The following is a 107,098-nucleotide window of genomic DNA, read 5'->3' as shown; positions in this document are numbered from 1 at the left end:
TGTGACGTCATGCTCAGTATAGAAACTGGGGGGACTTGGCCATGGGGCAGCAATCGCTGTTTGGGGACTGGCTGGGTATTGGTTGGTTGGTGGTAAGCAACTGCATTATGCATAACTTGCTTCGTATTTTTTATTATTATTATTATTACTATTACTCTTATTTTTATTGTTACTACTACTTTTTATTTTATTTCAATTATTAAACTGTTCTTATCTCAACCCAGGAATTTCCTCACTTTTGTCCTTCCAATTCTCTTCCCCAGCCCACCGAGGGGGAGGCTGAGCCAGCGGCTGTGTGGTGCTTGGCTGCCGACTGGGGCTAAACCACAACACCTGCCTAACGGTGGGACAAGGAAAGGCAATTCTCATGCCCAGTTTTTTTCCTGATATGAGAAATGCCGCTGCTGGAATGAAATCTCTCTCCCTGGCTGAGGAAGGGAACATCAGTGGTTCCTTCAGCCTCTTTCACAGCAGGTTCCCCTGGAGCCCCAGGGACACCTGAAGGGGGAAGGAAAAGCCACGCCTTGGGCTGGTCCTCTGCTGCTGAGCTGGGCTGGGCTCCTGGGAGCTCCTGGAAGCGGGCAGCGCTGCAGAGACAGCTCTGCCCAGGGGCAGCTCCTCTGCAAAGCGCAGCAGGGCTGAGGGCACTGCCTGCAGGCACCAAAGGGAGAGGAGCGAGGCAGAGAGAGATTAAAGGCACTGTGGAGTAGGAGGATACCGAGAGCTGACGGCAGGGGAGAAATGTTGCAACCACAGAACTAGCTGAGACTGGCAGATGCAAGCAGAATGAAGAAGAAAAGGAGCAAGGAAACAATTCCTAGGGAATGAGGTAGCTTCAGAAGGCGGCCAGCCCAGCGACCAAGAAAAGCAATAGGAAATCAAGAGACTACCGACCAGAATTAAGTAATGGGACTTGGGTTGGGGTGATGGGTGGTACATTCTGGGAAAGCTGTCTGTAAGGGTATAACTGGGGTCTGCCATCTGCAGCAGGGGCTCCTTGCCTGGAGGCACCCAGCTCGAGCTGCTCTGCATGTCGGATAAATGAACCACGTATTTACTCAGCGGGCTGGCGACTCGTCTTCTGCGAGCAGGAACCTAGGGCCGAGCCCTGCTGAGGTGGCACCCACGTAAGTCCTACCATGGTCTAGGTGGCGGCTGCGTCATTTCTGAAACAACAAGCCAGGTGCCTGCTCCTGCCCTATCACCTCCTCAGGCACCTGTGACATCACAAGAAGCTGCAGAAGCCAGGTGCCTGCTCCTGCCCTAAGCGCTACAGAGCCACCTGTGACATCACAAGCACCTGCACGAGCCAGCTCCTGCTCCTGCCCTATCACTCCTCAGCCACCTGTGACATCACAAGCACCTGCATGAGCCAGCTCCTGCTCCTGCCCTATCACTCCTCAGCCCCCTGTGACATCACAAGCACCTGCACGAGCCAGCTCCTGCTCCTGCCCTATCACTCCTCAGCCCCCTGTGACATCACAAGCACCTGCACAGCCCAGGAGCTTGCTCCTGCCACACCATCTACTCAGGCACTCCTGACACCATGAGCAGCTGCGCAGAGAAGCTTCCTGCTCCAGCTTTGTCACCTACTCAGGCACACGTGACATTGCAAGCACATGAACAAGCCAAGTGCCCCCTTCTACCCTTTCACCTCCTCAACCACCTATGACCTCACAAGGGTCTGCAAGAGCCAGGAGCTTACTCCTGACCTAATAACGACACCCGCCATTGACATCACAAGCGTCTGCCCTAGCCAGGTGCCTCCTCCTGCCCTATCACATCTGCAGGGACAAATGACAACACAAGCTCCTCCACAAGCCAGGTGTCCTTTCATTCCCAAGCAGATACTCAGACAACAGTGACCTCAAAAGCCGCTTTGCAAGCCAGGGGTCTGCTTCTGCCCTCCCATCTAATCAGTCATCAGTGACATCACAAGCAGCTGAACAAGCCAGGTTCCTGCTCCTGCTCTCTCAACTACTCAGGCACCTGTGATGCCATAAGCAGCTGCACACGCAAGGTTCCTGCTCCTGCTCTATCACCTCCTTGGCATCATGCGACATCACAAGCACCTGCACAAACCAGGTGCATGCTCCTGCCCAAACACCTACAGAGCCACAAGTGACATCACAAGCAGCTTCACAAGCCAAGGGCCCACTCCTGCCCTATCACCTCTTCAGGCACACGTGACACCACAAGCACATGAACAAGCCAGGCGCCTCCCACCCTATCATCGACTCATCCACCTATGACATCACAAGCACCAGCACAACTCAGGGGCCTGTTCCTCACCTACCACCTACTCTGGTGCCTATGACCTCAAAAACATCTGCACAAGCCAGGGGGCTGCTCCTGCCCTAACACCTGCTCAGCCACCAGTGACCTCACAAGCACCTGCACAGCAGGAGCGTCCTCACTGCCAACAGCCCGGCGTTTTCACCTCCATCTCCTCCTCTGTCTCCCATCTCCCCGTGCTCTCCTCTCCCCCAGCCACCTTTCTCACCCTCTCCATGACCTCCCAATGCCTCTGCCTGTCTTTGTGACTGTCTGGCAGATGTTACCTCGGAAGCATTGTCCCAGCCAGGTCACCTGCACCTCCTTCTCCCTCTGCTCTCATCGTGACTGCGCCAGCTGTCTGATGCGCTTTTTGACCTCGTGGCTCCTCTTGTCCTGCCTCCCTTCTGCTGTTTCTGGGAAAATCCTGTTCCTGCAAGACAAGCGGCAACCAGGCAGTGCCCCCTCTGTGGCAACGTACCTGCCTTTCCAGAGCTGGACAGCTGGTGGGAACTGTCACCATCAGCAGTGCGTGAAGTCTTCTCCTGGCACAGGCACAGCTCTGGGTGTGCTTGCTGCGTTCCATGTTTCCTGAAGGAGAACAGCAACACTCAAAGTGGCTCCTGGGCAATGTTCTGCTGGGAGAGCTCATTGGAAGGCAGGTTTGCCGCAGGTCCCGAGGCCGGTCCGGGGCTTCTCCCTGTCCCCCAGCTCAGCCACAGGTCCCACAGCTGGCTTCACTTCTAAGAAAAGAAACCGTATCCCTCCAGATTAAGTAGTCAAAGACTTTTGGAGGGCGATTTGGGCTTCAAGTCCAGAACAAAAGAATTTCCAGTACAGAATCTCAGCCACCGCCTCCATGATCGTCTTGGCAGTGACCCACAAAGGCTGCGCTGTAAAAAATGTGACAGCTGATAAAAAGGACCCTGTCCTCGCCAAATCTTTGTTTCCCTCATGCTTTCAGACTACCGCAGTAAATAATCATACTATTACTCTGTAATTACTACCCATCTGAAAGCCCTCCAAAGCACCATTCGCTGACTTGACTCACAGCACTGTGGATAAGGGAGAACCACCACTAACCACGCACCCACCCATTACTCCTTTTGCAGCATGGCCTCTGTGCTGAACACGAGGACTGGCCCAAGGGCTACTGCATGAACTATCTCCCGTTTAATTTGTTCAAAGGCTTGTTGTTGCTCAGGGCCCCATTGGAAATCGTTCTTCTTCCGGGTCACTTGGTAGAGAGGGCTTACGATCTGACTGTAATTTGGAATATGCATTCTCCAAAAACCCACAATGCCTAAGAAAGCTTGTGTTTGCATTTTGCTAGTTGGCGGGGACATAGCCGTTATTTTGTTTGATCACATCCATTGGGAGCTGACGACGTCCATCTTGCCATTTTATTCCTAAAAACTGGATCTCCTGTGCAGGTCCCTTGACCTTACTCTGTTTTATGGCAAAACCAGCCTTCAGAAGGATTTGGACTATTTTCTTTCCCTTCTCAACAACTTCTTCTGCTGTATTGCCCCACACAATGATGTCATCAATGTACTGCAGATGTTCTGGAGCTTCACCCTGTTCCAGTGCTGTCTGGATCAGTCCATGGTAAATGGTGGGGCTGTGCTTCCACCCCTGGGGCAGTCGGTTCCAGGTGTACTGAACACCCCTCCAGGTAAAAGCAAGCTGGGCCTGCACTCTGCTGCCAAAGGGATGGAGAAAAATGCATTAGCGATGTCAATTGTGGCACATCACTTGGCTGCCTTTGACTGCAGTTCCTATTGAAGTTCTCGCATGTGTGGCACGGCAGCACTCAGCGGCGGTGTAACTTCGTTCAGGCCACGATAGTCCACTGTTAGTCTCCACTCCCCATTAGACTTTTGCACTGGCCATGTGGGACTGTTAAAGGGTGAGCGAGTCTTGCTGATCACTCCCTGGCTCTCCAGTCGATGAATCAGGTTATGGATGGGAATCAGGGAGTCTCGGTTGGTGCGATATTGCCGCCGGTGCACTGTTGTGGTAGTGATTGGCACCTGTTGTTCTTCGACCCTCAGCAACCCCACAATAGAAGGGTCCTCTGAGAGACCAGGCAAGGTGGACAGCTGTTTAATTTCCTCTGTCTCCAAGGCAGCTATCCCAAAAGCCCACCGGTACCCTTTTGGGTCCCTGAAATACCCTCTCCTGAGGTGATCTATGCCAAGGATCTGGGCCAGTCACAATGGGGTGCTTCTGCCACTCATTCCCGGTTAGGGTCACTTCAGCCTCCAGTACAGTGAGCTGTTGGGATCCCCCTGTCACTCCAGAAACACAGATGGGTTCTGCCCCTCTATAGTTTGATGGCATTAGGGTACACTGTGCACCGGTGTCCACTAGAGCCTTCTACTCCTGTGGGTGCAATGTGCCAGGCCATCGAATCCACACAGTCCAGTAAACCCGGTTGTCCCTTTCCTCCACCTGGCTGGAGGCAGGGCCCCTCTAACACTGGTCATAGTATTCATATGCATTATTCACTTCTTGTAAATGTGAATCAAGAGTCCCTTCATTAAGGTCGGAAGTAAAATCAGCCCTCTTCCTCTGTCTGGGGAACTGCTCACTGGAAACTGGAGCTGCAATTTTCCTGGGAGAACCGCCTTTTCTAATAGTTTTTCCTTGCAACTCACACACCCGTGCCTCTAGAGTCGAGGTGGATTTTCCATCCCACTTCCTCACGTCCTCTCCGTGATCATGCAGGTAAAACCACAGGGTGCCCCGTGGTGTGTATCCTCTGTATCCTCTCTCTTGAGCATAGGGACGTTGACTCCTAAAGGCTGAGATACTGGTCCGTACAGGTGGGGAGTAGGACAGATCCTCTCTGAGTTGTTCGAACTCTCGGCATATTTTTTCAGACAGTTTTTCCACAGCCGAGACACAGGCCTGTAGGGAGGAAGAGAGCTTTTCATCGTATTCCCGGAGTCGTCTAGCCACTTCATCCACCGTTGGTGCCTCGTCGTCTTTCCAGGCTATTATTGCCAACGAGTTGGAATACGATGCTGGTGCGCTCCGTACCACCTTCCGCCACATGGGTTGTGTGCACCCGACTTCATCTGGATCTTTGGGTAACTGCTCATCGTTCAGGTCACTATAAATCACCTCCAGCACGCCTAATTCCCTCAGGTACTGGATACCTTTCTCCATGGTGCTCCATTTGCCTGGGAGGTATATAACATCTTCCTTGAAGGGATACCTTTCCTTCATGCTTGACAGAAGTCGCCTCCAAAGGCTAGGCTTTTTTACCCCTTTTCCAATTGCTTTGTCATTTTCCAATTGCTTTGTCAATGCCCCCTTCCCTAGAAAGGGATCCCAGCTGCTTGGCTTCCCTACCCTCTAAATCCAGGCTACTGGCCCCGTTATCCCAGCATTGGAGCAGCCAGGTGATGATGTGCTCGCCTGGATGACGACTGAAATCTTTTTGCATATCTCGCAGCTCACTCAGGGATAGGGATCGGGTGGTCACCATCTCATTTATGGGTTCTTCCTCCTCTGGTTCTCGTGATGGCCCTGGTTCATCTTCATCCCTTACTAAATGAACTGATTTCCTCGTGTATTTTTTCTTCTGTATAGGGGCAACTGATGCTGGTGCGGGTTGTTTCTCTGGTTTAGCCGCAGTGCCTGTCAGTGGGGTTGGAGTAGCCGCAGTACCCGTGGCTGTGGTTTGAGTAGCCGCAGTGCTCGTGGCTGTGGTTTGAGTAGCCACAGTGCCTGGGGCAGGGGTTTGAGTAGCTGCAGTGCCTGTAGTTGGGGTTGGAGTAGCCACCGTGCTTGTTGTTTTGTCATCAGATCCAGAGACCTTCTCTTTCTTTTGAGGGAATTGATGAGTGTTGACCACGGCTCAATAGGCATGGGCAGTCCCCAGCATGTTGCAATGATTTGTGTCTCTCTGGAGTTGCCACGGTGACAACATACTTTTTCCAAATACTTTACTAATTCTTCAGGATTCTGCACTTGCTCAGGGGTGAAGTTCCAAAACACTGGAGGTGCCCACTGTCCTAGGTACTTGCCCATACTATCCCACACACCCTGCCACTCATAACTCCCCAGCCTTGGGGCAGATCTCTGGATGATATTCTTAAATTGCTTACTGACCTTTATCAAAACTGAAACAATATTCCCAAGAAGTATCAATAGAAGGATCTTAACTGCCCAGGGGTGTTCAAGATACTGAAAAGTTGTTGTAATGAAGGAGGAAACATCACAGAAGAAGGTAGCGAAGGTGCCATTCTGTATTTCCTTCACAACAAGCCTTTCAGAGTAAGAAGTATAATTGCTAACTCTCTCCATGAGGTAGTACCCGAACTACAGTAATGACTTCTGTATGAAACCCAATCACCAAAGAATGCGCACGGTCAGGTTTTTGATAAGGAGCCTCCCAAGCAAAAGATCATGAGTCACTGCAGAGCATAGCACACTGCACAGACCAACACCAAGCTTTAACATGTACTGCAAAAAAAAGAACATGGTGCAGATCAGATGAACTAATATCGTGACCAGCAACTGTTAACAGACTCCTTAATACACTCTGGTTAATCTGTTAACACTGGAACAGGTGTGGATGCCCCATCATTGGAAGTGTTCAAGGTCAGGTTGGATGGGATTTTGAGCAACCTGATCTAATGAAAGATGTCCCTGTCCATGGCAGGGGGGGTGGACTAGATGATCCCTTCCAACCCAACCCATTCTGTGATTCTATGACCTGGATCAGCCCCCTCCCAGCTGCTTGCCAGGAGCAGCACATGCCCTTGGTACCCAGGCGGCCGTGGGCTAAGGAACACCCCTGGGCAGCCAGGAAGGCAGAGGAGGTGGCACAGGGTTCTCTGGGGAGCACCCTGGGTGCCTGCAGCAGCTCTTCCTGGTCTGGGGACAGCAGCTGGCCCAGCACTGGCAGGAGGGAGGCAGGGAGGGAGGCCAGGACAGCAGCACCACTTGAGAGAGAGAGACAGCCATGCTGCTGATCATTTCCACCATGCACAGCGTCATCTCCGTTAACACCATATGAAAATACGTGCATCTGAGCAGCCCTGGGTGCATGCAGAGGTGCCAGTCTGCATTGGGTGGCCCTCCAGCCTGAAGGGACCTGCACACCACGCTGCTTGATGCCACCCCTGGGAACATGCTGGTGTAATGTCAAGGCCTTCTCTGTGTCTCATTCCATCCCCACAGCGAGGAGGCAGGGGGTGAGCAAGAGGCTGGGAGGGAAAAAGGTCAGGGCAGCCCACCTGAACTGACCAAAGAGATATTCCATGCTGTCCTGGTTTCGGCTGGAATAATTTTCTTCCTAGTAGCAGGCACAGTGCTGTGTTTTGGATTTAGGATGAGAACAATGCTGATAACACACTGATGGTTTAGTTGCTGCTAAGTAGGGCTCACACTGGTCAAGGACTTTTCAGCTTCCCGTGCTCTGCCAGGGGCACAAGAAACTGGGAGGGGGCACAGCCAGAATAGTTGATCCAAACTGACCAGAGGGCTATTCCATACCATATGACGTCATGCTCAGTATAGAAACTGGGGGGGGTTGGCTGGGGAGCAGCAATCGCTGCTCGAGAACTGTCTGGGTATGGGTCGGCGGGTGGTAAGCAATTGCATTGTGCATCACTTGCTTTGTATATTATTATTAGTATCATCATTATTACATTGTTATTATTATCATTACTTATCTTACTTTATTTCAATTATTAAACTGTTCTTATCTCAACCCAGGAGTGTTTCTCACTCTTATTCCTCCGATTCTCTCCCCCATCCCATCGGGGTAGGGGGAGTGAGCGAGCGGGTGCATGCTGCTTAGTTGCTGGCTGGGGCTAAACCACGACAGGGACCTTCTACAATGGAGTTATTGGAGGGTTTGACTTCTAATTGTGATGTGATGACATCGGTACAATACTACTACTACTAATGATGATTGTAAGCATTTGTTTGCAATGTAATAGCCACCTGAGAAAGTCTTTGGAAAAGCATTTAGAAACGCAAACAACGCCCTCTCCTCCTCCAACATAGCTGCAGAACAGGACTCTTAATCTACCTGTTGCTGTAATGCTAATAGGAAGCATTTATTTTACTCACATCCATGAAAATTACTCACCTGTGGTAAGTGGCAGTGAGTGGTCCCCTGGCTGAAGAGTCCTCTTCTGTGCCCACCAGGCACTGGCAGCTGCTGTGGAGCTCCACAGCTTAACAAACCTGCCAGTGAAGCTTCAGGGTGGACAGCCATGTCTTTGCTGAGGACATCAGGCCACAGTTTGTAGTTGCAGAGAGCATTCATCCACAGGTGCATCTGCTTTGCCAGGCTCGAACACTGGCCCAGCATCACCAACAGCTCAGAAGAAGAAATCTAGGAAAAAAAAGGGGAAGGAGACCTGTGATTCCAGACCATCCCTCTGGGAGAACTGCAGTATGGCCACCCAGAAGGGAAGTGAAGCTGAGAGGAAAGTACAGAAAGGCAGAGGAGCCTTTCAGTCAAATGGGCTCAAGTACCCCAGCTGGGCAAGGGAGCCGGGGGCTCTGTAAGGGACTTGTAAAATAGAGTTAGACTTGACATTAGGAAGCATTTCTTTACAGAGAGGGTGGTTAAACCCTGGAACAGGCTTCCTAGAGAGGTGGTCGATGCCCATGCCTGTGGGCGTTTAAGAAGCATTGGGACAATGCCCTTGATAACATGCTTTAGCGTTTGGTCAGCCCCAAAGTCGCCAGGCACTTGGACTAGATGATCGTTGCATGTCCCTTCCAACTGAACTATCCTTCCCTTCCCTTCCCTTCCCTTCCCTTCCCTTCCCTTCCCTTCCCTTCCCTTCCCTTCCCTTCCCTTCCCTTCCCTTCCCTTCCCTTCCCTTCCCTTCCCTTCCCTTCCCTTCCCTTCCCTTCCCTTCCCTTCCCTTCCCTTCCCTTCCCTTCCCTTCCCTTCCCTTCCCTTCCCTTCCCTTCCCTTCCCTTCCCTTCCCTTCCCTTCCCTTCCCTTCCCTTCCCTTCCCTCCCCTTCCCTTCCCTTCCCTTCCTCTTCCCTATGTCAGCTGTTAAAATTGACACCAGCTATTGAAACGTTAGCTTGTTTTCTCCAGTGAAATCTCGTCATTGGGAGAGTACAATAAAACCAGACTAGCAAAGGTAAATGTTTTGGTCTTGCAGCACTTTCTACCACTTCTCTGCAGCTGTTGTTGTTTTATAAGACTCCTTCATTTCAATCTGGAAGACTTTGTCCATACTGCAAAACCTTTGCTGTACTGGGCATAACAGGGTTCTTAAGCTTTAGTTTGTGCTTATTGCTAGTTGGTCTTTCCCCCCCCCCCTTTTTAGGGCAAACACTGATAGAAGAAATAGACTGTAGAAACACAACATTTTTAAAGAGAAGTGTGTGGTGGGAGCTAAAACTACATCTTGACTACAATACTCAGATATATCTTAAAGGAAGAGCTCCTCTTTCTCCCAGTTCTGGAACTGGCTGTAAACAGAAACATTTGGTCATTGTAGGTTTTTCCCAAAGCCTTTAACTGTGTGCCAACGAGCCCGTGGTTTGGGGGCTCTGGACCACACAATAACTTCCTTCTGCTCTGACAGCATCTAGGTGCCTGATGGAAACTCAAGACTGGTGCTGGAGACAAAGCTGCTCCGTCACAGACATTGCTGTTCTTGAAAGTGCCATCTCTCTCTGTGCAGGTGACAGGAGGGGCTGGACTCCAGCACAGATGCGGTTTGTTGGTGCTGCTGCTGCTGGAAAGAGCAGAGTGTCGGGGCGTCCCTGCCACGCTGGGTCTCCCAGTCCATCATCTCCTCTCCCTGCCGAAGCACCAGCCACTGTTTGCCGGCAGAGCAGAGGTTTCCCAAGGACCCAAGGGAACGGCGTGGGCTTGGTGCCAGAGCAGGCAGCTGCTGGTCAGGGTGGTGAGGATTTCCTCTCTGCTGCTGAGAATTTGATGTCCTCCCTTCTCCCAGCCCTTCCAGAGGCGGCCGTGGAGTGTCTGGCACATGATGGCCGCACTGCCTGGCTGATGGCACTGGGCACAGCTGGAGCTGCCCGGCTGCCCACAGGGCTGGGAGCCTGATCCCAGCACCCCAGAGTAGATGGGGCAGGCCACAGAGGCACAGCTCCTTTCTTTCCACAGGGAAACTTCTCCCCTGGCTCCCAAGCAAGGACGTGCAAACCCAGAGTGTGCCAAAGGTGGCCACCTCTGAATACCAGGATGAACGACGACTCCCAAGCTTGGCAGAGAGCGGGCACCTTTTCTTGCCCTGGTATGTCTCTGGAGGGGCAGAATGGGCTAAAGGTCCTCTCCCTTCCCCCTCTCCCTCCCCTGAGCTGCTGGGGCTTTGGTACAAGGACACCCTGTGTCAGTGGGTGCTGTGCTGCCATGAGCTGCTGGAAGGTGTGGGCGTCAGGCAGCTCTCTGGGCAATGCTGATTCCTTCGGGGGCTGCCATTTCCCCTTTGCCCTCTGCCTCCCTAAAGAAAAGACTTCCCACGGGGTGAACAAATGTGGCTTCTCTAGGGAAAGCCTCACCGAGGGGTAAACTTGTAAAAGAAGCCTGGGGCCAGGGTGTGCTGAGGGGCGAGCTGTCCTGCAGGCAGCGGGAGAGGCCAGGAATGACGCTGTCTGCTGAGCAGGCTCAGGGCGCTACGTGTCTGAAGGACACCATGGGTTTGGGCTTCTTGTTCCAGCTTTATTCAAATACAGCCCTTCTCCTGAGGAAAGTTGCACCTCTGCCTGGCTTGGCATCAACAGCAGCAGCACAGTGCTTGCAGGGTGCTTCCTGATGTCTGCTGCACCCTTGGAGGGCCCAGGATGAGGAGAATCTGAGTTACCAGGAAACAGATCGAAGCGTTGCTGTCTTTTTTCATGGGCTGAAGGGCTGTGACAGAAAGAAACAGAGCCGAGAGGAACCACCGTGACTGCAGAGACCCCCAGGCATCCCCTCCAGACCATGCCAGCCCCAGACCCCTGCTCCCCAGCACGCTCCCAGCAGCACAGCCCCCGGCCCTGCCGGCTGGGCTGCACGCCCTCCTCCCCCTCAGCAGGGCTGACCCCAGGGAAGAGCAGTAGCCGAGGGCAGTGGGACTGAGCGAGATGGCCACCAAGGCCACCTGTGTGGGCAGTGCTGGGAGAGGGAGGCCAAGGCCCCGCGCGGGGCAGCCGGGACTCTTGCAGCCACGGGGCTGCTCCTTGCTGCCGGTGCAGTGGTGGGGACTGGGGCCAGGCTGCCGAAAGAGTGAGCCTCCGGGGGCTGTGGCTCACCGATGAACCTCACAGCTGCCTCTCGCAAGGTGTCCTGAGCATCCTTCAGGTATGGCAGGCTCTGATTCAAGTATTCTTCAGTGCTGCTCCTGTCCTGCACCAGCTGGAGGGAGCACAAGGGTCTGGGCATGTCACAGTCCCTGCCCAGTTGGCTGGACCACTCCCTCCTCCCAGAACCTTCTGTTCCCCTTCTTTGCCAGCCCATTCCTGTCTGCCAGGCAGGAGCCCTGTGGGACTGAGGTTCAGAGAGAGCCACAGGCAGAGGGGTCCCAGGGGTGCCGAGACCCCTCCATCCCACTGCAAGGCTCAGATGGACCAGAGTGTCCAGGCCTGGGCTTGTCCTCACCAAGCACTCCCCAGTCCTCCATGTCTGCTCTGTCTGGGTGAGGTGCTTGAGTTGTTTCCACTTGAGGAGCTCTGCAGTGGCGATGAGGGCTTCCCCAGAGACCTGCAGAGCAGCAGAAGCTGGGAGATGGCCTGAGCAAGGAGACCTGGCATCCCCCTCCTCTTGGCTTTGTTCCTGGGGTGATCTTGCCCTTTGGAAGCTGGGACATGCCCTGGCCCAAATGTCTGGGGGTCTCTTGGGCACAACCCTGGGGCAGAGGGACTGCAGCTCAAAGCCCTGGCCTTTGACGCCTGCAGGGAGAGCAGGGAAGCCTGTAGGAATACACAAATTCATGCCTGGGGCCACGGGCTGCTACAGAGCCCTGCTGCACCAGGTAGGGCAGGTGTTGGAAATGTCCGTGCCAGCTTCTCCTCCCCTTCTCACTCTGGGTCTGCAGGGACCCTTCCTAGGGGCTGCGCTGGAGGAGGGCTGAATGGAGGGAGCGTAGCTGAGAGTGGACCCCACCTCCCTTTCCAGCTCTGCAGCAAGAGGCACTGGGGGGCGAGGAAGGCAGTGGTGGGAGTGGTGTAGGGGCGGAGATGATCTCTGCCCTGTCCTCAGTGACTCGGGCAGCTGGAGCCCAAGGTGATGCACACTCCCAGAGTCCGACAGCCAGCAGCTGTTGCCCCTAATGCCCAGGGGGTCAGCACACCCTTCCCTGTGTCCCTGGCCAGCTTTGAAATCTCTACCTTGGCCACGCTGTCCGTCTCGTCATGCATGTGAATGAAGAGCGGGAGCAGGCCCTGTCTCACTTTCTTCTTCATCCTCCTCTTGTCATTCCCCACCACAGTCTCCAGCACATCTCTGAAGAGGCTGATGGAGAGCTCTCTCATCTGGCTGGACTCCTGGTAGGAGAAGGAGATGGGGACTTGAGAAAGAGCCGCTCCCTGCTTACTGTGAGCATTAGCCCAAGGGCATGAGCATGGCAAATGTGAGCAGAGATTTTACTAAACGGCGGTAAAACCAGTGGATTTGGGGGCCCTGGTGTCTTTTTAAATGCTGGTCCCATGCCTCCAAGTGATCCCCACTTGATAACAAGTAGAATGGCATACTGGGCTTGTGGAATTGATATATGGGAGTGAGGAGAACCTCTAGTAATACCTATCAAATCCCTAAATGAACCTGCCACAGCTATTACAAAAGCTGCCTGTATCCAGGCCACGTATCATCACGGCATCTTGACATTCCCATCATGGATCATGAGATGCTAAAGCCATTAATAAAGGAAGCTCCTGCTATGCTCAAATCCCACCTCATTGCAAAATGAGATGAAATTAGGAGGGACGCAGAGTTCAAAACCCTATTAGACATAAGGAAGGTTGCCAACGAACAGGAAGGGGCCCTAGTGCGCAGAGATCTCCCCACCTGGGCAACACTGATGCATGACATCAGAAATCATGGGTGAGAAATGGGATGGGTAATCCATCTATTGATGTGGTGGTGCATCCCCCCACCATTCCTCTTTCTCTTCAACGGCTTTACAATCTCAGGAATTCCAGGCCACCACTTTTGTGTAGCGAGTTAGTCAGTTAAGCGTCCCTTAATTGTACCAGAAACTCCTACATGGCTGTAGCAGAGAGCTGCCCTGTCCTTATCAAGATCTTCATATTATGCCTAACGAGGGGAGCAAGAACAAACAGCTACCCCAGACAGCCTTGAAACAGAGTGGTATCATCATTGCTGGAATTCCAGCAACTACAGACCCAAACTGTGGCTTGGATGGCAATTTACTGGTGATTAAAGTCAATCATTTCACAATCCTATAAACAGCAGTCCTAATTGAGGCCCTTTGAGCTCTCCTGGACTGCCATGGGCCGCACCAGCATCTCCCTCTGAGAGAGACGCCCCTCAGAGCCAGCAAACTCTGAAAGTTTGCTGCAACCAGAAATCCATTGCTGAAGATTGACAATGGAGCCTGGGCAGCTGAAATTCTTCACTCCTCGAGGCTCAACCCTCGCCCGCTGAGAAATGCCAAGACATTAGACGTGAGTATTTCACTAAACTCGAGGGGAATTTTTAACAGGTATACCATTTTCATACATGCATTCATGTTTGTGAGTGTGCATGCGTGAATCAGTTTAAGTAGTCTGTAGATGTATGATTTAATTTCAAAGGGAGTCTTATACTGCTGCATTATTCTTATAGCATTACTCTCATAAACCGTTGACCAAGTCTGAGACTAAGTGTGGGCACGGCCGCACCCAGACTCCTCTCTGAGAAGGAGTTTAGAAAGCAAGGGGGTCCATTCTGAACCTCATGACTCAATGGGAGGGTTTCTGTATCCCCTATATACGCAATCCCTTTACAAATCATTCCAACTCAGTGTGATTTATTTTTCCTTTATGCACATCCATGTAGTAATAGAGTGAACCTTGCCATCTTCGAATCTGTAACTAAGTCACTGTTTTGATCAATTTTGTCTAATCACTTTGTTAATCACTGATGATTGAGTGCTATTAAAAATATTATAATCAGATTCTGAAATTTGCTACAAGTAAATTCTAACTGTTACTAAATCAAACTGTGTAACGTCACTCATTCATAGTGAATTGATATAATCAGCAGGATTCACAAACCCGCATTCGTGACACAGGGATGTGCTACCCCCTTCATGGGCAAAGCTGCTTCTCCTCGTGGCACATGGGCCGGACAGATGCCACGTGCCCGTCAGTCTGGGAGGACTTCAGGGAAAGGAGGAAGTCACAGCATGCGCACAGGTAGGGGCACAGTGGAAAGGAGCCCTGTCAAGGTGGTTGTGCTCTTTTGCATCTGCACTCAGACATCTCTGTGCATCCCAGCACCAGCGCCAGCTTTTTTTCCTCCAAGCTGCACAGCTTTTCACCAGCAATAGCAAGTTGGGCTGACCTGGTCTTTGGGATCACTCGGCTCCTTCCTTGTTTCATTGCGTGCCTCCACTTTTCCTTTAATCCACCAATGTCTGTCTGTCTCCCCGCCCTTTCCCCCAGGTGCCATCCTCTTTTAAGGGTAATTATGATGTGAGTTTCTAGACACATCACTGCGTAGGTAGACGCAGGCTAGAAGTATAGGCTGGTCTATACCTCCAGAGCTGTAGGCTGAGCTATTCTGCCTTTAAAGGCGAGACAGATCTGGGCTACAGGTAGAGTTACTGTTTGCTAATTATTACTTCTTTTGGGGTCCTGTCACAGTGACGGTAAGTTTGTCCGCCTGCAGCTCTGCAGCAGTTCAAACTACTACTGAAGCCGTTTTGATGACGGATGCTGTTCTGTGTATTTTGGTTTTGGTACTCATTTCATTGAGCTGCAATTATTTCTTTGCGATTAGGTGACGGGGATCTTCTTGCACTGACCTCCTCTTTCTGGAGTGTGTCCTGACAGCCTTTGTCACCCAGAGCTGTCCCCTCTGTTCCTGAAAGGAGTGATGGCAGCGACGTGGAATGACTTCTTGGAGAAATGGCTTCACCAGTAGGTTTGGATTTTGTGAATCCCCATGGATAAATGGATGTGGCAGGTGCTCCATTCCTTAATTTTGATGTGCTGACAATCTGGAGTGAATTTGGAGGTGTTTCCTCTGCCTCCTCCTCCTCCTCCTATTCCTCCTCCTCCTTTTCCTGTTTGACCTTCCCCTTTTTCTTCCTCCTCTTCCTCCTCTTCTTTTTCCTGCTGCTCCTCCTCTGATTCTTCCTCCTCCTGTTCTTCCTCCTGTTCTTCCTCCTCATGTTCTTCTTTGTCTGTTCTTGTCTGTTCTTCTTCCTCCTCCTCCTCCTCCTCCTCCTCCTTCTCCTGTTCTTGTTTGTCATGTTCCTCCTCTTGCTCCTCCTGTTCCTCCTCCTCCTCTTATTCCTCTTCCTCCTCTTTTTCCTCCTCTTCTTCCTTCTCCCCCTCCTCTTCCTTTGCTTGTACTACTTCCTGTTCTTACTCCTCTTCTTCCTCCTGTCACGAATGGGTGATTTAGAATGCTTAAGGAATCACCAACAAAGGGATTAGTCAAAGTGGTTTTAATATGGTGTTGTAAAAGAGCCACTTAACAAAGTTTGATGGCAAGAATCATACAAAGGAGAATTGAGTTACCCTTGAGTCAGCATGATTCGCAGAGAGACCGGGGATGCAAAGAGTAAGGAGGACTGTCACAGGACCCTGAACGAAGTAATAATTAGCAAAGAGGAGCTTAGGTGCAGCTAGGTCCAAACTTAGTCTCAGACTTGGTCAAGGGTTTATGTCTAAAGGATTGTACATGCAAAGTTTATGTAATGTTTCCTTAGCATCAATTCAGCATGCAATCAGTTACCAAGACAAAATCAAAGTTACCATACTACAAGGTTGTGCACGATATTGGTCATTTACTAATGATCTACAGTTGGTAAGAGGTCTTTCAGCCTCCAGGAGCAACCCTGAGAGGTGTCCCAGCTCAATGGGAGGTCACCACCTTGCAGCCACCTGCCTAGCAGGGAGAGCTCAAAGAAGGCTCACTTAGGCTGTCGTAATTATAGGAGAAAGTGGTTGGCTCGTAGTCAAATGTGATGGAAAAGGTATGCAGGGGACTCCTTGTATGCACAACTTTCTTTGTTCTTTGATAAATGAGTCTTGGAAAAGCCACCTGCTACTCATGTGTCGATCGCATGATCAGTGTTCCAAGCTGAAATGCATCGATGCTCACTGTGGCACTCTTCTCCTCTGTGGGTTTTCAGAGAACAGATTGAAATGAGAGGAGTTCATGGCCTGGCTCCTCTTCTTCCTGTTCCCTTGTTTCTTTGTCTTCTTCCTCCTCTTCTTCCTGTTCCTCTTGTTCCCTCTCCTCCTTTTTTCTTCCTCCTCTGCCTGTTCTTGCTCTTCCTCTTTTTCCTTTTCTTCTACCTCTTCCACCTCCTGTTCCTCCTCTTCCTTATGCTCCTCCTGTTGTCTTCTCCTCCTTCTCATCCTATGACTCCTTTGCGGTTTCTTCCTCATGTTAATGCTCTTCCTGTTTCTCCTCCTCCTGTTCTTCTTCCTCCTTTTGTTATTCCTCCTCCTGAACTTTCTACTTCTTCTCCTATTCTTCTTCCTCTTCCTGTCCTTCCTCTCCTTTTCTTCCTCCACTGATTCTTCCTTTTCCTCCTCCTCCACCTTCCCCATCTTCTGTTTATCATTCTCCTGTTCTTCCTCCTCCTCCTTTTTCTCCTCCTCCTCCTCCTCCTCCTCCTCCTCCTCCTCCTCCTCCTCCTCCTCCTCCTCCTCCTCCTCCTCCTCCTTCTCCTCTTCTTCTTCCTTTTCCTCCTCCTCATCCCCCACTAAATCTAGTTTAAAGCTCTCTGTATAAGCCTGGCCAGCATCTAGCCTAAGTAGCATTTACATACAGGAAGTAATCTGGATTGTTTCCCCCCTCCCCTCAGCCCAGACGATCCCACACGGTTGTCCTCAGGCTCAAAGGGTGTCCTGGTTTTGGCTGGGATAGAGTTAATTTTCTTCCTAGCAGCAGGCATAGTGCTGTGTTTTGGATTTAGGATGAGAAGAATGTTGATAACACGCTGACGTTTTTAGTTGTTGCTGGGTACTGCTTATGCTAGTCAAGGACTTTTTCAGCTTCCCATGCTCTGCCAGGCGCACAAGAAACTGGGAGGGGCACAGCCAGAATAGTTGATCCAAACTGACCAGAGGGCTATTCCATACCATATGACGGCATGCTCAGTATAGAAACTGGGGGGGGGGGGTTGGCCAGGGAGCAGCGATCGCTGCTCGGGAACTGTCTGGGTATCGGTCGGCGGGTGGTGAGCAATTGCATTGTGTATCACTTGCTTCGTGTATCATTATTATTATTATCGTTATTATACTGTTACTATTAGCATTACTATTTTACTTTATTTCAATTATTAAACTGTTCTTATCTCAACCCAGGAGTGTTTCTCACTCTTACTCCTCCGATTCTCTCCCCCATCCCATCGGGGTAGGGGGAGTGAGCGAGCGGCTGCGTGGTGCTTAGTTGCTGGCTGGGGCTAAACCACAACAGCCTGCAACCTTGGATGTCGGCAACATGAGGGGAGCCTGGTGCGCTGGCTCTAAGGGGAGTTGCCCAGAGGGAGGAGTGGTGTGGAGACACCACAGCCCAGCTCTGAGATAAGGGACTCAGAAGAGCACCATGGCACTGAGAAGCTGCATAATTGATGCCCTGAGCCGACAAGCTGTCCTGATTTTGACAAAATGCTGTCCTTTTGGTACACTTTGCTCATTATAATGTCATTATAATACCAAAACACACCTCCATCCAAAAACCTACCCTCCTCTAAGGCGAGACCACTCCTTGCTGAGCCTGCGCTCTGAATTTTTCCGAGCCTGTACCTTTAAAATGAAGTGAGAAAGCTTTACACCAATCGTAACACAAGAATGTATGACTAGAGTCCCTCAAGCTCCACCTGATGTGTAAAAATACTATAAATTAGCCTAAGAGAGAGGGGATGTTAGGGAAGATACCATTGTGTACTACTCTGACCTCTGGGATCAGTCGACGGGCTGAGCCTCTCTTCCCCCCCATTGGGACACCTTTGGGTAAGAATCTAACACTTGGTCATACCAAGTGCCTCCCCGGAAAAATTAGAAACCTCTATAGAGTCGCTTTTATGTCTTTTGATGCATCTGTGTTACTCTAAGCTTTGGTATTTGCATGTGCCTTGCAGTCAGTGAATTTATCACTGGTAATCCAAAGAACCTGTGTGTCTGTTGCTTTAATAAATTGCTTTGATTTATGGGTCTAGCTGTGATAGCAGTCATTGAACGCGACCAGACGCTTTAAGTGTGGCCGTGATAGTTCATGCATCACGACTAGACGAAAGGTGCCTACGTTATTTGTGAATCCATAATCATGATAGTTCAGTGTACTGAACGTGACCAGACTTACAGCGATAAATTGGGTACCTTCCAAAGCCTCTCTTGATGCAACAAGCACCCTCTCAGCAGCAAAGACCCTGCCCTCCTGGGGATCGCTCCTTCCACCCACAGCCTCTCCCCGCAGCGCGGTTGCGAGCTCCCCGGGCAGGCTGAGTGCTGACCCTGGCAGGCAGCAGAGTCCCTGCCCTGGCACACAGCCCCCTGAGGTGCAGCAAAACTGCTTGGCAGGACAGCCCTGGACAGCCCTGGGGGTACTCCCGGCTTCACACCCCTGCAGCCATCCCCAGCAGAAGGCAGCGGTCATGCCTTGTCCCTCTAACAGTGAAGCAGGAAATCCCTGCTCCAGAGCATGTCCTTCTCCTCTGCACCAACCATGCCAGCTCTGGGAGATCCCTTCAGGACATTCTTGCACATTGCCCTGCAGCCAGGGATGTAACATGTCCACAGCTGTGAAGATTAAAGAAAGCGTACCCACGCCACCCCCTGCCAGTGAACAAGAATGGTGACCTAGGATCAACAGACGAGGAGAAGGCTGAGGTACTCAACAACTTCTTTGCCTCAGTCTTCACTGGCAACCTCTCTCCTCACCCCTCCCAAATCGATGGACCGCAAGATGGGGAACAGGGGGGTAAAGCCCCTCCCACACTGTAAGGGAAGATCAGGTTCGAGACCACCTGAGGAACCTCAATGTACATGAGTCTATGGGACCTGATGAGATGCATCCCAGAGTCCTGAGGGAAATGGCTGTTGTAGTTGCCAAGCCACTCTCCATGATATTTGAAAAGTCCTGGCAGTCAGGTGAAGGCCCTGGGGACTGGAAGAAGGGGAATGTTGTGCCCATTTTTAAAAAGGGAAGAAAGGAGGACCCTGGGAACTACCGACCTGTCAGCCTCACCTCTGTGCCTGGGAAGATCATGGAGCAGATCCTCCTAGAAGCTATGCTCGAGCACATGGAGGACAGGGAGGTGATTCGAGACAGCCAGCACGGCTTCACCAAGGGCAACTCCTGCCTGACCAACCTCGTGGCTTTCTGTGAAGGAGTGACTGCATCAGTGGACATGGGAAAAGCAACAGATGTCATCTACTTGGATTTCTGTAAAGCGTTCAACACGGTCCCCCACAACATCCTTCTCTCTAAACTGGGGAGGTATGGATTTGATGGGTGCACTCTTTGGTGGATAAGGAATTGGTTGCATGGTTGCATCCAGAAGGTAATGGTCAACGGCTCGATGTCCAAATGGAGACAGGTGGTGTTCCTCAGGGGTCCGTACTGGGACCAGTGCTGTTTAATATCTTCATCCATGACACAGACAGTGGGATCGAGTGCACCCGCAGCAAGTTTACAGAGAACACCAAGCTGAGTGGTGCGGTTGACACACCAGAAGGACGAGATGTCATCCAAAGGGACCTGGAGAAGCTGGAGAGGTGGGTCTCTGTGAACTTCATGAGGCGAGAAATGGGATGGGGTGATCCATCTGTTGAAACTGAAAATCCTGGTCATAACATCAGACAAATTAACCCATTAATCGTCAACCTAGGGTTACGACAATTAATGAAATTCCTAATAGACACAGGAGCACAAATTTCTGAGAAGCTGGATATACGACCCAGACGGCAAAGAGTTAAAGTTACTGGAGTGAATGGAGCAAGTGCTATTCATCAAACTGCAAAGGTTAATTTATGGCTCCTGGGGGAAAAAAAAAAAAAAAAAAAAAGCATGCTGTCTACCCACTTTGCAGTGAAAACTCATAATGAAAATATTTTGGAGTTTGATGTTTTGAATGGCCGAACCTGGCATCCCCCAGACCGTAGTATATGGTCCTTTAGTTCAAGTCTTAATCCTAACCCTGATGAAGATTGGGAGGCTACAGTGCGTTTACTCCACGCAGTCCCTGCACGTCCTAATATTGTAACCTTAACAGCCACACTACAAGCAGCTGCACAGCCATGGGTGGCAGCGCTAGAAATGTGCCTATGACTCTGACTAAACCTTGTGGCACACTTGCTTGGGAAACTATTGATAACAGTGGTACAAAACATAGAATTACTACTAGGTAGAGTTATCATGTATCATAAAAGGGGTAACCTGTTCGGACTCTCCCCACCGAAACAGTTTTTTTCCTCTTTTCTCTTTCTTTTGCAGCACCCCGCAGGATGGCGAACGGAAATGCTGTGTTTATGTTACTATTCCAAACTCTAGCAATACTGCTCCTCTTAGTCTCTGATCTTATTATTGCTATTCCTGTTGGACCCTGAAAAATATTGGTAAATTTTCTCATTGACACTGGGGCCCAAATGTCAGTAATCACAAATGAAACAGCATGAACCCTGGGCATAAGACCTGGCCGACATAGAGTTAAATTTGCCGGAACTAATGGTGTGGAAAAGGAATGCGCTACTGCAAAGATTTCACTCTGGTTGTCAGAGGAGCAAAGATTAACCAGAGCAGAAGTGTTAGTTGGTGCCTCATATACTAACATTTTAGGATTTTATATATTACGTGGACAGATGTGGAAACTCCCTGATGGAACTGTGTGGAGTCTTGTGAGAAATGAAAAAGAATCAGGCATAGTGAAATTGAGTCTGTTGCAAACATCCATACCCCTACCCCCCTCTAAAATCACTAATGTTCGGCAATATCCACTGCCAGCAGCAGCACTTATGGGGATTGACGGGGTGGTAACAGACTTAGAAAAAAGAGGCATTATTAAAAGGATATGATCAATCAAATTCTATCTCTGCTCAGTTCAATCCACAGGTAGACAGCCTTACGCGGCTTCGACAGATTGATGTTGTAAATGATAACCAAGAATGGGAGCATTTACTTGAATGGCTGCATGTTAAGCGTGGTCACACAGGACGGGCCAACTTATAGCCCAAGGATGGCCCGTATCAGTTAAACCATGTGAACAAGAAGTAACTGCCTGTTCACAGTGTCGTTTACAACTTAACAAAAACCATCCGAGTAAAGTGCCGCCCCTGCACATTCTGGTGAAAATTCTTCAGATTGGAATGGTACCAATGGTATTAACTACCCTAAAAAGCCCTATGCATGGGAAGCTAAAGATTGTTCTGGAAAAGTACACCAGATTAGCACCCGGTGGATCTCACCCTCTTTTTAACCCTGCCGGTTAAATACAACCGAGCACGCTTTGTTTCTTTTTGTGTTCACAGGAATCTCAAAGAAGACTCCGACTGAAGTAGATGCCCTAGCGTACTGCTGAATCCATTGTATATTATAATTGTTGATTTTGTCAATATGTGAATATATGATGTGGAGTTTCATTTTGATTCTAATACAACTCCCTTTGATGTGTAGCCAAAAAGACCCAGGATGGCCGTGGTCCCAAGCCCATATTCAATACACTGGAATTAAGGGAACACGTGCCACCAAAGAAAATTTAAACATAGCTACTGTAGTTATACATGGAAATAAAGTATATTCCAGAGATGAGTAGAGTTGGGATGACTCTCTTCAGATGGCTAAACTTCAGGCCATCCCAGGACAGACAATACAAATTGGCTGCCAAGTGACTAATGGATCTACTTATCGTCGGCCGACCGAAATTAAAACAATCTACACTGACTCTTCCAGACCGAAAAATTGTAATAGTGAGTGTTACAAAATAACTGAACCCAATTCGGATTGTTGGTATAATCTCACCTATACCAAACCTATAATTGTGTACTGTCTTTGGGGTTTCAGAGGCACTGAATTACTCTTTGAATTTATGATTGACATGAAGTCTCTGCCCCCACAAATGTCTGGAAATGCACGGACTCGGCCTCCCATTAGTCTAACTCCTTTCATCTTCAACGCAGGCCCTTACATAATTAAAAAATACAGGTCAGCAACAAATGCTGTTTAATCCATCATACTCCCTCAAACGAGTGGAATTAGCAGTGCAGACTAATATCTCTGCAATCAAACCTACCTGCTCACCATTCCTGAATACATCTTATGCAGGATGGTCAGCATGGTTACGCAAACGAACTCCCATCTCTCCAACACGATCAAGGAGAGATGTGACCGGTGCCTTGGGAATGGGACTAGGAGTCTTGAACAGCATAGATGCTGAAATACTTGCTAATAAATTAGCCACAGTAACCAGTGACTTAAGTGCATTGAAACACCCGTTACAATCTTGTCTTTCAGCTCTGGGAACTAACCAATGGCTCTTATCAGACATGCTGCCTCAGTGGGGAGAAGTAAATAAGAAAGACCACCAGTTGATTGTAGATGCACTCGGCACTGCCCAAAATAATGTTTCTCTAGCTCTTAGTTGTATCCAAGCCCAACTGTGGATGCAATCAATAGTAGCTGCAATAATACGGGAAGGTGAAGAAGGCACCTTGCCCACTGAAATCCGAAAAGTCATTTGGGATAATGCAAATGAATTTGAGAGAACATTCCAGTCCTGGTGGTATCCAGTTAATTTCACTAATAACCCTACTGACAGCAAAGTCACCGCTTTTGTTTTAACAATACACGATGCTTCGGTATACACCATATACCCAATCATCGCGTTAGGGTTGAATCACAATGGTACCATACTCTATCCTTTAGAGCATAGAGTATGGGCCCAACGAAATGGGAACAAATGGCAAACTGTTGATGTCAATGCATGCATTGTACGAGAACAGCAAGGATTCATTTGTGAGAGTAATACCATCAAGGCTCAAGACATTTGTCTTGACACTGAACAAAATATTTGTCATTTTGAAATACAACCCAATGAAGCCCCTGAAACCGTACTAGTATATATTGGGAAAGGATGTATTTGTATGAGAACCCTCTGTGATTTTTTATTAGTAGATGACACTATTGTAGATATGAGCAATTACTCAAATATTTGTGTTTGTAACTTCACCAAAATTGTAGGATGTGACTTCAATTATTCAGCTCCTGTTACGTCTTATGAACTGCTACGATCTAACTATACATTGTGTCAAGATTTACTACCTACTCCTATTGGAATGGATCTCACATTGGTGAGGAAACTTGCAACACGATGACCTGGACCAACTGCTAAAACACATCCGAAGAAATAGACACAGAACTCTCATCACTGTTCATCGTGATGCTGAGGAGATATACCATGTCTTGGAAAGAGTAAAGAAAGACGGAGAACACCACTGGTGGGACACTCTGTTTGGATGGTCACCACCCTCAACAGGAGTTCTAAATAGGATGCTTCACCCTGTAGTTGTTTTACTAATACTTGCTGTATCGTGTCTTATTTTAACCATTGCTTTATATTTTAAGCTTTGGATTAGGATGAAACATTTGTCTCATCTAGTATCCCCACAAGATGTGTATATACTCGACGATCCTCACTACAAAACATATGTGATGTACCCAATACGTTCCAAATATCGTGAAGCTTGAGTGACCAGCCGGGTTAGCTCAGTCGGTTAGAACATGGTGCTAATAACGCCAAGTTCACAGGTTCAATCCCTGCTTACTGCAGGAGGGTTGGGCTCGATGATCTCTCAAGGTCCCTTCCAACCCAAAGCATTCTGTGATTCTGTGCAATTCTGTGACTATAGTCACGGGGTGGATTATGTGGAGTGATTGCTGGAGGTGACTTAGACGTCAGACTTAGATTTACAATTACAAGAAAGGTACAGCATTGAAGAAGCTCTCTGGATGGAATGCAGCTGGACGCAAGGAATCTATCCCACAGGAAGTTCCTAAGCCTGTAATCTTGGATGTCGCAACCCAGGGGAGCCTGGTGTGCTGATTCTGAGAGGAGCTGCCCAGGGGGTGGAGTGGTGTGGAGACATCACGGCCAAGCCCTGTGATAAGGGAACTTGGAGGGGCATCATGGTCCTGATAAGCTGCATAAGTGATACCCTGAGTCAGCAAACTATCATGATGTTGACGAAAATGCTGTCCTTTAGTAAACTTTACTCATTATAGTATCATTATAACACTAGAACACACTCCCATCCCAAAACCTACCCGCCTCCAAGGTAAGAACCCCCCTCACTGAGCCTGCGCTCTGAATTTTGATGAGCCTGTACCTTTAAAATGAAGCGAGAAAGTTTTACACCAATCGTAACACAAGTATGTATGACTAGAGTCCCTCAAGCTCCACCTGATGTGTAAAAATACTATAAATTAGCCTAAGAGAGAGGGGATGTTAGGGAAGATACCATCGTGTACTACTCTGACCTCTGGGATCAGTCGACGGGCTGAGCCTCTCTTCCCCCCCATTGGGACGCCTTTGGGTAAGAATCTAACACTTGGTCGTACCAAGTGCCTCCCCGGGAAACTTAGAAACCTCTATAGAGTCACTTTTATGTCTTTTGATGCATCTGTGTTATTCTAAACTTTGGCATTTTTATGTGCCTTGCAGTCATTGAATTTATCACCGGTAATCCAAAGAACCTGTGTGTCTGTTGCTTTAATAAATTGCTTTGATTTATTGGTCTAGCGTGATAGCGGTCATTGAACGCGACCAGATGCTTTAAGTGTGGCCGTGATAGTTCATGCAGCACAACAAGACGAAAGGTGCCTACATTATTTGTGAATCTGTAATCGTGATAGTTCAGTGCACTGAACGAGACCGGACTTATAACGATAAATTGAGTACCTTCCAAAGCCTCTCTTGACGCAACACTCATGAGGTTCAACAAGGCCAAGCGCAAGGTCCTGCACCTGGGAGGGGGCAACCCCCAATATCAATGCAGGCTGGGGGATGGAGGGATGGAGAGCAGCCCTGCGGAGAAGGACTTGGGGCTACTGGGGGATGAAAAGCTGGACATGAGCCAGCAATGTGCGCTTGCAGCCCAGAAGGCCAACCCTATCCTGGGCTGCATCAAAACAAGCGTGGCCAGCAGGTCGAGGGAGGGGATTCTGCCCCTCTGCTCTGCTCTGGTGAGACCTCACCTGGAGCACTGCATCCAGCTCTGGGGCCCTCAGCACAAGAAGGACATGGACCTGCTGGAGCGGGTCCAGAGGAGGCCACCAAAATGATCCGAGGGCTGGAGCCCCTCTCCTACGAGGCCAGGCTGAGAGAGTTGGGGTTGTTCAGCCTGGAGAAGAGAAGGCTGCGAGGAGACCTTATTGCGACCTTCCAGTACTGAAAGGGGGCCTACAGGAAGGATGGGGAGAATCTTTTTAGCAAGGCCTGTTGTGACAGGACAAGGAATAATGGATTTAAACTAAAGAAGAATAGATTTAGACTGGGTATAAGGAAGAAATTTTTCACACTGAGGGTGGTGAGGCACTGGAACAGGTTGCCCAGAGAGGTGGTGGAGGCCCCATCCCTGGAAACCTTCAAGGTCAGGTTGGACGGGTCTGTGAGCAACCAGATCTGGTTCAAGCTGTCCCTGCTCCCTGCAGGGGGGTTGGGCTGGGTGAGCTCTAAAGGTCCCTTCCAACCCAAAGCGTTCTATGATTCTATGATTCTATGATGCAATTGCTCACCACCCACTGACCCGATCCCCAGCCAGTCCCCAAGCAGCAATCGCTGCCCCCTGCTCAACTCCCCCCAGTTTCTATACAGAGAAGAGGTGACAGCAGCATTCTCCAATTTATAGTTGTCGTGGTTTAGCCCCAGCCAGCAGCTCAGCACCACGCAGCCGCTCGCTCACTCCCCCTACCCCGATGGGATGGGGGAGAGAATCGGAGGAGTAAGAGTGAGAAACACTCCTGGGTTGAGATAAGAACAGTTTAATAATTGAAATAAAGTAAAATAGTAATGCTAATAGTAACAGTATAATAAGGATAATAATAATAATGATACACGAAGCAAGTGATGCACAATGCAATTGCTCACCACCCGACGACCGATACCCAGACAGTTCCCAAGCAGCGATCACTGCTCCCTGGACACCCCCCCCCCCAGTTTCTATACTGAGCATGACGCCATATGGTATGGAATAGCCCTTGGGGCAGTTTGGATCAACTATTCTGGCTGTGCCCCCTCCCAGTTTCTTGTGCCCCCGGCAGAGCATGGGAAGCTGAAAAGTCCTTGACTGGCATAAGCAGTACCCAGCAACAACTAAAAACATCAGCGTGTTATCAGCATTCTTCTCCTACTAAATCCAAAACACAGCACTGTGCCTGCTACTAGGAAGAAAATTAACTCTATCCCAGCCGAAACCAGGACACCAGAGAAGGGCAACGAAGCTGGTGAAGGGACTGGAGCACAGGCCTTATGCGGAGCGGCTGAGGGCACTCTGTCTGCAGAAGAGGAGGCTGAGGGGAGACCTTATCGCTCTCTACAGCTGCCTGAAAGGAGGGTGTAGTGAGGTGGGTGTTGGTCTCTTCTCCCACGTAATTAGCAATAGGGCAAGAGGAAATGGGCTCAAGCTGCACCAGGGGAGGTTTAGGTTGGATAGTAGGAAAAATTTCTTCACGGAAAGGGTGGTCAAGCATTGGAACAGGCTGCCCAGAGAGGTGGTGCACTCACCATCCCTGGAAGCGTTCAAAAACGGGCAGATGTGGCACTTGGGGACATGGTTTAGTCTAGTCTACCCTTGGTTGGTTTAGTGTAGACTTGGTAATGTTAGGTGAATGGTTGGACTGGATGATCTTAAAGGTCTTTTCCAACCTAAACAATTCTATGATTCTATGACTGTGTTTCCTTCTTGCTAGCTGGTGGGGACAGAGCTGTTATTTTGTTGATCACATCCATTGGGACCTGACGACGTCCGTCTTGCCATTTTATTCCTAAAAATTGCATCTCCTGTGCAGGTCCCTTGACCTTTCTTTGTTTGATGGCAAAACCGGCCTTCAGAAGGATTTGGACTGTTTTCCTTCCCTTCTCAACAACTTCTTCTGCTGTATTGCCCCACACAATGATGTCATCAATGTACTGCAGATGTTCTGGAGCTTCACCCTGTTCCAGTGCCGTCTGGATCACTCCATGGCAAATGGTGTATTTGGTTTCTGTACGTGCACGAGTAATTCTGCCTCTACCTGCAATGATATCCCTAACGTCACGTACCATTATTGGTCTCGATACGTGTGCGTCACTGTAACGCTATTGCTGTCTCGATCTGTAGTGGTATCGGGATCTGTAATGGTATTGGTGATGGCATCTGTCATGGCACTTGTATCTGCATCGGTATGTATAATGCTATCGCTATCTGTAGTGGGATCAGAATGTGCGATGGCCTCTGCATCGGCAAAGGCATTTGTAATGCTCTGAGTGTCTGCTGTGGCCTCTGCATCTCTTAGTGTACCTGCACCTGACTTTGCATCAGCAATGGTCTCTGCGGTGGTTTCTGCAGTGCTATCTGCAGCTGCAGCAGAATCTGCATCTGGCATGGCGTCTGCATCTGCAGCGCTATTGGCTTTGGTGTCTGCACTGTGGCATCTGTGCATCTGCAAAGGTCTGTGCAATGGGTTCTGCAATGGTATTTGATCTGCCATGCCATTTGCAATGCTGTCTCTGTCTGTAATGGCATCCGCATCTGCTCTGGCATCCGCAACACTCTATGCATCATCAATAGCATCTGCAATGGGAACTTGCGGTGCAGAGGTGTCTGATGGTTCCTCTGTCTGTCACGGGCCCTCAGTCGGTAATGGTGTCACTTGCTGTACCTGCTGCTTTTGGTGTAATTGAAAGTGCACTTGGATCAGTGACTGCACTTGTATCCTCAATTGTATGTGCAATTGCACCTGTATCTGGAATTGTATCTGGTTTGTGCCTGTCCCTGCAGTTGTATTGGCAATTCAGTGTGGGTCCGTGCCTGTAATGATATTGGTCTCTGTGATGATGCTGGCAGCAGTGTATTTGATGGTGCCAGTATCTGTGTCTCTAATGGTATCTGTGCCTGTACCCGTAATTGTACCCGTAACTGTATCTGCATTGCTAACGGTATCTGGACCTGCACATGTACTTGGAATGGTTTCTGTATGCGCACACGTAATTCCCTCTCTAGCTGAACTAGGAAGCGCAGGGGTATCTCTAATGGTATCTGTACCACTGACGGTCTCAGGATCTGTGTGACTACCTGTAATGCTATCGCCTTCTCTGTACTGGTGTTGGGATCTGTGACAGTCCTGGTAGTGGCATCGGCAATGGCGTGGGTACCTGTATCAGTATGTGCAATGCTATCGATAGCTGCAATGGGATCGGCATCTCCAAGGGCCTCTGCACCTGCAGCGGGAGCTGGATCTGCAATGCCATCTGCAATGGTTTCTTCAGCTGCAGTGGTACCTGCCTCTGCAGTGCTGTTTGCTTTGATAGCAGCACCTGCAGGGTTGTCAGCAGTGGCTTGTTCAGCTGAAATGGTGGCTGCAATGGCATTTGAATCTGCAATGGCATCTGCAAAGCCATAGCGTCTGCAATGCTCTGTGTGCATCTGTACGCTCTCCACTGCAGACACCACTGCAGATGCAGATGCCATTGCAGATGCAAATACAATTTCAGATGAGGTTGTGGATGGAGATGCTGTTGAAGATGCAGGTGCCATTGCAGATGCCATTGCAGATGCAGAAACCATTACAGACACCAGTGGAGATGCAGATGCCATGTCAGACACCACTTCAGATGAAGATGCCGTTGCAGATGCAGGTACCTTTGCAGACGCCATTGCAGATGGAGATGCCGTTGAAGCTTCCTTTGAAGATACAGCCCTTGATGCCACTGGAGATGGCCTTGCAGACGCAGATACCACTGCAGATGGCCCTGCAGATGCAATTGCCTTTAGAGTTGCTCTCAAAGATGCTGAAGCCATTGCAGTCACCCAATGGAGATGCAGATACTCCCTGTACCTTCAGTGGTATGTCTACCACTCCCTGTATGTGTAACGGCACCTCTGTCTGTAATGGTTCCCCTCCCAGGAGCGAGATCGGTCTCTGTATCTGTATCCATAGCTGTAACTGAATGTGTACTCGTGGCTGGGGCTCTTCTGGTGGCTGGAACTGCATGTGCAGTTCTGTCTGTATCTATGACTGCCCCTGCAAGTGTATGCGTAACGGTGTCTGTGACTGTACTTGTATCTCTAATGGTAGGTGTCTTCTGTCTGTATGTGCCCCTGTATCTGCCGTTGCATCTGCAATTGAGTCGGTATCTTCCTCGTGGGATTGCTGTCTATGGCTGTATGTGAAAAGGCATTGTCAAGGATATCTGCAATGGCACCTGCATCTACAATGTTCTGGCCAATGGACTGTGCATCTGCAAAGGTATCTGCAGTGGCGTCTGCAATGCGAATTCATGCTGCAGGGCCATCTGAAATGGTATTTGCATCTGCAATGGAAGCTGCAACGGTATCTTCTTCTGTAAATGGATTGGGCATCTGCAATGGCATCTCCATCTCCAGCACTACGTCCACCTACAATGCTCTCTCTATTGGTATTTGCAGCTGAGGAAAGGCATGGGGTTTTCCCTCAGATGGACAAAACCAAATGATCAGAAAACAGGACAGGTTGCAACGCCCGTCAGGTATTAATGAATTACTTAAAAGTCAAGCGAAAGAGAGGTGCTGCGATGACAGACAGTGAATTTCACACCCTGCCTCATATCCAGAGGCTCACGCTCGGCACGCTCCATGCTCCTGCGTGGCAGGTGGCTTTCCGCAGCAATGCTGCTCACCGGGCGTTGTTAAAGACATCAGCCTCACAGATGTTTCTGCCTCCCCCCAGACAGCCCTGATACCATCAGTCACTGCCTGCCTGCCGGGTGCCCCCACCCCTTCCTCCTGGTGCTCCCCTGCGTGCCAGCAGCCACGGCTCTCTGAGCAGGAGAGACACTCCACTCCTCTTGGCAGCCTGCAAGCACAGACTAGAGCACAGGGCTAGTCTTTTTGTTCCCCTTCCTGGGCTGCACTTCCCCCCCGGAGCTGGGTGCTGGATCCTGGTGGGGGCTGGGTGTTTCAGCCCTGTCTTGGAGCCCAAGCGGTGTGTGCGTCCGTGCACACCCGTGCTGCACGCGCCTCTCTGTGAGTGTCTGCGCGTGCCTGCTGGGAGTCCATGTGCAGCCCGGCTCCCGCATGGACCTGGTGTGGGGAGCTGCCGCAGCTGGACTTCTGCGGGACAGGCAAACCCCGCAGGGAGAGGCCGACACACGGTGACCGTGGTTGCTCCGGCCGTGCGCTGAGAGTGGGTGCTGAGAGTGATGCCCTGTTTCCCACGTCAGCTCTTGGCACCAGCCCCGGGGAGGTGATTGTCGTGTCACAGTGGGCAGTGGTGGCCGTGTCACCATGATGTCACTGTGGGCTTGTGACACGGGCGCCCTGGAGGGTATAAAGGGTGCTGCTCCCAGAGGCGGGGGAGCATCTGGAGGAGAACCTGGGTGCTGCTGGGCAGGAGTATGGAGAGTACTCGCCAACGACCTCTCCGGCGTCCACTGTGCAGAGGGGCCGCGCGGGTGCCCGGCAAAGCAGGGCAGGAGAAACTCCTTCTCTCCTCAGCCCCGCACCACACCTGGCCAGAAGCTCAGCACCCAGCTGGTGCAGGCCAAGCCGCGCATGGAACCAGTGCGTGCGCGAGCACAGGACTGCTGGCAGAGTGGGACACAGGTGCGTGAGTGCAGGCGGCTGACGGAGCCCCTCTCTGGGGGAGGCTCCCGTGCCAGCCCTGGCCATCCCTGACAATTCCCACGGCTGTGCCCCTCACACCCCGCTGGCTCCTGACGCGCAGGTGCAGCCATGCAGGCAGAGGTGCTGAAGCAAGACCTCCGCATGCTCCGGGAGCACCTGCTGCAGTGTTCTGGTGACTCACAAAGGCACAAGGAGCTGCTGCAGTGTCTGGTAGGTGTGGAGTGTTCCCCTTGTGCCTGGGGGCTGGGGCTGCGGGACCTGAGCCCCTGAGCCCTCCTTTCCCCCTGCAGGGCAAGCAGCAGCAGGAGCTGCGGCAAACCATGGAGGAGCTCAGCATGGAGGTCAGTGTCCCCTCCTCTGCCCACGTCCCCCAGCTGCGGCACCTGGGGCTGTGTCAGGGGCTCAGTGCCTGTGTCCGGCTCCTCTTCCCAGAACCGTCTTGTGGCGCGGTGTTTTGAGAACAACCGCCGGGAGCTCCAGCAGCTGGAGGGGCTGGTGGCCCAGGCAAAGGTGAGTTCACAGAATCACAGACTGGTTGAGGCTGGAAGGGACCTCTGGAGATCATCTGGTCTTGTGCAATGCCCCTGCTCAAGCAGGGTCACCTAGAGCCACTTGCTCAGCCCCATGTCCAGCTGTGGACCGCGTCCAGAGTTGGGCCTGGGGGTCGCTCTGGCTGCCTGCAGTGCCTGCAGGGCTGGGAAGGAGAGGGGATGTGAGGGCAAAGGCAGTGCCCGAAGGGAGCCATGAGTGCACTCATGCGAGCGTCCCGGTGCCCTGATGCCTGCTTCTCTTCCCCTTCTCTCCCACAGGAGCACGTTCAGCTGGCAAAGGAGGAGGCAGCTGCAAGCCTGGAAGAGGTGCTGAAGGTACAGGGGAAAAGGAGGCCCGTTCTGACAGGGTCCGGGAGGGGGGTGCCAGTGCTGGGTCCGTGCAGCCCAGCAGCCACGGGCAGTGGTGTGGCTGCGGAGGATATTTACTCCGGGATATGGCATCCATGATGGAGGGATTGGGCCTCTGGAGATCCCCCAGGCTCTTGGCTGTGGCTGTGCTGCAGAGGGGACCCTGATGGGTCTGCAGGCACAGCAGGCACAGCAGGCACAGCACTATGGCTTTGGGGAAGGGGGTGCGATGAGTGACCCTCACTTGGGTGTACGGGGACACTGGGTGTGACAGGAACCCAGGCATGGGCTGGAGGGGAGGCGATGGGGAGTCTGGTGTTGCACCCTGGCCGGTGGCATGGGGGTCCTCCTCCACCCCCTGCCCCTCCTGGAGCCGTTCCCGTTCCCCCTTCTCTCCCAGGCACACCTCTGTCAGGGAAAGGCAGAGGGAGGCACAAAAGTGCGGGAGCTGATCAAGGTCTGTGACCCGCACCCAGAAGTGCCTCGGGGAGTGGCCAGAGCCACTGAGCAATGGTGCTGGCCCCAGGACACCCGTGTGCCTGCCGCCCTGGCCCTGGCCTGACCTCCCAGTGCCCTGGGGACTGAGTGGGGATGCCCTTTCCCACCATGGCTCCCTGCAATGTGTCCCGCTTGCTTTGCAGGGGGAGCAGTGGTCAGAGCTGGCACAAGCTGTTCAGGAGCAGGCTGAGGTCAAGAAGGTACTGGGGACTGGAGGGACGGGGGCTCCACAGGTTTGTGGGGGGAAGCCCCCTCACAGCAGACATGGCATGGACTCCTGACCGGGCCCTTTGCTTCTCCAGCTGCTCAGGAACAAGCTCCAGCACCTCCTGGAGAGACAGGAATGCCTCCGAGAGCCAACAGCTTTGTGAGTGGTGATGGGGCCCCGACTGAAACCTGGGGCAGCGGGGTGGGGGATGCTCAGCAGCTTTGGGCAGAGCTCTGCCACTTGCAGACATCTTTGTGGCTCCTGTCCGCTGCTCCAGCCTGCTCTGGAGAGCCCTTTGTCTTCTCGTGAGCAGCTCAAAACCTCTCTGTGCCACTCCGGACTCCTGCAAGCAGCTCTGCAGCACTCTGAGCAGCTCCCAGGCTCTCCTCCATGCCCCCCAGGCCTGGGGCGGGACAGGGGCAGGGGGTGGGTCTGTGCAGTGCTGGGATGCCGCGGTGCCTGGTGCCAGCCCCGGCAGAGCCTGGGCAGCACCCTGGCTCCCTGTTGGCCACCCAGGGGGCCACCATGCCGGCCGAGGTCTCTTCTCACAGCCCAGAACCCTATGGTGCCCGTAGCAGGGGGAAGGCGGCGCAGGCGGACAAGACAGGCGAGTCGCTGCTGCAGGAGATGGTGGCTGTGTGGCTGGTAGGACAGACAACCCCGCTGTGGGCCTTGGGGAGGGAAGGGTCTGCACTGTGCCCAGGGGACATGGGGGCACTGATCTCAGCGCGAACGAGGGAGGGGGGCTGAGCCCCCAAACCTCGCCGCCTCGCACACCCCAACACATGTCCCTGCTGTGCCTTGGCCTCTAGGAGGAGCAGCTGGCGTCAAGGAGGCATAACATCACTTCTTGGCTGAGGTGAGTGGCCCGGGGCAGTCAGGGTGCCGGGGCTCTTCCATAGGCACTGGCATGTCCGTGCCAGTGGTCCAAGGGCACTACGCAGCTTTGGACTTCTCTGGGATGAAATGGTTCAGTATTTCTTTTCTTTGTAGCTTGGGGGGCGCGTAGGGGGGGATTTTGGGGCCCACCGGGGAGACGTACAGTAGAGCCGAGAGAGGTAGCCGGGCCCCTCACCCCAGTCCTGAGCGGGGAGTGTTGTGCCCAGCACGGTTCAAGGTGCCACGGTGCTGTGCGAAGAGGGTGGTTGGAAAGAGCTGAGACACATTTGCCCCCTGTTCTGCCTGACCCCTCTCCTGTCCCACAGGAGATTTCTTCTGTTCCTTGCCTTCCTGCAGATCGTCGTCCTCATCCTGGTCCTGCTGAACAGGGACATCCTTAACTGGGTCCTGCCACCGAAGCTGGCGGCTGCCTTTGGGAGCCGCCCAGTGACGTCCCGGTTCTTTTGACATAAAACCAGAAAGAGAAGACAGACATCTGTGATTGTAGGACAAGTGCGCGACTGTGTCAATAGTGAATGTCTGCTGACGGGCCAGAGGGAGGTGGCTGCTGCTTTCCCTTCTGCCTGTGCGTGCCCCACGATGGCTCTGCCTCAGACCTGGTTCTTGCCCGATTTGCAGGCAGGAGGGTGTGTGCACCGTCCTGCGTAAACGGTTGCCCGTTTTCACACAGGCGCAATGGAACTTGACCAACAATGACCGCACTTGCATAAGAGGGTTTGTAGTTAGGAGAAACCAGGCCAAACCTGCTGAAAGTGCCAAAGTTGCAACAAAATAGTGCAAACTCAGCTAATAAATATGCATTAAGCATGCTTGCATGGGGGTTGATGTGAACAAATCCTCAAAAGCGTATGGTAACAAGGGATGTCATGGCCAAAGCATATAGGTTATGTACATTGCAAAAATGAATATGTGAGTAGTCTCAAAACTGTATATAAAGGGTCAAGAGCATGAAAAGGGGTACTTCTCATGCTCCCAGCCAAGAGGCACCGTTACTGCCAGCAATACAAGGGGTTTTAGCTAGGGTGTACTTCTGCTGCCTTCTTTCCAGTACCTGCGCACGAACGAGAAGAAAACAAAATGCGAGCAAATCCTTTTTTACTAACACCGTGAATGCCAGGTGACCGGTCGGAGGGAGGTGGCTGCTGTGCTCCCTACGACGGCTCTGACTGTACACCGCTATGTACCGAGTACAGGTTCACGAGAAGGTGGCGAGCCACAATGACCACCCGCAGGCTCAAGACCTCCTTTAGGAAGAATAATAAAACAAAGAGGATGTGTGGCAGCTTGACTTGTTCCTCACAAACGTTCTTCCAGGGGGCTTCCAACAGCTTGCACTGCAGACATGGATCTGTTGGAGCGGGTCCAGAGGAGGGCCACAAAAATGATCCGAGGGCTGGAACACGTCTGCTATGAAGAAAGGCTGAGAGAGTTGGGGTTGTTCAGAGTGCAGAAGTGCAGGCTCTGGGCAGAGCTTCCTGCGGCCTTTCAATATATAAAGGGCGCTTGCAAGAAGGACAGAGGCAGACTTTTTATCAAGGCTTGTAGTGACAGGACAAGGGGCAATGGTTTTAAAGTGAAAGAGGGTTGGTTTAGCTTGGGCGTAAGGAAGAAATGTTTTCCAGTAAGAGTTGTGAGACTCTGGTCGCCCAGAGAAGTGTGGCTGCCCCATCACTGGAAGTGTTCAAGGTCAGGTTGGGTGGGGCTTTGAGCTACCTGATCTAATGAAAGATGTCCCTGTCCATGGCAGGGGGGTTGGACTAGATGATCCCTTCCAACCCAACCCGTTCTATGATTCTATGCCCTGGATCAGCCCCCACCCAGCTGCTCGCTGGGTGCAGCAGCACATGCCCTTGGTGCCCAGACAGCTGTGGAGTGGAAGAATGCCCAGGAGAAACCCAGGAAGAAGGCGGCTTCAGATATGATGAAGAGGATTATTCCATGTCACAGGCGTTTTTGGACAGTAGCGGTGCGGTGGCCTTGGAATGTGCTTCCTTGTACAATGTCTTGTCATCATTGGATTACAACTAGGACTATGGAGAGCAGAGCTAGGGCCAGGAGTTGTGATGAGTTGTGGTGGAATCATATGATTAAACGTGACATAGTAAGTATGGCGGCAGCTGCTCCCAAGATGGGCCAGGGGCTTGGGTCTACTATGTGGTAGGAGTGTGCTTGGTGAGCCATTAGATGTTTTCTGGTAAGTATAGGCTTAGTAGGAGAACAAAGACGTAGGTGTGGATTATGGCTACTGCTACTTCTAGGATTGTTAGGAGGAATCGGATTGATGCAGTTAGGATTGACACTGCTGGGATGATGGGGAGTAAGGCGGTTGTGGCTGTGGAGATGAGTTGAATAAGGAGATGTCCTGCTGTAAGGTTTGCTGTGAGGCAGACTCCTAGCGCTAGTGGTCGGATAAGGAGGCTGGTGGTTTCGATTATGATTAGGGCAGGAATTAGTAGTGTTGGGGTTCCTTTGGGTAGTAGGTGTCCTCGGGAGGCTGAGGGTTGATTTCATAGGCCTGTGAGTAGGGTGGCTAGTCATAGTGGGAAGGCTAGTGCGATGTTCATTGATAGCTGGGTGGTTGGGGTAAATGTATATGGTAATAGGCCTAGTAGGTTGATTGTAAGCAGCAGTACTATTAGTGATGTCAGGATTAAGGCACATTTGTGGCCTTCTTTGTGGCCCAGGAACATCCCTGGGCAGCCAGGAAGGCAGAGGAGGTGGCACAGGGCTCTCCGGGGAGCACCCTGGGGGCCTGCAGCAGCTCTTCCTGGTCTGGGGACAGCAGCTGGCCCAGCACTGGCAGGAGGGAGGCAGGGAGGGAGGCCAGGACAGCAGCACCACTCGAGAGAGAGAGAGAGAGAGACAGCCATGCTGCTGATCATTTCCACCATGCACAGCGTCATCTCCGTTAACACCGTGTGAAAACGCGTGCATCTGAGCAGCCCTGGCTGTATGCAGAGGTGCCAGTCTGCATTGGGTGGCCCTCCAGCCTGAGGGGACCTGCACACCACGCTGCTTGATGCCAGGAGCCAAAGGAGCTGCTGCTCTCTGTGCTCCCGGGTGCTTCTGGGCCCCTTGTCTCTGGGAGCTGCAGCTGCGGGCGGAGGCTCACCCACAGGGTTGCTCCCTCCAGGCAGCACAGCAACCCTTTCTTGGTAGCCCCTCTCAGCTCATCACGGGCATCACCAGGCGGCTCTTGTGATGTCATAACCTGCTGCCCTCCATAAAACCCCGCGCTGCAGAGGTGGGCAGCAGTGCGAAGCAGAGCACTGGCAGCAGCTAGCGCATGCCTAGAGAAGAGGTGCTTGGGTCTCGGGAGGAGAGCAGGCTTTTCCCTGTGCCTGGTCGGTGTGCTGGGCTTGTGGAGATGCCAGCCACTTTGGGCAGGTGGGTGCAAGGGGGCCCAGAAAGCAGAGGGTGGTCAGGCCAGAAGCCTTGTGTGCTTCCTGGCTTCCCGGCAGGAGCAGGCAGCCCCACAGCACGGGGGCTGTCTGCACTACTGCCCTCCAGCCGGGCAGCCCAGCAACCCCATTCTGGGGGCACGGCCCTGCCCCTTCTGTGGGGAGAGCCGAGCAGGGCCAGGCTGCTGCCCCTGTCTCAGGCCAGAGCTCTTTGTGCCCCAGGGGTGGGGTGCAACGGGCCAGACCTTCCCAAAGGCCCTTGGGCTTTCAGACTTGCAGCTGTGCTGAGCACAGGAACCTGGTGGCAAGCGAGCTCCTAAGCGGATCCCTGGCAAATATGTGTCCCAGATTTTGCGCTTTGCTAACAGCAGTGGTCCTGCTCTTTTAGACAACGCCACACCCACCAGAAGGGCAGGAGTGTCCTGAGGCTCCTTCTCCTGCTGCTTCCCGTCCTGTCGGGTGAGTACCCCTCACCAAAAATGGGCCTCTCAGTCCTGGGGAGAGGGAGCAGCTCCTGAGGAAAATAACCATCTCTTGACAATGTGACCCACAGCTCTTGTCTACTGCTGGAGACACCCAACGGTGTGGGGAACGGGAGCGTTGCAGGTAAGTGTCCCTTGCTGTGGGAAAGCCAACGCCTGCAAAGGCCGTCGCTCTGCCCTCCTGCCTCCCCTGGGAACACGCAGTGCCTGCTCGAAACTCCCCATCACCGCTGAGGCAGAGGCGAGGGAGGAGCACTTCTGGTCATCCTTCAGTCTCCTTAGCGCCTGCTTGGGGTTTAACACGGAGACGGATCTTCCCGAGTGACTTCCAGAGGGTGGCAGGCTGAAGTGGGGAGCACTTTGGCAGAAGGTGCCTTTGCTGCCTGCATACCCATCGGAGAGCCTGGGGGGGGGTCAGATGGAGACCCGAAAGATGCTCTGCTGAACGTGGATGGTTAAAGAGGCCAGGTTTGGGTCAGGGTCTCTCCAAAGCGACTGAAAGCAGCAGGAAATTCTGCCACCTCTCCGTAGGGGAGTCTCCTTTGGGAAGCCCTGGCAGTGCTCCTCATGCTTGCTCCAATAGAGTGTCTCTCCAAAGAGTCAATTCTGGCAGTAAACAAGCTACTTAAGGAGTCCATCCCACACCCTCTTTATCTTGCAGGAGGTGTCGGGCCTTCCTGAAGCGGAGCTGCAGTCTCTGGGGTAAGAGCGCTTTCTTGCCAAGCAACACACGCTGTGGAGCCGTCTCAGCTGGCTTCATGCTGCCTGCACTCACTTGCTTCGCACCCAGGGCTCCCGGCCTTTCCATCTACTACCCACGGTGCTGGAAGGGAGCCATTTGTAAACCAGAGGAAGGAAAGGGGCTGGGGGACGGGGCTTGACCCAAGCTCACCTGACCCTTCTCTGCACGGCGTTTGGAGCCTGCCTGCAGAGGCTTGGCAGCTGCTGGACAAGACCTGCTTTCCCTCTGCCTTGCAGGAACTCACAGGCTTGGCTGGAGTAGAAGATGCGGGAGCTCGAGGAGACGGTGGCTCAGGTGTCTGCTGCGAGGGGGAACATACTTCAGGCAGTGAGAGAGGTCCTCGTAGACCATGGTGTCCAAGCAGAGAAGAGAGAGGTAAGGGTGCTGGCGGTAGATCAGAGACCCCGCTACCTATCCGGGCTCCCTCCTGCTGCTTCCTCTTGGCACTCTCAGAGTCGGCACCTCTTCCGACAGGTCTTGCCTTGGGTTTTCTGACACACAGGCGCTCCTTGGCTCTGTGCTAGGGCTCGGGGTTCATGCAGAATGGCCTGTGCACGTGTGTGTGTGTGTTCACTGCCATCTCTCCATTCCCAATTTTTCCCCAGGAAATTCTGCAGTTGACACAGGTGGCAATTAAGAAGGTGCTTGAAAACTACCTCCAGATGCCTGACTGGGCTCTGGAAGCCATAGGTAGGAAGACAGGAAGTCTCACTGCCCTCACGTTGTCTATGGCACTCCCCCAAACTCTGCCAAGCTCTGCTTTCCAGCCTGAGAAATGCATCCTAATGCACTGCTTCAACTCCTAATCTCTCTCCACCGTCATGTAAGGTGCCACCATTGATGAGGAGAGGACATCCAAGAGTTATGGTGAGCAAGGCAAGAAGACCTGGTGGCTTTCTCCATTTGCCTTCTCTTCTGGAAACCCTCCAGAGACAATCTTGCAGGCAGGTGTCACAAAGGAACTCCTGGCTTCAGTGTGCTTCACCTCCTTGCTTTCCATTGGCAGACCAAGTGCACAGCACTTTGCTGCAGCCTGCATTGCATTCCTGACCCCTGCGATCCCTGGCAGCACTGCGTCCCATCAGGAAGGGGACCGAGATGAACCCAGCTGCTGTGACCTGCCCACCACCCTTGGCTGCAGTTTGCCAAGGAACTTTGTCCTTGGGAGTCCCACTGCCATACGGCATCTCTGAGGGTCCCTTTCCAGAGTGGGTGGGAGTGGTGGGGGCTGCTGAGCCATGCCAGCAGCGAGAGGTGCTCCTCTGGGCCCCCGGCCCTGATCTGGTCTACCACGTCTGAAGCAGGGTCCATGTCTGCATTGGACCTTGTAGCTGCAGCGGAATCTTTGAAGGACGATGGGGTGAGGTACGCTAGGGAGACCTGCCCTTTCTCTGCAGGCTCTGAGAAAGCAGAGCTGCCTTGGGAAAGGCGGTGGAGCCCAGAGGGTTTGTAGAAACACTTCCATATTGCCCTGCTGCCCATGCACTTGTACTCATTTACAAACAGGATTGCAGCCCACAGGCAAGGCAAGGTCTCTGCTTCTGGCCAAACAGGCAGCTGTGGTGGCTCTTTGGCTGCCAGTAGCAACTGATGGTCATGGCTTTCTGGTTTCAGCCCCGTATTGCCCCTGGCAACTGCTGGGCTTTCCAAGGATCTCGGGGCCGCGTGGTCATCCGGCTGCCTGAGCAAATCTGGCCAAAGGCTTTCACCATCTAGCATATCTCCGAGGCAGTCTCTCCTTCCGGGGAAGTCAGCAGTGCCCCCAAAGACTTTGCTGTCTCCGTAAGTCCTGGCCTTGCACTTCTCGGGGAGGGTTGGGGGTGGGGGGCGGCCCCAGGGAAAAGCTGTACCAGAGACGTGCTTCTCGTGGTGGCTTCTCTCAGAGCTCTGTCTGGGGCTGGGTGCTGCAGCGCACCGCATCCCCTGGGGCGCCACTGGGGGCACGTGCAGGTTCTGTGCCTTTGGGGGCTTCTTCTCTGCTTCATGGCCAACGATCCTGGAGCACATGCTGAAAGCATCCCGACCCACACTCACCCTAAGCTGAGTCACCAAGGGAGCCAAGGGAGGTGGGCAAGGGTTCCCACGTTTGGCCTCGCCGTGCCCATTTTCTGACACCCTGCTTCGGCCTGACCGGCTCCCTTTCTCTCTCGTCTTTGAGGGAGTGGATGAGGCAACGGCAGAAACTCTCCTGGGGACATTCACCTACGACGTGCACAAGGAGATCGCTCAGACATTCCATGTGCAGGTACCGCAAGAGCTGTGGGCAGGATGCCCGGGAAGAAGGCAGGCTTGTCTGCAAGTCCTTGGAGGAAAGAGTGCAGAGGATCACCCCAGCCAGCCTCTGCTCTCCCACGCTCCATGCCCCTGCGGGGAAGGCGGCAAGAGGAGGGCAAATGGGGCTTTGCTCTGCTGGCCGAGGCAGCTGCCCCACCTTTGCAAGGGCTTTCCTTTCCCTTCGGGTAGCGCAGAGAAAGCAGCAGTGGGAAGGGGTGCGGGAAGGGAAACAGTCCCCCTCAGGGGAGACGGTGGCAGGGAGGATGGCAGACGCCTGCCCCCCTCAGCGGGACTCTCCCCGCGTCCCGCGGCAGCCCGGGCAGCACTGTGCCTCCGCTTTCCACAGCTGCCCTCAGCAAGCCTCTGAGGCCAGGCCTTTGCTTTCTAGGCACAGAGGGCTCCTCCTTGGCCCTGGCAAAGGGGGCTCTGCTTGCCCTGGCTTCCTCCTCCGTCAGGGCTGCCCTTTGGTCCTCAGCAGGGGAGCGCAGGCAGGGGGGCCTCCCGCAATCTGTTGTGGCTCTTCCCACCAGCGCAATGATGGCTCCCCACATTTCTTTACAGAAGGAGCTTCCCAGGACCTTTCGCTACATCAAATTCCAGGTGCAGAGCAACTGGGGAAACCCAGAGTACACCTGTGTGTACCGGGTACAGGTTCACGGGAAGATGGTGAGCCACAACGACCACCCGCAGGCCCAAGACCTCCTTTAGGAAGAATCATAAAACAAAGACGATGTGTGGCAGCTCGACTTGTGTGTGTCCCTTGCAAACGTTCTCCCAGGGGGCTTCCTACAGCTTGTGCTGCTAGTGGGGAAGGGAGCTTTGTCCCTCAGGAGAAGGATGCTTGTGGTCCGGGCTGCAAGGGACAGCGCAGGGGAATGGGGCTTGAAGGAGAAGCCCCCGTGGTCCAGCTCCGGCTTCCACAGCCCAGGGTCGCTCACCAAAGCTCCAGTGTCACTGAGAGAGCAGAATCGCAGCCCCGGGAAAGCTCTCCTGCTGGCAGAGAAGAGGAGCAAAGCAGGCCTGTCTAGGCACCATGTTTAGTGTTTCATTTAAAGGCACATAAAATGGGATATCCTTGGAGAATAATTCCCCCCTTTTGTCCGTTTACTCTTTCTGTGGTCACCTCTTAGCTCCCCCCACAAACACCCCTCATGCCCTCACTTCCCCCGCAGACACGCCCATCCCCTTCCCTTCTCCCACACCCCTCCAACCCCCTCAGCCACCCACGTACCCGCTCCCCCTCTAGACACCCTGGCCCTGCCTGCTCCCCGCTTCAGCCCCACACTCGCGATGCCGGGCAGGTCAGCGTACTTGGGGTCAGCCATGGCCGGGGGGCATTGACAGGGGGGACGTTTTCCGGGGGATGCCCCTGGGTGGCCTTGGTGTTAGCAACTTACTCATAATTGCTTTTCAACGTGATGAAGATAAACGAGGAGCATTTAGGAAAAACTCTACAAGAGCTGATGTGGGTGCAAATGTTCATAAAAAGGACATGGGTTAAGAAATGGAAGAAGAAAGGGTCTTTTAGTGTACCTGTGCCAAGACTAAATGGGAAAGGTCTCTCTCTGCTGCCTGTCTTTAATGTCCTGCCAAGCACCGTGGAGAAAACATCTACATGGGATTAATAACTGGATCTTTTTAGAGATGAATTTAAGAGTGAGAGGGGAATTCATCACGGTGGGTACATTTAGTTTAGTCTTCCTTTTCTGGCCAACACAACTGTAAAAGCCCTTCTATTATTCTTTGCATCTTTTGCCAAATTCAGCCACAGCTCTTCCTTCGCTTTCCTGATTCCATCCCTACACATCCAGGCAGCATCCCTATATTCTTCCCACGACACAGGGCCCTGCTGCCACTGCCTCTGCATTTCCTTCTGACGCTGCACTTGGACCAGGAGCTCCTTACTGAGCCATGCGGGCCTCCTGCATTCCTTGCACAATGTCTTGCACATGGCAATCAAGAGCTCTTGCACGCTAAGAAAAATGTTCTGACAGAGCTGCCAGCTCTCTTCAGCTCCTTTAGCCCTGAGGGCAGTGTCCCAGCGCATCCCATCCACTAATTCCTTAAACCACTCAAACTTCACTCACCTGAAATTCAGGGTCCTGACCGTACTCTTTACCTGGCCCATATCGCCATATCCCTCAGGATCGAGAATTCCACCAGGGCATGATCACTGCAGCCCAGGCTGCAACCAGCCTTGACCTCTCTATTTACTTCTTCCATGCCTGCAAGCAACAGGTCTGGTAATGCTTCCCCTCTGGCTGGGCTCTCTATCACCTGCATTAAGAAATTATGCTCGACGCACTCCAAGAGTCTCCTGGACTGCTTACAGCTCGCTCTGCTGCTTTTCCAGCAGACGCAGGGGGACTGAAGTCCCCCAGTAGGATCTCAGCCTCCCAGTGGGATGCTTCCTGCCGCTGAAGTAAGAACGCTTCCTCAAAAGGCTCCTCGTGCTCAGGTGGCCTGGAGGGAACACCAGCCATAAGGTTTCTAGCTGCACAGTGGTGCTTAGCTCCTCCTCTCTGTTACCCAGGCTGCGTGCATTGGTGCAGAGCCATTGGTACACACCCTAATTCCTGTGAAGCTTTTCACAGCTGTTTCCCTGTTTCTTCCTAATACATCACCAGCCCATGGCTCTTCCCTCTTACTCAAAACTCCATCCCCTTCCTCACTAAGTCGACTTTTACACGCACCTGGCCTCTTTTATACCATTTTCTGCCTAACCCCACTTTGTTCCTCCCGGCTTCCCCTTCCTCTGCACGTCCCTCATGGCTTTGCATAGCTCTCCTGATTCCCGCATCCCTCCCAGTCCATGGTCCCTCTGATTCACAATCATGTCACTTGACAAGTCCGGTTGGTCCTCTGGGAAGTGGCACCTGTAGTTTCTTGATGGCACAACAACTAGTGTGACTGGCAAAGTTCCTTTCTTGTCATTCACTCCATCTTTCGTCAAGTCTCTGTCTCAGCACACTTTGCTTCTGGTTTCCCCTTTTGTCTCTTAGCTTCCCAATTCACAAGGTCCCCAAGCAGATAACCTTGCTGGAATAAACACTCTCCCCCTCTCACACGCCTCCATCCATCAGCATGACTGGCCAGCTTTGGTTCCCAGCACTGCCTCCCTCAGCATCTGCCCGTCAGGTTTGTGTCCCTGTCTCTTGCCTGTGGCTTCCTCCTTTCCTCATTATTGTATTATGCCTTGTGGCAGCCAAACAGGGCCTTGACCCAATACTCTCAGGGGATCAGACGTGCTCCCTCCACACCCCCATACACAGGTGAGAGCAAGCTATGCTGTGGCTGGCTGTCACGAGCAAGATGAAAATAGAGACCATGCCAGCGCACGCGTAGACAGCCCCCACACAGAGCGAGGGCTCCTTTTGTGCCGCTGTCGACGGTGACCGCAGGCGGTGCTGGGGCAGCTGCAGGCTCCCTGGGAGGAGAAGCGCAGATAAACTGCCCCGAGGGCTCAGCCAGGGCCGCTGTTCCATGTCACTTCCATGGCCCGTATGTTTTGCGGGACAGTCGCTGCCGGGGCCTGGAGCTCGGAGGAAAGTGGAGGCTCGGGCAGCTGCGCAGGCCCAGCTCTGGCTGGGGTGTTTGTAGCTCCCCAGGGCCCTTCCTGCTGCCTGTTGGGATCCCTGCCCTGGGACACGCCAGCAGCACAGGCCCCGCTGCTCCGCCAGCCCTGGCGGGACAGGTGCCGCGCCCAGCGGCTGCCGGGGGAAGTCCCGGCCCCTGCCAGCAGCCCCGGCGCCATTTGCCCTGGCAGCCCCTCTCCTCTCCCGCCACGTGCTCTGCTCTGATTGGCTGCCAGCACCGGCCACCCCTTCCGCTGTGCCCAGCGAGACATCAGGCGCGGAAGGCCCTGCCCCTGCCTGCACAGGGGCCGCCACTTTGGTTTGGCCGCCAGGTTGGGACAGGGTGCCGCCATGCCATGGCCGTCAGCTGCCATTGGGTGACACCTCATGCTGCTCTCTGATTGCCTGACGGCCATTTCCTGACACCGTCACACCCGCCTGCTCTCAGGCAGCCCCTGGGATTGGCTGGCAGGACTGGCCACGCGTCCCGGTGTCCCCAGGGCCACGGCACAAAGGAAGCCCCTGGCATTGCCCACAGGGAGGCTGCCACTTCCCACAGCCTCCTTGCCCACCTCTTTTCATCCGGCACTGGGATTGGCTGGCAGCCATTTCTTCACCCCTTCATACCCACGTCTTCTCAGGCAGCCCTGGGATTGGCTGCCCACCGCCTTTGGGCCAGGAAGGGCTCACATGTACATATATGGACATTTATCTAAAATATATATTGTTATAAATAGGTGGACAATTATGTATAAATGCATATTTTATTTAAAATTATGAACAGTATTTCTTTATCTGTAGCTCTATATGCATGTAAACATTTACAAAGCTATAGAAAGTAAATATATGTTGCCATAAACACATAGGTATGAAACAGATAAAACCTTTTTTGTAATAAGAGCTAGTGGAGTGAGCAATTAACGTTCAAATGTGAATAGAAACAAAAGGAGAAGGCCAGGTCGGGGTCCCCCACTTTACCAGGCTGCAGAACAAGCCCTGGCAGGGCGGGGCTGGGGGCACTTTGGGAGGGCAGAGGGGTGCCCGAAAAGTGGTGGGGCGTGGGCAAGCTGGAACATGCCCAAGGGCTACGGCCCGCGTCTAGGAGGCCTCCAAGGGGCCCCCACAGCAAATCCTGTCACCTGCAAAGAAGAGCCCAGTGCTGTGAGCCAGAGTGGGAATCCCCCCCAGCCCAGCCCAGCCCAGCCCAGCCCAGCCCTGCAGGGCGGCCATGCAGGCTTACTGGGGCAGGCTCTGGGCTTTGACCAGTGCTGCAAGACACAGGCCATGCTCTCCGTGAAAATGGAAAACCAGGACAAAATGCCAGCTTCAGAAGACCACGTGCATGGGGACAAAGAGGAAAAGACCCCAAGGGAATCCCCCAGAAGAACCACATGAATGAGAAAAAGCAGCCAATGGGCCCATGAACTGCACATTGCACTTTGAGGTGTCACACTAAGAAGATTGATGGTGGAGGTGAGCTCCCTTTCCCCATGGTTGGGGGGATCTCACAGCTCCCTTTAAGAACATTGTGGGGGGCAGGCTGGTGCTACATGTTTTGCCTCATTCTTAGCTTGATGACCTGATTGAATGTTGCAAAAAACTCCAGATGACTGAGTGAGGGGAGACGTCAGGAGTGGGCTGGGACTTGTCCAGGTCCACCTGAGCCACACCAGCCAAACCCAGTACCCTGTGTGTATGTCATGTGAAAGGACAGGGAAGCAGGGGGTAGTGGTTGATGGAAATGCATTGAATCCTGCAGGCCTTGAGCAGGATGCAAATGGTCTGTAATAAGGGGTGGAGATTGTCCTGGGTCTGGCTGGCGTGGAGTTCATTTTCTTGACAGCAGCACGTATGGTGCTGTGCTGCGCGCTGGTGGCTAAAACAGTGCTGATAACACGGTGACGCTGTGGCTATTGCTGATCAGTGCAGGCGTAATGTCAAGGCCTTCTCTGTGTCTCATTGCATCCCCACGGCGAGGAGGCAGGGGGTGGGCAAGAGGCTGGGAGGGGACAAGGTCAGGGCAGCCCACCCGAACTGACCAAAGAGATAGTCCATGCCATCTGGCATCTTGTTAAGAAATACAGCTGGGAGGGGAGTTTCTCCAAAGGAGCCATTGCTCGGAGACTGGCTGGGCATCGGTCTGCTGGGGTGAGTGAGTGCTTCTCCATCCCTTCTTTCCTTTTCTCTTGTTCCCTCCACTTCTTCAACTGTGTTTATCGTCACCCATGAGTTTTGCTCTCGCTGTTGCCCTTCCAGTTGTCTCCCCCATCCTGCTGGGAGGGAGGCAGTGAGTGCCTGGGTGGGGGTTTAGCTGCCGTCTGGGGTCACTGCACCACACGAGCACATAGCACCTAGGCTGGTATGTGCTTGTGAGGTCACTGCTGCCTGAGTAGCTGATAGGCCAAGAGGAGGCTCATGGCTTGTGTAGGAGCTTGTGAGGTCACTCTTGGCAGAGTAGCTGATAGGCCCGGACCAGGTGCAAGGCTTGTAGAGGAGCTTGTGAGGTCACTGGAGACTGAATACCTCAACAAGGAGTACATGGCAAACAGGGGGAGATGTGCTTGTGAGGTCACTGCTGCCTGAGTAGCTGATAGGCCCAGAGCAGGCCCCTGGACTCTGTAGGTTCTTGTGAGGTCATTGCTTCCTTGAAGAGCTGACAGGGCAAGAGCAGGAACATGGTTTGTGGGGGTGGTTGTGAGGTCACCGGTTCCCAAGGAGCTGATAGGCCAGGCGAAGGCCCAAAGCTTGTGTAGGGGTTTGTGAGATCATTGGTGCCTGAATACTTCACAAGCCAGGAGAAGGCCCATGGGTTGTGCAGGTTCTTATGAGGTCACTCAGGCCTGAGGAGCTAATAGGCCAGGAGCAGGCTTATGGATTGTGTAGGTGCTTGTGAGGCTGCTGGTGCCTGAGTGGATGATGGGCCAGGAGCTGGCACATGGCTTGTGAATGTCCTTGTGATGTCAGTAGTGCCGGCATAGCTGGTAAGCCAGGAACAGGTCCATGGCAGGTGGAGATGCTGTGACATCACCTGTAGCTGCGTGGCGGATAGGCCAGCAGTATGCACATGGCTTGTGTACGAGCCTGTGATTTCCCTGCTGCTGGAATAGCTTTTAGGCCAAGAGCAGGCATGTGGCTTGTGTGGGTGCTTCTGATGTCATGCAGATCATATGGAGCCCCTACCCAAATGTGGCTTTTTGGAAGAAGCATCATCATCAGGAGCCCATGCACCACAGGCAGAGGTGTGACAGTGTAAGCCATGAGCACAGAGCAGTGGCAGCAGGAGGGGGTGAGGTCACGTCACCGATGGCACCCGTGGCCGTGGGGCTGGGTGCAGAGCGGCCGTGTGCATGAGAGGGGCACGACGGGGGACGGGAGCTGCCTGGCCCCGTGGCTGCCAGGCCGAAGGAGCAGCCCCTGCAGCCCTGGCTGGAGCAGTGGGGCTGGGGGTGGCTCGGGGGCACGGCAGGGATGTGCCTGGGCACGGTGCCAGGAGGAAACCACAGACTTCCTGCACGGGCGCTGCCAGGGGAGCGCGGCGAGCGCTGCGAGGCCACGTGGGCTGTGGTTTGTGCACCTGCAGGCTCCAGGTCCCGATCCACCCGCGGGGAATAACGGCACCGCAGTGACACGCTGAGAGCCAGGGACATGTCTGAGCCTCGGGGCTGCGTGTCTGCTGCCAGGGCAGGGCCATGTCCCAGCTCCGGCTCCTGCGAGGGACCCACCGTGGGTCTCTCCAGGGAGGGAGGCGTGAGCCAGCACTGCTGGCATGGAGCTCTTCCCCTGGCCAAGGCTTTTTCCCAGCTGCTGCTGCCAGCACAGCAGGGGCTGTGGCAGGGGAAGGGGCTGTTCCCTTCCCATCCTGACACAGGTCGCGCGGCAGTCCCAGCCCTGTGCTTCCCATGTCTCGGGGGCCTCGGGACACTCACGCCTTGGGCTCTTGGATGAGCCCAGTGCAGGAGATGCTCAGTGCTCCCTGTCCCCACAGCAGGCTGCAAGGAGTGACAGACTCCTTTCCCCTCCACGCTCAGCTCGTCCTGTGACGATCCCCCACCGCAGTGACCCTGACGCCCGCAGTGGGACAGAGATGTCCCTCATATATGGTCATGAACGGCGCTGGAGAAGTTCATTGGAGGACTGATCTGTGTCGGAGGGGAGATAGCTGCCGCTCATGTCTAAAAAGGTGCTGCTGTTTCGCTTGGCTCCTCCTGCAGCTGGGTCGGCATCTGCAGAGATATATCAGCCTGCCATCGTCGTTGTCCCCGTGAGTTGCCCGGAGCCGTGGCAGGGAGCGGGGCGCAGCAGGGCTGTGCCAGCGGGGCAGCAGGCTCAGGATGGGGATGGAGGGACTCCTGTCCCCTCGGGTGCTGTGCCTGCTCCTCTGGGTGCAGCTGTGCAGGGGTAAGTGCTGGCTCCCTTGTCTCACCGCCCAGGGCCAGTGGGTAGCGGCGGGGTATCAGGATCCCTTTGGGGCTGGGGTTGCTTTCCCGGCAACACTGGGACAAGGGTCAGAAGGTGCTCACGTCCATGGACCTTCTGCCTTTCCCTGTGCCTCTCTGTGTTTAAGGCAGCCCGTGCCTGGCTGCATTTAGAGACATCCCCCATCCTGGGGTACCCTTTTGGGCTCCTTGTTCCCCCGGGCTGTGCCCCTGGGGCCAGCAGTGGCCCAGGGGGTGATGGCAGCACTCAGGGATCCCCAGGGCACAGCCAATCTGCGGGGTGCCCCGCAAGGTTTGTGTGCTGCTCAGTGCCCCCGGGTGCAGGGGAGCCCCGACCCCAGGAAGGCAGTTTGTGTCCCCCAGGGAGAAGGGGAGCGGGCTGTCTGCACTCGCAGGCTGCAGAGGATTTTCCTTCCTGGGGGCCCCGGCCAAGCACAGGGGCTGGGCTGATGCCAGGGGCGAGGAGGGGACGTGGGTTGGGGGATCCTTGGGATTGTGTCGGTGCTCCCTGAGGACACAGAAAGCCCTGGGGGTGGTGTGGGTTTGGGTGGTGCCAGGGAAGGTGGTGCCGGGGAAGCTGCGGGCGTGGGGGCATGGGGCTGTGCAGGGTGTGCTTGGCTGGGGAGGAGACGGTGCCCTGTGCAGGGCCTGGGGGCACGGTGTGTGGGTGGGCACGGGCAGGGGCCGTTGGCGTGGGAAGAGGTGCCAAGGGCTGTGGGGTGGTGAATCACCCAGCAGGGCTGGAGTTGGGCACCCCAGCCCTGCACAGACCGTGGGGACAGGAGGGACCCCAAAACTGCTGCAGGGACAGCCTGGAGGGGAAGGGGCTCCCACCCCGGTGCCTGTGACTCGGCCTGGGCAGGGGTGACCCTTAGACCTGCAGTCTGGAGCTCGGCACTCTCCTGACCGGTCCCATGTTGCTGTTTGAAGGGGCTGCAGAGCTGAGGCTGGAGGATGGCGGCGGGCCCTGTGCTGGGCGAGTGGAGGTGAAACACCAGGGCCGGTGGGGAACCGTGTGTGGTGTCTTCTGGGACATGGATGATGCTGCAGTGGTTTGTAAGCAGCTGGGCTGTGGGTCTGCTGTGAAAGCTCATACCAATGCACACTTTGGGCCAGGATCTGGCCCCATTTGGATGGATGAGGTTGACTGTGCTGGCACTGAGTCTGCCCTGTCTGACTGTACACACTGTGGATGGGGACAACACAACTGTAATCACAATGAGGATGCTGGAGTGACGTGTTCAGGTAAGGGGCCAGCCTGTTCCCCACCTTTGGGACCGGGACAGGGGAAGGGACCTGGCTGTGCCCTCAGGGAGCAACAAGCGGGTACCGGAGCAGGGCTGGGTGTGGCTGGTGACACTGCCAAGCTGGGACTGTCATTGCTGCTGTCCCTGGTCCCTGAGGAAAGAGCAAGGGGAGCCCACCCTGTGTGTCCAGCCACTGCCAGGCCCCAAGGTGGCTCAGCCCACCCTCAGTGGGGGCCTGGGGCTGGGAGATTAATCCCTCTCCCTGCCCCGGGATGGCTGCTGGTTCCCATCTTTCTCCTCCCATTCAGCCAGGACCTGTCTGGCATTGCCGAGGGCCAGGTCCCCCCATGCCAGAGGCACCGGGAGCTGCTCACGTGGCCACCCAGAGCCCCGGGGAAGGGCATGAGATGGCAAGGGACTTTTGGGTTGTGCCTGCTGGCAGAGAGGAGTCCCTCAGCCTCAGCAAAGGGATGTTCAGAGGGGAGGAGCGCTGGCCTTGGGCAGAGGAGCAGGGTGGTCCGTGGCACCTCATTCCTCTCCCAGGGTCCCCCCATGAGTTCCAGCCCATGGGGATACGGCCCCAGGCAGGCAGGGCCAAGCTGCTGCCCAGCCTTTCCTGCCTGCCCCAGCCCGCGGCTGCCCTGTGCCACAGGGGCTTTGCCAGCACTTGCACTGTCCTCAGTGCCTGTGCTTGCACCGGGAGCTCGTCCCACTGGCACCCACTGGCAGCGGTGGGGTGGTTGCGGTCTCTCTGCCTGTGGCCACCTTGCAGAGCAGCTGGGATGTAGGCACGTAACTGCCAGAGGGCTCTGGGAGAGCTTGAGGGGTCTTTGGTTGCTCCAGGATTTGTCCAGCTGGTCGGAGGGGACAGCCCCTGCTCATGACGTGTGGAGATCCATGATGGGAAGCAGTGGAAGACTGTCTGTGACTCCGACTTTGGTCCCAAAGCTGCTGAGGTGGTCTGCAGGGAGCTCCAGTGTGGCGTACCCCTGTCCGTGCCTGGGGCAGCTCGCTTTGGAGAAGGTGTGGGTCCCATGTGGGACAGAGAGCTGCAGTGTGCCGGGAACGAATCCTTCCTCATGTTCTGCCCCAGGGGATCCCCCAGGGACCAGCCTTGCACCCATGCAAATGCTGTCGGTGTCACCTGCGCACGTAAGGTCACAGGGGGGCTGTTACATATCGTTTCCCCACTGGGTCCCCTCATGGCTGCAGAGCTGCTGAGAGCAAGGCTGTGCCTGTGGAGCATGGGAGCCTGGTGCCAAGTGGGCAGCAGCCTCTGTGGGGCTGGATGTCCTCCGGCTCCTGCCTGCAGGGCCCTGCAGCCCCCAGGGGCATCTCCTGGGCTGCCTGCGCCATCCTGCCCGATAGCCAGAGCAGGGCCCTGGGCTCTGTCCCAGCCCCCCTGACCAGCCTCGCAGGAGGGGCAGTGTGGGTGGGGGGTGGCAGGGATATACGCACGCGTGCACACACACACGCACGGCTCCCTGGTACCCTCACAGCCACCCTCTCAGCCCAGTTCCCTTTCTCCCCTCTGCAGCTGCACCCAGGACGGCAGCACCAACCCCGCGAGCAGGTAACCTGTCCTCCCTGCCAGCGCTGGCTCTTCTCGGGGCCAGCTGTGAGCCACAGCCGCAGGGAGGGGGCTCCTTGCTGGGGTGTGAAACTCCCAAGAGGAGGCACCGGGACAGCAGTGGGGAGGGGCGTTGGGGAGGGCTCTCATTTACCCAGCAGCCTGGGAGCTTCCTCATCCCTCACTCCTGGGGTCCCCTACCCCTGCTGTAGTGGGGGGCAGCACTGGGGTGTGCCAGCCCCCACCTCTCCCAGGCCTGCTGCTGCCCTTTCTCTCTTCCTGCCCATGCAGATCCCAGCTGGGACCGTCCCACCGGCAGCGGGAGACTGTCGTTGCCCGTCATCATCTGCATCGTCCTGGGGGCCCTTCTCTGCCTGCTCCTGGCCCTCCTGGCCGGGCAAGTGCGAAGCGCCAGGGCTGGGTGCGCAGGTGGGTCCCGGGGAAAGATGCCTCCTGGCAAGGCCAGGGGTGCTGGCAGGTGTCAGTGAGCGGCACAGGCAGAGCTGGGGGGATAAGCGTGTGTGCTGCCTTCATTGCCATGTGCCGCCTCATCCACCGCCTGACCATGGGCCATGGGCCACCAGCAGCAAGGGGTAGAGAGAGTCCAGGCACGGCGGGAGTTAGGGACGGGGCGAGGAGAGAAATGGCAGAGCTGGGCTGGGGGAGGTGGGAGCAGAGAGGACACATATGAGGACACGACACTGGCAGCGCTCCGGGCAGCTCTGGAGGGGTCTGTGGGGCAGGGGAGATGCCAGGAGGAACGTGGGGCAGCAGGGTCCATCCCTGTGGTTTCAGGCCCCCAGGCTGTTCCTCTGTGCAACCGTGACCTCCCCGCGGCAGGGCAGGGGCCGTGCTATGGATCCCTGGGGCAGAGAGGGGGCAGCTCCAGGGGGAGAGGAGAGGCGGGAGCTGCTCCAAGCTCAGCACCGGGGAGCTGACCCAGGGGCCAGAGGGGCACAAGGGCTGTCTCTGAGGGGACGCTGTGAGGGTGTCGCTGCCCCAGATCACCTCCGTGGGGACATTGCCCTCACTGAGGAAGGGGTAGCGGTGAGCAGGCAGCGCAGCGGGGCTGTGCTGTGGCCAGAGCCTTTTGCTGGCCCCGGGGACCAAAGCAGGGGGAGCAGAGCAGGATCCTGTCCCCTCTCTGCCTGTCCCTGGGCCAGCCCTGCCGCTGTCCGCAGGCTCGGGGAGAGCGTGGGAGCCCTTCCCTGACGCCGTCTATGAAGAGATCGGTTACGGCCCGGCATGGGAGAAGCAGGCGAGGTTCAGCGGCTCAGGTGGGTGTGGGTCCCTCATGGGGGCACATCGGCAGGGCTCTGTCCCCAAACCTCCACCTAGGGCTGACCCACGGCAGTCCCCTGGCCTACGGTCCCTGCAGTGCTGGGGTGTGTGGGGAGAGCAGCCGGGTCCTGGGCCCAGCAGAGGAGCTTCCTCCCCAGCAGTTCTTCCCATCGCAGCCAGGGACAGCCCCTCTCTGCCTGCCCCTGCATAAATCCCTGGGTGACACCGCAGGGCTGAGGGAAGGGGCTGTCCCGGGGCAGCTCTGGGAGCCCCGTTGAGGCAGGCTTGGTCCCAGGGGAGCAGGGTGAGTCCTGAGCCCTCCTCCCCACACAGCCCTGCCTCTGTGGGTCCCCCGTCCCCAGCAGCACTCACCACAAGCCGGCTCAGCAGAGCACACTCCCATAACAGCCGCTGCGCCTCTCTCCAGGCTCCTACTCAGAGGGGTCCCTGGCCAAGCTGCAGCCCTACCCCGCGGACAGCAAGGAGGAGGAGGGTCCGGGCTCAGCACCAGGTAACAGGGTGTGGGAAGGAGTGGATCTCTCCTCCCTGCGGCCATGTGAGGGACAGCGGTGTCACTGAGTGTCCCCACAGAGCTGGGGAGTCTCCTGGGGTGCTGCCAACACCAGGGTCTGAGCCCCACGGCCCTGCGCATCCTCCCGCCCTCTGCTCTGCAGATGTATCTCCTCAGTGTCACCAGCTCCCCTCTCCTTTCAGACGTCCCTGTCCTGCTTGGAAGTGACCCAGCGCATGGCTATGATGATGCCAGGGAGGTTTCTGCCCCTGGGGAGGATCCTGCCCCTGGGCAGGGAGCCTGGGAAATGCCCAGGGCACCAGAGGAGGGAGCAGGGCCCAGGGATGCCCCTGGAGGTGAGAGGGAAAGATGGCGCTGCCGCTTTATGGGATGCCATCCCTGGTGCCGGGTGAATCGCTGCCGTACGGAGAGCCCAAGCTCCTGGGATGGGGGACCCTGCCCTGGGAGTTTTCCCTGGGGGGCCCGGGGCTGGCAGAGGGAGCTGGACATGTCAGGAGGGAGGAGGAGACGGGAGGCAGGTGATGCAGAGAGCAGGAGGGGCACCCCATGGGGCCAACGTGCAATGGCCTGCCTTGCTGCTTGCAGGGGCAAACCTGCGCTTGCAGAGAAGTGCTGGGGCCCCTGCAGCTGAGGGAGATGCCTGGTCCCTGTCCCCAGAGAGCACAGGCTATGATGATGCTGAAGAGGTGTCTCTGGCACATCCCCCTGAGCACAGAAAGGCTGCGACAGCAGAGCTCAGTGCACAGCCATCCCTGAGCCCCGCACCAGGAGAGCCCATCCCTGCCGTGCAGCTGGGTGCAGCCGGGAGCGAGGAGGGGACTTTGCAGCGGGGAGAGCCGTGAGCACCAGGGAACCGTCTCCCTCTTCCCACGGGCAGCAGAAACAGCCGGCCATTGCCTCTCTTTTGATTCCCCTGGTTTCACGCTGTGCCTCCGCAGCTGTTCCTATTAAAAGCCTTTGGGGTATGGCCCAGAGCTGGTGCTTGCCTGCCCCGCTGTCGGGGTGTCTCCCTGAGGCTGACTGGGGGGAGCAGAGCACAAAGACGTGGTGGTGGGGAAGGGGCACATCTCGGGGGCAGAAAGCTCGGGGTCAGGCTGTGGGGCTGCCAGAGCCCATGGTCCCTGGGCAATATTCCTGCTGGCAGAGACGTTTCCACCCTGCCAGCAAAAGTTTCCAACAAAACTGTCTCTCTGCAAGGTGCTGTGATGCGCCCCAGCGGGAGCGCCCATCTCCTCACCTGGGGCTTCCCCAGCTGCTCTTTCCCCCAGGCCCTGCCTGGGCCATGCTGGTCCCACAGCACACAGGCCACGACAGAGCTGCCGTGTTGGGCTGAGCCCTGGGCTGTGGCCCCACACAAGTGAGCCCACAGGTGGCTGCGGTGCCCTGGACCCCCCAGCCAGCCCCAGGGGCTATCACGTCCCGCGCATCACCTCCCACACTGGTTAGGAGGCAGCTCTGCTCCCCACTGCCCTGGCACAGGGTGCAGAGCCACTTGCTGGGGAGCACGGGGCTGGCATTGCCCCTTGGCTGCCTCTGCCAGCACCCCAGTCTCCATGGGCTCTTCTTGCTGCCTTGGGCCCTGGCAGAGCCCCGCACTCCCCTCACAGCCCCACAGCTGCCTCCGTCCTGGGCAGGGGCTGGAAGGCCCCATGGCAGCCCTGGCAGCCCCTCCTCCTGCTGCGCCTCAGCCCCAACCCCTGCCCTCCTGCTGCCTGGCCACGGGGCTCAGTGTGGGTTTGTGCTGGGGCAGTGCCTGTGTGCAGGTGCAGGAGGGGTGGGAGCAGGGGGCGTGGGGGGACCTTTCCCTCAGCGCTGGGGGAGGCAGAGGAGGGAGAGGCCAGGGGGAGGGAGAAGGGATCCCCATGAGACGTGGACTGGAAGCCAGAGCCGTCATCCAGCCCCTGGCCTGGAGAAGGGCCTGGCTGGGAGGGTGCTAACGTGGGCACATTTCCATGGCAGAGGGAATTTTGTGTCCCTCCCTGTCGTGCTGTCACCCCAGCCAGCAACTAAGCACCACACAGCCGCTCGCTCACCCCGATGGGATGGGGGAGAGAATCGGAGGAGTAAGAGTGAGAAACACTCCTGGGTTGAGATAAGAACAGTTTAATAATTGAAATAAAGTAAAATACTAATGATAATGATAACAATATAATAATGGTAATAATGATGATAATAATAATAATATGCAAAGCAAGTGATGCACAATGCAATTGCTCACCATCCACCGATCGATACCCAGACAGTCCCCGAGCAGCAATCACTGCTCCTCGGCCAACTCCCCCCAGTTTCTATACTGAGCATGACGTCACATGGTATGGAATAGCCCTTTGGGCAGTTTGCATCAACTATTCTGGCTGTGCCCCCTCCCTGCTTCTTGTGCGCCTGGCAGAGCATGGGAAGCTGAAAAAGTCCTTGACTAGCATAAGCAGTACCCAGCAACAACTAAACCATCAGCATGTTATCAACATTCTTCTCCTACTAAATCCAAAACACAGCACTGTCCTGCTGCTAGGAAGAAAATTAACTCTATCCCAGCTGAAACCAGGACATCCACCAAAGAGTGCACCCATCAAATCCATACCTCCCCAATTTAGAGGGAAGGATGTTGTGGGGGACCGTGTTGAACGCTTTACAGAAATCCAAGTAGATGACATCCATTGCTTTTCCCATGTCCACTGATGCAGCCACTCCTTCACAGAAAGCCACGAGGTTGGTCAGGCAGGAGTTGCCCTTGGTGAAGCCGTGCTGGCTCTCTCGAATCACCTCCCTGTCGTCCATGTGCTCGAGCATAGCTTCTAGGAGGATCTGCTCCATGATCTTCCCAGGCACAGGGGTGAGGCTGACAGGTGGGTAGTTCCCAGGGTCCTCCTTTCTTCCCTTTTTAAAAATGGGCACAACATTCCCCTTCTTCCAGTCCCCAGGGCCTTCACCTGACTGCCAGGACTTTTCAAATATCATGGAGAGTGGCTTGGCAACTACAACAGCCATTTCCCTCAGGACGCTGGGATGCATCTCATCAGGTCCCATAGACTCATGTACATTGAGGTTCCTCAGGTGGTCTCGAACCTGATCTTCCCTTACAGTGTGGGAGGGGCTTTACCCCCCTGTTCCCCATCTTGCGGTCCATCTATTCGGGAGGGGTGAGGAGAGAGGTTGCCAGTGAAGACTGAGGCAAAGAAGTTGTTGAGTACCTCAGCCTTCTCCTCGTCTGTTGATCCTAGGTCACCATTCTTGTTCATTGTGGGGGGTGGGGTGGGTACGCTTTCTTTAATCTTCACAGCTGTGGACATGTTACATCCCTGGCTGCAGGGCAATGTGCAAGAATGTCCTGAAGGGATCTCCCAGAGCTGGCACGTCCCATGGTTGGTGCAGAGGAGAAGGACATGCTCTGGAGCAGGGATTTCCTGCTTCACTGTTAGAGGGACAAGGCATGACCGCTGCCTTCTGCTGGGGATGGCTGCAGGGGTGTGAAGCCGGGAGTACCCCCAGGGCTGTCCAGGGCTGTCCTGCCAAGCAGTTTTGCTGCGCCTCAGGGGGCTGTGTGCCGGGGCAGGGACTCTGCCGCCTGCCAGGGTCAGCACTCAGCCTGCCCGGGGAGCTCGCAACAGCGCTGCGGGGAGAGGCTGTGGGTGGAAGGAGCGATCCCCAGGAGGGCAGGGTCTTTGCTGCTGAGAGGGTGCTGCGTGAGTCATAGAATCATAGAATCGTTTAGGTTGGAAAAGACCTTTAAGACCATCCAGTCCAACCATGAACCTACACTACCAAGTCCACACTAAACCAATCAAGGGTAGACCAGACTGAACCATGTCCCCAAGTGCCACATCTACCTGCTTTTTGAGCACTTCCAGGGATGGTGACTCCACCACCTCTCTGGGCAGCCTGTTCCAATGCTTGACCACCCTTTCAGTGAAGAAATTTTTCCTAATTTCCAAACTAAACCTCCCCTGGTGCAGCTTGAGCCCATTTCCTCTCGTCCTATCGCTAATTACTTGGGAGAAGAGACCAACACCCACCTCACTACACCCTCCTTTCAGGCAGTTGTAAAGAGCGATAAGGTCTCCCCTCAGCCTCCTCTTCTCCAGGCTGAACACCCCCAGTTCCCTCAGCCGCTCCCCATCAGCCCTGTGCTCCAGACCCTTCCCCAGCTCCGCTGCCCTTCTCTGGACACGCTCCAGCACCCCAATGTCTTTCTTGTAGTGAGGGGCCCAAAACTGGGCACAGCATTCCAGGTGCGGCCTCACCAGCGCCGAGTACAGGGCAACAATCACCTCCCTGCTCCTGCTGGCCACACTATTCCTGATACAAGCTAGGATGCTGTTGGCCTTCTTGGCCACCTGGGCACACTGCCGGCTCATGTTCAGCCACTGTCAACCAACACCCCCAGGTCCTTTTCCGCCAGGCAGCTTTCCAGCCACTCTTCCTCAAGGCTATAGTGTTGCATGGGGTTGTTGTAAGCAAAGTGCAGGACCTGGCACTTGGCCTTGTTAAACCTCATACAGTTGGCCTCGGCCCATCGATCCAGCCTGTCCAGGTCCCTCTGCAGGGCCATCCTACCCTCCAGCAGATCGACACTCCCACCCAGTTTGGTGTCATCTGCAAACTTACTGAGGGTGCACTCAATCCCCTCATCCAGATCATTGATAAAGATATTAAACAAGGCTGGTCCCAAAACTGAGCCCTGGGGAACACCGCTTGTGACTGGCTGCCAACTGGACTTAACTCCATTCACCACTATTCTCTGGGCTCGGCCACCCAACCAGTTTTCTACCCAGCAAAGACTACGCCCTCCAAGCCATGAGCTGCCAGCTTCCCAAGGAGAATGTTTTGGGAGACGGTATCAAAGGCTTTGCTAAAGTCCAGGTAAATGACATCCACAGCCTTTCCATCATCCACCAGGCAGGTCACCAGGTCATAAAAGGAGATCAGGGTGGTCAAGCAGGACCTGCCTTTCATGAACCCATGCTGGCTGGGCCTGATCCCCTGGTTGACCTGCACTTGCCTGTTGAGTTCACTCAAGATGAACCTCTCCATAATCTTTCCTGGCACTGAGGTCAGGCTGACAGGCCTGTAGTTCCCCAGGTCCTCCTTCCGGCCCTTCTTGTAGATGGGTGTCACATTGGCAAGCCTCCAGGCATCAGTGACCTCCCCTGTTAACCAGGGCTGCTGATAGATGATGGAGGGTGGCTTGGTGAGCTCCTCTGCCAGCTCCCTCAGTACTCTCAGGTGGATCCCATCTGGCCCCACAGACTTGTGAGCGTCCAGGTGGCATAGCAGGTCGTTAACTGCTTCCTCCTGGACTATGAGGGCTCCATTCTGCTCCCCATCCCTATCCTCTAGCTCAGGGGCCTGAGTACCCTGGGGATGACCGGTCTGGCTGTTAAACACAGAGGCAAAGGCGGCGTTAAGTACCTCAGCCTTTTCCTTGTCCTCGGTGACAATGTTCCGCCCCACATCCAGCAAGGGATGGAGATCCTCCTTGGCTCTCCTTTTATTGCTGATGTACTTATAAAAACATTTTTATCTTGCCACAATGCGGCAACCCAGATTGGTTTGCCTCTGCGCTGCCAGTTGCTTTGCTTCCATTGCTGCAGCCACCCCCACAGGGCATTTGCCACCATCCATGAGTCAGTATAGAGATAAAGGACTGGCCACTTTTCTCGTTCAGCAATATCTGAAGCCAGCTGGGTGGCTTTCACCTCTGCAAACTGACTCGACTCCCCTTCTCCTTCACTGGTTTCTACGACTTGTCGTATAGGACTCCATACAGCAGCTTTCCACCTCCGATGCTTTCCCACAAGACGACAGGACCCAGCACTGAACAGGGCACATTGCTTCTCATTTTCTGGCAATTTATTATACAGTGGGGCCTCTTCAGCACGTGTCACCTCCTCCTCTGGTGATATTCTAAGGTTTTTTCCTTCTGGCCAGTCCATGATCACTTGCAAGATTGCTGGATGACCGGGGTTTCCTATTCGAGCCCGCTGTGTGATCAGTGCAACCCACTTACTCCACGCAGCATCAGTTGCATGATGTGTAGAGGGGACCCTCCCTTTGAACATCCAGCCCAGCACCGGCAGTCGGGGTGCCAGCAGGAGCTGTGCTTCAGCACCAACCACTTCCGAAGCAGCTCGAACCCCTTCATATGCTGCCAGTATCTCATTCTCAGTTGGAGTACAGCGGGCTTCGGATCCTCTGTATCCCCGACTCCAAAACCCCCGGGGTTGACCTCGAGTCTCCCCTGGTGCTTTCTGCCAGAGGCTCCAGGCAGGGCCATTCTCCCCGGCTGCAGTGTAGAGCACATTTTTAATATCCTGCCCTGCCCGGACTGGCCCAAGGGCTACTGCATGAACTATCTCCCGTTTAATTTGTTCAAAGGCTTGTTGTTGCTCAGGGCCCCATTGGAAATCATTCTTCTTCCGGGTCACTTGGTAGAGAGGGCTTACGATCTGACTGTAATTTGGAATATGCATTCTCCAAAAACCCACAACGCCTAAGAAAGCTTGTGTGTCCTTTTGCTAGTTGGCGGGGACAGAGCTGTTATTTTGTTTGATCACATCCATTGGGAGCTGACGACGTCCATCTTGCCATTTTATTCCTAAAAATTGCATCTCCTGTGCAGGTCCCTTGACCTTACTTTGCCATAAAGGCAAAACCAGCCTTCAGAAGGATTTGGATTATTTTCTTTCCCTTCTCAAAAACTTCTTCTGCTGTGTTGCCCCACACAATGATGTCATCAATATACTGCAGATGTTCTGGAGCTTCACCCTGTTCCAGTGCTGCCTGGATCAGTCCATGGCAAATGGTGGGGCTGTGCTTCCACCCCAGGGGCAGTCGGTTCCAGGTGTACTGAACAGCCCTCCAGGTAAAAGCAAGCTGGGCCTGCACTCTGCTGCCAAAGGGATGGAGAAAAATGCATTAGCGATGTCAGTTGTGGCACACCACTTGGCTGCCTTTGACTGCAGTTCCTATTGAAGTTCTCACATGTGTGGCACGGCGATCGGCACCTGTTGTTCTTCGACCCTCAGCAACCCCACAATAGAAGGGTCCTCTGAGAGACCGGGCAAGGTGGACAGCTGTTTAATTTCCCCCGTCTCCAAGGCAGCTCTACCAAAAGCCCACCGGTACCCTTTGGGTCCTTGAAATACCCTCTCCTGAGGTGATCTATGCCAAGGATGCACGGAGCATCTGGGCCAGTCACAATGGGGTGCTTCTGCCACTCATTCCCGGTTAGGGTCACTTCAGCCTCCAGTACAGTGAGCTGTTGGGATCCCCCTGTCACTCCAGAAATACAGATGGGTTCTGCCCCTCTACAACTTGATGGCATTAAGGTACACTGTGCACCGGTGTCCACTAGATTCTTCTACTCCTGTGGGTCTGACGTTCCAGGCCATCGAATCCACACAGTCCAGTAAACCCGGTTGTCCCTTTCCTCCACCTGGCTGGAGGCAGGGCCCCTCTAACACTGGTCACAGTATTCGCTGTTCACTTCCTGTAAATGTGACTCAGAAGTCCCTTGATTAAGGTTAGAAGTGAAATCAGCCCTCTTCCTCTGTCTGGGGAACTGCTCACTGGAAACTGGAGCTGCAATTTTCCTGGGAGAACCGCCTTTTGTACTAGTTTTTCCTTGCAACTCCCGCACCCGTGCCTCTAGGGTCGAGGTGGGTTTTCCATCCCACTTCCTCATATCCTCTCCGTGATCCTGCAGGTAAAACCACAGGGTGCCCCGTGGTGTGTATCCTCTGTATCCTCTCTCTTGAGCATAGGGACGTTGACTCCTAAAGGCTGAGATACCGGTCCGTACAGGTGGGGAGTAGGACAGATCCTCTCTGAGTTGTTGGAACTCTTGGCACAGTTTTTCAGACAGTTTTTCCACAGCCAAGACACAGGCCCGTAGGGATGAAGTGATACTTTCTTCGTATTCCCAGAGTCGTCTAGCCACTTCATCCACCACTGGTGCCTCGTCATCTTTCCAGGTCAGTATTGCCAACGAGTTGGCATACGATGCTGGTGCACTCTGTACCACCTTCCGCCACATGGGTCGTGTGCACCCGACTTCATCTGGATCTTTGGGTAACTGCTCATCGTTCAGGTCACTATAAATCACCTCCAGCACACCTAATACCCTCAGGTACTGGCTACCCTTCTCTACGGTGGTCCATTTACCTGGGCGGTATATAACATCCTCCTCGAAGGGATACCTTTCCTTCACGCTTGACAGAAGTCGCCTCCAAAGGCTGAGCGGTTTTGCCCCTTTTCCAATTGCTTTGTCAATGCCCCCTTCCCTAGAAAGGGATCCCAGATGGTTGGCTTCCCTACCCTCTAAATCCAGGGCGCAGTAATGTGACTCAGGGGTCAGGGTGGTCTTTCACCGCTTCACAAAAAGGAAACCGTGCTTTTCATGCAGGCAAGAACAATGCAGGTCCTGCTGCCAGGCATCATGGAGAGCCTGCAGGATGCCAATGCTGACGTTAAGAGGAAGGTCCTGTCTGTCTGCAGGAATGTGTTGGGTGTTATGAAGAGACATGGGGCCAGCCCCATTGCTCCGAAACTCTCTGAGGAGCTCCTGCAGCTCTTTGACGATGTAAGGCTGCTGTGGGAGCCTGAGCCGCAGTGCTGGGCACTCTGCAAGGCCAGCTGCTGTTGGGCCCAGCGCTGCGGGCAGCACTCGGGCAGGGCTGCTCCCTTCCTCACGCCTCTTGTGTGGCCTTTCAGGGGCCCAGGGCCGTTCAGCTGTGGCTGCAGATGTGGCCCACAGCTCCTGTGTTCAGGAGCCGGCCCCGGAGCATGTCCCTTCCCACCGGCCACACTAATGCCCCTGCGCACCACGGGCAGGGAGCGGCTGTTGCTGAAGTCCTCCCGTCCTCCTCCCTACCACAAGTCCAGCCAGGTGCAGCAGCTCTGCATCAGCCTCAGAGAAATGATGAGTATGGTGGTGAGGGACAGCAGGAGACAGAGAAAGAAGAATGTGTGGAAGAGCCCGATCCCACTCTTCTTCCGTATGAATGACCAGATGGAGAGCGTGGCCGAGGTACAGATTTCAAACCCTACCAGTGGTGTGGGGAAGGGTGTGCTGACACCATGGGAGGGGCTTGGGCATCAGGGGCGAGGGCTGTTGGCAGTCGGACTGTTGGAATGTGTGTCACCTCGGGGTCCCAGTGCCTGAGTCGCTGGGGACAGGGCAGAGCTTCCCTCCTGCCCTGCACTGGGCCCACCGCTGCCTTCCTCCTCCCCGCCGACCCTTTCAGCTCTCCTCCAGCGCAGTCCGTAGGAAAGGTCCCTGCAGAGCCAGTGCAAGCAGGGCCAGAGAAGCTGGCACGGACATTTCCCAGAGCTGCCCTGCCTGGTCCAGCAGCACTCAGCAGCAGCCCGTGGCCACCAAACACACCAGTCCCTACAGGCTCCCCAGCTGTCCCTGCAGGCGTGGGAGGCCAGGGCTTTGAGCCCCAGTCCCTGTCCCCCCGGACTGTGCCCAAGAGACCTCCCGCAGTTTGGGCCAGGGCATGTCCCAGCGCCCAGAGAGCAGGATAGCCCCAGGAACGAAGCGCTGCTGCGCCAGGTCCCCCTGCGTTGGGCCAGTGAACTTGGTCTGCACAGAGGGGTGCAGCAGTTGCAAGGGGTGGAGAGGCAGCTTGTCCCCCAGCCTGGGGCAGGGAGAGCGGTGGGAGGGGAGATGCAGCCAGAGGGGGACCGGCCCTGCGTGCTGGGACCAAAGCTCTGCCTGCCCGGAGCCTGGGCGTGAAGCAGCTGGGGCAGCCGCAGCTGGGGAGCCAAGCGTCTTGCTGGGGGATTCCCATGGGGAGGTGCTGCTGGTGCCATCCTGCTCCGGTGTCTCTGGGAGCCCAGCCCTCGCTGCCTACAGCCGTGGGCCTACACCTGCTTTGCCCTTCAGTCTGCCCCCATCCCTGGCAGCAGCTCAGCAGCGCTTGAGGATCCCTGTTCTGCTGGCCGGCAGCATGAGATATGTGAGGTGGTGGCTGCCCTGTGTCCCTGCCCTGGGCACTGAACCCAGTTCAGACTCTGTGCCCCGCTGCCTCTTCTCCTAAGGGGCTGGGAAGAGCTCGGAGCCTGGCCAAGAGCAGGAGGATGCCAGGTCTCCTTGCCTGGGCTGTGGTGCCATCTCCCAGCCTCTGCTTTTCTGCAGGCCTCTAGGGACACTCTCCTCGCCTGTGCAGAGCTCCTGCAGTGGAGGAAGCTCAGCTACCTGGCCGAGACAGGTCAGACACACCTGACTGGAGAGGGCTTGGTGAGGACAAGCCCCAAACCCCAGGGCCGGGCTGGACGGGGGCTGCCCTAGGTGCCCATGGGGAGGGCTGTGCCTCACCTGCCCTGCTCCAGCCTGGAGCCGCATCCTCCTTCCCTGCCTTCAAGCACAGACCCCCAAGGGCTCTTCTCCAGGCCTCTCTCCCCTCCCTGCCCCCAGGGTGCTGAAGGAGACCCTGGCCCATGCGCACCCTGGCAGTGGGACAGAGGGGTCTCAGCACCCCCAGACCCCCTCTGCCTGTGTCTCTCTGAACCTCAGCCCCACAGGGCTCCTGGCTGGGAGGCGGGAATCGCTGGGAGGGAAGGGGAGCACTGGTAGGAGGGCCTGGTCTGGATGGCTGGGGAGGGCCCACCCTATGGGCTGCTATGAAGAAAATTAACTCCATCCCAGCCAAAACCAGTGCAGTCAAGCCCATCCTACTCCTGCCACGCAAGCGACACGCAGCAGAGAGGAGTGTTTGGGCACACTGGAGGGGCTGTTGCATCCCACAGGCCTTCGATCCCATCTCTTGTAACTGCCCAACTGCAGCCAACCCCCAAACCCCACCTGCCCGCATGGGCTCCCAGTAGCAGAGGCGTGTTGGTGCAGGGGGCAGGCGGGGCTCTTGGAAAAGGACTGGTGAGAAAGGGGATGACTGTTGCCCAGGACAAGAGGGGAAATGTCTCTCCTCTGTCCCCAGCTGTGCCGTCTCCCTGCTGGTGTCATAATGCACCTTCAAATGATGCGGGCTGATGTCACAGGGGGATGCCCCACATCACAGGGAGGTCTCCCCAGCGCCGCAGAGGTGCCGACACTTCCCGGCAAGGCCTGGGTGCTGCTGGGCACTGCTCAGGGGCTCCCCAGTGCTGCCCTTTGGAGCTGCTCCACAGCCAGGAGTGGGGTTTGGAGGAAGCGGGGCTGTGCTGGGGGACCCTCACTGACAGGCAGGACCCTTGCTGACAGGCAGGACCCTCGCTGACAGGGAAAGTAGGGGCACGTCGGAGAGGAGTTTTTGGCAAGGAGCTGCAAAGAGCATCCCTTTCCATGAGCTGAGGGGCCATCAGCAAGTGCGATGGAGGGCTGCTGCACCGTGGCCGTCAGCTTGGAGCTGAGCAGCTTGTTCCCCACGCTCCTGTATCTCTCCACCAAGGGTAAGGGTTCTGGGAGCTCCTTCCCAAGGGGAGGCACCGGGGCTGTCCACTGTCAAAAGCTGCCACTGCTGGGCTGTGGGGGTGGCTGGAGAGGGCTGGGGGCTGCCGCGAGAGCCCTGCCTGAGGGTCCCACCGGGCTCGGGGAACAATGTGGCAAGCAGGACTCCCGGCTGCCCTGAGTCCCAAGGCTCCCATGGGAATGGCTCGGTTCCCTTGCGAGGGGGCCCATCCAGGGCCAGCTTTCCCTGGGAGCGGGTACCTCTTGGGGTTCTGGCTCTGGGATGAAAAGGGGTCCTGCATCGTGGGGCTGGGGTGTCCTTCAGCTCCCATGGGGCTCTCACCAGCCAGCTGGAAATGCCTCTGATGTAAATCAGTCCTTTACCTTCAAGCAGTCTGCTTTGGGACAACCTCTGTTCCTTCCCAGGGGATCCTCTTGTGCCACCAGGCGGGCAGACCGTGTCCTGGGCACTGGGGTGCCATCCCTTTCTGGGGCTTAGATGGCCACTGCCCTGGTCCTAAGCCCTTCCCACATCCCCATTTCTGCTCCAGCCCTGTCCCGGGAGCAGAGGAAGGCTGGCAGTCTGACATTGGAGCACAGCCCAGCTCCGCAGCCATGGCAGTGTTTGTCTGGGCTGTTTGTGGACACCCGCCTCTGTCACCCCCTGGGCGAGGAGCTGGCCGAGAGGCCGTGAGCTGGCTGGCCTGCAGCCTGACACCTCTTTCCCTTGCTTTCCAGAGGTTGTGGCTGTCTGGGATGCTGTGTCTGCGTATATCCTGGGACAACTGAAGCTGGACAAGGTGGGCTGGCGTCTTGGTCCTCCTTTGCCCTGGAGAGCCTGGGCCCCGGGGAGCCATCCCTCCTTGAGCATCGTGGCAGCACACCGAGACAATCCCGTGTGCCCAGAGCTGCTTCTTGGTCAACCAAGAGAGAAACCAAGGCCAGATCGAGTCTGAGAAAGCACTTGGCGCACAATAGGGCTTCACTCTTCCCTGTGCTCAGAGTGGAGAGAGCAAGCAGAGAGGCAGGGGATTATGCTGGGTCCATGCCAAGGATAATCCCTGGGAATCAGTGCCTGTGCTGGAAATGCCTGGGCTCTTCTCCAGCCAAGGGACGTTAGCATGTGTTTTGAGGAGGGGAAGAAAACCAATGGAGAACATGGGCCTTGGCCACAGCTTTTACTTTTGCCATCTCTACAGTACTCACTCATCAGCCTTTTTGTCTTCTTCCTGGGCAGGGTGTCCTGCTTGCAGGACTCGGGACCTTCGCTATGGTCCAAGAGCAATGCCAGGGCGACAAAGAGGTGTATGTGGTTCGCAGACCCGTCTTCCAGCTGGATATTGATGTGTCATGCCTGCAGGAGCTGACGTTCCCCACAGTGGTTATCCCTGGTGAGGAGGCAGCGGCCACCCTCCACTCTCGGCCTCCATGTCCGGGGCTGGGGTGCGTGCTCTCTGCTCTTTGGAAAGGGCTGGGAGAAGTAGAGAATTGCATCCAAAGGTCGGGGCATGGCTTGAGCTCCCCCAAAACAAACCACTCCCCAGGAGCTCTTTTCTATGGCATTTTGTTATGACTCTTAGATGGAAATGTGGCCTGCTGTGGCAGTGACGCTGTTCCTCCTCCTTCCAGGCAATGTCAAGATCAAGCCGCTGAACTACAGGTGGCTATCGCGAGCCACCTCCTTGCCGTGGCACACGGTGGAGGACTGTGTGAAAGAGACCATACTCTTGTACTCTTACCACCTGAAACAGCCAGCACCTCTCCTTCGCCTTCAAGGACATTGGCGTTCTGTCCTGCGAAGATGGTGTCCTGTGCATGCGGTTTTACTACGACTGCGTCACAGGGCTGGAGAGCAAGGCCAGCCGCATTGCACTGCTTCACACTGTAAGCTGCTCAGGTTTTGAGGGCTGCTGCAATGTCTTTGGGAAGCCCACTGAAGGCTGAGCAACCCAGTCGCCATTGGCCAGCCTGGACGTTGCAGGCCACTCAAGTGCCTTTCCCCATGCTCACCCCCACTAACTTCTCCATTAGCAAAGAAAGTTTCTTCTGAGTTTCTGGGTCCTTGCCCTACAAAAAGCCTGGCAGTGTTCTTGCGCAGCTTCAGTGTTTGCTGTGCAGCTTCTCCAGAGCAGAGCAAGGGCTAACGCTCATGGAGGACGATTTGGAAGAGGGGTTTGGAGAAGTGGCTTTCTTCTGGAGCAGGAGACAGGTCTGCTTCCTTTGGGAGCCAAGAGAAAACTGCCTTGGAAACCTTCCAACAGCTCTGGGTCACTTTGCAGAGGCTGTGGATGCCAGTTGCAGATGTCTGCGGTGGAGCGACCACCGCTCGGGGGATGCAGGCTGCTCCTGCCCAGGCATTCCCAAGGTGAGTGCGTTTCCTCTGCAGCCCTCGACCGACCGACCGAGCGGGCGGCTTCCCAGCTCCTGCTCAGCAGCGTGCATTGTCGGGGCTCAACACTCAGCATCGCGTCAGGGATCAGTCCTGAAGTGACTGGTTTATGGTTAACTAATGCTGAGTTTGGGCTCTGCCTGTATTCTCCTGCAGCGACCGGGCACCGTGATTGTGTTTCTCACGCCCAGCCTGCCGTCATTCCCACCAGAGAGAAGCAGCTGCACACGGAGAGGACTTGAAGCTGCATTTTCTGGTGTTGGGGGGAGATTGCCAGTAAAACCTGTGCATGGCCACAAAGGAAAAGGGCTGCCATGCCTTGCACGACAGTCAGGAGGATTAGTGCTGGGAAGCTGCAGAGGGTAGAGGGTCACCCTTCTTCAAGCCTGTGTCATCATTTGCTTTCCAGGTTTCAGTTCCTGGTGGTCAGCAGAGCGCTGGCCAAGTCTTTCGCCACCTGGCACAAGAAGGCTGCAGAAAAGCATGGGAGCAGAAGAGGTACGGGTACCCTGCCCCACGCTGGGTGACCACAGCCCAGTTAAAACGCACTCTCCACGGGGCTGCTCTGAAGAGCTTCCTCCTTTCCCAGGCACAGAGGGGCATCCTGACCAGCTGCTGCACAGGCGGGTGAAGTTATCCCTCCCCGTGCTGCCAAGCCAGGGGCCAGGCACAAGGCAGCAAGACATGGGGAAGAAGCCTTCTGCCAGGTGAGAGCCTTGTGGGAAGGGATGAAAGGGATCCTTGCACCCATGTGGGAGAGACATCCCCTTTGGACAGTGCGGATGCAGGGACTCAGGAAAGTCCCTGACTCATGCCCCACGGTTTTTATGAGCTTGCTTGCCCCATGGCAGGCCCCTTAGTGAGGAAGATGGCACATGTTGAGTGCACCCCACATCGCTTTGCTTGCCCTCACAACAGAGCTGAGGTGCAGCCCTCTCCCATCCATCTGATGGGGCTCAGGAAAGGCTCCCCCTTGCCATGGGAGACGGCCCCACCTCCCCTGCTGCTTCTGCCAGCCTGGGGAGCCTTGGTACCAGATGAAAAGGAGAGGCCAAAGTGCCCCGTGCTCATGCCGACTCCTCCTGGTGTCTCTTTGCAGTGTGCTCCCCCCGTGTCCAGGCAGCTCCCCCAGGATGAAGGAGCCAGGCAGGCAGGAGCCAGCTCCTCCAGCCAGGCCCACCGCTGCACTCCCGTCCTCTGAAGCCTGCAAGAGAGCGTTGCAGGTACGTGCTCTGCCTTGCTGTAACTACCGTGCTGGTTGAGACTCGGCAAAAGCCTCTTTGTGCAGAGAGCCATCCTGAAAGGATCCCTTGGCGTGCGTTCATTGTAACCTGGCTGTCACCTCCTTCAGATCTTCTTCAGGAAAAGGAAGGGGCTGCACGTCCTTCCCACCTGTTATTGCCCCTGGGTTTGTCATGAAACACTTTATTGTGTCCAGGGGCTATGGAAAGTGTACAAGTCCTTTCTAGGTCATTGACAGTGGAGGTCTTTGCTCGCTCAGCTGTGTTTGCCATGAGCTGAGGAGCCTGGCATGACTCCATGGCCCCTCATCTGTTAGGGGAAAAGCGCTGCTGACCGACCAGCTGAAGCAAGAGGCACCGACATGGGCCAGGCCCAAAGGAACATCCCCTCTGGGAGCTGAGACTAATCCTGTCTGCTGCTGCGTTTCCATCCCCTCCAGGAGGTCTGGCAGCTGTCTGCAGAGTGGGAGCAAGGGAAGACCCAGTGGCAAGAGCGGCGACAGCAAGCAAAGGCAGAATGGGCAGCGTGGCAAGCCTGGTCTGCAGGGGAGGACCGACAGCCGCCCCAGGTACGGGCAGTGACTGACACCGCTGAGAGCAGCAGTGACCCTCTCTCTCGGGGCACCAGGGCGGCAGGTCTCCAGGGAGTGGGAGCAGGACTGACCCAGCTGCAGGGCAGGGGTTTGCCTGCTCATCCCTGTCAGGGAGATTGGCAGCAGGGTCCCAGGAGCAAAAGCAGCCGTCGGCCATGATGATGGGCAGACGATGCTGAGTCTCCCGGCTCCCAGGTCCTGCTGCAGGCTCCTCTGAAGAGAAGTCCTCTGGCAAACAGCACCTCTGTTTGCCGTCTGGTTTGCTGAGAGTGTCTCCTTCTTGGCAGGCACTGGGCACTGGAGGCACTTGGACTCCCCACCCTCCAGCCCAGCCCAGGAGAAAGGAGGTCACCCAGAGGTGGAGAAAGGCTGAAAACCCTCTCCCAGCAGAGGAGATGGCAGCAGCAGCCCAGCGGGAGAGACTCCGGCCTGAGTAAGTGTGCGCTGGCTCTGCACACAGCCCGGGGCAGCCGAGCAGTCGTGACCCCACGGGCTGAGGGATGATGCTTCCCTGTTGTTGCAGGCACCTTTCCCCACGAGCGCTCCAGGTCCTCAGAAGGCTGGAGCCATATCAAGCACGGAGGAACATATTCAAGCACGTCACTGACAACCACAGGCGGTGTCAGGAGCAGCAGAGGCAGCTCCCCTGGTAACCATCTCCAAAAAGAGATGGTGCTTCCTCAGCTGCAAGGGAAGCCCATCCCTCCACTGAGGGCAGCCCTGGGGGAAAGAGGATATTTCTCTGCCAGCCCTTGTGAGACTGAAGCAGGTTCTGGAGCTTGGCTGTGGGCTGGATCTCCCTGACACCCAAGGGGACTGCCCGGGCATCCAGAATTGGCTTTCCATGTGGGATGTGGAAGTCCTGGCTGAAGACAGAGGGGTCCCTCTGATGGCTGGCCCTTTCCAAAGCAGAGAGCATGTCCTTCCCTTGAAGAGTCTTGGGCCAAGACACCTTGCCCCTGGGGGGGACACCTGTATGGGGCACTCAAGGTCTTGGCCCAGCCTGACTCAGCCCCAGGCTGATCAGCTGCACCTGGGACCTTCTCATGGGCTTGGGCATCAGGGGCCTCTCCCACTTCACAGGCACCTTCAGGCTTCATCGCAAGCAGATCCCACCACAGGTGGCCTGAGCTATGCCTGCAGGATTTCTCTGCCTTCTCCCTCTCCATACAGTCATAGGCTTTTCTTTCTTCCTCCCTAGCACTAGGTGCTGGTACCGCAGCAGCAGGGAAGGTGCCGGGAGCAGCGGCTGTAGCAGTGGCTGTTAGCAAAGAAGCTGGGAGGCTTCTCAGCTGCTGAGATCCACCTATAAATACAAAATAAAGAGCTCTGGGGCTGTTCCCAGCTGGACTGACTGGCCTGTGCCCGGTGCTGGACCGCTCTAAAGGGATTATGCACACCCCATGTGTGATCCCAGAAGTGCTCCTAGGTGGAGGAGGGAATAAAGTCCACACATAGCCCACAGCTTGAAGACGTGCAGCCCCACTCCTGCACATCCCAACACACAGGCAGCATGACAGAGGAGGCTCTCACGCCCCTCCTGGGAACCCAGCACAGCTGGTGCCTCCCTGAAGCGCCTGCACGCTCATGCACGCGGCATGGAGAACCACCAGCAGGGCCAGCAGTCTGTGTGTGATTGCAGGGCTGTGACCACACCGGGACCACGGAGGTGTGGTGGGTCAATGGCACAGCAGGACGGCTGCAGTGGAGGGACACGGGCTCTTCAGGAAGGACCATCTGGGGAGGCGAGGAGGTGGACTTGCCTCCTGCTCGGGGTGGGACGGGAGCCAGCTTATGGCTCAGGATCAGAAGGCAGACCAACGTGGGTGCTGCGTTAGCAGGTATCTGCTAGAGAGCTGTTCAGGAGGAAGATGTAGATGAGGCCTTCTTGAAACAAGTGAAAGAAGCCTCACATTCACAGGGCCTGGTCCTCATGGGGGGCCTGAACCACCCTGGTGTAGCTGCTGGAAGGACAATGCGGCAGGGCCAAGCAATCTAGGAGATTTCTCGAGTGCATTTCCTGGCACAGGTGATGGGGGAACCAAGAAGGAGAGGTGCTCTGCTGGACCGGGCACTGCTGAACAAGGAAGAACTGCTAGGGGATTTGAAAGCCAGTGGCAGCCTTGGCTGCAGTGACCATGAGATGGTGGAGTTGAGGATGCAGAAGGGAGGGAGCAAGGCAAAGAGCAGGACTAGAGCCCTGGCTTTCAGGACAGCAGATTTCAACCTTGTCAGAGATCAGTTTGGAAGAATCCCATGGGAGATGGCCATGGAGAGAAGAGGGGTCCTGCAGAGCTGCTTGATATTCATGGACCACCTCTTCCAAGCTCAAGAAAGGTGCCTCCCAAGAAACAGGAAATCAAGCAAAGGCAGCAGGAGGCCAGCATGGATGAGTGAGGAGCTCCTCACAGATGACAGATGTCATCTACTTGGATTTCTGTAAAGCATTCAACACAGTCCCCCACAACATCCTTTTCTCTAAACTGGGGAGATATGGATTTGAATGGTGGACTGTTTGGTGGATAAGGAATTGGTTGCATGGTTGCATCCAGAAGGTAATGGTCAACAGCTCGATGTCCAAATGGAGAAAGATGGTGTTCCTCACGGGTCCGTACTGAGACCAGTGCTGTTTAATATCTTCATCCATGACACAGACAGTGGGATCGAGTGCACCCTCAGCAAGTTTGCAGACGACACCAAGCTGAGTGGTGCGGTTGACGAGATGTCATCCAAAGGGACCTGGAGAAGCTGGAGAGGTGGGCCTGTGTGAACCTCATGAGGTTCAACAAGGCCAAGTGCAAGGTCCTGCACCTGGGACGGGGCAACCCCCAATATCAATGCAGGCTGGGGGATGGAGGGATGGAGAGCAGCCCTGCGGAGAAGGACTTGGGGCTACTGGGGGATGAAAAGCTGGACATGAGCCAGCAATGTGCGCTTGCAGCCCAGAAGGCCAACCGAATCCTGGGCTGCATCAAAACAAGCGTGGCCAGCAGGTCGAGGGAGGGGATTCTGCCCCTCTGCTCTGCTCTGGTGAGACCTCACCTGGAGCCCTGCGTCCAGCTCTGGGGCCCTCAGCACAGGAAGGACATGGACCTGCTGGAGCGGGTCCAGAGGAGGCCACCAAAATGATCCGAGGGCTGGAGCACCTCTCCTACGAGGCCAGGCTGAGAGAGTTGGGGTTGTTCAGCCTGGAGAAGAGAAGGCTGCGAGGAGACCTTATTGCGACCTTCCAGTACTGAAAGGGGGCCTACAGGAAGGATGGGGAGAATCTTTTTAGCAAGGCCTGTTGTGACAGGACAAGGAATAATGGATTTAAACTAAAGAAGAATAGATTTAGACTGGGTATAAGGAAGAAATTTTTCACACTGAGGGTGGTGAGGCTGGAACAGGTTGCCCAGAGAGGTGGTGGAGGCCCCATCCCTGGAAACCTTCAAGGTCAGGTTGGACGGGTCTGTGAGCAACCAGATCTGGTTCAAGCTGTCCCTGCTCCCTGCAGGGGGGTTGGGCTGGGTGAGCTCTAAAGGTCCCTTCCAACCCAAAGCGTTCTATGATTCTATGATTCTATGATGCAATTGCTCACCACCCACTGACCCGATCCCCAGCCAGTCCCCAAGCAGCAATCGCTGCCCCCTGCTCAACTCCCCCCAGTTTCTATACAGAGAAGAGGTGACAGCAGCATTCTCCAATTTATAGTTGTCGTGGTTTAGCCCCAGCCAGCAGCTCAGCACCACGCAGCCGCTCGCTCACTCCCCCTACCCCGATGGGATGGGGGAGAGAATCGGAGGAGTAAGAGTGAGAAACACTCCTGGGTTGAGATAAGAACAGTTTAATAATTGAAATAAAGTACAATACTAATGATAATGATAACAATATAATAATGATAATAATGATGATAATAATAAGAATATACAAAGCAAGTGATGCACAATGCAATTGCTCAACACCTGCCGATCGGTACCCAGTCGGCCAACCCCCACCCAGTTTCTATACTGAGCATGACGTCATAAGGTATGGAATAGCCCTTTGGGCAGTTTGGGTCAGCTGTCCTGGCTGTGCCCCCTCCCAGTTTCTTGTGCCCCTGGCAGAGCATGGGAAGCTGAAAAGTCCTTGACTAGCATAAGCAGTATTTAGCAACAACTAAAGACATCAGCGTGTTATCAACATTCTTCTCCTACTAAATCCAAAACACAGCACTGTGCCTGCTACTAGGAAGAAAATTAACTCATCTAGGAAGAAAATTAACTCTATCCCAGCCGAAACCAGGACACCAGAGAAGGGCAACGAAGCTGGTGAAGGGACTGGAGCACAGGCCTTATGCGGAGCGGCTGAGGGCACTCTGTCTGCAGAAGAGGAGGCTGAGGGGAGACCTTATCGCTCTCTACAGCTGCCTGAAAGGAGGGTGTAGTGAGGTGGGTGTTGGTCTCTTCTCCCACGTAATTAGCAATAGGGCAAGAGGAAATGGGCTCAAGCTGCACCAGGGGAGGTTTAGGTTGGATAGTAGGAAAAATTTCTTCACGGAAAGGGTGGTCAAGCATTGAAACAGGCTGCCCAGAGAGGTGGTGCACTCACCATCCCTGGAAGCGTTCAAAAACGGGCAGATGTGGCACTTGGGGACATGGTTTAGTCTAGTCTGCCCTTGGTTGGTTTAGTGTAGACTTGGTAATGTTAGGTGAATGGTTGGACTGGATGATCTTAAAGGTCTTTTCCAACCTAAACAATTCTATGATTCTATGATTGTGTTTCCTTCTTGCTAGCTGGTGGGGACATAGCTGTTATTTTGTTGATCACATCCATTGGGAGCTGACGATGTCCATCTTGCCATTTTATTTCTAAAAATTGCATCTCCTGTGCAGGTCCCTTGACCTTTCTTTGTTTGATGGCAAAACCGGCCTTCAGAAGGATTTGGACTATTTTCTTTCCCTTCTCAAAAACTTCTTCTGCTGTATTGCCCCACACAATGATGTCATCAATGTACTGCAGATGTTCTGGAGCTTCACCCTGTTCCAGTGCCGTCTGGATCAGTCCATGGCAAATGGTGTATTTGGTTTCTGTACGTGCACGAGTAATTCTGCCTCTACCTGCAATGATATCCCTAACGTCACGTACCATTATTGGTCTCGATACGTGTGCGTCACTGTAACGCTATTGCTGTCTCGATCTGTAGTGGTATCGGGATCTGTAATGGTATTGGTGATGGCATCTATCATGGCACTTGTATCTGCATCGGTATGTATAATGCTATCGCTATCTGCCGTGGGATCAGAATGTGCGATGGCCTCTGCATCGGCAAAGGCATTTGTAATGCTCTGAGTGTCTGCTGTGGCCTCTGCATCTCCTAGTGTACCTGCACCTGACTTTGCATCAGCAATGGTCTCTGCGGTGGTTTCTGCAATGCTATCTGCAGCTGCAGCAGAATCTGCATCTGGCATGGCGTCTGCATCTGCAGCGCTATTGGCTTTGGTGTCTGCACCTGTGGCATCTGTGCATCTGCAAAGGTCTGTGCAATGGGTTCTGCAATGGTATTTGATCTGCCATGCCATTTGCAATGCTGTCTCTGTCTGTAATGGCATCCGCATCTGCTCTGGCATCCGCAACACTCTATGCATCATCAATAGCATCTGCAATGGGAACTTGCGGTGCAGAGGTGTCTGATGGTTCCTCTGTCTGTCACGGGCCCTCAGTCGGTAATGGTGTCACTTGCTGTACCTGCTGCTTTTGGTGTAATTGAAAGTGCACTTGGATCAGTGACTGCACTTGTATCCTCAATTGTATGTGCAATTGCACCTGTATCTGGAATTGTATCTGGTTTGTGCCTGTCCCTGCAGTTGTATTGGCAATTCAGTGTGGGTCCGTGCCTGTAATGATATTGGTCTCTGTGATGATGCTGGCAGCAGTGTATTTGATGGTGCCAGTATCTGTGTCTCTAATGGTATCTGTGCCTGTACCCGTAATTGTACCCGTAACTGTATCTGCATTGCTAACGGTATCTGGACCTGCACATGTACTTGGAATGGTTTCTGTATGCGCACACGTAATTCCCTCTCTAGCTGAACTAGGAAGCACAGGGGTATCTCTAATGGTATCTGTACCACTGACGGTCTCAGGATCTGTGTGACTACCTGTAATGCTATCGCCTTCTCTGTACTGGTGTTGGGATCTGTGACAGTCCTGGTAGTGGCATCGGCAATGGCGTGGGTACCTGTATCAGTATGTGCAACGCTATCGATAGCTGCAATGGGATCGGCATCTCCAAGGGCCTCTGCACCTGCAGCGGGAGCTGGATCTGCAATGCCATCTGCAATGGTTTCTTCAGCTGCAGTGGTACCTGCCTCTGCAGTGCTGTTTGCTTTGATAGCAGCACCTGCAGGGTTGTCAGCAGTGGCTTGTTCAGCTGAAATGGTGGCTGCAATGGCATTTGAATCTGCAATGGCATCTGCAAAGCCATAGCGTCTGCAATGCTCTGTGTGCATCTGTACGCTCTCCACTGCAGACACCACTGCAGATGCAGATGCCATTGCAGATGCAAATACAATTTCAGATGAGGTTGCGGATGGAGATGCTGTTGAAGATGCAGGTGCCATTGCAGACGCCACTGCAGATGCAGAAACCATTACAGACACCAGTGGAGATGCAGATGCCATGTCAGACACCACTTCAGATGAAGATGCCGTTGCAGATGCAGGTACCTTTGCAGATGCCATTGCAGATGGAGATGCCGTTGAAGCTTCCTTTGAAGATACAGCCCTTGATGCCACTGGAGATGGCCTTGCAGACACAGATACCTCTGCAGATGGCCCTGCAGATGCAATTGCCTTTAGAGTTGCTCTCAAAGATGCTGAAGCCATTGCAGTCACCCAATGGAGATGCAGATACTCCCTGTACCTTCAGTGGTATGTCTACCACTCCCTGTATGTGTAACGGCAGCTCTCTCTGTAATGGTTCCCCTCCCAGGAGCGAGATCAGTCTCTGTATCTGTATCCATAGCTGTAACTGAATGTGTACTCGTGGCTGGGGCTCTTCTGGTGGCTGTAACTGCATGTGCAGTTCTGTCTGTATCTATGACTGCCCCTGCAATTGTATGTGTAACGGTGTCTGTGACTGTACTTGTATCTCTAATGGTAGGTGTCTTCTGTCTGTATGTGCCCCTGTATCTGCCGTTGCATCTGCAATTGAGTCGGTATCTTCCTCGTGGGATTGCTGTCTATGGCTGTATGTGAAAAGGCATTGTCAAGGATATCTGCAATGGCACCTGCATCTACAATGTTCTGGCCAATGGACTGTGCATCTGCAAAGGTATCTGCAGTGGCGTCTGCAATGCGAATTCATGCTGCAGGGCCATCTGAAATGGTATTTGCATCTGCAATGGAAGCTGCAACGGTATCTTCTTCTGTAAATGGATTGGGCATCTGCAATGGCATCTCCATCTCCAGCACTACGTCCACCTACAATGCTCTCTCTATTGGTATTTGCAGCTGAGGAAAGGCATGGGGTTTTCCCTCAGATGGACAAAACCAAATGATCAGAAAACAGGACAGGTTGCAATGCCCGTCAGGTATTAATGAATTACTTAAAAGTCAAGCGAAAGAGAGGTGCTGTGATGACAGACAGTGAATTTCACACCCTGCCTCATATCCAGAGGCTCAAGCTCGGCACGCTCCATGCTCCTGCGTGGCAGGCGGCTTTCCGCAGCAATGCTGCTCACCGGGCGTTGTTAAAGACATCAGCCTCACAGATGTTTCTGCCTCCCCCCAGACAGCCCTGATACCCTCAGTCACTGCCTGCCTGCCGGGTGCCCCCACCCCTTCCTCCTGGTGCTCCCCTGCGTGCCAGCAGCCACGGCTCTCTGAGCAGGAGAGACACTCCACTCCTCTTGGCAGCCTGCAAGCACAGACTAGAGCACAGGGCTAGTCTTTTTGTTCCCCTTCCTGGGCTGCACTTCCCCCCCGGAGCTGGGTGCTGGATCCTGGTGGGGGCTGGGTGTTTCAGCCCTGTCTTGGAGCCCAAGCGGTGTGTGTGTCTGTGCACACCCGTGCTGCACGTGCCTCTCTGTGATTGTCTGCGTGTGCCTGCTGGGAGTCCATGTGCAGCCCGGCTCCCGCATGGACCTGGTGTGGGGAGCTGCCGCAGCTGGACTTCCGCGGGACAGGCAAACCCCGCGGGGAGAGGCCGACACGCAGTGACCGTGGCTGCTCCGGCCGTGCGCTGAGAGTGGGTGCTGAGAGTGATGCCCTGTTTCCCACGTCAGCTCTTGGCACCAGCCCCGGGGAGGTGATTGTCGTGTCACAGTGGGCAGTGGTGGCCATGTCACCGTGATGTCACTGTGGGCTTGTGACACGGGCGCCCTGGAGGGTACAAAGGGTGCTGCTCCCAGAGGCGGGGGAGCATCTGGAGGAGAACCTGGGTGCTGCTGGGCAGGAGTATGGAGAGTACTCGCCAACGACCTCTCCGGCGTCCACTGTGCAGAGGGGCCACGCGGGTGCCCGGCAAAGCAGGGCAGGAGAAACTCCTTCTCTCCTCAGCCCCGCACCACACCTGGCCAGAAGCTCAGCACCCAGCTGGTGCAGGCCAAGCCGTGCATGGAACCAGTGCGTGCGCGAGCACAGGACCGCTGGCAGAGTGGGACACAGGTGCGTGAGTGCAGGCAGCTGACGGAGCCCCTCTCTGGGGGAGGCTCCCGTGCCAGCCCTGGCCATCCCTGACAATTCCCACGGCTGTGCCCCTCACACCCTGCTGGCTCCCGACGTGCAGGTGCAGCCATGCAGGCAGAGGTGCTGAAGCAAGACCTCTGCATGCTCCGGGAGCGCCTGCTGCAGTGTTCTGGTGACTCACAAAGGCACAAGGAGCTGCTGCAGTGTCTGGTAGGTGTGGAGTGTTCCCCTTGTGCCTGGGGGCTGGGGCTGCGGGACCTGAGCCCCTGAGCCCTCCTTTCCCCCTGCAGGGCAAGCAGCAGCAGGAGCTGCGGCAAACCATGGAGGAGCTCAGCATGGAGGTCAGTTTCCCCTCCTCTGCCCACGTCCCCCAGCTGCGGCACCTGGGGCTGTGTCAGGGGCTCAGTGCCTGTGTCTGGCTCCTCTTCCCAGAACCATCTTGTGGCGCGGTGTTTTGAGAACAACCGCCGGGAGCTCCAGCAGCTGGAGGGGCTGGTGGCCCAGGCAAAGGTGAGTTCACAGAATCACAGACTGGTTGAGGCTGGAAGGGACCTCTGGAGATCATCTGGTCTTGTGCAATGCCCCTGCTCAAGCAGGGTCACCTAGAGCCACTTGCTCAGCCCCATGTCCAGCTGTGGACCGTGTCCAGAGTTGGGCCTGGGGGTCGCTCTGGCTGCCTGCAGTGCCTGCAGGGCTGGGAAGGAGAGGGGACGTGAGAGCAAAGGCAGTGCCTGAAGGGAGCCATGAGTGCACTCATGCGAGCGTCCCGGTGCCCTGATGGCTGCTTCTCTTCCCCTCCTCTCCCACAGGAGCACGTTCAGCTGGCAAAGGAGGAGGCAGCTGCAAGCCTGGAAGAGGTGCTGAAGGTACAGGGGAAAAGGAGGCCCGTTCTGACAGGGTCCGGGAGGGGGGTGCCAGTGCTGGGTCCGTGCAGCCCAGCAGCCACGGGCAGTGGTGTGGCTGCGGAGGATATTTACTCCGGGATATGGCGTCCATGATGGAGGGATTGGGCCTCTGGAGATCCCCAGGCTCTTGGCTGTGGCTGTGCTGCAGAGGGGACCCTGATGGGTCTGCAGGCACAGCAGGCACAGCAGGCACAGCACTATGGCTTTGGGGAAGGGGGTGCGATGAGTGACCCTCACTTGGGTGTACGGGGACACCGGGTGTGAGAGGAACCCAGGCATGGGCTGGAGGGGAGGCGATGGGGAGTCTGGTGTTGCGCCCTGGCCGGTGGCATGGGTCCTCCTCCACCCCCTGCCCCTCCTGGAGCCGTTCCCGTTCCCCCTTCTCTCCCAGGCACACCTCTGTCAGGGAAAGGCAGAGGGAGGCACAAAAGTGCGGGAGCTGATCAAGGTCTGTGACCCGCACCCAGAAGTGCCTCGGGGAGTGGCCAGAGCCGCTGAGCAATGGTGCTGGCCCCAGGACAGCCGTGTGCCTGCCGCCCTGGCCCTGGCCTGACCTCCCAGTGCCCTGGGGACTGAGTGGGGATGCCCTTTCCCACCATGGCTCCCTGCAATGTGTCCCGCTTGCTTTGCAGGGGGAGCAGTGGTCAGAGCTGGCACAAGCTGTTCAGGAGCAGGCTGAGGTCAAGAAGGTACTGGGGACTGGAGGGACGGGGGCTCCACAGGTTTGTGGGGGGAAGCCCCCTCAGAGCAGACATGGCATGGACTCCTGACTGGGCCCTTTGCTTCTCCAGCTGCTCAGGAACAAGCTCCAGCACCTCCTGGAGAGACAGGAATGCCTCCGAGAGCCAACAGCTTTGTGAGTGGCGATGGGGCCCCGACTGAAACCTGGGGCAGCGGGGTGGGGGATGCTCAGCAGCTTTGGGCAGAGCTCTGCCACTTGCAGACATCTTTGTGGCTCCTGTCCGCTGCTCCAGCCTGCTCTGGAGAGCCCTTTGTCTTCTCGTGAGCAGCTCAAAACCTCTCTGTGCCACTCAGGACTCCTGCAAGCAGCTCTGCACCACTCTGAGCAGCTCCCAGGCTCTCCTCCATGCCCCCCAGGCCTGGGGCGGGACAGGGGCAGGGGGTGGGTCTGTGCAGTGCTGGGATGCTGCGGTGCCTGGTGCCAGCCCCGGCAGAGCCTGGGCAGCACCCTGGCTCCCTGTTGGCCACCCAGGGGGCCACCATGCCGGCCGAGGTCTCTTCTCACAGCCCAGAACCCCATGGTGTCCGTAGCAGGGGGAAGGCGGCGCAGGCGGACAAGACAGGCGAGTCACTGCTGCAGGAGATGGTGGCTGTGCGGCTGGTAGGACAGACAACCCCGCTGTGGGCCTTGGGGAGGGAAGGGTCTGCACTGTGCCCAGGGGACATGGGGGCACTGATCTCAGCGCGAACGAGGGAGGGGGGCTGAGCCCCCAAACCTTGCCGCCTCGCACACCCCAACACATGTCCCTGCTGTGCCTTGGTCTCTAGGAGGAGCAGCTGGCGTCAAGGAGGCATAACATCACTTCTTGGCTGAGGTGAGTGGCCCGGGGCAGTCAGGGTGCCGGGGCTCTTCCATAGGCACTGGCATGTCCGTGCCAGTGGTCCAAGGGCACTAGGCAGCTTTGGACTTCTCTGGGATGAAATGGTTCAGTATTTCTTTTCTTCCTAGCTTGGGGGGCGCGTAGGGGGGGATTTTGGGGCCCACCGGGGAGATGTACAGTAGAGCCGAGAGAGGTAGCCGGGCCCCTCACCCCAGTCCTGAGCGGGGAGTGTTGTGCCCAGCACGGTTCAAGGTGCCACGGTGCTGTGCGAAGAGGGTGGTTGGAAAGAGCTGAGACACATTTGCCCCCTGTTCTGCCTGACCCCTCTCCTGTCCCACAGGAGATTTCTTCTGTTCCTCGCCTTCCTGCAGATCGTCGTCCTCATCCTGGTCCTGCTGAACAGGGACATCCTTAACTGGGTCCTGCCACCGAAGCTGGCGGCTGCCTTTGGGAGCCGCCCAGTGACGTCCCCGTTCTTTTGAAATAAAACCAGAAAGAGAAGACAGACATCTGTGATTGTAGGACAAGTGCGCGACCGTGTCAATAGTGAATGTCAGCTGACGGGCCGGAGGGAGGTGGCTGCTGCTTTCCCTTCTGCCTGTGCGTGCCCCACAATGGCTCTGCCTCAGACCTGGTTCTTGCCCGATTTGCAGGCAGGAGGGTGTGTGCACCGTCCTGCGTAAACGGTTGCCCGTTTTCACACAGGCGTAATGGAACTTGACCAACAATGACCGCACTTGCATAAGAGGGTTTGTTGTTAGGAGAAACCAGGCCAAACCAGCTGAAAGTGTCAAAGTTGCAACAAAATAGTGCAAACTCAGCTAATAAATATGCATTAAGCATGCTTGCATGGGGGTTGATGTGAACAAATCCTCAAAAGCGTATGGTAACAAGGGATGTCACGGCCAAAGCATATAGGTTATGTACATTGCAAAAATGAATATGTGAGTAGTCTCAAAACTGTATATAAAGGGTCAAGAGCGTGAAAAGGGGTACTTCTCATGCTCCCAGCCAAGAGGCACTGTTACTGCCAGCAATACAAGGGGTTTTAGCTAGGGTGTACTTCTGCTGCCTTCTTTCCAGTACCTGCGCACGAACGAGAAGAAAACAAAATGCGAGCAAATCCTTTTTTACTAACACCGTGAATGCCAGGTGACCGGTCGGAGGGAGGTGGCTGCTGTGCTCCCTACGACGGCTCTGACTGTACACCGCTATGTACCGAGTACAGGTTCACGAGAAGGTGGCGAGCCACAATGACCACCCGCAGGCTCAAGACCTCCTTTAGGAAGAATAATAAAACAAAGAAGGTGTGTGGCAGCTCGACTTGTTCCTCACAAACGTTCTTCCAGGGGGCTTCCAACAGCTTGCACTGCAGACATGGATCTGTTGGAGCGGGTCCAGAGGAGGGTCACAAAAATGATCCGAGGGCTGGAACACGTCTGCTATGAAGAAAGGCTGAGAGAGTTGGGGTTGTTCAGAGTGCAGAAGTGCAGGCTGTGGGCAGAGCTTCCTGCGGCCTTTCAATATATAAAGGGCGCTTGCAAGAAGGACAGAGGCAGACTTTTTATCAAGGCTTGTAGTGACAGGACAAGGGGCAATGGTTTTAAAGTGAAAGAGGGTTGGTTTAGCTTGGGCGTAAGGAAGAAATGTTTTCCAGTAAGAGTTGTGAGACTCTGGTCGCCCAGAGAAGTGTGGCTGCCCCATCACTGGAAGTGTTCAAGGTCAGGTTGGGTGGGGCTTTGAGCTACCTGATCTAATGAAAGATGTCCCTGTCCATGGCAGGGGGGTTGGACTAGATGATCCCTTCCAACCCAACCCGTTCTATGATTCTATGCCCTGGATCAGCCCCCACCCAGCTGCTCGCTGGGTGCAGCAGCACATGCCCTTGGTGCCCAGACAGCTGTGGAGTGGAAGAATGCCCAGGAGAAACCCAGGAAGAAGGCGGCTTCAGATATGATGAAGAGGATTATTCCATGTCACAGGCGTTTTTGGACAGTAGCGGTGCGGTGGCCTTGGAATGTGCTTCCTTGTACAACGTCTTGTCATCATTGGATTACAACTAGGACTATGGAGAGCAGAGCTAGGGCCAGGAGTTGTGATGAGTTGTGGTGGAATCATGATTAAACGTGACATAGTAAGTATGGCGGCAGCTGCTCCCAAGATGGGCCAGGGGCTTGGGTCTACTATGTGGTAGGAGTGTGCTTGGTGAGCCATTAGATGTTTTCTGGTAAGTATAGGCTTAGTAGGAGAACAAAGACGTAGGTGTGGATTATGGCTACTGCTACTTCTAGGATTGTTAGGAGGAATCGGATTGATGCAGTTAGGATTGACACTGCTGGGATGATGGGGAGTAAGGCGGTTGTGGCTGTGGAGATGAGTTGAATAAGGAGATGTCCTGCTGTAAGGTTTGCTGTGAGGCAGACTCCTAGCGCTAGTGGTCGGATAAGGAGGCTGGTGGTTTCGATTATGATTAGGGCAGGAATTAGTAGTGTTGGGGTTCCTTTGGGTAGTAGGTGTCCTCGGGAGGCTGAGGGTTGATTTCATAGGCCTGTGAGTAGGGTGGCTAGTCATAGTGGGAAGGCTAGTGCGATGTTCATTGATAGCTGGGTGGTTGGGGTAAATGTATATGGTAATAGGCCTAGTAGGTTGATTGTAAGCAGCAGTACTATTAGTGATGTCAGGATTAAGGCACATTTGTGGCCTTCTTTGTGGCCCAGGAACATCCCTGGGCAGCCAGGAAGGCAGAGGAGGTGGCACAGGGCTCTCCGGGGAGCACCCTGGGGGCCTGCAGCAGCTCTTCCTGGTCTGGGGACAGCAGCTGGCCCAGCACTGGCAGGAGGGAGGCAGGGAGGGAGGCCAGGACAGCAGCACCACTCGAGAGAGAGAGAGAGAGAGACAGCCATGCTGCTGATCATTTCCACCATGCACAGCGTCATCTCTGTTAACACCGTGTGAAAACGCGTGCATCTGAGCAGCCCTGGCTGTATGCAGAGGTGCCAGTCTGCATTGGGTGGCCCTCCAGCCTGAGGGGACCTGCACACCACGCTGCTTGATGCCAGGAGCCAAAGGAGCTGCTGCTCTCTGTGCTCCCGGGTGCTTCTGGGCCCCTTGTCTCTGGGAGCTGCAGCTGCGGGCGGAGGCTCACCCACAGGGTTGCTCCCTCCAGGCAGCACAGCAACCCTTTCTTGGTAGCCCCTCTCAGCTCATCACCAGCATCACCAGGCGGCTCTTGTGATGTCATAACCTGCTGCCCTCCATAAAACCCCGCGCTGCAGAGGTGGGCAGCAGTGCGAAGCAGAGCACTGGCAGCAGCTAGCGCATGCCTAGAGAAGAGGTGCTTGGGTCTCGGGAGGAGAGCAGGCTTTTCCCTGTGCCTGGTCGGTGTGCTGGGCTTGTGGAGATGCCAGCCACTTTGGGCAGGTGGGTGCAAGGGGGCCCAGAAAGCAGAGGGTGGTCAGGCCAGAAGCCTTGTGTGCTGCCTGGCTTCCCGGCAGGAGCAGGCAGCCCCACAGCATGGGGGCTGTCTGCACTACTGCCCTCCAGCCGGGCAGCCCAGCAACCCCATTCTGGGGGCACGGCCCTGCCCCTTCTGCGGGGAGAGCCGAGCAGGGCCAGGCTGCTGCCCCTGTCTCAGGCCAGAGCTCTTTGTGCCCCAGGGGTGGGGTGCAACGGGCCAGACCTTCCCAAAGGCCCTTGGGCTTTCAGACTTGCAGCTGTGCTGAGCACAGGAACCTGGTGGCAAGCGAGCTCCTAAGTGGATCCCTGGCAAATACGTGTCCCAGATTTTGTGCTTTGCTAACAGCAGTGGTCCTGCTCTTTTAGACAACGCCACACCCACCAGAAGGGCAGGAGTGTCCTGAGGCTCCTTCTCCTGCTGCTTCCCGTCCTGTCGGGTGAGTACCCCTCACCAAAAATGGGCCTCTCAGTCCTGGGGAGAGGGAGCAGCTCCTGAGGAAAATAACCATCTCTTGACAACGTGACCCACAGCTCTTGTCTACTGCTGGAGACACCCAACGGTGTGGGGAACGGGAGCGTTGCAGATAAGTGTCCCTTGCTGAGGGAAAGCCAACACCTGCAAAGGCCGTCGCTCTGCCCTCCTGCCTCCCCTGGGAACACGCAGTGCCTGCTCAAAACTCCCCATCACCGCTGAGGCAGAGGCGAGGGAGGAGCACTTCTGGTCATCCTTCAGTCTCCTTAGCGCCTGCTTGGGGTTTAACACGGAGACGGATCTTCCCGAGTGACTTCCAGAGGGTGGCAGGCTGAAGTGGGGAGCACTTTGGCAGAAGGTGCCTTTGCTGCCTGCATACCCATCGGAGAGTCTGGGGGGGGGGGGGTGTCAGATGGAGACCCGAAAGATGCTCTGCTGAACGTGGATGGTTAAAGAGGCCAGGTTTGGGTCAGGGTCTCTCCAAAGTGACTGAAAGCAGCAGGAAATTCTGCCACCTCTCCGTAGGGGAGTCTCCTTTGGGAAGCCCTGGCAGTGCTCCTCATGCTTGCTCCAATAGAGTGTCTCTCCAAAGAGTCAATTTTGGCAGTAAACAAGCTACTTAAGGAGTCCATCCCACACCCTCTTTATCTTGCAGGAGGTGTCGGGCCTTCCTGAAGCGGAGCTGCAGTCTCTGGGGTAAGAGCGCTTTCTTGCCAAGCAACACACGCTGTGGAGCCGTCTCAGCTGGCTTCATGCTGCCTGCACTCACTTGCTTCGCACCCAGGGCTCCTGGCCTTTCCATCTACTACCCACGGTGCTGGAAGGGAGCCATTTGTAAACCAGAGGAAGGAAAGGGGCTGGGGGACGGGGCTTGACCCAAGCTCACCTGACCCTTCTCTGCACGGCGTTTGGAGCCTGCCTGCAGAGGCTTGGCAGCTGCTGGACAAGACCTGCTTTCCCTCTGCCTTGCAGGAACTCACAGGCTTGGCTGGAGCAGAAGATGCGGGAGCTCGAGGAGACGGTGGCTCAGGTGTCTGCTGTGAGGGGGAACATACTTCAGGCAGTGAGAGAGGTCCTCGTAGACCATGGTGTCCAAGCAGAGAAGAGAGAGGTAAGGGTGCTGGCGGTAGATCAGAGACCCCGCTACCTATCCGGGCTCCCTCCTGCTGCTTCCTCTTGGCACTCTCAGAGTCGGCACCTCTTCCGACAGGTCTTGCCTTGGGTTTTCTGACACACAGGCGCTCCTTGGCTCTGTGCTAGGGCTCGGGGTTCATGCAGAATGGCCTGTGCACGTGTGTGTGTGTGTTCACTGCCATCTCTCCATTCCCAATTTTTCCCCAGGAAATTCTGCAGTTGACACAGGTGGCAATTAAGAAGGTGCTTGAAAACTACCTCCAGATGCCTGACTGGGCTCTGGAAGCCATAGGTAGGAAGACAGGAAGTCTCACTGCCCTCACGTTGTCTATGGCACTCCCCCAAACTCTGCCAAGCTCTGCTTTCCAGCCTGAGAAATGCATCCTAATGCACTGCTTCAACTCCTAATCTCTCTCCACCGTCATGTAAGGTGCCACCATTGATGAGGAGAGGACATCCAAGAGTTATGGTGAGCAAGGCAAGAAGACCTGGTGGCTTTCTCCATTTGCCTTCTCTTCTGGAAACCCTCCAGAGACAATCTTGCAGGCAGGTGTCACAAAGGAACTCCTGGCTTCAGTGTGCTTCACCTCCTTGCTTTCCATTGGCAGACCAAGTGCACAGCACTTTGCTGCAGCCTGCATTGCATTCCTGACCCCTGCGATCCCTGGCAGCACTGCGTCCCATCAGGAAGGGGACCGAGATGAACCCAGCTGCTGTGACCTGCCCACCACCCTTGGCTGCAGTTTGCCAAGGAATTTTGTCCTTGGGAGTCCCACTGCCATACGGCATCTCTGAGGGTCCCTTTCCAGAGTGGGTGGGAGTGGTGGGGGCTGCTGAGCCATGCCAGCAGCGAGAGGTGCTCCTCTGGGCCCCCAGCCATGATCTGGTCTACCACGTCTGAAGCAGGGTCCATGTCTGCATTGGACCTTGTAGCTGCAGCGGAATCTTTGAAGGACGATGGGGTGAGGTACACTAGGGAGACCTGCCCTTTCTCTGCAGGCTCTGAGAAAGCAGAGCTGCCTTGGGAAAGGCGGTGGAGCCCAGAGGGTTTGTAGAAACACTTCCATATTGCCCTGCTGCCCATGCACTTGTACTCATTTACAAACAGGATTGCAGCCCACAGGCAAGGCAAGGTCTCTGCTTCTGGCCAAACAGGCAGCTGTGGTGGCTCTTTGGCTGCCAGTAGCAACTGATGGTCATGGCTTTCTGGTTTCAGCCCCGTATTGCCCCTGGCAACTGCTGGGCTTTCCAAGGATCTCGGGGCCACGTGGTCATCCGGCTGCCTGAGCAAATCTGGCCAAAGGCTTTCACCATCTGGCATATCTCCGAGGCAGTCTCTCCTTCCGGGGAAGTCAGCAGTGCCCCCAAAGACTTTGCTGTCTCCGTAAGTCCTGGCCTTGCACTTCTCGGGGAGGGTTGGGGGTGGGGGGCGGCCCCAGGGAAAAGCTGTACCAGAGACGTGCTTCTCGTGGTGGCTTCTCTCAGAGCTCTGTCTGGGGCTGGGTGCTGCAGCGCACCGCATCCCCTGGGGCGCCACTGGGGGCACGTGCAGGTTCTGTGCCTTTGGGGGCTTCTTCTCTGCTTCATGGCCAACGATCCTGGAGCACATGCTGAAAGCATCCCGACCCACACTCACCCTAAGCTGAGTCACCAAGGGAGCCAAGGGAGGTGGGCAAGGGTTCCCGCGTTTGGCCTCGCCGTGCCCATTTTCTGACACCCTGCTTCGGCCTGACCGGCTCCCTTTCTCTCTCGTCTTTGAGGGAGTGGATGAGGCAACGGCAGAAACTCTCCTGGGGACATTCACCTACGACGTGCACAAGGAGATCGCTCAGACATTCCATGTGCAGGTACCGCAAGAGCTGTGGGCAGGATGCCCGGGAAGAAGGCAGGCTTGTCTGCAAGTCCTTGGAGGAAAGAGTGCAGAGGATCACCCCAGCCAGCCTCTGCTCTCCCATGCTCCATGCCCCTGCGGGGAAGGCGGCAAGAGGAGGGCAAATGGGGCTTTGCTCTGCTGGCCGAGGCAGCTGCCCCACCTTTGCAAGGGCTTTCCTTTCCCTTCGGGTAGCGCAGAGAAAGCAGCAGTGGGAAGGGGTGCGGGAAGGGAAACAGTCCCCCTCAGGGGAGACGGTGGCAGGGAGGATGGCAGACGCCTGCCCCCCTCAGCGGGACTCTCCCCGCGTCCCGCGGCAGCCCGGGCAGCACTGTGCCTCCGCTTTCCACAGCTGCCCTCAGCAAGCCTCTGAGGCCAGGCCTTTGCTTTCTAGGCACAGAGGGCTCCTCCTTGGCCCTGGCAAAGGGGGCTCTGCTTGCCCTGGCTTCCTCCTCCGTCAGGGCTGCCCTTTGGTCCTCAGCAGGGGAGCGCAGGCAGGGGGGCCTCCCGCAATCTGTTGTGGCTCTTCCCACCAGCGCAATGATGGCTCTCCCCATTTCTTTACAGAAGGAGCTTCCCAGGACCTTTCGCTACATCAAATTCCAGGTGCAGAGCAACTGGGGAAACCCAGAGTACACCTGTGTGTACTGGGTACAGGTTCATGGGAAGATGGTGAGCCTCAACGACCACCCGCAGGCCCAAGACCTCCTTTAGGAAGAATCATAAAACAAAGAGGATGTGTGGCAGCTCGACTTGTGTGTGTCCCTTGCAAACGTTCTTCCAGGGAGCTTCCTACAGCTTGTGCTGCTAGTGGGGAAGGGAGCTTTGTCCCTCAGGAGAAGGATGCTTGTGGTCCGGGCTGCAAGGGACAGCGCAGGGGAATGGGGCTTGAAGGAGAAGCCCCCGTGGTCCAGCTCCGGCTTCCACAGCCCAGGGTCACTCACCAAAGCTCCAGTGTCACTGAGAGAGCAGAATCGCAGCCCCGGGAAAGCTCTCCTGCTGGCAGAGAAGAGGAGCAAAGCAGGCCTGTCTAGGCACCATGTTTAGTGTTTCATTTAAAGGCACATAAAATGGGATATCCTTGGAGAATAATTCCTGCTTTTTGTCCATTTACTCTTTCTGTGGTCACCTCTTAGCTGCCTTGTGAGATGGCACTGACTGTGGGGGCTTGGGCAGATCATTTATGAGGAGAAACCCCCGAGCTCCTCGGTTGCCCTCAGACTCCCCCGACCCCCTCAGTTCCCAGCCAGACACCACCGATTACCTCAGCTCTCCCACACACACCCTGGAGCCCCTCAGCTCCCCCCACAAACACCCCTCATGCCCTCACTTCCCCCGCAGACACGCCCATCCCCTTCCCTTCTCCCACACCCCTCCAACCCCCTCAGCCACCCACGTACCCGCTCCCCCCGCTCCCCCTCTGGACACCCTGGCCCTGCCTGCTCCCCGCTTCAGCCCCACACTCGCGATGCCAGGCAGGTCAGCGTACTTGGGGTCAGCCATGGCCGGGGGGCATTGACAGGGGGGACGTTTTCTGGGGGATGCCCCTAGGTGGCCTTGGTGTTAGCAACTTGCTCATAATTGCTTTTAAATGTGATGAAGATAAATGAGGAGCATTTAAAAAAACCTCTACAAGAGCTGATGTGGGTGCAAATGTTCATAAAAAGGACATGGGTTTAAGAAATGGAAGAAGAAAGGGTCTTTTATTCTTCTTGTGCCAAGACTAAATGGGAAAGGTCTCTCTCTGCTGCCTGTCTTTAATGTCCTGCCAAGCACCGTGGAGAAAACATCTACATGGGATTAATAACTGGATGTTGTGGCTGACAACAGTCAACCACCCTTTAACAAATCTCTCTTCTTAGAGATGAATTTAATAGTGAGAGGGGAATTCATCACGGTGGGTACATTTACTGTAATCTTCTTTTTCTGGCCAACACAACTGTAAGATCCCTTATTATTATTCTTTGCATCTTTTGCCAAATTCAGCCACAGCTCTTCTTTAGCTTTCCTGATTCCATCCCTACACATCCAGGCAGCGTCCCTATATTCTTCCCACGACACAGGGCCCTGCTGCCACTGCCTCTGCATTTCCTTCTGACGCTGCACTTGGACCAGGAGCTCCTTACTGAGCCATGCTGACCTCCTGCCTTCCTTGCACAATGTCTTGCACATGGCAATCAAGAGCTCTTGCACGCTAAGAAAAATGTTCTGACAGAGCTGCCAGCTCTCTTCAGCTCCTTTAGCCCTGAGGGCAGTGTCCCAGCGAGTCCCATCCACTAATTCCTTAAACCACTCAAACTTCACTCACCTGAAATTCAGGGTCCTGACCCTACTCTTTACCTGGCCCATATCGCCATATCCCTCAGGATCCAGATTTACACCAGGGCATGATCACTGCAGCCCAGGCTGCAACCAGCCTTGACCTCTCTATTTACTTCTTCCATGCCTGCAAGCAACAGGTCTGGTAATGCTTCCCCTCTGGCTGGGCTCTCTGTCACCTGCATTAAGAAATTATGCTCGATGCACTCCAAGAGTCTCCTGGACTGCTTACAGCTCGCTCTGCTGCTTTTCCAGCAGACGCAGGGGGACTGAAGTCCCCCAGTAGGATTTCAGCCTCCCAGTGGGATGCTTCCTGCCGCTGAAGTAAGAACGCTTCCTCAAAAGGCTCCTCGTGCTCAGGTGGCCTGGAGGGAACACCAGCCATAAGGTTTCTAGCTGCACAGTGGTGCTTAGCTCCTCCTCTCTGTTACCCAGGCTGCGTGCATTGGTGCAGAGCCATTGGTACACACCCTAATTCCTGTGAAGCTTTTCACAGCTGTTTCCCTGTTTCTTCCTAATACATCACCAGCCCATGGCTCTTCCCTCTTACTCAAAACTCCATCCCCTTCCTCACTAAGTCGAGTTTTACACGCACCTGGCCTCTTTTATACCATTTTCTGCCTAACCCCACTTTGTTCCTCCCCGCTTCCCCTTCCTCTGCACGTCCCTCATGGCTTTGCATAGCTCTCCTGATTCCCGCATCCCTCCCAGTCCATGGTCCCTCTGATTCACAATCATGTCACTTGACAAGTCCGGTTGATCCTCTGGGAAGTGGCACCTGTAGTTTCTTGATGGCACAACAACTAGTGTGACTGGCAAAGTTCCTTTCTTGTCATTCACTCCATATTTCTTTTGTCAAGTCTCTGTCTCAGCATACTTTGCTTCTGGTTTCCCCTTTTGTCTCTTAGCTCCCCAATTCACAAGGTCCCCAAGCAGATAACCTTGCTGGAATAAACACTCTCCCCCTCTCACACGCCTCCATCTATCAGCATGACTGGCCAGCTTTGGTTCCCAGCACTGCCTCCCTCAGCATCTGCCCGTCAGGTTTGTGTCCCTGTCTCTTCTTGCCTGTGGCTTCCTCCTTTCCTCATTATTGTATTATCCCTTGTGGCAGCCAAACAGGGCCTTGACCCAATACTCTCAGGGGATCAGACGTGCTCCCTCCACACCCCCATACACAGGTGAGAGCAAGCTATGCTGTGGCTGGCTGTCACGAGCAAGATGAAAATAGAGACCATGCCAGCGCATGCGTAGACAGCTCCCACACAGAGCGAGGGCTCCTTTTGTGCCGCTGTCAGACGGTGACCGCAGGCGGTGCTGGGGCAGCTGCAGGCTCCCCGGGAGGAGAAGCGCAGATAAACTGCCCCGAGGGCTCAGCCAGGGCCGCTGTTCCATGTCACTTCCATGGCCCGTATGTTTTGCGGGACAGTCGCTGCCGGGGCCTGGAGCTCGGAGGAAAGTGGAGGCTCGGGCAGCTGCGCAGGCCCAGCTCTGGCTGGGGTGTTTGTAGCTCCCCAGGGCCCTTCCTGCTGCCTGTTGGGATCCCTGCCCTGGGACACGCCAGCAGCACAGGCCCCGCTGCTCCGCCAGCCCTGGCGGGACAGGTGCCGCGCCCAGCGGCTGCCGGGGGAAGTCCCGGCCCCTGCCAGCAGCCCCGGCGCCATTTGCCCTGGCAGCCCCTCTCCTCTCCCGCCACGTGCTCTGCTCTGATTGGCTGCCAGCACCGGCCACCCCTTCCGCTGTGCCCAGCGAGACATCAGGCGCGGAAGGCCCTGCCCCTGCCTGCACAGGGGCCGCCACTTTGGTTTGGCCGCCAGGTTGGGACAGGGTGCCGCCATGCCATGGCCGTCAGCTGCCATTGGGTGACACCTCATGCTGCTCTCTGATTGGCTGATGGCCATTTCCTGACACCGTCACACCTGCCTGCTCTCAGGCAGCCCCTGGGATTGGCTGGCAGGACTGGCCACGCGTCCCGGTGTCCCCAGGGCCACGGCACAAAGGAAGCCCCTGGCATTGCCCACAGGGAGGCTGCCACTTCCCACAGCCTCCTTGCCCACCTCTTTTCATCCGGCACTGGGATTGGCTGGCAGCCATTTCTTCACCCCTTCATACCCACGTCTTCTCAGGCAGCCCTGGGATTGGCTGCCCACCGCCTTTGGGCCAGGAAGGGCTCACGTACATATATGGACATTTATCTAAAATATATCTATTTATAGATAAGTTTGGAAATACGTCTAAACAGATATTTATTTAGAGATAGTTGCACTATATATATGTATACAGAACCGGCCTAGAAATCAACACAGTCGCCATCACCCTTCTCATCTCAAAATCCCACCACCCACGGGCTATCGAAGCAGCAATCAAATATTTCCTAGTCCAAGCAACCACCTCGACACTAATCCTTTTCTCAAGTCTAACCAGTGCTTGATGCACAGGACAGTGAGACAGCACCCAGCTAAGTCACCCAATATCCTGCCCCCTACTAACATCAGCCATTGCAGTAAAACTAGGCCTAGTTCCATTCCACTTCTGATTCCCACAAGTCCTTCAAGGATCATCCCTAACTACTGCCCTACTACTATCAGCAATAATGAAATCCCCCCCAGTCACCATTCTCTTCCTAACATCCCACTCACTCAGCCCGACACTCCTAACCAGCATAGCTATTGCCTCTGCCGCCCTAGGGGGTTGGATAGGACTAAACCAAGCCCAAATTCCAAAAATCCTAGCCTTCTCATCCATCTCACACTTGGGCTGAATAGCCATCATCATCATCATCTACAACCCCAGCCTTACACTACTTACCTTCTACCTGTACTTGCTAATAACCACCGCCGTATTTCTCACCTTCAATACAACCAAAACCTTAAAACTAGCAACAATCATAACCACATGGACAAAGACCCCGATGCTAAACGCAGCCCTACTAATAACCCTACTCTCCCTAGCAGGCCTTCCACCACTAACAGGCTTCTTGCCCAAATGACTCATCACCCAGGAACTAACTAAACAAGAAATGACAACAGCAGCCACTACCATCACTAGACTGTCACTACTAGGACTATTCTTTTACCTCTGCCATGCGTATTACTCAACAATCACACTCCCACCAAACTCCACAAACCACATAAAACAGTGGCACGTCAGCAAATCAACAAGCACCCCAATCGCCATCCTCACCTCCCTATCGGCCCTACTACTACCTATCTCCCCCATAATTTTGACCATCATTTAGAAACTTAGCATAGCCAAAACCAAAGGCCTTCAAAGCCTTAAACAAGAGTTAAACCCTCTTAGTTTCTGCTAAGACCCGCAGGACACTAACTGCATCTCCTGAGTGCAACGCAGACACTTTAATTAAGCTAGGGCCTTGGTCTAGACAGGTGGGCCTTGGTCCCACAAAATTCTAGTTAACAGCTAGATGCCCAAACCAACAGGCCTCCATCTATCAGGCTCTGGCACGCTCTTAGCACACATCGATGAGCTTGCAACTCAACATGAATTTCACCACAGAGCCGATAAGAAGAGGAATCAAACCTCTGTAAAAAGGACTACAGCCTAACGCCTTGACACTCGGCCATCTTACCTGTGACCTTCATTAAATGATTATTATTCTCAACTCACCACAAAGATATCGGCACCCTATACCTGATTTTTGGTGCATGAGCCGGAATAGTTGGAACCGCCCTTAGCTTACTTATCTGCGCAGAACTAGGACAACCAGGGACCCTCCTAGGAGATGAACAGATCGACAATGTAATCGTCACCGCCCATGCTTTCGTAATAATCTTCTCCATATTAATGCCAATTATAATCGGGGGCTTTGGAAACTGAATAGTCCCACTTATAATCGGCGCCCCAGATATGGCATTCCCACTTATAAACAAAATAAGCTTGGCAGGGCTGGGCTGGGGGGCACTTCGGGAGGGCAGAGGGGTGCCCGAAAAGTGGTGGGGCGTGGGCAAGCTGGAACATGCCCAAGGGCTACGGCCCGCGTCTAGGAGGCCTCCAAGGGGCCCCCACAGCAAATCCTGTCACCTGCAAAGAAGAGCCCAGTGCTGTGAGCCAGAGTGGGAATCCCCCCCAGCCCAGCCCAGCCCAGCCCAGCCCAGCCCAGCCCTGCAGGGCGGCCATGCAGGCTTACTGGGGTAGGCTCTGGGCTTTGACCAGTGCTGCAAGACACAGGCCATGCTCTCCGTGAAAATGGAAAACCAGGACAAAATGCCAGCTTCAGAAGACCACGTGCATGGGGACAAAGAGGAAAAGACCCCAAGGGAATCCCCCAGAAGAACCACATGAATGAGAAAAAGCAGCCAATGGGCCCATGAACTGCACACTGCACTTTGAGGGGTCACACTAAGAAGATTAATGGTGGAGGTGAGCTCCCTTTCCCCATGGTTGGGGGCATCTCTCAGCTCCCTGTAAGACCATTGTGGGGGGCAGGCTGGTGCTACATGTTTTGCCTCGTCCTTAGCTTGATGACCTGATTGAATGTTGCAAAAAACTCCAGATGACTGAGTGAGGGGAGACGTCAGGAGTGGGCTGGGACTTGTCCAGGTCCACCTGAGCCACACCAGCCAAACACAGTTCCCTGCGTGTACGTCATGTGAAAGGACAGGGAAGCAGGGGGTAGTGGTTGATGGAAATGCATTGAATCCTGCAGGCCTTGAGCAGGATGCAAACGGTTTGTAGAAAGGGGTGGAGATTGTCCTGGGTCTGGCTGGCATGGAGTTCATTTTCTTGACAGCAGCACGTATGGTGCTGTGCTGTGTGCTGGTGGCTAAAACAGTGCTGATAACACGGTGACGTTGTGGCTATTGCTGATCAGTGCTGGTGTAATGTCAAGGCCTTCTCTGTGTCTCATTGCGTCCCCACGGCGAGGAGGCAGGGGGTGGGCAAGAGGCTGGGAGGGGACAAGGTCAGGGCAGCCCACCCGAACTGACCAAAGAGATAGTCCATGCCATCTGGCATCTTGTTAAGAAATACAGCTGGGAGGGGAGTTTCTCCAAAGGAGCCATTGCTCGGAGACTGGCTGGGCATCGGTCTGCTGGGGTGAGTGAGTGCTTCTCCATCCCTTCTTTCCTTTTCTCTTGTTCCCTCCACTTCTTCAACTGTGTTTATCGTCACCCATGAGTTTTGCTCTCGCTGTTGCCCTTCCAGTTGTCTCCCCCATCCTGCTGGGAGGGAGGCAGTGAGTGCCTGGGTGGGGGTTTAGCTGCCGTCTGGGGTCACTGCACCACACGAGCACATAGCACCTAGGCTGGTATGTGCTTGTGAGGTCACTGCTGCCTGAGTAGCTGATAGGCCAAGAGGAGGCTCATGGCTTGTGTAGGAGCTTGTGAGGTCACTCTTGGCAGAGTAGCTGATAGGCCCGGACCAGGTGCAAGGCTTGTAGAGGTGCTTGTGAGGTCACTGGAGACTGAATACGTCAACAAGGAGTACATGGCAAACAGGGGGAGATGTGCTTGTGAGGTCACTCTTGGCAGAGTAGCTGATAGGCCCAGAGCAGGCCCCTGGACTCTGTAGGTTCTTGTGAGGTCATTGCTTCCTGAAGAGCTGACAGGGCAAGAGCAGGAACATGGTTTGTGGGGGTGGTTGTGAGGTCACCGGTTCCCGAGTAGCTGATAGGCCAGGTGAAGGCGCAAAGCTTGTGTAGGGGTTTGTGAGATCATTGGTGTCTGAATACTTCACAAGCCAGGAGAAGGCCCATGGGTTGTGCAGGTTCTTATGAGGTCACTCAGGCCTGAGGAGCTAATAGGCCAGGAGCAGGCTTATGGATTGTGTAGGTGCTTGTGAGGCTGCTGGTGCCTGAGCGGATGATGGGCCAGGAGCTGGCACATGGCTTGTGAATGTCCTTGTGATGTCAGTAGTGCCGGCATAGCTGGTAAGCCAGGAACAGGTCCATGGCAGGTGGAGATGCTGTGACATCACCTGTAGCTGCGTGGCGGATAGGCCAGCAGTATGCACATGGCTTGTGTACGAGCCTGTGATTTCCCTGCTGCTGGAATAGCTTTTAGGCCAAGAGCAGGCATGTGGCTTGTGTGGGTGCTTCTGATGTCATGCAGATCATATGGAGCCCCTACCCAAATGTGGCTTTTTGGAAGAAGCATCATCATCAGGAGCCCATGCACCACAGGCAGAGGTGTGACAGTGTAAGCCATGAGCACAGAGCAGTGGCAGCAGGAGGGGGTGAGGTCACGTCACCGATGGCACCCGTGGCCGTGGGGCTGGGTGCAGAGCGGCCGTGTGCATGAGAGGGGCACGACGGGGGACGGGAGCTGCCTGGCCCCGTGGCTGCCAGGCCGAAGGAGCAGCCCCTGCAGCCCTGGCTGGAGCAGTGGGGCTGGGGGTGGCTCGGGGGCACGGCAGGGATGTGCCTGGGCACGGTGCCAGGAGGAAACCACAGACTTCCTGCACGGGCGCTGCCAGGGGAGCGCGGCGAGCGCTGCGAGGCCACGTGGGCTGTGGTTTGTGCACCTGCAGGCTCCAGGTCCCGATCCACCCGCGGGGAATAACGGCACCGCAGTGACACGCTGAGAGCCAGGGACATGTCTGAGCCTCGGGGCTGCGTGTCTGCTGCCAGGGCAGGGCCATGTCCCAGCTCCGGCTCCTGCGAGGGACCCACCGTGGGTCTCTCCAGGGAGGGAGGCGTGAGCCAGCACTGCTGGCATGGAGCTCTTCCCCTGGCCAAGGCTTTTTCCCAGCTGCTGCTGCCAGCACAGCAGGGGCTGTGGCAGGGGAAGGGGCTGTTCCCTTCCCATCCTGACACAGGTCGCGCGGCAGTCCCAGCCCTGTGCTTCCCATGTCTCGGGGGTGCCGGAACACTCACGCCTTGGGCTCTTGGATGAGCCCAGTGCAGGAGATGCTCAGTGCTCCCTGTCCCCACAGCAGGCTGCAAGGAGTGACAGACTCCTTTCCCCTCCACGCTCAGCTCGTCCTGTGACGATCCCCCACCGCAGTGACCCTGACGCCCGCAGTGGGACAGAGATGTCCCTCATATATGGTCATGAACGGCGCTGGAGAAGTTCATTGGAGGACTGGTCTGTGTCGGAGGGGAGATAGCTGCCACTCATGTCTAAAAAGGTGCTGCTGTTTCGCTTGGCTCCTCCTGCAGCTGGGTCGGCATCTGCAGAGATATATCAGCCTGCCATCGTCGTTGTCCCCGTGAGTTGCCCGGAGCCGTGGCAGGGAGCGGGGCGCAGCAGGGCTGTGCCAGCGGGGCAGCAGGCTCAGGATGGGGATGGAGGGACTCCTGTCCCCTCGGGTGCTGTGCCTGCTCCTCTGGGTGCAGCTGTGCAGGGGTAAGTGCTGGCTCCCTTGTCTCACCGCCCAGGGCCAGTGGGTAGCGGCGGGGTATCAGGATTCCTTTGGGGCTGAGGTTGCTTTCCCGGCAACATTGGGACAAGGGTCAGAAGGTGCTCACGTCCATGGACCTTCTGCCTTTCCCTGTGCCTCTCTGTGTTTAAGGCAGCCCGTGCCTGGCTGCATTTAGAGACATCCCCCATCCTGGGGTACCCTTTGGGGCTCCTTGTTCCCCGGGCTGTGCCCCTGGGGCCAGCAGTGGTCCAGGGGGTGACGGCAGCAATGCGGGATCCCCAGGGCACAGCCAATCTGCGGGGTGCCCCGCAAGGTTTGTGTGCTGCTCAGTGCCCCCGGGTGCAGGGGAGCCCCGACCCCAGGAAGGCAGTTTGTATCCCCCAGAGAGAAGGGGAGCGGGCTGTCTGCACTCGCAGGCTGCAGAGAATTTTCCTTCCTGGGGGCCCCGGCCAAGCACAGGGGCTGGGCTGATGCCAGGGGCGAGGAGGGGACGTGGGTTGGGGGGATCCTTGGGATTGTGTCGGTGCTCCCTGAGGACACAGAAAGCCCTGGGGGTGGTGTGGGTTTGGGTGGTGCCAGGGAAGGTGGTGCCGGGGAAGCTGCGGGCGTGGGGGCATGGGGCTGTGCAGGGTGTGCTTGGCTGGGGAGGAGACGGTGCCCTGTGCAGGGCCTGGGGGCACGGTGTGTGGGTGGGCACGGGCAGGGGCCGTTGGCGTGGGAAGAGGTGCCAAGGGCTGTGGGGTGGTGAATAGCCCATCAGGGCTGGAGTTGGGCACCCCAGCCCTGCACAGACCGTGGGGACAGGAGGGACCCCAAAACTGCTGCAGGGACAGCCTGGAGGGGAAGGGGCTCCCACCCCGGTGCCTGTGATTCGGCCTGGGCAGGGGTGACCCTTAGACCTGCAGTCTGGAGCTCGGCACTCTCCTGACCGGTCCCATGTTGCTGTTTGAAGGGGCTGCAGAGCTGAGGCTGGAGGATGGCGGTGGGCCCTGTGCTGGGCGAGTGGAGGTGAAACACCAGGGCCAGTGGGGAACCGTGTGTGGTGACTACTGGGACAAGAAGGATGCTGCAGTGGTTTCTAAGCAGCTGGGCTGTGGGTCTGCTGTCACAGCTCCTCAGTATGGAGTCTTTGGGCCAGGATCTGGCCCCATTTGGATGGATGACGTTGATTGTTGTGGCAATGAGTCTGCCCTGTCTGACTGTAAACACCATGGCTGGGGACAACACAGCTGTAATCACTATTTGGATGCTGGAGTGACGTGTTCAGGTAAGGGGCCAGCCTGTTCCCCAGCTTTGGGACCAGGACAGGGGAAGGGACCTGGCTGTGCCCTCAGAGAGCAACAAGCGGGCACTGGAGCAGGGCTGTGGCTGGTCACACTGCCAGGCTGGGACTGTCATTGCTGCTGTCCCTGGTCCCTGAGGAAAGAGCAAGGGGAGCCCACCCTGTGTGTCCAGCCACTGCCAGGCCCCAAGGTGGCTCAGCCCACCCTCAGTGGGGGCCTGGGGCTGGGAGATTAATCCCTCTCCCTGCCCCGGGATGGCTGCTGGTTCCCATCTTTCTCCTCCCATTCAGCCAGGACCTGTCTGGCATTGCCGAGGGCCAGGTCCCCCCATGCCAGAGGCACCGGGAGCTGCTCACGTGGCCACCCACAGCCCCGGGGAAGGGCATGAGATGGCAAGGGACTTTTGGGTTGTGCCTGCTGGCAGAGAGGAGTCCCTCAGCCTCAGCAAAGGGATGTTCAGAGGGGAGGAGCGCTGGCCTTGGGCAGAGGAGCAGGGTGGCCCGTGGCACCTCATTCCTCTCCCAGGGTCCCCCCATGAGTTCCAGCCCATGGGGATACGGCCCCAGGCAGGCAGGGCCAAGCTGCTGCCCAGCCTTTCCTGCCTGCCCCAGCCCGCGGCTGCCCTGTGCCACAGGGGCTTTGCCAGCACTTGCACTGTCCTCAGTGCCTGTGCTTGCACCGGGAGCTCGTGTCAGCCCAGGGCTGCTCCTCTGCCCGCTCTCCTGCCCTCTGCCTGGCCCTTGGTGGGGATGTGCGTGCCTGGCACTGCACTCTGGCCCTGGCTGAGGACCCCCTCCCTGGGCAGGTGCCAGAGTGGGGAGCTGGCACAGCCACTGGATGCGGATACAGCCGTGCCATACCTCTGCCCTGTCCCATGTCCCACCTAACAGCCTGAGACAGCCTGGAAAGAAAGGCTGTGTTTCTGGCAGCTCCAAGGGGCTCCTCATCCTGGCCCTGAGCTCAGTGCACAGATGAGGCTGCAGCCGCCAGCAGGGCCTGGGCCAGTCCCCCTGGGCCCCAAGTGCTCTGGGTACTGCAGTGCCTGTGGCTGGTGCCAGGAAGCCCAGGGTCTCCAGGACAGCAGCAGTGTGCCTGAGCAGTGCCTACGGCTGGGGCTTTGGGACAGCAGCAAGCCCACAAGTGCTGTGATGATGCCTGAGGAGCGGCAGGGGGGCCCTGGTGTGTTTGTGCCATCGGCACCCACTGGCAGCGGTGGGGTGGTTGCGGTCTCTCTGCCTGTGGCCACCTTGCAGAGCAGCTGGGATGTAGGCACGTAACTGCCAGAGGGCTCTGGGAGAGCTTGAGGGGTCTTTGGTTGCTCCAGGATTTGTCCAGCTGGTCGGAGGGGACAGCCCCTGCTCAGGACGTGTGGAGGTCCATAACGGGAAAACTGTCTGTGACTCCGACTTTGGTCCCAAAGCTGCCGAGGTGGTCTGCAGGGAGCTCCAGTGTGGCACAGCCCTGTCCGTGCCTGGGGCAGCTCGCTTTGGAGAAGGTGTGGGTCCCATGTGGGACAGAGAGCTGCAGTGTGCCGGGAATGAATCCTTCCTCATTTTCTGCCCCAGGGGATCCCCCAGGGACCAGCCTTGCACCCATGCCAATGCTGTTGGTGTCACCTGCACACGTAAGGACTCAGGGTGGGGTGTTACATATCCGGGGGTGTGCTGGGGACAGGGGAGCAGGGCAGGGACCGTGCCGTGCTGGGTCCGCACTCTCATCGTTCTCTGTCCCCAGAGTACACAGGGTTCCGGCTGGTGAACGGCAGCACGGCGTGTGAGGGGAGAGTGGAGGTGCAGGTGCTGGGCACCTGGGGCACCCTCTGTGCCTCCCGCTGGGATCTCTTGGACGCCCACGTTCTCTGTCGTCACCTCGACTGCGGGTTTGCTGAGTCCATTCCCAGAGGAGGGCATTTTGGGAGTGGAACCGGACCTGTGTGGAGAGACTCATTCCACTGTGAGGGGACTGAAGCCCACCTGGGACAGTGCCCAGTGACTGCCCTGGGGGCCTCACCGTGCTCCCCCTGAGAACCACGCTGCTGTCATTTGCTCAGGTGGGTGCTGGGAAAAGGTGCCATGGCCACCCAAAGCAGGGGAGCCCGTGGCAGCACCAGCTGCATTTCTCCCTTGAGAAACCCTGCCTGCACCAGGAGCAACCTGGAGGGCTTTGCCTGCTCTCACCGACAGCTCCGATGTGGGAGAGCTGAAGAGTGAACGAGGTCAGGCATCTCTGCCCCCCAGGGCAGTGGCTCAGGCCCTGCGGCCAGCGCCAGGCGCGGGGTCCTCTGCTCTGCTGCTGCAGGACAGGCCCAGGATAGGGCTGTGGGGCTCAGCTCCATCCCTCTGGCTGCAGACAGCCCTGTCCCAGCCCCACAGAGACCCCCCCCCAGAGCCCAATCCCACGCCCGTGGGGGCTGCCCAGGTGCCCCCAGCAGCAGACCTGGGGGCTGAGGTGCAGAGCAGGGCTGGGCTTTGCCCTTGCTCCTGGTGCTTCCGGTCAGCACAAGACCCAACCTTGTGCTGTTTGCTCAGAAAGGCCCCCCGTGCTCTGCTCCCTGCCAGGGACACAGGCGCCCAGACCCCAAACCCAGGGATGCAGAGGGGCACAGACGTGCGGGCTCTGCCTGCTGTCTCAGCAGCGCCGGTGTCAGCGCTGAGGTTGGGCAAGGCTTGGCCAGCACTGCCTGTGCCCGGGTCCCTGCACCGGCTGCTGCTCCCTCCTGCGGGAGCTGCCCCATCGCCCTCAGCAGAGACGTGTTGGGTGGCTCTGCCCCACCAAGAGCAAAGACAGCGTCTTGCTCAGGGCCTGGGAAAGCAATCCTGTGGAAACGTGCTCCTGAAGCTGAGCGCAGAGGGCTAGGGCAGGCGGGTGAGCTGCAGGGTGCTGTGAGGGTTGCAGAGCCTGGGGAGGTGCTGCAGGTTTGTGGGCTCTGTGGTGCTGCCGAGGGCTGGGGCACGGCTGCTGTCCCCAGGCCCCGCTGGCTCCATGGCCCTGCGGCTGGTGGGTGGAGGGAGCCGGTGCAACGGACGAGTGGAGATCTTGCAGCGCGGGACGTGGGGCCGAGTCCTGGATGACGAGTGGGACGTGCGGGAGGCCAGCGTGGTGTGCCGTCAGCTGAGGTGCAGAGAGGCAGAAAAAGCCTACAACCCCGCGAAGCCTCAGAGAGGGACGGGTCCCGTGGGGCTGCGAGGGGTGCGGTGCGCAGGGCACGAGGCCGAGCTGAGCCTCTGCAACACCTCCCTGCCCGAGAGCGCAGCGGCGGCAGGGATTGCGGAGGACGTGGGCGTCGTGTGCGCGGGTGAGTGGCACTGCACGGGCCCCCCGGGCTCTGGGCTGGGTGGGCAGCAGCCCCTGAGGGCAGCTGGGGTTTCTTCCTGCTGCAGGGAGCCGGCAGGTGCGGCTGGTGAAGGGGCCCGGGCGCTGCGCTGGGAGAGTGGAGATCTACTACCAGGGCAGCTGGGGGACCGTCTGCGACGATGGCTGGGACCTGTCTGATGCCGCCATCGTTTGCCAGCAGCTGGGCTGCGGCGGGGCGGTGGAGGCGGTCGGCTCCGCTCGCTTCGGGGAAGGCTCCGGTCAGCTCTGGCTGGATGGCGTGAACTGCTCCGGGACCGAAGCTGCTCTCTGGGACTGCCCGGCAGGGTCCTGGGGGCAGCACGACTGCGCGCACAAAGAGGACGCAGGAGTCGTCTGCTCAGGTCTGTGCCGGGAGCTGTGGTGGGAGCCCAGCGCCCGGGGAGGCCGGGACGAGGGGAGAGCCGGCAACGGCCCAGGCTGTGCCTGGCTGCCTCGGAGCCCCTGCCCGAGCCTGTCCTGGGGACACCCCTGCACGAAGCCCCTCGGTCCCACGGGGGGTCCCTTGTCAGCTGAGCTGTGCCCAGGGCTTAGCGGGGAGGGCATGGGTGTCTCTCCGTCAGGGACTTCTCTCGGCCCCTGGCAAAAGGGTGACTTGCTGGCCGTGCCCCTGCCTGGCCAGGGCCTGCGGGGGGAAGAGGCTTCTCTGCTCCCACAGCCCCACACCAGCCTGTGCCCCTCTGGGGCCTTTCCTCCCAGATTTCATGGCCCTGAGGCTGGGGAACAGCAGCAACTGCTCCGGGCGCCTGCAGGTTTTCTACAATGGCACATGGGGGAGCGTTTGCTCCAACTCAATGACTCTCCAAACGGTGTCGCTGGCATGCAAGGAGCTGGGCTGCGGGGACGCAGGGACCCTGGAAACACGCCTGCCCTCTGGTAGGGTGTCTGGCCACGCCTGGCTGGATCGCGTGGAGTGTGGGGAGAGAAACAGCTCCTTCTGGCAGTGTCCCTCTGCTCCCTGGGACCCACGGTTGTGCGATGACCTGCGAGAGGAGACCCACATCACCTGCAGTGGTAATTCTGAGCTTCCTGGGCACCAGCATTGCCCCAGCTCCTGCTCCCTGCCGGGCACAGTCAAGCGCAGAGACAGGGCCCACGGGGGCTTTTACTGTACGTGCCAGACCCTGCTGCTTCTGGTGGCACAAATGGCACTTCAGCTCTCAGAGCCCCACACGTTCGTTCGCCAGCAGTTGCCAGCCGGCTGCCAGCAGCGCCCGGGGGAGGCAGCGGTGTCTCCAGGCAAGGTCTCAGAAGAGACCAGCCAGGGCTGCGAGGCGTGTCCCCTCCACGGACACCCTCCTGCTTCTCTGTGAGCCGGGGTCCCTTTGGGGCTGAGCAGCCAGGGTCCCCCACAGTGCCGTGCATGTCCCCTGAAGGAGCGGGGTTCAGCTGCTGCCGTGAGCGAGGCGGCACGGGGAGGCGTGAGCAGAGCTCAGCCCCACTCTCTGCTGCACGACCCCCTTCAGCAGCCCCTTCACGGCAGCATTGCCTTCTGCAGGGAGACGGCCAGAAACAGCCCCGGCCGTGGGGACCGTGTGCCCAAACTCCACGAGCTGCACAGGTAGCTGCTCCTCTGCATGCCCCTCTCTCCTGGCAGGGCTCTGCCTGCTGCCCGGTGCCCTGGGAGGTCTCTGCCTTCTCCAGACAGGGAGAAGATTCGTGCCGTGGGAGGCGAGAGCGGGTGCTCGGGCAGGGTGGAGGTCTGGCAGCGCGGCTCCTGGGGGACGGTGTGCGACGACTCCTGGGACATGCAGGATGCCGAGGTGGCGTGCAGGCAGCTGGGCTGTGGCCCCGCAGTGTCTGCCCTGGACGAGGCTGCGTTTGGGGAGGGGACGGGCCCCATCTGGCTGGAGCAGGTGGAGTGCCGGGGGTCTGAGCCATCTCTGCAGGCCTGCTGGGCTCGGCCTGGGGACAGCGGGGCCTGCCGGCATAAGGAGGACGCTGCCGTGCAGTGCTCAGGTGAGCGGCGGGGCTGGCAGCCCTTGCTGGGGTATTGGCAGGGAGCCGGGGCAGGCGTGTTCCCCACTGGGTCCCCTCATGGCTGCAGAGCTGCTGAGAGCAAGGCTGTGCCTGTGGAGCATGGGAGCCTGGTGCCAAGTGGGCAGCAGCCTCTGTGGGGCTGGATGTCCTCCGGCTCCTGCCTGCAGGGCCCTGCAGCCCCCAGGGGCATCTCCTGGGCTGCCTGCGCCATCCTGCCCGATAGCCAGAGCAGGGCCCTGGGCTCTGTCCCAGCCCCCCTGACCAGCCTCGCAGGAGGGGCAGTGTGGGTGGGGGGTGGCAGGGATATACGCACGCGTGCACACACACACGCACGGCTCCCTGGTACCCTCACAGCCACCCTCTCAGCCCAGTTCCCTTTCTCCCCTCTGCAGCTGCACCCAGGACGGCAGCACCAACCCCGCGAGCAGGTAACCTGTCCTCCCTGCCAGCGCTGGCTCTTCTCGGGGCCGCTGTGAGCCACAGCTGTAGGGAGGGGGCTCCTTGCTGGGGTGTGAAACTCCCAAGAGGAGGCACCGGGACAGCAGTGGGGAGGGGCGTTGGGGAGGGCTCTCATTTACCCAGCAGGGTGGGAGCTTCCTCATCCCTCACTCCTGGGGTCCCCTACCCCTGCTGTAGTGGGGGGGCAGCACTGGGGTGTGCCAGCCCCCACCTCTCCCAGGCCTGCTGCTGCCCTTTCTCTCTTCCTGCCCATGCAGATCCCAGCCGGGACCGTCCGACCGGCAGCGGGAGACTGTCGTTGCCCGTCATCATCTGCATCGTCCTGGGGGCCCTTCTCTGCCTGCTCCTGGCCCTCCTGGCCGGGCAAGTGCGAAGCGCCAGGGCTGGGCGCGCAGGTGGGTCCCGGGGAAAGATGCCTCCTGGCAAGGCCAGGGGTGCTGGCAGGTGTCAGTGAGCGGCACAGGCAGAGCTGGGGGGATAAGCGTGTGTGCTGCCTTCATTGCCATGTGCCGCCTCATCCACCGCCTGACCATGGGCCATGGGCCACCAGCAGCAAGGGGTAGAGAGAGTCCAGGCACGGTGGGAGTTAGGGACGGGGCGAGGAGAGAAATGGCCGAGCTGGGCTGGGGGAGGTGGGAGCAGAGGGGACACAGACGAGGACACGACACTGGCAGCGCTCCAGGCAGCTCTGGAGGGGTCTGTGGGGCAGGGGAGATGCCAGGAGGAACGTGGGGCAGCAGGGTCCATCCCTGTGGTTTCAGGCCCCCAGGCTGTTCCTCTGTGCAACCGTGACCTCCCCGCGGCAGGGCAGGGGCCGTGCTATGGATCCCTGGGGCAGAGAGGGGGCAGCTCCAGGGGGAGAGGAGAGGCGGGAGCTGCTCCAAGCTCAGCACCGGGGAGCTGATCCAGGGGCCAGAGGGGCACAAGGGCTGTCTCTGAGGAAACGCTGTGAGGGTGTCGCTGCCCCAGCTCACCTCCGTGGGGACATTGCCCTCACTGAGGAAGGGGTAGCAGTGAGCAGGCAGCGCAGCGGGGCTGTGCTGTGGCCAGAGCCTTTTGCTGAGCCCGGGGACCAAAGCAGGGGGAGCAGAGCGGGATCCTGTCCCCTCTCTGCCTGTCCCTGGGCCAGCCCTGCCGCTGTCCGCAGGCTCGGCGAGAGCGTGGGAGCCCTTCCCTGACGCCGTCTATGAGGAAATCAGTTACAACCTGGCATGGGAGGAGCAGGCGAGGTTCAGCGGCTCAGGTGGGTGTGGGTCCCTCATGGGGGCACATCTGCAGGGCTCTGTCCCCAAACCTCCACCTAGGGCTGACCCACGGCAGTCCCCTGGCCTACGGTCCCTGCAGCGCTGGGGTGTGTGGGGAGAGCAGCCGGGTCCTGGGCCCAGCAGAGGAGCTTCCTCCCCAGCAGTTCTTCCCATCGCAGCCAGGGACAGCCCCTCTCTGCCTGCCCCTGCATAAATCCCTGGGTGACACTGCAGGGCTGAGGGAAGGGGCTGTCCCGGGGCAGCTCTGGGAGCCCCGTTGAGGCAGGGTTGGTCCCAGGGGAGCAGGGCGAGTCCTGAGCCCTCCTCCCCACACAGCCCTGCCTCTGTGGGTCCCCCGTCCCCAGCAGCACTCACCACAAGCCGGCTCAGCAGAGCACACTCCCATAACAGCCGCTGCGCCTCTCTCCAGGCTCCTACTCAGAGGGGTCCCTGGCCAAGCTGCAGCCCTACCCCGCGGACAGCAAGGAGGAGGAGGGTCCGGGCTCAGCACCAGGTAACAGGGTGCGGGAAGGAGTGGATCTCTCCTCCCTGCAGCCATGTGAGGGACAGCGGTGTCACTGAGTGTCCCCACAGAGCTGGGGAGTCTCCTGGGGTGCTGCCAACACCAGGGTCTGAGCCCCACGGCCCTGCGCATCCTCCCGTCCTCTGCTCTGCAGATGTATCTCCTCAGTGTCACCAGCTCCCCTCTCCTTTCAGACGTCCCTGTCCTGCTTGGAAGTGACCCAGCGCATGGCTATGATGATGCCAGGGAGGTTTCTGCCCCTGGGGAGGATCCTGCCCCTGGGCAGGGAGCCTGGGAAATGCCCAGGGCACCAGAGGAGGGAGCAGGGCCCAGGGATGCCCCTGGAGGTGAGAGGGAAAGATGGCGCTGCCGCTTTATGGGATGCCATCCCTGGTGCCAGGTGAATCGCTGCCGTACAGAGAGCCCAAGCTCCTGGGATGGGGGACCCTGCCCTGGGAGTTTTCCCTGGGGGGCCCGGGGCTGGCAGAGGGAGCTGGACATGTCAGGAGGGAGGAGGAGACGGGAGGCAGGTGATGCAGAGAGCAGGAGGGGCACCCCATGGGGCCAACGTGCAATGGCCTGCCTTGCTGCTTGCAGGGGCAAACCTGCGCTCGCAGAGAAGTGCTGGGGCCCCTGCAGCTGAGGGAGATGCCTGGTTCCTGTCCCCAGAGAGCACAGGCTATGACGATGCTGAAGAGGTGTCTCTGGCACATCCCCCTGAGCACAGAAAGGCTGCGACAGCAGAGCTCAGTGCACAGCCATCCCTGAGCCCCGCGCCAGGAGAGCCCATCCCTGCCGTGCAGCTGGGTGCAGCCGGGAGCGAGGAGGGGACTTTGCAGCTGGGAGAGCCGTGAGCACCAGGGAACCGTCTCCCTCTTCCCATGGGCAGCGGAAACACCTGGCCATTGCCTCTCTTTTGATTCCCCTGGTTTCACGCTGTGCCTCCGCAGTTGTTCCTATTAAAAGCCTTTGGGGTATGACCCAGAGCTGGTGCTTGCCTGCCCGGCTGTCGGGGTGTCTCCCTGAGGCTGACTGGGGGGAGCAGAGCACAAAGACGTGGTGGTGGGGAAGGGGCACATCTCGGGGGCAGCGGGCTCGGGGTCAGGCTGTGGGGCTGCCAGAGCCCATGGTCCCTGGGCAATATTCCTGCTGGCAGAGACGTTTCCACCCTGCCAGCAAAAGTTTCCTACAAAACCGTCTCTCTGCAAGGTGCTGTGATGCGCCCCAGCGGGAGCGCCCATCTCCTCACCTCGGGCTTCCCCAGCTGCTCTTTCCCCCAGGCCCTGCCTGGGCCATGCTGGTCCCACAGCACACAGGCCACGACAGAGCTGCCGTGTTGGGCTGAGCCCTGGGCTGTGGCCCCACACAAGTGAGCCCACAGGTGGCTGCGGTGCCCTGGACCCCCCAGCCAGCCCCAGGGGCTATCACGTCCCGCGCATCACCTCCCACACTGGTTAGGAGGCAGCTCTGCTCCCCACTGCCCTGGCACAGGGTGCAGAGCCACTTGCTGGGGAGCACGGGGCTGGCATTGCCCCTTGGCTGCCTCTGCCAGCACCCCAGTCTCCATGGGCTCTTCTTGCTGCCTTGGGCCCTGGCAGAGCTCCGCACTCCCCTCACAGCCCCACAGCTGCCTCCGTCCTGGGCAGGGGCTGGAAGGCCCCATGGC

At 56.3% G+C, this 107,098-nt stretch overlaps 3 protein-coding genes across 3 annotated transcripts; all 3 read left to right on the top strand.

The window, feature by feature from the left end:
- The first annotated feature begins 22,227 nt into the window (after positions 1–22,227).
- Positions 22,228–24,137, top strand: LOC142595945 (uncharacterized). Its single transcript, XM_075724816.1, is given in 3 exon segments — positions 22,228–22,599; positions 22,601–23,748; positions 23,750–24,137. Coding segments are annotated over 3 exon segments (1,908 nt in total).
- A 14,506-nt stretch (positions 24,138–38,643) lies between these two features.
- On the top strand, positions 38,644–43,701 carry LOC142595944 (SUN domain-containing protein 3-like). The gene is given in 8 exon segments (XM_075724815.1): positions 38,644–38,754; positions 38,985–39,069; positions 39,208–39,323; positions 39,994–40,161; positions 40,538–40,624; positions 41,215–41,319; positions 42,799–42,896; positions 43,656–43,701. Coding segments are annotated over 8 exon segments (816 nt in total).
- Positions 43,702–48,559: 4,858 nt separating this feature from the next.
- Positions 48,560–106,286, top strand: LOC142595943 (scavenger receptor cysteine-rich type 1 protein M130-like). Its single transcript, XM_075724814.1, is given in 21 exon segments — positions 48,560–48,626; positions 49,060–49,228; positions 49,230–49,431; positions 49,433–49,522; positions 49,555–49,909; positions 50,755–51,060; positions 97,533–97,859; positions 99,200–99,499; positions 99,610–99,893; positions 99,895–99,925; positions 100,844–101,170; positions 101,256–101,570; positions 101,926–102,240; positions 102,725–102,787; positions 102,871–103,185; positions 103,599–103,634; positions 103,923–104,060; positions 104,813–104,908; positions 105,340–105,423; positions 105,627–105,779; positions 106,030–106,286. Coding segments are annotated over 21 exon segments (4,230 nt in total).
- The last annotated feature ends 812 nt before the right edge of the window (positions 106,287–107,098 follow it).

This window comes from Pelecanus crispus, chromosome 25 (assembly GCF_030463565.1).
Source record: "Pelecanus crispus isolate bPelCri1 chromosome 25, bPelCri1.pri, whole genome shotgun sequence".
NCBI lineage: Eukaryota > Metazoa > Chordata > Aves > Pelecaniformes > Pelecanidae > Pelecanus > Pelecanus crispus.
Note: the sequence above shows the minus strand (reverse complement) of the source record. Positions and strands in the feature narration are given on the sequence as shown.